The sequence below is a fragment of the Lutzomyia longipalpis genome, chromosome 1, assembly GCF_024334085.1.
Source record: "Lutzomyia longipalpis isolate SR_M1_2022 chromosome 1, ASM2433408v1".
In the NCBI taxonomy this organism is placed as follows: Eukaryota; Metazoa; Arthropoda; class Insecta; order Diptera; family Psychodidae; genus Lutzomyia; species Lutzomyia longipalpis.
Genome location: NC_074707.1, coordinates 35,202,689 through 35,346,867, shown reverse-complemented (window position 1 = coordinate 35,346,867; position 144,179 = coordinate 35,202,689). Strand labels below are relative to the sequence as shown.

Below are 144,179 nucleotides of genomic sequence, written 5' to 3'. Positions count from 1 at the left end.
TCTTTCCAAAAATTTACTCGATCCACGATCAACATGCTTAACCATCACCGAATTTACTATATATATTTCGTTTAAACATCACATTTTAATATACAGTGTCGAGAAAAATAATAGGACCACCAATATAGGTTTTAAATGTACCCTTGACTTCAATCGCCAATATCTCAGGCTGTGGGAGACAGATTTTGAAAAGTGGCATAGATTCGGAAAGCTACATTCATCCCCTTTCCAACGATGGTAGATTTTCGAAAATCGGCCCATCCGTTCAATTTTGGTAGATGATTGAACAAAAAGTGGCATTTTTAGTATGGGTCTACTTGAGCGACTGTCAAAAATCAGCCCCTCAACGGATTTTGATCACCCCGGCAGTTTTGGACAGGGGAAGAATGTAGCTTTCAGAGTTTTTTGAAATTTTGAAAATCGGACACCCAGAAAAAAAGTTAGACGGGTTTTTGTGAGTGGTCCTATTTCAATAATTTAAGGGTGAAATTACACAAAATTTCATAACAAGTTTTTGTAAATTTTTAATTTTTTTAAGTGTTTATTTGAATTTAATTGAGTAAAGTTAAAAGGCTTATAGCTTGCGAAAATAAATTTTTCCTAAAAAAAAATAAAAATTTGTTATGAAACTTTGTGTAAATTAGGAAGCATTTTAACCCTTAAATTATTGAAATAGGACCACTCACAAAAACCCGTCTAACTTTTTTTCTGGGTGTCCGATTTTCAAAATTTCAAAAAACTCTGAAAGCTACATTCTTCCCCTGTCCAAAACTGCCGGGGTGATCAAAATCCGTTGAGGGGCTGATTTTTGACAGTCGCTCAAGTAGACCCATACTAAAAATGCCACTTTTTGTTCAATCATCTACCAAAATTGAACGGATGGGCCGATTTTCGAAAATCTACCATCGTTGGAAAGGGGATGAATGTAGCTTTCCGAATCTATGCCACTTTTCAAAATCTGTCTCCCACAGCCTGAGATATTGGCGATTGAAGTCAAGGGTACATTTAAAACCTATATTGGTGGTCCTATTATTTTTCTCGACACTGTATATTTAAAACAGGGAGTGTCTGACTATCGTTTATATTCTTTTCGGTGTAACTTTTTTTTTTAAATTCGATTTTCAGAGACTTTCAAATCACGAAATTTCTTGATTTGAAATGTTTTTTTTAGATATATCTTTATTTAACAAGAACAATTTAACAAATAAAATTTTCAGTCATTCATGCCCTGCTTTAAATAATAAATTTCATTGCACATTATTCATTATTAGTATGATCACAGTGAAGGAAGAAAAACACGGAAAAATATTTAATTACATCACAATAAACATTCATTACAAATACAGATTTTCCTATTTTACGGTGTCATCTGAATCGTTATATAGGGTGTCCCAATATTAACGTAATATCTCATTTTATTCTAAAAATAAATGGCAGAATTATTCAAAATTTTTATGACTGAACTATCTTAGAATTAAATGGAAGAAACCAAGCAGATTGAAATAATTATGGAGCACCGACGAAATAATCTTGCTTACAAAGATCTGTAGTTTTTTAAGCACAGTAGAGGTTAGGTTTTCCGTATTAACCCATCCAAACAGGGTTCTAGAACCGTTTATATATTTTCCTTTCTTCCTGGAGAGTTAAAAAGGTTTTAATTGAATAAACAAAAAACAATTTTAAAATATTTTTTCAGGTCTTTGGTTCTCTAGATATTCAACTTTCAGAAAAACCTATTTTACCCTTTTGTGGATATCCTGTGGATATAAATTATTAGGAACTTATTATTTTGATCTTTAGCTAGACTTAAGAACAATCAAACCTTGATTTCGAAACTAGAAATATGATAGATTCATTTGCTTTCAAGGGCAAATGCATAATTTTCTTATGAACGTTCTTGTTTTAAAAAGGAAACTTTACTAATTTCAACAAAAGGTTGTGTTAAGTCAAGAACTTCTTACCAGAGCTTCGTAAAGACTGAAACTTTTATTCTGTCCCGACAAAAAAACTTAAATTTTTTTTCTTATCAAACTTATGGAAAGGAAATTCAACTTTGTAGAATATTTAACAAATAAAATTATTCCCTAGAAAAAAAAACTTTCCTACTGTGCGTTAATCTCAGGACACCCTATAATAAATTACATGTTCTGAAGAAACATTCATGTACATCAAATGAATCTTTTTCACTTTTATAGCGTTGTTTTCATCCAATTTATTATGAGCATTCTGCAAAGACTAGTTTCACTTTCAAAAAAATCTCCCCAATAAATGTGGATCATTCTTTTCTAAACTTTTAAATACTTTTTCAAAAAAAAATAATTAAAAAAGAAAAACGTCAATCATTCAATGATTAATACTTGCACATTCTTTGATGCCTTTTACACCATCGACAAAATTTTCTTTAAATAAATCTTTTACCATTCTCGCAGGTGAGTGTTTTCATAATAAACGATGCTGGTTTTTGACTTTTTTTTTCAGTCACTCAAGTTAGTTTTTTTCTTTCACGTTTTAATTAATTAAAACCCGTGGTTAATATGTATTTGGTTATGTGAATTTTCCTAAAGTTGCATTAATGTACTTCCCGAGTAGCTGGAAATAGGATTAGTATGGTAAATGGATAAATGAGAATCTACATTTTTTTATGTAAATTATTTTGTGTAAAATATTTAATTTAATCCAATAAAAGATGGAAAATAAATAAAAATCTAGAGGTCATTTACACAGCCTTTTTATTGTGGGTGGTTGGGGGGTTTGTTGTGAAAATGTATATCAAAGAATAAAAACAGAAAGAATGAATGAGTGAAAAAAGAAGAAAAGAGAATGGACAATAGCGTCTGGTGGCTCTCGCATTGATGATGATTAATTCAATGAAAATTGATGATGTTTGTGTGGGTGAGTGATCAATGATGGGCTTATTAGTGTGGAAGAGATAAGCAGCTGTGCGATGTGAATGTATATATATTTTTTAAATTAATAATTAAACCAATGAAAATTACAAAAAAAGAATTAAAACAGAAAATTTAAACAAATGGAGCTAAAGATTATTTTCAATACCAATGATCTTCGTACCTGCTTGAAATTGAGGGTGTATCTCTCGTGTGGTCCGGTGACTGTATACTCATGCTGTGGCTTGGGGTATTCGGGTAGCTGCCCATGGGAACTCCCGGGACCTGGGTCACCAATCGACGTACCACATATCCATTATTTGCTTGACCTGCGGAACGAAGAGAGTGTTTGTGAAGTATGCTAAATTAATTTAAATTACAATCTCCCCCTGTTTTTGTGGTCAACCTAATGCCATGAAAGCTTCTCACCCTGTTTGAGCTAACTGACTAACTGCAAGCTTAATAAATCATTCAACAAACTATCTCTAAACTCTCTACATATTTACAAACTTTAGATAACTACCATCAGAACGTTAAACTTTGTCCCCTTTAAATTAAAAACCTAATTAGTTGGTATACCAGAATCGTGGCATACCAAGTATTGTAATCGTCGGAAAAACCGACCACCTCAGATCGGGCTCAAACTTGGTATGAGCACGTTTCAGACAACCCACATTCCAAAACTAGTGGTGGAAAATTTTTGATCCGGCCGGCCTGCCGGCCGGCCGGTGCGCTAAACTTTGCCTTATAACTCGAGAACGGTAACAGATAGAGACTTCCGGTTTGAAGTTTTCTATAGAAATGTGGGTGTAAAATTTCATTTTTTCGCATTTTCAAAATCCAAGATGGCCGCCGTCCGCCATTTTGAAATACTGTCAACCACTTCCCTTACAGCTAGAGGTCTGAAATTTTAGTATGTTGTAGAGCTCAGTGAGACGTTTTCATCGACTATTCATACTTGAAAATCGGTCAAGCGGTTTAGCAAATATGGCGGTCTAAAGCAAAAAGTGTTTTTTCGATATAACTCGAGAACGGCTTGACCGATTTTGATCATCTTGGTATCAAATGAAAGGTTTCAAGAAGCCCTACAACTGCGTAGAACATTCCAAGTTCCAAAAACATCCGCAAGAGGCGCTAAAATCAAAAACAAAAATTGCCTAACTTTAAGGGGCAATATCTCCGAATCCCCATTAGGCAAATCTTTTAAATTTTGATATGTTGTAGCCTGACTAATAATCTTGTACCACTCCGAAAATGAAGAAATTCTATGTCACCGTTTAGAAGATATCGCAGTTTGAAAAATTCTTGAATTTGAACAGTTCTAAGAGCTATATCTCCTGAACTGCTTGTCCGATTTTGCTCAACTTGGTATCAAATTAAAGGTTTTACAATTATCTACAACTTTCTAGAACATCAGCAACCTCTAGAACTATTCCTTCAGGATAAAAAATGCCAAAAACTGTTTTGGTGAAACAAAAATCCGCCATTTTGTGTTCTGGAGGTGACCTTGAAATGTATCGAAATATTTGTCAGATTATAGCTTATTTCAATACCTTTCCATAACTAGTCAAGAAATTTCTGTAGGTCTTATAGAACTAGAGATATGACCATTTTTATGCATCAAATTACTGATTTTCACACAAAAAAATCAGTTTTGCCTACTAATACAACTCAGAAATTAAATTACAACGCATAGACTGACCCATCCGCGTTGTGGTATACCAACTCTTATAACTGGACGCGTTATGATTGACTTTGATTATCTTTTATTCAGGAACATTTCAAGAACCCGTCATAAATAAAATTAATAAAGTTAAAAGGATGACTTCACACTTACTCGGATAGGCTGTGTAGTACTTTCCGAAAGCTTTTTCCTTTGATATATCAGGGTAGAGGGTGCAAAGTTGTGTTAAATCTGCAATGTGGTCGGGAAGTGAGCGAATTGCAAAGTCCTTTGCCAAAAATGGTTGAAGCATAAAAATTTGCAGTTGTCCATCATTTCCATCGCCCACCCATGCAATGGTTACACCCCCTGAAATATTTTAAATCAAAATAAATCCCCTCTAAAAAACACATCAAAACCAAAAGAAACACCAACCTAGTTCACTGTCAGAGAATCGCAGGAGAAAAGTACCAACTGGACACTTCATGAGCATATCTTCAGCTTGTTTTTTGTGAATGAACCCAATTATGAGGCCATCCTGCCATGGGTTACGCAAATGCTCACGCGTGAGTTTCATAACAGCATAAAACCACTCCCAAAACGTGTATGTTCTGTCTGGTAGTGGCTCCTTGCAGAATTGAGCCCACGAAATGTACATTTCATTTTGATTTAATGTATTCGGTGTCCCATGCCGGAAGGCCTTTTCACAGAGAAACTGCAAATTCGCCTCGGTCAAACACCTCCCAGTGGCTGCTTTGAATTTCATATTTAGTGCATCAGCAAGACGTGGCCATGGTACTTTATCCGGCACCTGAAATGGTATACGCGTGGGATCCGCAAAGGCATTATCCCACGTTATTGTCGCCCAACTCTGTGGCTCCTGATTCCCATGGACAATCACTACAACCGGCAGCGAGAGTGCCCATGCCGTTATGACCAATTCCCCACTACCAATTTGGAATTTCGACTGGAAAAGCAGGGCAAATTTCTCATCCATCACACTCTCAGTGCCCTTCTTCTCGGCCCGCTTTATCTTCTTCAGCTGCATATTGCGAAAGCTCACTGACACCTGATTGGTTGCCTGCTGGTACTCCAGGGTGCCACTATTGTTGAGAATCTCACCCGATGCGAGTGCTTCGGAGTATTGATTCGACTGTTGGACATGCTGTGCTTGTGTTTCTGCATGAAAGTCACCAGAAAACAATACACACAAAAATAATATAATAAAGTAAGAATGTTTGTGAGGGTGTCCCCCGAGAGCGAGAGAGAATGGTCCAGTAAAAGGAATTTCAAATTGAAAAGCCAAAAGGGAAAATAAACCAGGTGGAAAAGCAGAATGCAAATTTTGTATAAGCAAACATGCAAAAAATTTGCACAATATGAATTTCATAATAAATTCATATAAAACAGAATCCACGAAAAAACATTTTTTTATCTACTTGTAAAACTCCCTCTTAATAGGAATAATTTATCATTAGACCAATTACTTTTGACTTGAAAAAAAAATTGAGTGGAGAAGGAATTAATTAATTTTAATTTATTAATTGTTTTCGTTTCTTCTATTACCTACAATTTGATCATAATACATTACAGGGGCGTAGCCAGAGCCAAATTTTAGGGGGGTGTTTTACTTTTGAAATTGTACGACGGGGCGGGGGGGGGTAGAAATGTCTTCTTCTTCATATTTAATTGTACGGCTGTTGAACTCCTTCAAGATCCATATAACCAAAATGGTTACAAACCTAGTTATTGATTTCACTTTTTGTAAGAACAAAATGTTCTCACAGTACCGATCATTAGGTAAAATTCATTAGTCATACTATCTTAAGATCTCTAAGAATGTCATAAATTTTCTTAAAAAACTTTTTTTTTTAAAGAATTTCTCAAGTTTTATTAAGAAAAATTTGAATTTTTTTTAATGAAAATATAGAATTTCCTTAATTTTCACAATCGAAACTTAGAATTTCTTTAATCATGCTGATAATGTTCAAATTCATATTTTACGAAGACTTTTCCGGATTGTTTTCAGGCATCTAAATTAGTAAAAATCATCGAAAAACATGCATTTCGCTCGATTCAAACTGATTTAAAAAAAAATCTTAAGTTTCGCCTAAGAATATCTTTAAAAATCTTAAGTTTTTTTTGAGAAAACTTGAAAAATCTTAAGAAATCGTAAGATTGACTTAGTAGAGAATTTTACTCATTGATTTACTAGTCAGACAGTCTTAAGATTCCTTAAGAAAGACGTCAGTTTTGTTAAATTTTTTTAAGTTTTCTTAAGATTCTTTAAGTTGGCTTAAAATTTGGTAAGAGAAATCTAAGGAATCTTATTTTTTTCCTAAGAAATCTTAAGTTTTCTTAAGCGAAACTTAAGATTTTTAAGTAAATTGAGGAAAATGCATATTTGTGATGAATTTTACGAATTGCAATCCCTTAGTTTAGAAAGGGGATGGCATCAGGGGGTTGAACGATTATCCTACTTATTTGCTGATAATTGGCCAATTTAACTCATCTTTTTATTCCATTAAAAATTCTTATAAAAAAGGTGTGAATTTAACGACAAATTTCAAAATTTCAAAGCGATAAAGAGATAATAAAATCCGAATAGAACGAATTAAGAAAATTATCTCAAATTAGCTTTTTCTCCTAAAAATCCATCATTATCAAGATTTTGTACTTCCCGCCAGATTATATTGCCGCGAATTTGTCTACATTTTCCAGGTAAGATTCTGAGAAATTTCCACTGAATCTTTCTCACAATTCAGAATTTATTTTTTTCTTAACTTTGTGAATAATTCCGAGAAAAACAACAAAATTATTTGGAAAGAGCTTTTTTGTTATTTTACAAAGCTTTTGTGGTCATGATTTACGTGAAAATTAAAGCACAAATAGCCTAAGAACCTTTTTTGGCATGAAAGTCTATGAATCTGGAAAAGCCTTGAGGCTTGTTTTCTTCTTGAATGGCTCAGAAAAATCAATAATTCTATTGATAAGTCACAAAAGCTCCAGGGCTTACAGCGTCTTTTCTCTCTTCATCATTCTCTTGTAGGTCGTTTTTTTTGAGAGTCCTTATTTCACATAAAATCTTTTAGAATGAATTTGCATTAAAAAGTTAAACAGAATTCTAAAATATTTACTTGGCTGAAAGAAATTTAAATATTTTCCTAATCCTTTATTCTTAATTTCAAATGAAAAATGAATATTTCAATTAAATGCTCTAATTTTTCTTCCTTGAACTGTAAATTTAATTCCTTCTTCAAAATGCATTCATGCTCTTACTCAATATTTTTTTTGGTCTGTCTTTCTAAATACAAAAAGCCATATAAATAGACTCTCTTAAGTCTTTCACCAACAAACTCTTATCAATTATTTGCAAAATAATGCAAAAGATATAGCAGAGAAGAAAATATGATAGCGATATCTCCTTTTTTTTCACCAGACATTGTATTTATATCCAATATCTCGGCGGAAAAAAAACTCGCGATATCTTCATCAATAAAATTCCAAATAATAAATTCCAATTTAGCGAGACGAACGAATTGCAACAAAAAAAAACGAACTAACAGCAATAAAAACGGAAAATTTAATAAATATTTTTTCCCTGGTCTTTGTGGCTTTTATTGGGTTAAATGGGGGGAATAAGGAAGAAGAAAAAAAATAGAGAAGCAGATTTAAAAAAAAACTAACCTGACACAATGGAGACTCTCACACTGGGGCTGTTCATTTGTATATTGAGTTTTGGTCCAACGAGAAGCCGCACCGTAGCTGTGAATCTTGTATTTGTCTTCATAACTTGCGGTGGTTGCTTCTCAATGACAAAACTTGCAGTCACGAGTTTCACGAGCAAATTGATAATCTCCTTCTTCGATGGCTCCAGCAAATCCGGAAGGTTGGGATCAATAGGTACATTAATGGTTTGTCGGGTTTTGTAGAGAATCTGAATTTGTGTCTTTGTATTCCACAAATTGTCCGCAAGTGTTTCGCACCATTGCTGTATTGTGTCGAGATTGTTATTCAGCGGTGCACCATTGCCGGCTAAACCTTGATTTGCCTTCCACAGTCTCAGTTGTTTCACCATAATCAATTCGTGTGCCTGCTGCAGCTGATCAATCACATCTTTAATCTTCCCAATGAGGGTCAATTGACGATTCTGAATGGCATTTAGGAAGTCATTTAGGCGCTTCTGCTGTTCCCCAAGTTGCAGCTTACTCTGCTCCAACTCCTGCTGATTTGTAATTGTCTTAATGTACGTTGTTGTTTTGATAAGATCATGATATTCAAGCGAAAAACGCTCATAGTCGAGCTTTAGCTGCCTATTCTCTTCCTCATTGGCAGCCACAATTTGCGTGAGGGTGTGCAACTTCTCATTCACCTCCACAATCTCTGCATTTTGATATGGCATCGCACACCCATTCACATAGCTCCATTCCATCTGGAGGCAGCGCGTGAGGTGATTAAACAGCTGCACAGGATCATGCTGAAAGCGTTGACGCAACTTCTTTGCCATCTCTGTGAAGCATAACTGCACCGTAACATTTGTTCCCGTGAACTCGGGGGCACGCGTCTCCAATTCCAATATAAAATCACTCAAAAAGTTCGATGCAATCTGCTCATAGTGTTGCTGATCATACTCCATTTGCATGTTCATTGAAGGTCTGCAAAAGCCAACCCCCAAAAACATTTTTTTCGTCATTTTCAAATCCCCTAATCATCACACAAAGTCCATTCAATCAACTTCTCATAAGCAATTTATTGAGCACAATTTTTTTTTTAAATTTTCATTCTCTCTTATCGCACCACTAATAAATGCGATGCTCTCTTGTGGCCTATCGCTAATTTCCAAGAAATTTAATAATCGCGCACGACATTGCAAATCGAGAAGAAAAAGAATAAGAAAAAACACGATCAAATTCATAAAACTTTTCCATTCTCACGCCAATCAATTTTTACAATCATTTACCTCTCTAATGAAATACCTTTCGTACACAAATAAATCACTTCATGCTGTAATTAAAGCAAGATCACACGTTACATGCATTCTAATCACTTCATGGATTTTCATTGATTATTCTTTTTTTCACTCCCTCAATGTGGGTTTTTCTCCCCTCTTTTTTTTATTTATAAATTAACCGTGCAATTTATTGGACAATAAAGAGATTTATCAGAATTGCCAAGATAAAAATAGAATTGAGAAACTTTTTTTTTCTTTTTAGTACGACGTTGTGTTAGAATTTTCTTAATAAATAATTTTTTGGGGGGCTCTATAAGTCGAACATTTCACAATTTATTTTACATTCCACGAATGCTAAATTTGTCTTGTTATACATAATTTATCAAAATCCAACAAGTCTCTCTTTTGACGGGCAATTCAAACAAAATATTATGACATGAATTCAATTAATTGTGATTGATGGTGATTTAATTTTAAATTGATTTTTTTTTTTGAAATATATTTTGGTGTTAATGAACAGATCATTGAACGCATGTAATTTAATTCTTTCAAATTAAAAGTAAATTAATTAATAGCTCATACTGATTCCTAGAAAAATAAAAGTGAATCGAAATTTGAGAATTAAAATAACTTTTAATGAATATTTAATTACATGAAACGGAAAAATTAATTTTTCATTAATTTTTATTAATGAAAAATCGGTTAAGAGCTCATTTAAACGTGAAATTACTTTAATTGAAATTTTTAATAAATATCACATTCATTTTATTCATTCATTAACATTAAAAATAAAATCTAAAATGTTTGAGTGAGATTTGAGGAATAGATTGACTTTTTTTAAATCTTTTTTTCTTTTATTTTCAATGACGTTTCGAAGATAATTAGTGTCTTCATCAGGTAATGAATTTAAAAAAAAATCGTATTAGTTTCACTCAGCATCAAAGGGTTAAAAAAAAGCTAGATAAAACCCAATTTCCAAAACTGCTGAATGTACATAAATCGGATGAATTAGGTGGTTTTGATAAGCGGTCAAAAAAGTCTGGCAAAAATTATCATTTATTGCTTATCAAATAAAATTAATTCTTATCTTTTGGGGTGAATTGAAAGCTCGTAATTTCAGTGAATAATTCTAATTCATTTATTTTACAGATTTTCATGACTTTTTTTAAGATTTCAAACTTTTTTTTTTAATTAAATAACTTTGACACATTCTTAAAGATCCTCTCAAGGACAAGTTAAAAGCATTATCTTATCTCCAAATTCAATTAGAATTTCATTTCCTTCATATTCTTCCATCGTAGACTGAATAAAAATATCTTGGTGTGGCTAAAATGTAATTCAATCCAAAAATTAAGTGCTACTGTGTATCACATTACATAAAATTACGCTTCTGTCTTTAAACTTTATACATATCCCGCCAATCAATTTACTTCGCCATCCTATACTCGATGGTGGTGGTGGTTCTAATGGTCAATGAGTGTTCTTCCATAACCTTTCGTGCGAAATGAAAAGGAGAATAGACTATTTTATTGAATAACAGATCGTTAGCACTAGAACAAGGCCTCATCGTATATACTTGGAAATGCAAAACAAAAGATAAAATCAAACATAAATCTTCCAATAAAGCTATAATAATACACAATCGGGCACTTTGACGACTCATTCACCCAAACAGTCGCGCACGGCAAGTGTTTTCATTATTTTCTTTTCTTCTTTTTACGTTTATCAATATAAAAAAAAATACTATAAACAAAAACTCACAGAATGTGTTCCTCCAGCCATGGCGCTAAGAAGTGACGTATTTCAATTGGCATCACCTCATTGTAGTGCTGCTTGATGGTCATCATCACCTCACCGGGCAATTTCACTGTTTGCGCCCAAAGAGCCATTTTTTGTCCCTTTCCTTCACTCTCACTTCACTTGAATTTTTCTCTAAATACTTTTCTCTATTTTTTCCACTATTTGCGCTTTTCCACCTCAACTTCTCGATTGTTCTTCTTCTGTCTGCCTCACACGTTCCTTATTCTCTGTAAGCAGACAAAAAACAAGTGTTGAGATTGCTATTAGGGAAAAAAAAGATGATGAAAAGAATTCAATTAAGTAACTCACACGCAACATTAGCTAAATAATGAATTGAGCGAGATGCAAGCAATTAAGTAACTTCTACGGTAAAGAGAGAATCACGTGTAGAGTAATATTTTTTCTCTCTATGTTTTATTTCTTTTTTATCTCGCATGATAATCCCATTTTTTTTTTATTTTAATGTGAATACAATAAAATTATATTTTATTCTTTCATCTCTTTCATCGTCTTCCTTATATTTTCTTCACGGTTGGATGTTTGGAATTATTTCAAATGAGATTTTCGCATGTTTATCGGAACCACATTAAGCAAACAACTCACATTGCAAAATTCTCTTCTTGTCTTCTTCTTCTCTTTTATGATGAGAGAATCTTCTCCTACAACTTTTATGTTGAGAATCTTCCTCAATTTACATTGTTCTTATATTTCTAGTGAAAAAAAAAGTGAGAAAATAAACTTTCTCTGGAAAATAGCAACGTACTCTAGTAAAAGTCTTGTAGCTAAGGAAAAGAAAATTCGATAAGTTTTTTCCCCTGAAAACAAGCCTCAATGGCTCAAGGGCCGATATGAAAAAAAAAAAATGAATATGATAACATATGATAAAAACAAGCTTTTTGACCTATAATTCTGTATGAATATGCTACCGATGATATTATTTCTTTGAACGTGTCCACATTTCATGCGAATGCGGGAGTTGTCTCGGAAAACAATCTCAATAACCATTGAGGAAGTCCAAGAAATTTTATTAATTATATTCTTCCGCTTTGCAATTTTACCACGTGCCTTCATTTTGAGGAATTTAATGTTATTTGAAATTGATATTTGGATTAAATGCTACAAGTGATGAAATTAACATAAAATTCTATGAATTTGATAAATTGAAAACTGAATGTAATCTTTTTTCCACAGGATATTTATTTTTAGCAATTTTTTGTCCAATTTCCTGTAGAAGGTATAATATTATGTGAGATGAAAATCAATAAAATAAATTATTTATGGCAAAGGGCGTTTAAATAACGAAAATTTTTGATCATTTCTTTAGAATTAATTTTAAATAATCTTAATTGATTCCTTTTCAGTGTAGGTAAGAATTACAATATTTTAAAAATATTACGACAGATACCTAATGATGTTTAATTGTAACAATTAAAAGAATATAATTTTTTTTAATTTGAGTTTTGCAATTATGACACTTTGTTCCATTTAATCGCATTTCGCGTACTTTTGTCTCGTTTTAAGCATTTTGATTGTATATTTCATTTACTTTTATCGAATTTTGCGCTCAATTTGAACGGTTTTTTTTCATCTGGTTATCGCTTTATGCACAGTTTTATCAAATTAGCGTGTATTAATCGTATATTTAGAACGGATTTTTCGTATATCAAACATATTTTTTGCAATTTCGTAACATTTTCTTAAACAATATTATCGCATTTGTGCTATCTTTTGCACTTCTTTATTCTTTTAGGAACTCCAATTTTAATTTTCGTCTTGATAGTTTTCTTATGGTTAAATATCTTATAAGCAATTAATATATGTATGTATAGATACCCTTACTATTATTTTCATTGCATGGTTTAACTATTAAGACGGCAGCTTTTCGATAAGAGAATCGTATGTTCGAATCTCAGTCATATCTCTTTTTTTTCGCAAAAATCTTCTTTCCTTCTGTTTTTGGTACTAATCAACGACTTTTTTTTTTAAGAATTTGGAAGTTAAAATTCACAAAAAAAATCATATCTAATGATTTTTCAAAATTGCAAATAATGGGCCTTAATTCAGCGACTAACCCTTGAAATCTTTGAATTTTGTACTGAAATTCAAAGGGTTTCTTAGTCACTGAATAAGCCCCAAAATATCAGGGTTAAAATCGTTAAAATAGTTGAAAACTCAGGAGACAAATTAGGACCTTCTGCATTGCAAAATGTTTAATAGTTGTTATTGTAATTTCATGTGGCAGACATTGAAGTTAAAAGCATTTTGTGACTACAACTAGCAAAAATGAGGAGACAAGCTGATGCTTTCTGGATCAGAAATAAACCACATAATCCTTTGCAAGTCAATCTTTTCCATCAACGGACAGCTTTGCCCTTTGCCACAGGTATCTGACCCATATTTAACCGCCCAAGGTGTGGTCAAATTTAAGCACAGGACTGTCGTTTATCTCTAGACTGTTTATTAAGTATTTTGTTATGTTACTTTTGATATTTTTCTACAATATATTATTTCATTTTCTTTATATAAATACATAAAATAAATAGTAAAACATTACACATTTTATTGCTACTGATAATTTTTTTATCAATTTAATATTTTTGATAAAAAAAAAACGTTTTTTGTGTGTGGCAAAATATGAGTTAACTTGGAAATGGACAGCAAGAAATGAGAATTCGCGACCACCTTGTAGGAAATTGTCGTACACAGCAAATACAAGAGTTTAAGAAAGAAAAGAATAAACAAACGAACGAAATGGTGTATTAAAGGAGTCTCGCACGGAAGAATGAGGTGGATGAAGCAAGAAAGGTGAATGTAATGGGAGAAATGACTCCCAAAAATTCTTCTGACGAGGATTTCTGAGAATTAGAAAATTGTCCAATAAAGTTATAAAGCAGTAAAAAGTTTCTTCTTCTTTTCCCTTCGTCACGGGAACACATTCACTTGTGGATGGGAAGCAGAGAGACACGAGGAAAACACCGCCAAGAGAAATTTTTATACAAATCCCCCAATTTACTTCTCATTGTGTATATTACACGGCTCCATGCTTACACTTTCTTCCCTTCTCTCCTGTTGCATGATTTTTATTTTTAACATTGTAGCCCTTGAGCCTTTTTTACCCATCATTCCAACACGCGTTCTATTTTCTAAACGATGTGTATGCTTATGGGAAGAGAAAATAAAATGGAGAATGTGTTGAATTCCATTGAGACGACAAGACCAATAAATGAATATTTTACTCGCTTTTCAGTGGAAATAAAAGACCAACCAAGCCTTTGAAAGATTTTTGTACATAATTTCTACATTTTGCTGCTCCGAGGCATGAGGTATGCTTGCTTGTCTCCTCTACTAAATTAATTGACTTATCAACATCCAACCAACAGCAAACTCTAATCAAATATGAATCACATTTCGCAGAAGCTTGGAATAAATTTTGTAAACCGAATCTCGCACTCACAAGCTAAAATATATCGTTGATTGTGGGTGGAATTCAATTTTCCACCATGACGGAAGAATATTATTATTTATTGCATTCTCACTGTGCAAGTTATGGAAATTATGTTTTTCCTCTGATTTAGGGTAGTAGGAGTAAAGTTAAATTTAGTTATTTTGGAAGACAACCCCGAGTCGTACTAAAGGTCATAAATAATTCAGTCAGAAGGTCAGTTGAGAGAAGGAAATATCCCAGCAGCAATGCTTAAGTTTTATAACACGTGAGAGATTACAGAACATGCCTCTTTCCCATCTTGCTGTAAACGTACGTCTATAAATACCCCGGCAAAGAGGCAGCGAAATATCTGTTAGATTCGTATTTATTGACATCTCAATAAGATCATGGTTTTTATGTATTCTACAACAACTCTACACAATAAACGAGAGAGAAATTAAATATTTAAAATGCAGGTAAACTGACTTTTAATGCCTCTGTGAATTAATTTGTAAAAGCAAATGCTTTCCCAAGAAATGATGCCGCATAAATGCTATTTATGTTAGACTTGTTTTGTTTTTTTTTTCTTCTCCTTTTTCCAACTTTAGAATCTCACACATTTTAATACCAAGAATTGACCCTCGGAATTGAGAGAGATTAAAATGGAATATCCCTGCTGATTTACACACAAAACTTGGGGATGAGATTGAGGAAATTCTCTGAATTGAGGGAAATCCATTTGAAACATACTTTAGAATTAATTTCACAGAATTTTAAATGATTTTCCCAGTAAGTTTGTCCCAGATCCTCATCCCACTGGGTAAGCTTTCCCACCACCCCAAGATTCCGTTTGTGCATCATCTGATGAGAGAGCTTTGGGGAAGTTTGACATCATAGTTGCATTTTACAAAGTTCCGCCCCGGAAAGGCGGAAAAGCGTGCGAAATGAGAGAAGAACAATTGCATTTGATGCGTTACTCATTTTCCGTATACGCGAGGGCTTTTCCGTTATGACTCTCACTCTCCTGCTGCTCTAGCGCAATTACATGAATATTTTTTTTAAATATTTTTATTGGACGTAGAGTGAGGGGAGCTGTGGGAGCTGTTCTCTCTGGCCCGGAGATGGGAATACGGGTAAACGAAACGGATGTTAATTGTTTTATGTAAACAAAATGATCTCTCTGGCACACGGAAAGCAAATTTCAATGCCGCCCGCCAAAAATTCCAATGCGTATTTTTGGGGCTGGTAATGAGGCGCATTTTCACACAAAAAATCATTTTTTAAATCATTCATTTTTGGGGAAAGTCACAGATATTGCAATTGAGTGAAATACTTAAAGTTAGACCTATTTGAACCTATATGGTGAGAAAGGGCTATTTTGAGTTCTCTTGTGGTTATTTTGTATATTAATTTTATTGGAAAAATATATTTTGAAAAAAAAATCTGCCAAAGCGTCGCTTGAAAGTTGGCCCCAAATTTTGTTTTTCCTATATCTCAGCCCCTAAAATAGCTAGAGGTCTGAAATTTTGGCATGTTATAGGGACCATCGAGACCTTTCAAATGATATATTCTTTATGAAAATCGGTCAAGCGGTTTCGCTAATATGGCTGATAAAATTTTTCATTGAAAATCGGCCATAACTCAAAAACGGATTGACCGATTTTGATCAATTTGGTCTCAAATGAAAGCTCTTAAAAAGCTCTACAACTCTCTAGAACATCAAATGTTTAAAAAGCGTCCGCTAGGGGGCATAAAACCGTTTTCTTTCCTGAACAGGGTTTTTAATTAAGAAAAGGGTTAGCCAAACGGATTTAAAAAGAAAAGAAAAAAAAAGAACACTAATCCCCATCGTGGTTAGAAAAGGAATCTCTCCCACTGTGAATAGAGCTAACATTGCGTGAGATTGCTGCTCCCTGACATTGCATAAGCTCTCTCTCGCACCTCTCGCGGGCTTTTTCATCCCATATAAAATATCAAGGTCTCTCGTGCGATCTGGCTGATTCTTCTGTTTGCTCAACTGGCCAGAAAAATGTCATCGCGGATGGAGAGGTGCCACATTCTGCGTGCACTTTCCTCTCCACACCACGTCGCGAGATAGCGAAATGCGAGATAAATGCCATGGAATTAATTACGCTCTCTTTTCTCCGTCCCCAACACGATTTATCGGCGGTGGGTTTTAATTCTCTCTCCCCTTTTTGAGCAAAAGAAAATCTATTTCCCTCGCGGGGAATTCCCGCAAAATTTGGGGCCCCTTTTCTACTAAGCTATCGCAGTTAATTTGCAAAAAAAAAATGATTGCCAAAATGATATTTTCATGGGGAAACGGCGAACGTGCGAGAGCGATAAGGAGAGAATTTTTGCAGAATTTCCCTGTCCGGGAGCTACATGAATTCGCGGAAGTCCGTAAAAGTTGACAGAACGCGGAGACGCGCAGTAAAATTCCACACCAATTTCCCGCACATAAACATGAGAAAATGCCCCAAAACTTACATTTTCCACAAATTTGCTCCTTTGAGCGGTGATTTCACACACTTTTGGGTCACTTTTCACGGGACTCACGCACGAAAAAGCACAATTCTGCGAGTCACTCCGTCATCTTCCTGCAAAGTTGTTTGCATTGAATTTTCCACCCAAAAAAATAAACTCCACACAATTGTTGCCACCCACACTTACCAATGCTATGTTTATTGGGTGAAAATGCGAGAAATCGTGAGGAAAATTGGGATTTTTATGCTCGCAGGAAAATGAATCCATTCACTCCGGAAAAACACGCACGACAGAAAAAAAGTTGTCAAATCCGCTTGGAATACTCCTCTTTTACCCTATAAAGAATGCCCCTTGGACAATCTATTGTATTTCCAGTGGACTTGTCTGATAAGTCCGATGCAGCTATTGAAAGCCCAATAAACCATTTTTCCATCGCTACAGCTAGTGGAATATTCCTATGACATGTCTGATAACTATCCATACAGGAGCATCAAGCCTCAAAAATTATTAATTTTTCCAGGAAAAATTCATTTTTGGGGCCCTGACCCACACTGAGAAAGCTCCTGAGGTCCATGGGGAGCTTCAGTAAAAATTTGGGGGCATGATTCGCCGGATTTTTTAGTCCATTTTAAACGAAATTTTTTTAGCGCGAATTTTCAGCGTTTTGATCTGGCGATGCCAATCGACGCTGCGTCGCTTCCTGGTCGCAAAAAACACAATTTTCCGTGAAAATTTGTCGGAAAACACGAGAAAATTCAATAAATTTACCGTTCGAGTGTAACAGTGACGTCATCCATCCCATTTTCTCCTCAAACAACACCAAAAAATAGTGGTGGCTTTTGGAACTACATTCAGGGCGCCAAATTCAAAAAATAGCAACGAAATTCTTTCTAAATTCTCTAAATTAAATTAATTATAGTTTTTTAATAAAAGAAAAATAACCATCAGTTTTGTTAGGTTGAATTGGAATTTGATAAAACCAATAAAACATTTTATTTCGCCCTAAAACCTGTAAAAATGAATTAAAATAAAATAAAAAGCACCAAAGATTGCAAAAAATAAAGACTAAAAAGCAGAAAATCTTCCTTCAGTTTTGCAATTAAATCCTATTAACGAGGTTTATGAAACACTGTGTCTGCAAATAATTTGGCCTTCTTCAAAACTTCCTCAACAACCTCTGTTGCTGGTGTTGGTGCATCACCTGTTGCTGCTGATCCTTGAACAACATCTGCTGCCTCTTCAAACCAATCTGACAGATAACGATTCTGCGTTCTCAGCTTTACCACCTGAGGATAATCTTCAAAATTCATCAATTCCATGAAGTAGTCAATGTCAGCATCATCCAGAAAATCCGGATGAACCGGCGTCATGCGTTTTTGCAGCACTTCCACCGTTGCTGGAACGCATGCAACGATTGGCATGTCCTTTGCAATAAGATGAAGACGATTTGTGAGGATCGATGTCCACTGTAGCATGTCCCGAAATTGCTGCTGCGTAATACAGGGTATATCATCTGTGTCTGGAATTGCAATTCCCTGCTGCATTAGGCGATGCTGTAGGGTTGTCTTTCCAAAGCCAATTGGTGCAAAAATCACCACGTGCTGGGGATTGAATGACGAAGCTTCCATTTTCTTAATGTGCAGGGATTTCTTCATGATGGTTTTGCTGATAGTTTGTGATTCTGGGTTGTTCAGAGGAATTCCTTCTCCTAGATCTATACTGATGGGTAGTTTGGTTGATGGTTCATGTTTCAGGATCATTGTTCCTTCTTTGTGATCAACTTTCTTTGTTAATCCTGTACATTTGTGTTCTCCGAGGGGTTTAACAGTCCTACTTTGGTGATACGTGCGATCCTTAATCAGTTGCATTGGCCGAGCATCCACTTCAAGAGGAGTTGTTGGTTGTTCAGAGCTGCCAAGGATAATGGATGTGATCAATGTTGAAGCATATTCTTTTATTGATATATCAACAGGTGGTAGTTCCTCTGTTTCCGGATCATCGAGAGTTATTCTTTCAGACGGGATCTCCACCATACCCATAGAAGCAATGTGATTGGGAAGGAAGGCAATTCCAATGGCAATCATCAAACAACGTGTACAGTTTGGTTTTGTTGCAGGATCCTTTCTCTCTGCTTCTTGGGCTGCATTCCGTGCGATCGCAACCATTGATAGCTTGTATATCTGACGAGCAGTTCGTGCAGACATTGAAAGCTCAGTCGGATGATCTCTTTTACTCCCTTCTCTTAATTTCCTGCCGCTCTTATCCATTTTCTCACCTCAAAAGGAATTTTTAAATGAAAAATTACTTCAAAACAATTTCTAAGAATTTCACGATCTTATCACTTTGTCTCTTGTACCATTGAGTTGTCCCATTGTGAAGTGGACTGATTCTAAAACATTTAAATGTTTTTTAGCTGTGTTTCTTTCAGACACAGCTTTTGTGTACCGAGCAAAATCGAAAGTCGTCAGATCGGGCTCAAACTTGGTATGAGCACGAATTAGGGTCCCCACATTCCAAAAAACGTATGCGCCAAAAATAAGTTTTTTCCGGCCGGCCGGCCGTCCGTCCGGCCGTCCGTCCGGATTATAAACTTAAATTGCAAGAGAACGGTGATAGATAGAGACTTGCGGTAAACGGCAAAGTTTAAATATCGACCTGAAGAAATCCGATTATGAGGTCAAATCCACCCCCCCACCCCCCCGTCCGCCATTTTGAATAATCTCAAAATTTTGTTTTCGCTATATCTCAGCCGCTATTATAGCTAGAGGTCTGAAATTTTGATATGTTGTAGGGGCCATCAATACCTTTCCAACGATACCTCATTTTCGAAAATCGGTCAAGCCGTTTAGTCAATATGGCCGCCACAATTTTTCATCGAAAATCGACCATAACTCGAAAACGGCTTGACCGATTTTGATCAACCCGGAGTCAAATGAAAGATCTCAACAAACCCTACAACTCTCTAGAACATCCTAAGTTTCAAAAGTGACCGCTAGGGGGCCAAAAATCAAAAACAAAATTTTCGATGAGTTTTCGATGAATATCTCGAAAACGGCGACATAAATTTTTTTCATTTTTTGATATGTTGTAGCTGACTATATTATCTAGTTTCATGCCAAAAATGAAGAAAATCTATGGATCCGTTCTCGAGATATAGCCTTCCAAAGTTGGCATGTCATATCTCAGGTTCTACAAGTCCGATCTTGATCAACTCAAGCGCAAATGAAAGGTTTCGTGAAACCCTACAAATGTCTAGAACATTGCAACTTCGAGAAATGACCGCAAGAGGCGCTAAAATCAAAAACAAAATTTTCGAAAATTTCGAACTCGAATTTTTCGAAAATGGCGACATAAATTTTTTTCATTTTTCGATATGTTATAGATGACTTCAAGACCTTTCAAACAAAAAAAAATTTATGAAAATCTATGGATCCGTTCTCGAGATATGGCGTTTTAAAGATTTCTTGAGGAATGACTTTTCAACTTTTCCCGACTTTGCGCGTATTTAAATTAATTTACGTTCTAGTTTGCTCTCACAAAATTGGTACACTGAAAGAAACACAGCTCTCGTAAGCTTGGTCAGCTTACCAGTACATTTTTTACTGCTTCAATTTGTGAACAATGTGGGAAATCTCAATGCTATCTCACCAGATAATCCGGGTACTCCCCGTCTAAGAAAATTCCAACCACCTCAAAATAAAAATCAAGAATTTAATGAAAAAAGTCAATCAGATCTATTTAATAAACACTCTCATAGCAGATTATTACAATGATAAATTGACCCATGGCACCATTACATTTTTATTGTCACATTATAGGCATTGTGAGGAAAAATGGAATATTTTGTATAAAATAAAAAGGATTTTCTTTTATTTTTCCACAAAAAAGAATTTTTTTCTTTTTAAAAAAATTGCATCAATATCATTTTACTTTCCGCTCTAAGCATTTTTTTTTACAGACGACTGATTGAGCGCTTGAGTAACAGCTAAATACAAAAAAAAACGACTATCAGCTAGAATATCTTGTGAGTGATTTTCCAACGAATATTTTTCTTTTCCTCATTTTGAGGGCTTGACTCTGATCACAATTTTCGTACTTTCTTTCTTTCTTTTCTTTACATTAATTTTATTTTTACAATCATTGATAAAAATTTTAAAAAAAAAGAGTTCACGCAGTTCCCTCCCATTCCAACAAAATTGACTCGCACACATTTTTTTATTCTTTGGCATTGTCGTGCAATCCCACAATTTCACGCAATACTTCCTTGATGAAATCATACGTGGAGAAGCTAATTCCTACGGCAATGGGTCCTTTTATCCAATTCATGCTGAGACCTTTGAAGAATCCATTCTTAATTCCCTCCTCTCTGTAAAAATTATTTTATTTTCTGTTAGAAAATTAATAAATTAATTTTTACAAAAAGAAAGACTCACCGATAAATTTTCTGAAGGGTCAAGATGATTGTTGAGTACTGATCAGTCCTACCATTGATACCGATTGTCTGCATTCTCCGCCTCACAATATCCAGGGGGTAGCTACTCGTTTGCCCAATCACCCCAGCTGCTGCACCAAACATCAACGAGATTAGCGTATTGGGCTTCTTCTCACCAGTGGCCGCTGTATATTCCCGCTTGAGGGTTTCATACGTGAAGAAAGACATGCCCGCGTAGGGAATCACCCCAAGAACCGTTGGCCAGTAGCCTCTGAAGAGCGTCCGTGGTCCCTCATCGCGACAAATCGTCACAAAGACCTGCCGTAGCGTCCGATAGCCCGTATATTTATCCGTTACGGCCATTCGTGCTCGTGCCAAGTCCAGCGGATACGTCATCGATTGCGATGTGATTCCCGCCAGAGATCCCGCAACAAATCTCCGGATATTTGTACTGAAAGCAACATTCCTCGTGAAGCCATCTCAAATCAAAGAAAAATGAGAAAACTCACCTTTTATCTTTGTCCACTTGCAGAATTTTCTTATACTGCTCATGGGCTGTGAACTGAATGGCTGCATAGGGAATGATCCTTGCCATTGTGGCGGAATTTCCACGCCACAGCGACAGGAATCCCTCCTTCTCGAAGGCACGTTTGAGGAAAAGAGTAGCACCGCGAAAGCTATAGGGAGTCTCTTTGCTAAATAAAATAAAAATTGAGAAGGAGAGAAAAATCAGGAATTGAAAAAAAAATCCGTGAGCTTTTATTCTTAAAAGGAGTCTATTCATTTTTATTCATTTCGGTGCGACATTTAACCTTTGGAATGCGGAGGCCTTGGTAGTTACGTAAAATGCGAAGGTGGGGTCGTTGAACGACCCCAAAAAGAAGACCAATTTTCTACCAAATTATACAACCTGGAGTTGTCGGATTAGTGCCTATAGATTCCTTATATAGTCTTCTTGCACCCTGCACCACAAATTCGCTACCCTAAAACACTTAGAAGGAGATATTACGGAAAAACATTTTTCACTCATTTTTCACAATATTTTCTTGAGAAATTTGCTAAGAAAGTTAACCCCAACTGATATTTTTTTTTAACTCTTCCCCACGTTCCCCTCACTTCCCGCAACGTGATAAATGGCAATATTTCTCGAATATTCTTTATTGTTTTGCACATTTACATGCTTCTAATTATGTTTTATGTTGTTTATGCTCTAAGAAATTTTCCGCAGCAAGACCGTTACACCAATTTTTGAATTCCCTTCTTCTACATTTTTCTTAATAACTTTTCTTGTGGTGGTCGGATTGAGCTGAAATTTTTACACAACCTCCTCAGATAACCAAAGAACTTATTTCCAAAAGATGGGAACGCTATCTTTTATATTTATTGAATTATAGCACGAAATATAGCGCTGGGGCGTTCAACAACCCCGCTCCGCATTCCAAGGGTTAAAGATATTTATAAAAGCAAATAAAGTCTTGTAAAGTTCAAAAAAGCTTTAAAAAGGCATAAAAGTCTTTACACTTTTCATTGTTTTACTAAAAAATTCTTACAAGTTTCCTTCAGGGACATAAACAGATATCTTTTTTTAACGAAATGGTTTCAGAATACAAATTAATTGTTAATTTAAAGGACGCTAAAAGTGGATGAAAAAGAACTAGTTAGATTAAAAAAATTGAAATTATTAAACCATCATTGCTCTATTTGAATTAGTGGCTTTTGACAATTAGTGAAATACTTACGTTTGACATTTCTTATTTCTGACATTTAACGTTTTTTTCTAATATTCTAACATTGTTTACTGGAATTTTACGTTTTTTTTTTTAACGTTTGAAGTTTCTCTATCAATTATCTTTTTTTCTATAATATTGGATGCTTTTTTTCATACGTTTGACGTTTATTCTAACGTTTGAAAATTCCTCTCAAATTTGATGTTCCTTTATGGTTGTTCGTGTCTTTTTCAAAGTTTGACTTTCATCTTTCAAAATTTAGCAATTTTTTGACATTTGATGTTTTTTTCTATCAAGAACTGACATTACTTTTCTAACGTTTGACGTTTCTTCTAATATATTTGCTGTAGTTTTTAACCTGCAACTATTTTTGTTTTATCTCTTTAAGAAAAACATTAACTACCTATTTTTTTTTTAGAATGTTTAGACTTCTAAACACCCATTTGTTTTTTTTTAATTTTTTTTTACAAGATTTTATTTATTGGAATGATTTCTCATGACACAAATAAAGGTGAATAGACTCCTTTAAAATTTAATATTTAATTCAAACCATTAATCATATCTTAATATAGCTACAAAATGCTCATTTTTTCCTTGAGAATGAACTTGACGCTCTCTGTCGAATTTTAGCAATTCATTCATTCATTTTAATGACCAAAAGCTTTTATAAATTCTAACGAAGGCTACACATTGCAAGAAAAATACTATTTATTAGCACTTTTTGCTAATATATTTTTTTAACAATAAATCTTCGGACTTTGCGCGCTTTCTTGCTTGATTGAAGTGCGTCGGTAGATTCTCTTTTTGAAAGCTTTGAAAATGCGGTAGCCGATAGCTTTTAGAGCGTGTCTGACTCACTGATAAGGCAACAAGAAAGAAAAATTATTATTGCTGGTCTTACTTGATTTGGAAGTTAATTTTGGCGCGATCGAGCGGTGCGATGGCTGTCTTGGCCAGAGCACCAGCTATCGCTCCGGCAATGAGACTAGTGAGAACGACATTCATGTTGTTGTTGAGCTTCGTTGGCGATTCATGTGCATCCGTCTCAATCTGGGGCTCCGGAGACGGTGCTGTGGTGGATGGAGTTGCGGCTGCGGTGGCTTTAATGGACATGGAAATGCTCGGTGACTTCTCAACGAGTCCACTCATTTTATTTTTCTCTCCAAATTTTCACAACTTGAATTTTTTTCTACCACAATTTCTCTTTCATTTTACACCGAAATCTCTCACTGCAATTTTTTATTTGTATCTCTCTCTCGTGTTTGCCTCCCTTTTGGGGCTTCTGCCCTCACATTTCCCCCCAAAATCTGACACAAGCTCCGCTGTGGCCAATGCCTTCGAAATCTAGAAAGCAAATAAAAGAGAGAGGAGTGTGATGATAAAAATAGAAGACGTGTATGCTAAACAGCTGATGGGTCAATGAAATTTTTCATCAAAATATTTTGCCTCTATCCAAAAATCAAGCAGCGAAAGAGAATTTCAAACTGAGCGTGTGTTTATTCACTCAGAAAAAAAGCATCAAAGAACATGAATTTGCATTTTAATTCAAAATAAATAAATTTAAAAAATCAAAGCTTGAGAAACTCAATGTCAGTGCGAAGCCAAATGAGGAGAAGACGGACGCAGCGATAAACAAGTTCAAGGATATAATAAAAATAATTATGGTAAGAAAATTCGCAGACATTCAACACATAGTCAATAATTCGTAGCGCACGTAGTTTATTTTACAAGCAAATTGGACGTGTGTATCAACAAAATTTAACCTGCTGGCCGCCAAGACCTTGGAGCTTCCTTAGAGCGCCAAGGTGGGGTCGTTGAACGACCCCAAGAAGGAAGTCGATTTTCTCATAAACTATAAAACCGGGAACTGTCGGGTCACTACCTTTAGACTCCTTATATAGTCCTCTTGCCCCTTGCATCACAAATTCGCCACCCGGAAACACGCAGAAGAAGATATTAGGGAAAAACATTTTTCACTCATTTTTCACACTTTCTTCGTGAGAAATTTGCCACGAAGTTGACCGCAACTGCTATTTTTTTTCACTACTTCCCCACATTCCCCTCACTTCCCGCAGCGTGATAAATGGCAATATTTCTCGAATATTATTTATTGTTTTGCACATTTATATGCTTCTAATTATGTTTTATGTTGTTTATGTTACTTATTCGCGATAATTCTGACACTGAGAAGGTAAAGTGCGAAAGTAAACACAACCCTTCAACCATATGATTTATGATGTGACTAACTTCGTTCTAAGAAATTTTCCGCAGCATGGCCGTTACACCAATTTTTGAATTCCCTTCTTCTACATTTTCCTTAGTAACTTTTCTTGTGGTGGACGGATTGAGCTGAAATTTTTACACAACCTCCTCAGATAACCAAAGAACTTATTTCCAAAAGATGGGAATGGTATCTTTTATATTTATTAAGTTATAGCACGAAATATAGCGCTGGGGTCGTTCAACGACCCCGCTTGGCGGCCTAGAGGTTAATGACGTATGTATACTTCTTGATCAACTTTTGCAATTTCTTCACACACGAGATAAACACCCACGCGATTTACATTCACACCTAACCAAAATAAATCCTCGCACCCGCATTAAAACCAAAAGAGCCACAACAAAAAGTTTCCCACAGTCTTTCCGCACGTCTTCCTACAAAAGAAATAAACTCACAGAAATGTTCTAATAATGAGATAATGATTTTGGCAAATACAGACGATTCTTGTGTGCTTGAAAACACGCAAAACCATCTAATTGCACCAAATTTTTCGATAATTTGACTTGGTCTGTTGTAGCAGCTCGAAAACATCTTGAGATATTTTAATGCAAAATTATTCTTTAGCTTCTGTGGCCTTTGTTAAGTAAAACAAACCTTCATCACTAGGTATTATTTATTGGCAAATTTTGAAGAAAAACAGAAAATGTTTAATGTTCTTAATGCGATTTACAGATCATTTTGCTTTTCAATCAATGTTTAAAAAAAATAGCACCAGACGTCTCCACTGAAATCTACAAAAAATAATTCATAACAAAAATGGAAATTACTTGGGGTACATTCTGATAAAAATCTTTTCTTTTCTTTTCTAAAAACTTAAAAGTTGTTGTAAGATTTCGACAATTGATGTTTTTACATCGTTCTATTATCGTTCTAGGAAAGAAAAACAAAGAATTTGTTATTCCACAAAACATTCAGAGTATCCTTGAAGATGCCTGCAAAAGTAATTTTCCTTCAAAAATCCAATTAAAGAAAAAAAAAGATTTCTAACGGAATCTTCCATTACTTCTTTCCTCAATAAAATTATTTTTTGACAAAGTTTCCTCTTTTACCTTAAAAAAATTTTAAATCTTCTAAATAAAACTATTAATCTCCTGAAAGGAGTTAGGTCACTGACATAACATAAAAAAATCCAAATTTTTGGAACAATTTGAAGACGGATTATCTTGTAGTAGAGGACCAAACAAATGATTCAGAAATCGACAAAGAAAATTCCTAACTAAATCCCAGTGGGATCAGCTGAGAAAAGCAGGCAAAGATTGTTCTAAAAACGTTAAAAATGACGTAAGAATTCTAATTTTTGTCTCTTGATTCTTTAAACATAAGAATTCTTTATAAAATACATATCTATACAAAGCTTCTTTAGAATAAACAATGACTAAACTTTTTTGCAATATATTTAGCTCCTTATTTTCCTAAAATTTATTAAAGCTATTTTTGAGAGCAGACACATCTTACTATTTTACTCAACATACTTGTATTCTTTTTAAGCGGAAATTGTACAAAAGACCATTAATTTTGACTTCAAAATAATACATTATTATCATGTTTTCTATTTTTTTGGCGTTCTCAATTGATTGTGAAAGGCACAGGGGCAATAATCATGATGTTTATTTCACAAATTATGATCGAAAAACTCTGTCTCTTTGAAAGCCAAATATTTGCTAAAAAAAAATATAATTCAGCATCTCAATAAAAGCTATAAATAGAGGAAAACGCATAAATCAAAGGGGCAAGAAAAAGGCATTTTAGCTCATTAACGAGGCACGTTGTAAACAAGCAGAATTGCATAATAAATTGCGCGCGATATTTGCAAATTCTCTGATTTTATCGCACTTTGCAAACACAATTGTTTGTTTTCCATCTAGCTGTAATTGAATTCGTCTGGTCGATGCGGAACGTCTTGGGGCTAAAGAAAAACCGGCGATTGGGAGCATTGATCACTATCAGCAGCGTTAGAGATCAAGGTCTTGGCGTGTAAATTGGGGCAGAACTTTCGGTCAGAGGACTTTGATTTTGCCTGCTTAATGCTCATTGACCAGGGTAGGGTTTGTCTGCTTCTACTCCACACTCAGGGCACAACTAATAAATTGAATTTCCTGCCTTTGGCATGAGAAAACATCTCATGATTGCTAAAAATAGATTCCTCTGTGGTGGTAGTTGAGAAGAGGTCGCGGAACGGAGAATCCAAAGTCATGGCAAGTCATTACAGACATTTTTCATCACACAAAAGCGTTGCATTTTAGTAAAAGAAGTCCTTGAAATTTATTCTTATTTTTCCCAAGATATTTAAGCATTTTGAAGAGCTTAAAGTTTGTCTTTATTTGGGAGAAATTTCTGTATTTAGCTGTTGCATTTTTTCTACGTTTTAAAGATAAAAATTCTCAAGACTCTCACAATTGATAGCATAACAACATGCTATTTATACCTATCAACAATTATTTTTTTATTATTGTTCCTTCTGGAAATCAATCTTTCAAAGAATGCAATATCTTTGATCTCTTATCACTCTCTTATCATTCAAGAGTTAAGAAGCAAAAATAGAGAGAAAGGAATTATAAAAAGTCCGCAATGACAAACAAAAATATCAGAGAATGATCAGAATTCCATTTCAAAGGGGCTCAGAAACAAAGAAGGAAGTTTAGAAATCTAAAGGGAGAAATGTTCTTTTTAGAGGAAATTATAAACCTCTTAAGCTCCACAGATCATAAATTTGCACGTGAGTGGGACGCGCAAAAAGGGACGTCTTGAGAGAGTCTCAAAACTGGTTTCACTCACCACCACTACGTCCGAGAATCGAGATGTGGTCACAGATTTGAGTGGCCCAGAGATATTAATAGAATCTCCTCACCACGGATGACTTCTTTGCGATGGACTTGATGATAAAAGCGCGACGATTTTGCGGAATTTTTGTGTGAAAAATTTAGATTAGATGCTCACGTTTTGCGTCTACTACGGCTTATTACATTATGTAGCTTCCATTGATAACACGGGCTGTTATATCATTGCACTCCTCCCAGGGATTATCACAGACAAATCCAACCAAGACGTCCTCTTGTGCGGAATTTGCGATTAGAAAATTCAATCAATTGGGTGGGACGTCAATTTGAGACTCAATTTGAATTCTAGGTCAAAGAGATGGGGTCAGGAGCTGGGTCAGAGGAGCTAGAAGGATTGTGAGACAGCTGTTATCTCCTCCAGACTTTGGAAGTTTTCCACAAGAATTTCGCATTTCTCTTGAGCATCGAATTGTGAATTTCTTTCTAATCTTATCACGGGCACTGTTTCAATTTCATAAAATTCCCAACAATTGCTTCATCTTCCACGCTTTTCACGGGGAAAATTGGGATTTTCATCAATGAGATTTTCTCTAGAACTTGCTTGTTACATAAATCGTGGCAAAATTGGAGCACTTTCCACGCCGAGCGTGTGAAAATCAATGGAAAACCAACACGCCTCCTCACCACCCTACGTTGCTAATCGATAGGAAGTCGCGTCAGGACATGAAAAAGTTTCACCGGAAAAGCAGGGAAATATTTTGGGGGTGAAAAAGGACAATAAAATCGAGGAAATCAAAAGAAAAATAATAAAACGCAATAAACATGCAATTTTCAACGAGTTCTACTCACTTTTCCACACGGTGTTTCCACTAAAACTACTCACGGGGCACTCTAGTGACTCCTTGTGGAGTTTTTTGCACAATTTCCAACAATTTTCACGGATTTTTCACACGAGAAAATACAATTTTAGCGAAAAATTCTTGACATCTTTTTGCAACTTTTTGCTTGCGACTGAAGTCAGCTGAATGATATTACTTCCAAAAGCAACCACTACTATTTTGTGGCGCTGTTTCTTGTGGAGTAAGTGAGAGGAATGCATGGAATGCACATGCTATTTCACGGCAATTACTCTCCTCACATGTTATTGTTATTGTTTCACTCGCACGTTTAGTTTTTTTCGATTTTCCCGCGTTTTTCCGCGAATTTTTCAGCGAAATTGGGTTTTATGTGACCGAGAAGCGACGCCGCGTCGATTGGCGTCGCCGTTTTTCCCGGAAAAAAGTAATAATTTAAAATTTTTACGCGCTGAAACATTCAAGAAATAAATGTTTCATATTCCCCTCCTGCGAATTCCGAATTTGTGTCCGAATTTTCTGCCACGGCGATAAAACGTTGCTTGAAACAGCAAATATCGCATCTAGATGGAGATTTTTCATCAGAGATACGACAATTGCTGTTACAACGAGCGAAAAGTGGATTTGTGGGATTTTTTTTCGCTTTCTCACTCAATTTTTTCCAATTTGACCCCAAGTGGGAGTGAGTAATCGCGCGAAATTGCAGTGAAAAGCATTCGAGTGCCGTTGTGGGTGCATCCGTGTGGCTGTGAGGTGAATCAGTGCGATGTTTAGTTGGCTGAGGCGCGAGAAGGCCACGCAGGAAGTCGTGGACAATGTAAGGAGTGACTGTCCCATTTGCGGATGTTCCCAGCAGTTCCCGCATGGTTTTGCTTGTATTTCAGGTTGTGGGGGCCCTCAAGAAGATCTACCGGAGTAAATTGCTACCGTTGGAGGAGTACTACAGCTTCCATGACTTCCACTCCCCCAAGCTCGAAGATCCGGACTTTGATGCGAAGCCCATGATCCTCCTTGTGGGGCAGTACTCAACGGGTAAGACCACCTTCATACGGTATTTGCTGGAGAGGGATTTCCCAGGGATAAGGATCGGCCCTGAACCGACGACGGATCGCTTCATTGCGGTGATGTGGGATGACAAGGAGGGCGTAATTCCGGGGAATGCATTGGTAGTGGATCCCAAGAAGCAATTCCGCCCACTCAGCAAGTACGGAAATGCCTTCCTGAATCGCTTCCAGTGCTCCTCCCTACCCTCTCCGGTGCTACAGGCCATCTCAATTGTCGACACTCCCGGAATCCTTTCGGGTGAGAAGCAGCGAATTGATCGTGGCTATGATTTTACGGGGGTGCTCGAGTGGTTTGCTGAGCGTGTTGACAGGATTATTTTGCTCTTTGACGCCCACAAATTGGATATTAGTGATGAATTCCGGAGGTCCATTGAAGCCCTCAAGGGGCACGACGACAAGATACGTATTATCTTGAATAAGGCCGACATGGTGGATCATCAGCAGCTGATGCGCGTCTATGGGGCCCTCATGTGGTCCCTGGGAAAAGTCCTGCAGACCCCGGAGGTGGCACGAGTCTATATTGGTTCATTCTGGGATCAACCCCTGCGCTATGACATGAATCGTCGCCTATTTGAGGATGAGGAGCAGGATCTCTTCAGGGATTTGCAATCCCTCCCTCGCAATGCTGCCCTACGGAAGCTGAATGACCTCATAAAACGTGCCCGACTGGCCAAGGTGCATGCCTACATAATTGCCGAACTGCGCAAAGAGATGCCCTCCGTGTTCGGGAAGGAGCACAAAAAGAAGGATTTGATTAAGAATCTGGGTCAGATTTATGACAAAATCCAGCGAGAGCACCAAATCTCGCCCGGAGACTTCCCGGACATAAAGAAAATGCAGGAATCGCTGCAGCATCAGGACTTTAGTAAATTCCACTCCCTCAAGATGAGCATGCTGGAGGTGGTGGATCAGATGCTGGCCAATGACATTGCCAAGTTGATGGAGATGATCCCACACGAGGAGAGTAATCTCGTTTCGGAGCCTGTTGTCAAAGGTAAGTCACATACTTTGTTGCGCAACCAGAAAACCTCACCCAACCACCGTGTTGTGCCAATTTGCACACCTGATCTACCGCCGATAGCACAATCGTCGTCAATGTGCCGGCCCCACGGTGACGCCACCGCAATCCACATTGCGAGGCACTTCCCGGAGCCTTCCGTTAAACACTCTGATGCGAAAAAATCCATCGCAGAGTCTTTTTTTGAGCAATTAACTCGACTTTTGATAAATGATTGGAAGTGGTGGGATTGTTCATTGAGAAATTTGATTAATTGCCATCCAAAGAAAACATTTTAATTAATATATCCACCACCTCGCTGTAAGAAACTCGCGGGTGCGCGCGCGGGGAATGTGACGAAAAGTGAGAAAAGCCAGATTTTTCATTTTATTCATTTTAAAGGAGAAAAGTCAATTTTACTCCACGAGAAAGTGGAGGAAAACACATCCAAAGCGGTATACGCAAGTGAGGAATTTTTAATGGAAAAGCTATCGAGTTGCTGATTAATGTTTTAGGCGAAAGTATTCGCGGAATTTGCCGGCAATTGAGCAGAGGAGATGTTGTTTGAAAATTTATTTGATTGGAATTTTTTGTGCAAAAAATATTCTTCGAAAATGCACTTCCCCAAAGACCCGGAGAATTTTGTTTATACCTCTGCTGATCTTCTATGCACGCACACGTTTAATATTTATGCCATTGTGGTAGGTCAATTGTTATGGTGAATTTGCTTCTTCTAATTGAAAAATTATTTCTCTGTGTAAAATTGACAATTTGAACCATTTTGTGTTTGCACAATTGCTCCCAGAATTGTGGTTTGAAAAGCTTGGAAGACTTACTGAATTTTAAAGAAATCGAGAGGTTTTTGTAAAGATGAAATAATTATTTCCATCAAATATTAAGAGATAAAATTGATAAAGGAAATTAAGAAAAAAAATCTTTTCAATTGGAAAAATAGGAAGAGTTGAGATTCGAACCCATGGCGTTTAGATTTATTAAGCGCGCTTTATCCAATTACACTAAGAGTTAAAGAAAAACCAGAGATGATAGATTAATTAAAATAAAGTTTAGTTCTTCCTATTCTCCATCTGAAACAATTAAAATAAAGATGAAATCTTTAAATAATGAGAAAAAAATAAAGAAAACGTTATAACAAATTGTTAAAATATTAACGTCCTAGGATTAAAGGTATAAAAATTGATGCATTAACTTTAATCTGCAGCATTCACAAAAACCAAAAATTTTTTGCGTAGATCACCGTTAAAAAAATACCTGGGTCTCAACCTTTGTTTTAGGGGTTTTTGGACCATTTTGTTCTAACTCGTTAGAAAGAATATGTTTTTTAAGCTTTACCTGAACCTTTCCACTTTTGATTTTTATGAAAATCGTAGGGCAATTTTAGTCAACAGTGCGGCGAATATAGTAGGATGAATTTTCCGTCAACTGTTATGGTTTTCCGCCTTAAAGAATAGTTGCTAACTAAATTTCTCACATACCCACTCCTATTTATTTCAATTTTTGATATTTCTTCATTAAGTAATCAAAAAAATTAAACAAAATATAAATCCATATTCCTTAATTTGTTTCCATTTTTTGTATAATCAGTTAAAGCGTATCAATCTAACGTCAATGTCATGGGTTCAAATCCAACCTCGTCTCACTTTTTTTTTTATTCTCAAAAATTGAATACATCATCGAGTCTTAAGTTATTCAGCTCCTTTTGAATAATTATTTTGCCACAATAAATTGGGAAATTTTATTCGTCAATCTCACAATCAAGCGAACGTCAAAAGCGTCTCGATGACGGCAAGTCTACGCGCGCAAGAGAGAATTTTTCATGAACCCTAAAACTCAATTGTTAAATCATGAGCGCACACAGAGAATCCTCTCAATGATTAATTAATCACGAATATTAAAATAGCAGCATCCAAACAGACAGAGAATAGACTTCCGCGCGCAAAAATCTTTTCATTATAATCTCTGAATTTTGCGCACAATTTGCAAAACTATAATATTGGTCAAAAGGGGAGAGAATGAAGGAGAAATGAGTTCAAGACATAAGAACTAAACATATGAATAACTTATGATTCTGTATTCTTATTAAGTTTGTGTGTTGAATTTATTTATCATGAAGCCACGTGAATGAGCCAACAATGGAGTAGAAGAGGAGGGTGGTGGTTGTCTGAAGGAGAGGCATTAATTGAAAAATATAGTGCAGACGATAAGGTTTTAGCTCTATATCGTGTTCTTTTTCCTGTCACTCCGAGGCGTGCGTTGTGTGGTGTGCTCTATTATTTAACATTTAGCCATGAATAGGCCAAGTGGAAATGATGCATGACACAAACAAATTGACCACTTTTTGAAATATTTAGCATTTTTTTTTCTTATCTATAAAACATCGTATGAAAACATAATACTATAGGAGTTTTTTTTTAATTCAACTAAATGCAGAGAATATGTTTTTATTGAAAAGCTCTGTTGTTATTTTTATTAAATTGCATCGTGCAATCGTGCAGCTGAGTGTGAAATTTTACACACATTTTCTATCGCGCGCCGTAGCAAATCATTGAAGGGAAATTCATTCGCTCTGTAATCGGATGATGACGAATTTTAAATGAGAATTTCTCTGTTTTTCATTTTGTAACCTTTAGGAGGATATTTTGAGGGGCAAAACTCAAATGACTGGGAAAATTTGTGCAGAGGCAGTGAAATTCATTTACAAAATTGTGCTTTTGAAGTTTGAGGGACATAATTTGGTAAAAAAAATGAATTTAATGACGCAGGGAGAGAAGAATTCAAATGGAGGGGAATTTCATTATGATTAATTACATAATTTTTGTAGGTGGGTAACCTTCATATGGATAAACATTTTGTATTTGATTCTTGATAAAATGCGATGATTAAATTATCTGTGGATGGGAATATAGAAGTTTTGTGCCTTATCAGTTGAACATTGCCACAGTCGAAGCAGTTTTATAATAAATTCCAAGTTGATTCAACTCGGTGTGTACTCACGCATTGGAACTGTGAGTGCGCGTATCAAATAGAGTGGAGAAATGATATAAAGCCACAATTGCAATGAGGTTCAAAAAAAAAGAAACAACAAAGCTATTATGAGAGATTGTCGTACAATTTTTCTTCGAAGTCTTCTCCACACATTAATTTGACCTAGACATGGATTTTCAAATTTACCATCGTCACAAATTAATTTCTGCACCAATTGAAATTTAATTGGGCAGAGAAGTCTTTATACGAAAAAATAGCACAAAGCTTAACTTTTGTGCAATTAGACAGAGTGTTGGTGGTGGTAAAAAAAAAAATCACAAAATTGTCTGACTTTCAGTGATAATAAATTGTTAGGAGTGTAAAGAAAAAGCCACAAGCAAAACCACCTACTTTTTTCTTCTTTCCACGAATTCATTGAGTTCCCACGCGGGGGAGGAAGAACTGAGAGAGAGAGAGAGTGGTTAGAAAAATTAAAAAAAGTTTTTCTCCCTTTTATTTTCATGTGTAGAATATTTTTATTAATGGAATGCTCTTTTCTTCCAAAGAAAAAAAAATACCATTAGAACCATAAATTTTTTCTTTATTTCCATGAGGTTCTTTTTCAAGGTGGGAATTTTACCTGTCAAAAGTAAAACAGAGAGAAAAAAAAGAGTAAACAAAAGAAGATGAAAAACTTTTGCAAATGTCCAAAAGTTTTCTCCTCACAGGAATTTTCCTTTATTCCATGTGGCATTGGACTCAAAGAATTCTTCCAGGAATTGAGGGTGAATGAGAGGAAAATTCAATGGGTTTAAATGGGTTTGGCATTAGGAAAATTAAAATCTTGATGTCTATTTGATTCTTCTTTCCTCTTTGTTGATGGTAATTTTTGTGAAAGAATGAAAATTCTTTTACATTAACAGAATTCTTTGCAAAAAATATAAAGTTTGTCTTTGAGAGTTATTTTCTTTGCATTAAAAATTCTAAATACTCGCTATATACTTGAGAACAAATAATTTATGCAAAGAATTAAATGGCTTTACTATATATTTCAATTTTTTAAAGCAAAGGTAAAAATATTAAATTTTTCTAATTGATTTTCTTAACTATTCTTCGAAAAAATTAAAATTAGCTGCTTTATCTTCCTTTAAAAATTAACAAATTTTCTTAAAAATACTTAGAGGTATAAGATAAAAAAAAATCCAAGCAATTCAGCAATTTCTCACCAAATTTTCCTGACACAGCAAGAAAGAAACTTTGAAGGAAAAACCGTACAGGAAGTGAAATACATTGTGTGGTGGTGTGAGAGATGGTGCGAATAAGTAGCGATTAGTAAGATGAAAAGCGTGTGGGTGGAAAATGGGAGGAATTGTGTGAAGATGGCGAGCTTGCAAAAAAAAGAGAAACATTTACAAATGTCTCTCATGTCGTCTCCTAATAATCATGTTAATTGACGAATGACACAATTGGCTCAGTCAGCATAGGCACGTGAATCCGCAATTTGCATATCGGTATCAGAAGTTTTTTTTTACCATCGTTCACACTCATCAATGATTTGTCATCATTTCCACGCTGAGAAGGTCCTTTTGTTAGCACACCACCATCAATTAAGCCACAAGGGAGTTGATATGTGTGCTTTTTTTTCTACTCATTCTCTCACCCGCTTGTCGTTTTGCCATTCAAATGGCATAAAACAATTTGATTCACACTCAATTAATCGACATGCAAAACATGGTGCTGCCTCGATGCGTTTTTCATCCCTCATTTGCCATGTTGGGGTAGCACTTTTCGCTATAGAGTTGAGTGGAAATTATTATTTTTTTATATAAACCAAAAACAACCTAATTAAGAGACAAAGAATGAAAATAAATTGAAAAGAGAATTTTTTCTGCAGCACTCGTATTTTTGTTTTTAAAATACAAATTAATTTCAAATGGTTTATAAACTAAATAAAGTTTTTTTGTGGCAAATAAAATAATTTCGATGCTTCGAATGGGAAAATTCTTTGTAGAATGTTTGTTTCAAAAAAAGAGTATTTGACTTATTTTATTTAAAAATAGTAGCAAAGATAATCTTTAATGTTGATCGAATTATTTATACACATTGTTCTTGTGGAGTTTCAAAATCTATTTGACAATCCTTTATTTATTATTTTTATTTTTGATAAATGATTTTCGTTCTGTGAATTAAAAAAAAAAGAATAAATTACCTTTTTCTTTGTAGCAAATTTCCAGTGCTTTAAAAATTATTAGAAGGGTTGATTTTTATAACACAAAAAAAAGATTTTAAACTTTTCAGTTCTCTCAATTAAAAAAAAAAAAGAATTTTGTGTATGAAAATGGGTAGAAATCTATCAAAAATGTCAGCAAAACAATCATAATGATTATTTTGCGAATAATTAAAATGATTTTTAATTTAAAAGTTTTATTAAAATTAAGAAAAAAGATTTTTACATGAAATTCAGAGAGATTTTTTATCTTTCCATTTTTCTTTTTTTCCAGTTTTCTGATTTTATTTTTTTTTTTATCTTTTTTTCTAAATAGTACCTTCAGTTTGACCAAACTTACCGACAATTTGACCAAACTTACCTACACTTTTGCTATTATTACCTACACTTTTGCTATTATTACCTACACTTTTGCCAATATTACCTACACTTTTGCCAAAATTACCTACACTTTGGCCAAAATTACCGACCGTTTTGCCAAAACTACCGACACTTTAACGGCACCCAATATACAAACTTTTACAAAGCTTTAACAAACTATTTTTTTTTCAAAGACCATTTAAAATGTAAAATTCATTTCTTTGAATCAGACTTTTTAACAAACATGTGTTGGACATTTTTCAGTGCATAAATTGACTTCTAAGTTAGATTCATAAAAAATATGAGATATAATAAAATTCAGTTTGTATTCATTTATATATTTCAAACCTTCCTAAATAAACTATTATTTTGTATTAATTTTAGTAGACGAAGCAAATAACTAAAGTAATAATATTTCAATTAATAATCACGTATCAGCTAAAATCAGTTTAAAAATCATTTTAACATTAAGCTCTAATTTACAAAATTAGGTTTTATTGCTGATTGGTATGTTTTGTAGGATTCTGTATGCAAAAGCACGCACTCAATAATTAATTCAAATTCCACTAAATTGTGAATTCCAAAATTGTTTACCTAAACAATATTCCACACTGCATATTTCACAGACTAATTTTCATTTAAAATTGATTTTTTCTGGCTTCTCTTTGAAAGGAAAATTAAGTTTTTTTGTGGAAGAAATTGCAATTTTTTATCTGAGAGAACGACTTTTATTTTATTTTTCAATCACCTCATTGGGGATTTTTCTTTAAAATTATTCTTTAGAAAGTCGTAAGCAAACGCTAATATTCCCCACAAAATCAAAATGGCAAATTCTATTTGACTATATCGAGTTTTTCTTTTCAATTTTCATTTCAATGTGTGATTTGAAGATAGAAAATTATATGGATTTTCATGTGAAATATTGAGTATTTGGATGAAATTTAACATGCACAACTCAAATGAAATTCATGAACGTGCTTCCTTCAACTTGGCGTGTAAATCTTATCTTGTATGTTTGAAGTTAACACCGAACATGTTTTCCCAGAGATAATTCCACATGTTTCGATAAAGGGTAGCTATGTGATAGATAAGGGATGTGGGGGGGAAGTTGTAGTGTATTTTAGCTACCTCTTTGGTGTGGTATCAGGTTGAGCATAAGAATGTTATGTCACACAAAATCCATCAGGAATGCTTCGATATCAGTGAATGTTATCAGAAGCACAACAAGATAGCATAGAAGTACACAAATGTCGGTCAATGTCTTTCAAGGGTATATCGCTGTTGTGAGCTTCAAATGAGGAGTAGTAGAGAGAGCAAAAATCCTAAAGTGGAGTCGTATGCACCACACACACTCTTTTGCCTCTTTTGCATCTCAAAAGAGATTAATGAGCGTTGAAGATGATCAAGAATAATACTCACAACTGCTTTGTTTAGTTGTTTCTGTTATAATGATTTCTCTGCCATCATGGAGATGAGTGAGCTTTATGTTTTCTCAGTTTGCATTGTATACAATATATTGCTTCCAGCATGATAAAAGTGGGTGCGTAAATGGCGAATTATTGGCGATGCAGAGTCAATATTATTTTGAAATGAGGAAATGAGTGATGAATAATCACTTGTTCGTGGGTTGGGTGGGAATAAAGTGAAATTAGTTGGGTGCTTTGTCGAGGGGTATGATGGGGTGTATAGTGAATATGAAGAATGCGGAGAACCTCATGTACGGTTGGGGGAGGTTTCCGTTTTTGTGCTTTTATGCCGCACATATAGTCGGAGGGTACCTCTGCGTAACAATACAGTAGCGAGCAATGACGAGCAAAAAGGGAGGACCTCCCTTTTTACCATGCGGGTCCCTTCATTCAATCGTCGGAGTACACCGAATTCACGGGATGGGGGAATATTTTGCTGTGATGTCGCTCTTTGCTACATTTGAAAATATGTATATGGATAAACGGGGGTGCTTTTGCCGTTCATTGCGTATACATATAGCGTAGTGTGTAGTACCCCACTGATGGCTGTGTAGTGTATGCTGTGTGAGAGAGTAAATAAATAGACGACCATTTGTCGGTTGATTGGCAATTTGTGAAGTGTATACTTTTACATCTATTAGTTATGTGGTTGTACCGCACTCGGTGGGATGGATTTGATGGAAATCAGGGGGTGGTGGTTGATGGAAAAGGTGAAACAATTTGTAAACTACGCACATATTTTTTTTAACCACTCTCACAATCCTCTTTTCAATCCCCCAAAATGCCCTCCATACATTTTAATGCATCATCCCGCAAATCATTCACGTAGGATTCGCGCGCGCTTTTTATGGGCATTTTTAGAGCATTTTGCCATGTCTCTCGATCAATTTGGATTGGTTTTAATTTTTTTTATGCTAAAAACTATTTTCCACGTTGAAATTCAATTGAATTTGGTGGAGAAGTGCATGAATAAAATAAAAGGGTTTTGCATTTTGCATTCGTGTATGATTAGATGAAATCGTTTTACTAGATAAATTTAGATGGTTTTAGCTAAAATATTTAGGAAGCTTTTTTCGTTCTGTTCATGAATTTTCAATGTCAATTTTATGTTTAATTTTTAAAGAGGCATATTAGAGGGAATTATGTTGTTCTTTGCAGAGAATTTTCAAGGAGAAGAAAGCACTTTTATTGCATATTTTCTTTCCTACAAAAACGTTCATAAAAACCCATATAAATGACTCCGAAATTATTCAAATTTTTTCCACCTAAAATATTATAAGCGGAACTACTTTAAATAATTTTTGGCCATGTGTCACGTTGACGTTGTTGTTTTTTGTCTCTTTTTTCATATAGTGAAATTGGGTTAAAACCATTTTACATTGTTAATGTAGGGTAATCATGCTACATGAATTTTTACAAACATGCAGTAAAAATTAATGGGAAATTGATAAACATTGTGCTTGAACAAACTGTGAGGTTTGAGGTGTTTAATGTGTATCAGATTGACACACATAAAAACTCCTGTAGATGAAGATTAATTTTCTAAAACATTGTGTAAGATGGGAGATAATGTGTTCATTTTGCTTCCGTGGTTGTATTTTCAAGGTTTATTTAGTTAGACACAAAACAGAGTGATGCAGATTGTGGAACCTTTTGCGTTTAAATCCCATAAATCACATTGTAAATCCCATGAATTTCATTATTCCTTAAAGAGCTTTTGCACTATGAAACCAAGAGGATAAAAACTTTAAGTTAGTTTAATTTTCTTTGGGAATTTTTATGCTGAATTTCTTGGCGCAAAAATTTGCCAAAAATTTAATTTTAAATTGATTCCTCTTCTGCCACAAAATGTATTAAGCTCTCACGTTCGATTAGAAAGTGTTTTAATCGATTAATTAAATCTATGCTGACCCTCAACTCTGACGAGGACCATGGGAAATTTATTTTTGTGCACTTGGATGGACATGGCTTTTGAAAGTTCAAATAAGAGTTGAGCTTAAAGCTCTCCCATTGTTTTTGTATGGCCATTTTAGCTGTCACGCTCCTGAACCCTCGTGTGCTGTGTGTGCCCAGGACGAAGAAATGTTGGGTTGTATTATAATATACCTCTTTTTTCGCCCTTTTGCCGTGTGGTTGAACAAAGATAAATGGGGTGAGGAAGGGAGGGAATAGGGGGTGAGGGCTGGATAATGCGGGGGTGAATAATAGCGGTGTAGAGTGAAAGCGTGTCTCAGGGACAATTGTTCTAATTAATGAATGTTTTCACCATTGACATTCAGGTGGTGCCTTCGATGGTATCGGTGACGATTCAGTGTCACCCTTTGGGTATCGCAAGGGTGAAGGAATCGATGCTGGATCTGGTGAATTGGATTGGATATGCAATCGTGATCGTGCCCGAACGGATCCAATCTTCGAGAGATTGGGCCCCATTGATGGGAGAATTTCCGGTGCTGGTGAGTTTAGCAATTATCCTCCTTTATTATATTAAAATTTGAGAATACTATTGGCCAGAGATTGCGATAGTGTCTCAATTCTCCCATGTGTGGGGTGGAGATTCAATGAAATGGAAAGATAATGTAGTTTATCTCTTCTTTCTCCTTCCTACCGCATCGTGTATGATTTGTGCTCATTGATATCTCGCCTTGGCCACAAAAATTCCCATACCGATAGCCGCAAAGTCTGAATTGATTAAATCCAAACTACCGAACAACGTGTTGAGTAAAATATGGAAGCTTTCCGATGTGGATGCCGATGGGTTCCTTGATGTGGAGGAATTCGCACTGGCCATGCATTTGATTAACGTAAAGCTAGATGGAAATGAACTTCCGACCACTCTGCCGGATCATCTAATTCCTCCGTCCAAGAGGATGAACAACGGAGATTAGGATGAATAAATTTCTCTGTACTTCTGTTGGTAAGTCGACACACACACATAATACACACAAAAGATACGTTAAAGGGATGAAAAAATTTGCGGTTTAGCGTTGATATTTCAATTTGATCAAAGGGCTTTTTTCAATTTTCTTGTAATTTCTTCTTCACTTGAGCTGTTAATTTATCAAAATTGCGTTAAAAAATTAATGAAATTGGATTTGAAAATTAATTAGAAATATAATTAAAATTTTTATTTAATCTGTTTAAATTAATAAGAAAACAAATTCTTTGATTAAGGGAAAAATCAATGAAAAGCCGAATATTTTTTTTAATCTTTCTAAAACAATAATTCTAGGGACATTTTGGCGACACTTAAAAACAAAAATAATAATTAAACATCACCGGAGAGTGTTGTTATATTTTTATACGGACAATATCATGAGATGAGAAAATCGTTTATGTCTGTTATATACTTGTTTTTTTTTCGACACGATATTTCATATTTCCATTGAACACAGTAAAAAGAAAAATATTTATATAAAATATAAATTTAGTATAAAAGTAAGAAGATAAAATGTAGAGAAAGCGAACACAAAATTAATGCGAAGGAAAGATATAAATTTTAAGATGAAACCCCAAAAAATTATGATCGAATCGAAATTATTACGAAAATGTAATAAAATTGTTTTTCGTGAAGTAATTAATCTTGTAGCTTTTGTATAGGAGAAGGGTAAAAAAGAAACGAAGAGATATCTTTCACTGTGAATGTATTAAATTTAGTATATCACTCGAAATACTAAAAAAAAAATCTTTGATAGGAACTTGTACAATAAATATATTATTGAATGGAAAATGAGGGAATATCTTTGAATTTTTTTCTTGCTTCAAAATCTCTTTGTTTTTCATGAAATTCAATCTTCCCATAGAAGATAATTTTCTCACCTGCTATAGTTTTTCATGAGGCAGAGTTCAGTTTATTAAAAAAAAATTCCTTGCGGAAATATTGCATAAAAATAGAATTAGAGAGCATTTATCTCTATAATTTAATTTAGCACGATTTATTTATTCAAAAGCAAATCACAATTTTTTCCAGCATGATATAGAGCTATAATTATATATCAAAGTTAAATAATCTTAAGTTTAAGAGAAATTATGCAATAATCTGTTTTTTTTTTGTAAAATATATATGGCTATGTACATTTTGAAAAGAACAAAAAATATCAAAAAATCACTAAAAATGTTTATTTTTGTGACTTGCGATTTATATTGGAATGATTATACTAAATCCCCCCTCTGGAGAAAAGACAGTGAGAGCTTTAAGTCTTTTGTATTTTAGGAAAAAAAAGAAAAAGAAGAAGAAAAACAAGAAGAGAAATTTACACTGTGCAACAATGTTATTTATTATATTTTTTCTTCTTTAAAATAAAACACGTATGGGTGAAAATTATTACTCTTTTTTTCCCTATTTGGAAGGAAAACTATTAAAAGTGATTTATGTGTTGTTTATTTCACGCTTAAAAGGAAATATATAAAGGCTTTACTCCTCGTTGACTTGAAATTATGAGCAAATTTTTCATTGTTCACGGTGAAATATTGAACAGAAAAAAAATGATATATAAGAGGGGGTGGAAATATCAATTTTCACTATATGGAAATTTTTCCAATTTCCACGAAAAAGCAATAATGAGGGGGAAAACAATAAAACATCGCTGGACTTTGTATACTTTGAATTCTATTGAATGAAGTATTGGCAGGGTAATGAACAAAGAGCATGAGCCTTTGAACAATCTCCACAGGAATTTTTTATTCGAATTTTTAACATGAAAATTGTGGAAAATTAATTAATTTTCTTATTATTCAAAATTTCGACAAATTAAAAAAGAAAATAAACACACAAAATCAACATTTATCCACCCCCTTATTGGGGGAGAGATCATACAAAATTCACATGGGGTTCAATTTAGGTAAAATAACCAAATTAGTTCTTATCCTGCCAATTGGATTACATGGTGGAAGGGAAGAAAAAAATGGGATCGACAAGGAAATCTGCCCACAGAATTCGCCTGAGGAATCTCAAAGTTTTCTCTTTTTTTTGGGTAAAATTTTCCTTATGGCCCAGAGGAAATTATGTCGCGAGATTTGTATTGAGAGGGAAAGAGAGAAAAAAGGTGAAGAGGGTCCGGAGGATGACAAGAGCAACAAACTTAATGAAGCCATTGCCACAGGGCTCATCTCCAACCTGTCCGAGCGACTAACGTTCCGGCTGAAGGACGCAAAATCAGGAGGGAGTATTATGCCGAGCAAAAAAAAGAGAGGAGGAAAAACTTCTCTATACCATTTCCAACTCTCCGATACAACTTTTTTTCATCCCACCCAAGCCTGTCTCCCTGTGACCCTCCTCCCTACCCAACAGAAAGCACTCTTCAATACAATTTCGGCAATTTTGGTCGATTCTTGGGTAACTCCGGAGGTGTAGACGAAAAGAAAGTCTTGACATATTTCACATGTCTCAAGATGTGGGAGAAGAGAAAAATCACGAGGAAATTCTTCCTCTTTTCACCTCCACAAGCCAAAATACCGCAAAAAGAAACTTTCTTCTTTAACTTTATTCCTTCGGTCTTCTGTCCAATTCTTGACTTTTTCGGACTTACCCCGAGAGAAAATCATTCATTTTACTTCACCAAAAATCTCAGGGAATAACTTTTATCATCCCGCCCATGAAAATGGAACTTCTCTGCTCATATTTCATTTAGCAGAAAATTGTATGCATTTCATTGATGTTATAAAAGTAAATACAAAGCATTTCTCCCCCACAGAGATCTAAAGTCAGCTGAAGGCATTTAAATTTGAATTTATTGAAGGGGGTAAAAGTTTACGTTTATTTCAATTGTTACGGTTGCAAAATTTAAATATTCTCCAAAACGCCTTCAACGGCGTTTCCGCCGTTGATGAACAGTGCAAGACCTCCCAGACTCCCCAGCCACAGTCTTTAATTAGTCTTCCCCCGATATGTTCTGTGTGTGGTCGCGCGTGTTGTTGTGTGTCTTTTTTACAGGAAAAATATAAAAGTGCCACAAGAGCCGGAAGAACAGGAGGATCCTCCCGGCAAGGATCAACAGCAGCAGCGCATCAACCTCATCCCATAAAACTCAGGCAAGTTGCCCCATAAAGCCCACTTTAACAAATTGGCGCCCAACTTTGGCTCTACGCCACGCGGATTTTTCTCATGTCTAAAAATTAAAATTTTCCTTTAAAAATTAAATCTATTAAAATTAATTAGTGTTCAGTTTAAAGTTCAATATAAAATCCGCTAAATTTATTTTTCTCGAATTTTTTCTAATTAATAAAAGTGATTTTTTGCAATTTTTTTCAAGCTCACACGTGGTGTTTGAAAATTTCGGGAAAATTTCAGTGATTTTCTTTGATGCATTTTCTCTTAAAAATAAATTTATTCAATTTGCTTTCACTTTAAATTAAACTCATTCGCGATTTTCTTTTCTTTTTATGAGATTTTCAAGATTTTTTTTTTTTTTTTTTTTCGTAATTTTTTTTTATCTTTGAGTGGCGAGTGGGCGGTTTGCCTTTGGTTTTTGTGAAGAAAATATTTTTTGAGCGGCACTAGCGACCACTGTCTTATTTTTTCTATTTCCCCTTTCCTTGTAGAAAAAATTTTTGTGAAAAATGGAGGGTTGGATGGTGCAAGTTTTGGCACCAGATGAATTGGATTGGGAGCTCACTTCTAGGGGCTTCGACTGTGCTAATTGGACAGTTGATAAATGTCGCGAATTTTTAATTACATTATTGCAAGAAGGTAGATTGCCTGAACCTATTGAGGGTAATCTTGGTGAAGTTTGTGATCAAGCGATTAAATTGTGTAAAGAAATCAGTGATGATATAAAGAATAATGCTTTGACTCGGGGCTCATATAATAATTATTTGGCCAAATTAAAACATATTGAGAATAAAGTCACATTTACATCTGATGCAAGAGACCCGAAACGCATTAGTGCAAATAGAGTGTTAAAAGAGTTACTTGCTGCAAAAAACGCTTTAAAACAAAATTTCACACATGAAAAATCCCCAAATTTATTCGCTGCCCAATCCAATGGTGCTCAAATACCACCAAATGAAAGTGATGCGACTTTTTCTATGGCCACCAATTCGACGGTGGAGGTGCATGATAAGGGTACTTCAAAACCCACATATACAAGCGCATCAACTGCTGCGAATGTTGAGCCAATTTTTTGTTTCTCAAATAATAATCTCAATGTTAATCCTCATTTGGAGGTACAGGGTAACCATTCCCCAAGCAATCAAATGAATTATGCCGATGCATTAAAGAGATACGATGGAATTATTCAAGATTTGGCAAACATGATGAATTTGTTAAGTACAAAATTAGACAATTTTCAACAACGCAGTGCTCAAAATTCGTTTGTGGAACACCCTGTAGCATCTTCGAGAGCAAATCCCGTTGGTCCCAGAAGAAATCTTTCTTTTGAACCCCCTTTGTTGAGACAGGACCCTATGCCCCCTCGTCAGTCCACTCCGAATTCTTCTGTTGGAGGTCGTCGATTGAAACCTCTGCATGTTAAGGATTGGAATCTGAGCTTTTCAGGAGATAGAAGAGGAAAAAAGGCACGGATTTTCCTCAAGGAAGTCCAAAGGATGGCAATGATTCAAGGAATTTCGCTGGAAGAAGTACAATGGAGCATGAGATTTATGCTAAGTGGTGGAGCATTGACGTGGTACGATTCATATTCACATGTGTTGCTGAACTGCACTTGGGAACAATTCAGTGTACGGTTTTTAAATGCCTTCTATGATAGTGAATCAGACTTTTCTGTGCGCAAAAGAATTGAGGAGAGAAAACAAGGGCAGAATGAGAATGTGGAGGTGTTTGTGGCGGCAATGTTGAGTTTATTTGAGGAGTTAGAAGGTGATTTATCAGAAGTGGAAAAAGTGAGATTAATTCGCCGAAATTTGCACTCGAGCTTGAGAAATGCACTTTTACTTGTGGAAATTCACAGTGTGGAAGAGCTTTGTGAAAAACTAAAGCTGGTGGAACGCAACCGATCGTACGCGTATACAGAACGACGTGAAGTGAATGCGATTTCTGCTAGTGCTCGCAGTGGTAACGGTGGTGCAATACCAAAACGTTCCTCGAATAATCGTCGAAATTCAGCCGCAAGTAATTCAACGAATGCCAGTTCTTCACGTGATTCTGCCAATGTGAGTGATTCTAGTGATACAAATGTGCAAGGATCTTCGCGAGGTGATGAAGGTGAAAATACCAGTGGAGTGTGCATATTTTGTAAAAAGTCTGGGCATAAAATCCGTGCATGTATGTTTCGACCACGTGTATGTTGCTTTAAGTGCTGTAAACCGGGAGTGATAACCCGTACGTGCCCCAACTGTAGTGCTTCGGGAAACGAACAGTCGACTCATTGAATGCTACATCCGAAGTCGAAAACAATTTAATAGAACTAAATGAAGCTTTTGAAAGCTCCCCTCACGAAAATAATGTGAATGATAATGTGAGTGTGGTGAATGATTTAATTGATATTACGTTTGAAAGTGATGAAATTGAATGTGAAGAAGTTAGTGTCCCTAATGAAGTTATATCTGTGGATCAAATATTGTGTGGTGAAGAAAATGTGGATGAAATTATTGAAGTTCCGGTGTTTCAAAAGTTTGAAGGTGATCCTAGACCGCATTTAAAGGTGAAAATATTTAATATTGAGATCATTGGACTTATGGATAGCGGTGCTAGTTGCACAGTGTTGGGAGAAGGTTCCGAGAAACTACTGGCAGATTTAGGATTAATCCCTAGAACATCTACAGGAGTGATTACAGTCGCCGATGGAAATTGCCAAAGGAGTGTTGGGTCAGTAGATATTCCCATTACATACAACGAAATTACTCAATTAATCACCGTTCTTGTTGTTCCTGGAATTCGAAATTTATTAACACTAGGAATGAATTTTTGGGATAAATTTGGATTTACGCCAGCCTTGATAAATTCCTTACAGGTGGAAAGCTCTCTTACGTCATTTATACCATTGTGTGCGGAAGATAGGGCGAAATTAGATGAGGTCATCAATACATTTCTCGTCACTACGCCGGAGTTCTTCGGATGTACGCAGGTGTTACAACATAAGATTGACACAGGAGATTCTGCACCAGTGCGGCGTAATGCAAGACCGGTCCCGTACCATTTAATGCCACTGGTGGATAAGGAAATTGAGAGGCTGGTGAATAGAAAAGTTCTTCGGGAATGTCCAGAAAGTCCATGGCTTAATCCTGTACAAGTTGTGGTGAAAAAGTCCGGTGCAGTGCGTTTATGTTTGGATGGACGTTGGCTCAATAAAGTGACTGTTCGTGATTCATATCCTATACCACATATTGAAGGAATAATCAACCGTTTGGAAACATTTAAGTATTTGAGTTCGATTGATCTCAGTGACGCCTTTCTACAAATACCATTGGAGGAGAATTCGCAATTAAAAACAGCGTTTGCAATTCCGGGGAGGAAGATGTATTGTTATATGCGGATGCCCTTCGGATTAATGAATTCACCTATGACGATGGCGCGTCTTATGAATATAGTGATTGGCACGGATCTTGAACCCAAGGTATTTTGTTTCCTAGACGACATAATTGTGGCAACGATGGATTTTGAATCACATTTGGAAGTTTTGCAGGAAGTTTCGGAACGTCTTCGTAAGGCCAACTTAACTATCAACGTAGAGAAATCTCAATTTTGTGCGGATCGATTGGAATATCTTGGATACACCTTAAGTCCGGAAGGTATTGGCACCAATGATTTTAAGGTCTCGGCGATCATCAATCTTCCAGTTCCACGTACCGTCACCCAATTAAGACAAATTTTGGGAATGATTGGATGGTTCCGACGATTTTTGCCTTCATATGCGACGTTTTCTAAACCCTTAACGGATCTTTTAAAAGGAAAAGGAAAAACTGGAGGAATAATATGGACTCCAGAGGCGGATGAAGCATTTGGTAAGCTAAAGGAATTGCTAACTACAGCCCCAATTTTAAAACTCCCCGATTATTCGAAACCCTTTATTGTTAGGTCGGATGCGAGTGATGTAGGTGCTGGAGGTATGTTGATTCAAGAAGAGGATGGTCAAGAGAAGGTAATCTGTTATGTTTCTAAGAAATTTACTGACGCTGAACAGGGTTATCATACGACTGAGAAAGAAGCTTACGGTTGTCTTATTTGCTTACGCAGGTTCGCTCCCTTCCTTTTGTATAAGAAGTTTCGGTTGGAAACAGATCATTCGTCGTTGGTATATATTTTGAAACAAAAGGAGGCAAAGGGTCGTATTGGAAGATGGATCATGGAATTTCAACAGTATGATTTTGAGATTGCCCACCGACCTGGTCGAGAATTGGTAGTGCCGGATGCCCTGTCTAGAAATGTGGCTTCAATAGCGGCGATGGAAGACAAATGGTACGATGAGACGAAGCAAGGCGTTGAAAAGGAGCCTGATAAGTTTCCTGAATTCAAGATAGAAGACGGCAATTTATTCAAACACTGTAGAGTTGTTAGTCCATTAAAGACAACGAGCTTCAAGTGGAAATGTTGCGTTCGTCGTTCTGAGGTGAAGGATCTTATTCAGAAATATCACGATTCTCCAAATGCAGCTCATCTTGGATTTGCTAAAACTTATAGACGCATAAGCGGTAGGTTTTATTGGCCGTCCATGAGAACTGATGTGAGGAATTATCTTAAGAAATGTGAAGTGTGCAAAGCAGTAAAATCTCCAAATATCACGCTAACTCCGCCAATGGGATCTCATGTGAGTGCTTCACGACCATGGGAGCATATCGCTATGGATTTTGTGGGCCCATTAACCAAGAGTTCTCAGGGATATCGTCAACTGTTGGTCATCATAGACAGGTGCACTAAATTTGTTCTTCTGTATCCACTAAGAAATGCTACAACTACCACAGTAATTAAAGTTTTGTCCACGTACGTATTTCCGATTTTTGGCATCCCACGAGTGGTTTTTAGCGACAACGGTCCAGCCTTTAGTTCAACAGCATACAAGTCTTTTTTGGCGGATTTGGGAATAAAGCAGTGGTTAACTCCAGCATATTCTCCTCAGAGTAACCCTACAGAGAGGGCGAATCGAACAATCATAACATCAATTAGGGCATACATCGAAAAGAAGCATTCTGATTGGCCCAAATATTTGGCGGAAATAGGTATGGCTATGAGGTCCTCTATCCATGAGTCTGCTCAGTATACCCCTTATTTCTTAAATTTTGGTCAGGAGATGATTGTTAACAGTGAGGAATATGCGATCGAAGATGCTAATAATCCACCCTCCATTGATGAAAGACTGAAGGCTTTGAAATTAGCAAGGGACGATGCTAAAAATAGATTAAGAATAAGTCATGATAATTCTCGAAAGAGATATAATTTGAGAGCACGTCCTAATAAATTTAATGTCGGGGATACTGTCTATCGGAGATCATTTGCTCTGTCAGATGCTTCCAAAGGGATACAAGCTAAATTTTGTCCATGGATAAAGTGTAAAATTATTGCTTGCAAAGGTCAAACTTATGAATTAGAGGATGTTCAAACTAAAAGAAAAGGCACTTTCCATGGTAAAGATATTAAGCCTGGTTAATGTATAACTTTCTTTTTCTCTATTTTTCTTGAGTACAGGCAAAATATTTTTTTTTTAACTGTTTTTTTTCTTTTTGGGAATATGGGTGTATATAACCTCTTTATTTCATAGTCCTCTATTGAATGGAGAAATTGATATATTTGAAAAAAATATTTTTGCAATTAAAATCATTATGCTGAGATTCGCAACCTATAATTTGTTGATGATTGATAAGCCGAATTCTTTTGCTATAAAATTAAAAAGTTGAATGATTAAATTTGTATAGTCTTTTACGATTTCTTAAGGGGTAACTTCAAAGGACAGAATCAATAGATTTTCTTTGTAAGTAAATAAAAATCCTTTCAATGTTGGGAATACAACCGTATGTTGTTCCATTATTGAGGATCATACTCCACATACACTCGAGATGAGACTTTCTCGTCAAGTGATTAACTTTAACTGTCCATGAGATCTTTTTGTAGAAGACTAGTAAGAAACTTCTGAATCTCGTCCTCTCAATTGGCCAACCTTTGTGCAAATAGCAAGTTGGTCAGTCTTATTTGGAGAGAGAATGAATTTCAATATGTGTCGTCTATCTTTTTCTATGGCAGTTGAACATAAAGAAATCGTAGATCATGAGACAATTTGCAATTTTTTGAAAATTATTATATGTTCTGATGAATCGAACTTGAAGCTTTGGACTTTGTGATCACAATAACTCGTCAGATTTTAGAGGGCTTGTTTTATCGACTGCGACACCGATGAGTCGCCATTGTTGCGTTATTGGGAAGCGTCGTAAATCGTCGATGGGGTTTCTCTTTGCCCTTCTGGCTTTCTCTTTACCCATAAGCATTGTAAAACTATTGTAAATGGCGTTTCCATTGCGTAGCAATTTCGCGGTGTAAATTTTTGGGTTGACGATGTACAACAGGTTTGGCGAGGGTTTTTGAGAGCAAGGAAGAAAGTCGGACGGTAAGATTCTGCTGAACATAGTTTAATTTATATTTAAGTCTCATTCATTTGATTTACTAGTAAAAATTTAACTTTATGTTCCGTATAATTAATTAAAATAATAATATTAAATAGACACATATCCAAGTAAGATTTTCTTTCATATTTTTGGTTTTGGTTTTTCTTAAGTTAGTAGTATAGAGGACGGGTAAGAGATTTTTCTTTTTCTTTTTATTGTTTTTTCTTTTTCTTTGTCGGCTTGGTGGAGTATGTTACGGTTGCAAAATTTAAATATTCTCCAAAACGCCTTCAACGGCGTTTCCGCCGTTGATGAACAGTGCAAGACCTCCCAGACTCCCCAGCCACAGTCTTTAATTAGTCTTCCCCCGATATGTTCTGTGTGTGGTCGCGCGTGTTGTTGTGTGTCTTTTTTACAGGAAAAATATAAAAGTGCCACAAGAGCCGGAAGAACAGGAGGATCCTCCCGGCAAGGATCAACAGCAGCAGCGCATCAACCTCATCCCATAAAACTCAGGCAAGTTGCCCCATAAAGCCCACTTTAACACAATATGATTCAAAATTTACATTAAAAGGGGTAGAGCTTCGAGGATGCCTTCAAGGGTTATTTTAAGGACTGTTTCAAGGGTAGTTTCAAAGTTATTGCAATAACTAAGATTTCGGTAATTAAATGCAGCAGAGAAACCAAATGAAAATAATTATTTTAGGCATATTAGGGGAAAGTGGAGAAAAATTAGTCACTTTGTATCGTAAAATAATTTTTATGGATCTTATTCTTTGAAATAGAAAATTCCAAATTGTTCTTTTAATGAATTTTCCTTCTCTTCAACTCTCCTTTGAATCATTTTGGTTTACCTTATTGGAAAATGGAAAAGTAAAATTTATAGAAGGAAGTGAATCAATCCATTTTGAATCAAATTTTAATTTATTTTTATCATTTTTAAGATTTTTAACGCTCTCTATACAGCCTTAATATTTGGTTCTTTTTAACATACAACTTTCTTTGAAAAATCAGCAAAATTTTAATGTTCTAATCAATTTAAAATAATATTTTCTTATCACGTAATTTTCTCTCCCAGAAGTAACCTTATTTAAATTTCTCACTAAACTATGAATATTCTCAATATTCTCTACCTAAATAATTTGCAGTTGTGTGTAATAAATGTGGTAAAATGTGCAAGAAAATGTTTTTTGTAGGGAAAGTTTTGTAAATGAATTATTAAGATTAATTATTTAAACGGAGAGTGTTTTCCATATGCCATGAAGCCCTATTCAGGGAGTCAGGATATTCCAAAATTCTCACATTGCTGTCAAATATTGAGTAATACAGAATATACTATGTAAAGCATAATGCAGTGCTCAATCAATAGAGTCATGAGAGCAGAAAGCTTTTATCTCTGCACACCCCCAATATTTTCCACACAGTTGAATGCCTCTGAGAGAATGGCTTTCCCCAAATAGTTTTCCCTTTTGCTCTTACAAGAATTAACAATGACGCTTTAGCCAATCAATTTTGAATAATCTTTGCATTTTCCCTTTGATGTGGTTCGTACGTCACTTTGGACAATTTGTACAAAGTGAAAGCTAACACACGAAAATTTCCCTCAATGTCTTATGAACACACTACACCACCCCTGCCTCCCTTAAGTCAAGTGGAAGTGCAGCTTTTGATCTCAATTTTGTAAACCTTTGAAGTTTTTCCAGAAACTAAATATCTGGATGATTAGAACTTTCATTGCTTTATAGAGAGCTTTCCACACGAGTGGGAAATTTTAGATTTTCTAAATCACTTTTTGCACAATTTATTTTAAGGATTTTCTCTGGAATTTTCTGTCGTAATTTTTTAGGGATATTTTTTGTTGTCTTTTCCTTAGAAACCTTCCCAAGATATTGTAAAGAAAAACAATTTTCTTTCTGTGTTCTCTCTTCTATGAATGCTTCGTGATAAAAAGCATATTCTACTGAAAATCATCTGGTAAAAAAAAACTGCTAAAATTCAATTAAGAAAGAACATCTTGCCGCTGCTAATTAATCGTTGTTCTCGCAATTATCGAGTGAAGACGTAGAAGAAGTGCTCACTGTGTGAATCACAAAAAAAATATCCTGCAGCAAAATAACCAGAGATGTTTTTATAGCCATCACTGTGATTTCCTGAAGGGTTGAGAATAACTTAAAAGCAGTGAAAAATTCAACCCTTCACTGCTTTCAACCAAAAATCTCTCAAAAAGTAGAATAAAATAAAATGTTGCAATTCCCAGAAATGTAAAATGTAAAGGATTTATGTCCTTTTTAATGCAAAAGCACAGAAAGTTCTCCAACTAAGCGTTGAATGCAAATAACACGAAAATTGAGAAAGTTTTGACTCTGTGAGCAAGTTGAACGAATTGTAAATGACCTTTATCTCAATCATCATTAATTTTTCAATCTCCCCCCGAGCACTTTGCACTCTCTCACAGTAGCTTCATTTATTCACTACAAAATTAAACCTCATCCGTGAAGTTGCAACTTTTGGGTCACAAAATTAACACAAAGTAACAACTTAAATCTCTTTGATTAAACTGGAGGTTCTTTTACGGGTCTTATGCTCAGTGAAAAGTTAACCCTTTCGCGGTCTTTGGATCACACGTAGACTCAAAGGTGAAGTATTTTATTTTCGTGAATTTTTATGAATTTTAATGTTTATTTTTTAAGTTAGAAGTGTGTTAAATTTTTGCAGAAGAAGTCAAAGAAGAAAGTTTGCTTGAGAAAATGTCCTCTGATTATCAATAATTTATTATTATTTACCATTTCCAACAGTAATTTTCTCTAAAATGTTAATAATGACGTCATTGTGTTTCTTATCTATCTCTTCTGGCATAGGTACATGAAATCTTGCATTAAAAAATATATCTATGAAGCTTTTATTTTACACGCATTTTTCATGTTTTATTAGATAATCAATAAATAAAGTAAATGTATATGCTGGAAAATCTGTTAGGAATCTTTGAGAACAGCATATGTTCCGCTACATAGATTGTCTCATGTTCACAATATATTGTACAGAGAACTTTTGTGCTAAATTCAGTATTTTATTGAACACAGAGAGCTTGAAAGCTCTTTTATGCTGTGGAGATATAATCGTACTAAGAGATCTCTTGGTTTTTTCTTCCTTTCTCTCTCTCTAGGAAGTACTTTTATCTAAAACATAAAAATAAAAATATAGCTGCCACAATTCAGAAATTGTCCATTTTCCCAGCAAAATTTCACTTAATTGCCCACAGCGGAGCTGCGGAAGAAAATGCACGCCTGGGAGAAATTTAAGTTTTATAAGCATCAAACGAGTGGAAATTCTTGTTGTACTATGCTATCTTTCGTATGTCATCCCTGAATTACCATATATACGACATATCCTGGGGTTGTAGTGGGTGAGCCTTTTTTTTAAGTTCGCTTTAGGAGGACTTTTTCTCTTTTTCTTGCATTTTTATGATGGAGATGGTTGTAAAAGCGTCTGTTTAAAGGCGATAAGCTGCGATATCCTGGGTACAGAGCTGATTCGGTTAAATGGACTATTTTATGAATTTTATGTGAATATTCACGATGCAAATAATCCCCTCGTTGTCTACGCAGAGTTCATCCCACAGTTGCTCGCTCTCTCTGAGTTTTTTTTTCTTCCTTTTTAGTATTATACGTTTTAATAGAGACGCGCCGAGGGCGGAAAAGTGAATAGGGGAGACCGGGGTAAAAATAGTCATTTTGGAATTTTCAAATGCCAATTTCTCCCAAAATATAAATTGGAAAAATCGGAAAAAATTAGGGTGCAAAGCCCTACCAACCTATAATTTTTGACAGTAATTTGGAGGTTATCCGATCAGTACTTTAGGAGTTAAAAATGAAAATAGATTTTTGGCCCATTTCCCAAACTTTTGCGTATTGAGAAAAACGCGTTTTCCGAACATTTCCTTCAGCAGTTTTCCCATCTGATAATTTTTCTCACTAGCTGGATTAGTGCAGAAAATGTTGCCAAGGTGTATTCTTCAATAACTTTTAATGATTTTTCTCTACAATTTTTTGAATCAAAACATACCCCTTGGGGTAGATCTAGTCATCCCATGTAAATCATATGGGAGATCGAAATTTTTGGCATATTAGTTGGTATACCACAATCGTGGCATACCAAGTATTGTAATCATCGGAAAAACCGCCCACCTCAGATCGGGCTCAAACTTAGTATAAGCACGTTTTAGATATCCCACATTACGAAAATGGTGGTGGAAAATTTTTGATCCGGCCGGCCTGCCGGCCGGCCGGCCTTCCGTTGGTCCAAACTTTGCCTTATAATTCGAGAACGGTAACAGATAGAGACTTCGGGTTTGAAGTTTTCTATAGAAATGTGGGTGTAAAATATCATTTTTTCGCATTTTCAAAATCCAAGATGGCCGCCGTCCGCCATTTTGAAATACCGTCAACCACTTCCCTTATAGCTAGAAGTCTGAAATTTTAGTATGATGTAGAGCTCAGTAAGACATTTTTATCAACAAGTCATACTTGAAAATCGGTCAAGCGGTTTAGCAAATATGGCGGCCTAAAGCAAAAAGTGTTTTTTCGATATAACTCAAGAACGGCTTGACCGATTTTGACCATCTTGGTATCAAATGAAAGGTATTGAGTAGCCCTACAACTGTTTAGAACATTTTAAGTTTCAAAAACATCCGCAAGAGGCGCTAAAATCAAAAACAAAAATTGCCTAACTTTAAGGGGCAATATCTCCGAATCCCCATTAGGCAAATCTTTTAAATTTTGATATGTTGTAGTAGGACTAATAATCTTGCACCAGTCCGAAAATGAAGAAAATCTATGTCGCCGTTTAGAAGATATGGCCATTTGAAAAATTCTTGAATTTGAAAAGTTCTAATAGCCATATCTCTTAAACGGCTTGTCCTATTTGGCTCAACTTGGTATCAAATTAAAGGTTTTGCAAATCTCTACAACTTTCTAGAACATCAGAAACCTGTAGAACCATTCCATGAGGACATAAAGTGCAAAAAAATGTTTTGGTCAAACAAATATCCGCCATTTTTGTTCTAGATGTGACCTTGAAAATTACTGATATATATGTCAACTTATAGCTTGTTTCAAGACCTTTCCAAAACTAGTCAAGAAATTTCTGTAAGTCTTATAGGACTTCAGATATGAGCATTTTTATCTTTCATATTGATGAATATCATAAAAAAATCAACTTTGCCTACTAATTCTGCTCACAAATTAAATTACAACGCATAAACTGACCCATCCGCGTTGTGTTGGAATCCTGCAGATAAGGATTTACGCAAATTGACTATTTTTACCCCGGTCTCCCCTAAGGATCACACATTTACATGATTACACCCTACGAGTCAGGCATGACAGCATAACTCGTTGGGGATACCAATGCTCCGGGGGTGACTCACAAAAGGTCAGCTCTCTTGAGCTGGGGATAGGCGAATTATCATATAAACCCTTAACAATCACTGAGGCAAAAAAAATCGACAAAAAGATCAGTTTGCTTCCTGAATGAATTTCAATACTATTATTTAAAGCTTATCGGACAATTTATAGAGTACAGTGTAACATTTTTAATTACAATCAGTTTAGTGAGGTAAAAGAAAATAAAAAGCTCCATAATGTACAATTTCTGAAAAGAAATCTTTCACCATTTTCCGTGGTAATGCGTTTTTCTTCACAACCACAATGTTGTGTTGCCCACCGATAAATCTTTCCTCTCGCAGTGTTCAAATTGCTATCCGCTTCAAATTTATCCGTTCTCACGGAACTAGAGGCAGGCAATCGTGCCAAAAAAAAACCTCTCGGAGAACAACGACACATACTGGAAGGAACCAACAAGATTTATTGCGGCCGATGGGGCTCGATGGTTTCTGGTCAGAGGTGAAATGCCGTATCGGAAACCCCGAGAGAGAGAGAGTTTGGTGGAGCCTTTGGCGGAGGACCATTTTAATGTACACATTCATTAAGCCAATCTACAGTTGGGGGGAGGACCATGAGATCAATGAAATCGAAATCAATTCCCGAATTGCTATTTTACGACGCATTCTCACTGAAGAAATTACACGATAAAACTCCATTTCCATCCCCTTCGACCACAAGTTCAAGATGGGTCGCTGCTGTACCCCGGATGAAAGCTCTGTGGTGTGTTTTGCAAACCAAAATTACTTTAGAGAACCTTTCTTCCCATCCCAAAAAGCTCAAATCTACTTTTAGTGTTGAAAATGTGTGTAAAGGATGTGGTGAGGAAGAGGAAGGATTAAAAAGTGGCCAAGGGTTTGGCTCTTTGGGATTAAGGATCAGTTAAAGAATATTAATTTTTATTCAAAAGGGAATTAAATTAAATTAATTTAACGATTGGTCCGATAATAATTATGATGAGAACTTTTTTGAGCAATTTTTGCATTATTTTGAAAGAAAGAAAATAATTTTTTTTACACTCTGATTGGTCAAATATTGATAAAAAAAAAAAAGTTCTAATTTCCAATGGAATTTTCCGATTTTTCGCACTTTTCTTCAATCTTTGGTTATAATTCAGAGGAATTTAATTCTAAACGAATGCATAAATCTTAAAATAAAATTATAAATTCATCAAAATTCTTTCGGTTGCATAAAACTTTCAACAAAACCACTAAAGTTGTTCATTTTCCTTTACTTAATTTTATCTTCTTAAATTATTTATGTAGTTTTTCTTGTCAAACCGTGCATAAAATTCATCTCATAACATTTTAATATTAAGTAAACGAATAATTATTGCATTATATCACCTTATCGGGGATTAATAAATTCCAGGAACTAAAGTACTGCGGTGTGGAAAACTCTGAGCTTTTCCATTGATTACATTTCCAATAAACTCTTGGAAATTATTTTCCTTGGCAGGTATGGAGGAACTTTATTAAATTGAATTACCGACTTTGATGCGATAGTTTGAAAGTAACACAAAATATTGCAATACGAGATATTGTCGCTTTATTTACTTTTCTCATCACATTTTCTCCGTAATATATCCCCCAACATAAAAGCAATAACAGAAATTGTACTAAATGCTGGTATTGCAAAATGATACACAACAAGAATGGAGATATTGCGATTCGCTCGTTTGCACTTTCCGCAAAAGGAATGTTGTAATGCATGAATACACCGAGAAATGTATTTTATGTAGGTATACCTACATATTCGTCTCATATTGATCAACATGAAAAGGATGTTTGTGGCTAGACGGTATAGAGATGAGTAGAGTACAAAGTGAAGATGATATTTTGTTGATATTTTCATCCTGCCTCCAATTACTCGTTAATCATCATTGTGCCACGATGCAAGAATATTTTGCATGAATTATTACTATACTACTATATTCTCCAAAGAGACGTGCACAAAGTCGAGTGGATGGCACAACTTCTGGGCTATATACATACATATTTTGCATATATGCGGTGAAGTTCTTCTCTAAATGAACACTGGAACATGTTATCGCATTTTATAAAGTCAAGTGGAGAACTGCGAGTGAGTGCGCGAGTGCAAATGAAGGCGAATTGTGAATTCAACCGGAATTCCTCTTTAATAACAATACTCTTTATTCGCCACCATTGCTTTTCTCTCGCCGTGAAATAAAATATGCACGGCAATTGGAGTCAAAGTAATTCGCGCGAGAGCTGCATCAATGCGCAATGAAGACATTTTCCACCTCATCTCATCACGCGACGTGATTTTCAATGAACTTTGTGGGTTACGCACTTTTGTTCAGTATAAAGTTGAAGAGTGTATTGCAATTGCTCTGCAAAAAAATCTTTATTTCATTTTTGCTTGCAAAAAACCATGAAAAATCTCATTGAAAAAAATCCATCTTTCGAGGAAAAAAAAATCAGGGCGCAAGAAGATAGGACAAATGTAATTGAGATGAATAAATTTAAAATGAAATGAAAAATGAAAAAAAAAAATTTTATTAAAATAAAACAATAGTGATGTCATTTTTTCGTAATCTAATGAGAAATTTTCCCATAGTGAGAGTAAAATCATTTCAAAGATATATTGCATAGTAAAGAAGCTCTTCGTATAAAGCAAGAATATTCTTTTGGACCATCTCAGAAACATTTCAAAAGTGAATAACATGAAAAATGCAGGAACAGTGTACTGTGGACATCACTGTATGTTCTAAAAATAACATAAAATTACATAATGCAAGTTGACTCTTCATTAACTCTAAAGTAAAAGCTTCTGAAGTTCCTTCTCAAGGGATGTAATATAATATTTAATAAAATCATATTAAAACTTTAAATAATGATCAAATAATTCCAATTATAATTATACCGAGAATGTCACTAAAAATTTAAATAAAAATATTTTATGAAAACCTACCATTACGACAGTTTCAAAAACATTATTTGGAGCTTAATGGAAATTAAATTCATTAAAATTGTAATGTTCTTTTTTTACTACTAGATACCTATGTAAATCATATATCATTTAATAGCTACATTTTAATGGATTCCCGCTCAATGGTATTTGCAGTATCAAAGGAAAAATTTTTACATAAAACCATATATTTTTGGAGATTAAGTTTTATTATTATTGCTGGTGAACATAAACTCATTGAATCATCGGTAATCTTGTACGACCACCAGCGTTTCATTTGCCTATCGCCGCAGCTTTATCAAGGGAATAATATTTTTCCGACATGTTAATTAATGTTTCATAAAATCCAACATAGAGGGGATATTACTTTTTTTTAAGCCTGGCGTTGACAAGCAATTTCAGGAATCTGGATATAAAAGCACTCCTGCGCTGTCCATGCTACCAATATTGCTGGAGCTTCCTCATTAATCGTTCCCTTTAAATGGTTCTTTCAGCTTTATTTTGTACGAGAAGGATTTAAAGGAATTCATGCAAAATTCTACTTTATTATTCATATTAAATTGGTTATCATTCCAAAGATATTCTAAAAATATAGAGAGAAAGTCAATCATAACGCGTCCAGTTATAAGAGTTGGTGTCCCACAACGTGTAGAAGTTTGTTTATGCGTTGTGATGCGATTTGTGAGCAGAATTAGTGGAATTAGTAGACAAATTTGATTTTTTTGTATAATTCGGCAATTTGATTGATAAAAATGGTCATATCTCTGATTCTATAAGACCTACAGAAATTTCTTGACTAGTTTTGGAAAGGTATTAAAACAGGCTATAAATTGACATAAATTTTAATAATTTTCAAGGTCACCTCTAGAACACAAAATGGCGACTTTTTGTTTTACCAAAACAGTTTTTTGCATTTTACGTCCTCAAGAAATGGTTCTAGAGGTTTCTGATGTTCTAGAAAGTTGTAGAGAATTGCAAAACTTTTAATTTGATACCAAGTTGAGCGAAATCGGACAAGCCATTCAAGAGATATGGCTCTTAGAACTTTTCAAATTCAAGAATTTTTCAAATGGCCATATTTTCTAAACGGCGACATAGATTTTCTTCATTTTCGGACTGATGAAAGATATTGAGTCAGGCTACAACATATCAAAATTTAAAAGATTTGCCTAATGGGGATTCGGAGATATTGCCTCTTAAAGTTAGGCAATTTTTGTTTTTGATTTTAGGGCCTCTTGTGGCCATTTTTGGAACTTTAAATGTTCTAGACAGTTGTAGGGTTTCTCAATACCTTTCATTTGATACTAAGATGATCAAAATCGGTCAAGCCGTTCTCGAGATATATCGAAAAAACACTTTTTGCTATAGGCCGCCATATTTGCTAAACCGCTTGACCGATTTTCAAGTATGAATTATCGATAAAAACGTCTCACTCTCTCTCCTACACTATTTAACCTCGCGCTACATTATGCGGTAAAGAAGTCGGGATATAGGAAAGATGCATTCATCCATAGACACTCCACGCAATTGTTTGCTTTTGCAGACGATATTGACATAATTGGTCGGCGTGCGGAGCGTGTGAAGGAGACTTTTGTTGAATTTAGCGCATCTGCAGCAGAAATGGGGCTTAAAGTAAACGAGCAGAAAACCAAGTACATGGTCACCGGAAAAGAAGCAGCTAGATGGCGCCAGAATTTACGCGTTGGGGATCAGGAATTCGAAGTGGTGAGAGCCTTCAAATACCTAGGTTCCACGCTAACGGATGAGAATGACGTAGGAATTGAGGTGAAGGAGAGAATAGCAGCGGGAAGCAGGTGCACGTTTGCACTCTCCTCTATTTTCCGGTCGAGGTGCGTCTCGTGGTCAACAAAGGTTAAAATATACCAGGTCATCGTGAAACCGATTGTCACGTATGGCCTGGAAGTAGTGCCGCTAAGGCGCTCAGATGAAAGAGCACTTGAAACCTTTGAGAGGCGCATCTTGAGACGGATATATGGGCCGGTGAGAGTGGAGGTTGAAGGTGAAAATTTGTTTCGCATAAGGACAAATGATGAGCTTGAACACCTCTACAAAAAACCGCTCATAACAGCCTCAATCCGGGCGTCAAGACTACGCTGGCTAGGCCATGTCCATAGGATGTCGGCCGAAAGAATGCCCAAGAAGCTACTGAACCTAAACCTGATGGGGCCAGGTGTGAGAGGCAGGCCCAGAAAGGAATGGGAAGACGTAGTGGCTGAGGATCTTGAAAGATTGGGCGTTGCTGATCTGGGCCGGAGGTTGGCGAGGGATCGCCAAGGATGGAGAGCGCTGTTGAAGAAGGCCGAGTCCCTTAATGGGACATGAGACTGGATCAATTCCCGTAGGAAACCAGTCTCAAGCCATTTAAAGAAGAAGAAGAAGCTTGACCGATTTTCAAGTATGAATTATCGATAAAAACGTCTCACTGAGCTCTACAACATATTAAAATTTCAGACCTCTAGCTATAAGGGAAGTGGTTGACAGAAGTTCAAAATGGCGGACGGCGGCCATCTTGGATTTTGAAAATGCGAAAAAATGAAAATTTACACCCACATTTCTATAGAAAACTTCAAACCCGAAGTCTCTATCTGTTACCGTTCTCGAGTTATAAGGCAAAATGACGACCACCGGCAGGATAACCGGCAGGCCGGCCGGATCAAAAATTTTCCACCATCATTTTCGTAATGTGGGATGTCTAAAACGTGCTCATACCAAGTTTGAGCCCGATCTGAGGTGATCGGTTTTTCCGACGATTACAATACTTGGTGTTGGCCACGAAGTGGAACACCAACTAATATAATAAAATAAAGGATTTTGCAATCAAAATCCTTCAAATTGTAACGATACAGAGACAAAGTGAATTTATGGGGTTGAAGCTTTTGATTTTCACTTGGAGAAGTTCTCTGCATCTACAATATGCTTCCCATTTCGAATTTTCCTCTTTCTTCATTCATCTTCCAGAATGAAATTAGCATAAAATAGCTCAGAGTGTTTTTCTTTGCTTAGCAGTGTGTGCATAATATTAGAATTTGAACTTCAATAACAATGGAGGGATGCTCTCTATAAAGGATGAACCATATACATATAAGACACATTTGAACTGAAATTATGAACATGGAGTCATCCATCCGTTAAATATGTATTGAGAATGAAGTTTTAGCAGAAATTGCTAATATATGAATTGAAATAGATCGTTTCTAATTGGAATATAAATATTATCCTGAACCAAAAAAAAAATTTTGAAGCTAAAAAATATATTTCTTAATGAAAAGAAAATTTCTAACAAAATAAAATCTAATTCATTTATTAACTTGAACAGGTGAGTATTGAATGATTAAAATTTCCTAGGAAAATAGCATATTGAAGTAACAATTCATCCCTTGGAAAACACATAAAAACCCTTTTATGCTCACATAATTGATTCATTTAGTCCTGGCTTTTTTTCCTCATTATTTCAGCAAAAACAAAGGCTGATTAGAACCCCACGTGGCGTTCTTTTTTAAGGGGGCTTTTCGACGCACTAAAGCGCACCCTTTTTGATGAATTGTTCGTCGCGACGCTGAGTTGTGAGTTTTCGCGAGGCGCTGCCTTGTAAACGCCAGTAAAATTGTCATGGAAACACGGCAATAACACAAACAAGAAGAACGGACGTCATTTTGGGGGTTTGTACCAAGCAAGGAGTGTGTCACAGGACGTCGCCTTTTATCGCGTTATTCATAGTTCGTTTGCAAATTAGTCCAGTCGCGGTGAGAGAGTGAAAAGGTGGGCCTAATTAAATAAATTAATAACCTCCGCCATGGATGATTACGCGCCGAGTCGCTTCAAAGTGCTTTGCAAAATCGGCGAAGGTGTCCACGGGGTGGTGATGAAAGCGATCGACTTGTCCTCCCCGGGTGCCAACAAGTTGGTGGCAATTAAGAAGGTTTCCCTCCGTACCAAGCACGGCAGTATTGCGACTCACACGTTGCGCGAAATTAAAGTCCTTCAGCACTGTGACCATGAAAATGTGAGTTAACTTTTGGGAAAACTTTAAGAAGTCGCGTTGTGAATTTTCCTTTTTTTGTTTGATTTTTAATTGTGTGGTTTGGGGATCATTAGATTCTTACCTTGCTCACCATCTACCCAGACCTCAATGGTTTGGCGCTCGTTTTCGATTTTATGCCACACACGCTGCAGTCACGGCTAAAGGACGAAACAGATCCACTAAGTCGGCAAGAAGTTAAGTCCTACACTAGGATGCTTCTCAAGGGGCTCTCGTACCTTCATGAAAAAGGAATTATGCACAGGGTAAGTACGATATGTGAAGGGTTTACAATATTATGTAGAAGGACAGTGAAACCTTTTTTTTTGTTTCTATTTAATACTGCGATTTAATTTTAATTAATTTAAAATAAAATAAAATTTGGAATTAGAAAATTTAATATTCTACTGATTGAAGTTCAAGATCATTTTAATTTCTCAAAGTTCAAATAAAAGGTTTTCTCTTCAATTAATTATTTTGTCAAGAATTTATGATTTATTATCCTACTATTGTATTTGTTAGACACAAATTATCAAAAGTAAATTTTTTTTGTTATATTGATTTTTATCCAAATTTACAATTATACCTACGGTTTTAAATTTTTTTAAGTGATTCACTTACATACTGGTATGTCCATATTTTATACGTAACAATATTTTCAATTACAAATTTATAAATATTGTTAATTAAATTAATACCTACGTTAATGTACATTTCAATATTGTTTTACATTCGAGCCCCATTCAGTTAAATATCAAATAAACGTATCAAATGTTTCGAATGTTGCAACCATCAGATAGTTCATTTCCACGTGTAATTTATTAAAAAGGTAAACTTGGGACAATGGGGAGTAATTAAATTTATTGATTTTACATTTAACATAAAATGAAAAATTACATATTGACAAAAAATATGCAACGATGGCAACCCTGTAATAAAATATTTATAACATAAATTATTTTATTTTATTTTTCAATATATCCATGATAGCTGAATGATATTTAAAAAAATAAAATCACGAAAAAATAAATAAATGAATAAGAAAACAATTTAAATTAACGACACAAAGTTCTAGGAAAAATATCAGCTTTGTATGAAATTAAATAAGAATTCATCCTTTGCAATTTTCTTGCAAATTTTCATAACTTCTAATTTAAATGCATTTACAAAGGGAAAAATGAAAAAGAAAATATGACGAGAATTTTATCTCTGAAAAGTTTCATAAAACTCTTTGTGTTGATTCATAGCAGGAATGCTTGAGTATGATATGTATAATACATTTTACATATCGAGGGCTGCATTGTAAAACCGGCTAAGTCGGTTCGGAGCTCATACCGACTTAGCCGGTTTTACAATGCAGCCCTCGATATAGTAAAATTTAAATCTTATAGTTCTCCGTATTTTGAATTTTAATACTGAACGTAAACTTCGCAGAATTGTAGACTGAAAATCATTTGGATGAATGGATAAAATTGTCGGTGAAGTTTGTACTCATTTAAATAATTTGGTTTCTGACCTTTCCAGGATTACAAAAGCATTTTGTTGAGGTTAATTCAATAACCCAAAATCCAAATGTTATACTGTGGTCTAGGTATTTAATTCAAGGATTAAAATGAAGCTCGCTATTTTGTAAATTTTATCTCTCTTTGACAAAATTTAATGCAAACTACAGAGTTTCAAATAAATGAGATTATTTTGGATAAATGAGAATCATCAACTTTTAGTTCCCTTCATGACCATAAAGTTAAAACCAATTTTTTAATCCATATTCCAGAGAGAAAAAAAATAAGACATGAAGATAAAAAAAATCTAACAATGTTATTTTATTCTCACCAAATTATGTATGTAGATATTAAAGAGATAATTTTTTATACTATATATAACTGAAACATTGAAAAAGAAAGACGAGAGCAATATTTCTTACAAGGAAAAAGAAGCACGCGCGTGTACCTTTTTTTTGCGTGAAGGTGAGCCTGAGAGGAAATAAATTACATTGCAGAAATTGACGAATTATAGGGCATCAACCACGACGAGGGAGTACCATAAAAGTGGAATTTCAGCCACATTTTACCTCCGTTGTATTACCTCCAAACAAACCTCTGGGGTCACGTTTGTGTGTTACGAAGGGGACACTTTTGCGATAGTTTAATATAGTGGTGGTCATTTGTCGTGTACAGGACATCAAGCCGGCTAATCTGCTGATAGATGACAATGGGCGGCTGAAGATTGCCGACTTTGGCCTGGCGAGACTCTTCACAGCCCTCAAGACTGCCAACGAGGAGGCAGGCGTTTGCTTTTCACCACAAGTGGCAAGTAGATGGTATCGTGCACCGGAACTCCTCTGGGGTAGTCAGAGGTATGGGCCACCCGTAGACATGTGGGCCGTGGGCTGTGTCTTTGCTGAGATGCTAAGGGGTGTGCCCCTATTTCCGGTAAGGCAATTTACAATGCAAAAAGGTGTGAGAGAAAAAAAAGCGCGTGGGGACTCCCCACTGAGCCATTCATTCATTTTGTGTTTATTAATTTGTACAAACTACAGGGTAGCACAGACATTGAGCAATTAGCACTGGTTGTACGGACGCTGGGAACGCCGCATCAAGCTGAATGGCCAGAGATTCATCACCTGCCAGATTTTAGCAAAATCAGGTATATTTTGTACACATATTTACATCCATAAATTTTGCTGACGCGGTTGTTTATTTGGTTGCACATTTGTCATGCATGGGAAAATTGTCATCCCCCTTTTCACATGAAAATTCAACATTGAACAATGCGGGACATTTCTCGTGAGTCAAAATTGATTTTCCACACTCAAAACTGATGGCTATCGTTTGGTTAGTTAGTTTTGGTCAGTTTTGATGTTTGGTTTGTTCATGAAGGTGTTTTTCAGTAGTATAAATTTTGTGTCAATGAATTTTCATGAATAACCCGGAGTAGAATGCATAAACATTATTAGAATATTTTAGTTTTCTTAGAATGAAATGATGTAGCTTGTAGCTGGGAGTCTTGTATGGAAATAAAAGATTTTTTGAGGCCAAATTTTAAGTAAAATTGGTCTCAAATCTACTTTCAATACTTTTTTCGGGATTTTTAAAATTTCCAATTACCTGAAATTTTACATAAAAAATACCTCATTATGTAGTGAGAAAATTCAGCACAAGATTTCAGTTTTATAAGAATTTTTTTTCTGATTTTTTGAGCTTTTATCAAACCTATGCATGGTGAACCCGTTTCCTCTATTTCATTACCAATACTTTTTAATTAAAATGTAATTATCAATTTCTCCAGAGAAATTCTTTTAAACTTTTCTTCAAATAAAAGCACTTAAAAAGTTCCTTCAATTTTAATTCACAAGTTTAAATTTTACTTTTCAAAAGAAGTCTTGGGTAAGGATATTGTCGGTACAATATAAGGACAACGTAACTTAAATATTCTCTTTGAAATAATTCTCAAGAATCAACTCAAGAACGTCTCGATTTCAAATTCTGAAGAGTTAATTATTCTGTTTAATGAATAATCTTTGCATTGAATTTCGAATTGCGTTTATGTACTTTCTTTTATGTCTTCAGACCCGACGGTTGTATTTGAGCCTCAGAAATGTAATACATATTTTATAAATTACGGAGATGTGTTGTCTATATTAAAATTTGTATTTCCGGAAAATGTACAGAATATTGTTATGTAATTTATTATTAATTTTCTATAAAAAGTCTTCTAAAACAAAATTTTTGTAATATAAACGCTTATTGAAAAGAATTTATGAGGAGGTTGAAATCACCCCTAAATCCATATGAAAAATCGTAGAAATACATTCGGATTGTTTCATTTTTCTGCAAGTTAAAAACAATATTGAAAATTAAAATAAAGAATCACAATGAAAAATGAAAAAAAAGCTTTTCCACAACCATCATAAAATTGATGAAAGCACGGCAGAAGAGGGAGAGAGAGAAAAATGTAATTCATTTCATGCTATATATTAAAGTTTTCCAAACTTTCGATGATGCAGAAAAAAAGTGCAACTAAGAGCAAAAGTACTGCAATACGCAAACATGCCACAGTGCGAAAAGGATTTATCTTTCAGCACAGAATGATTACTCTCACAACCCTCTCTCTCCCAGGAGCTTCTCTATATGAAGGAAAATGAACAAAAGCTCCTGAAAAGCTTTTTGTTTAACAACACAAGTTGTTTGGTGCTTAATTAATTGAAAATAGGCCACAAGCACCAAAAACACCTTCACCAAATTACCTGCAAACGTGCAAACTTTTTAAGCACACGGAGCTTATGGAATTTTCCTCTCGTGAGGAGCTTCCTTTTGCCCGGGAATGCCTTTTCCATGGCACGATTGTCCTTTCAGGGATGAGAGTGAAGGGCGGTGAAAATATTCCAAAAATCTTCCTAATTGCTCCTAAAAATAATTGTCTGTGTGATTTCTTGTGTCACTTTGGAACTTTTTACGACTGCTACATATAATACAAAACTCCGGGGTAAAAATGCAAAATAAGCACGAATTAAAATTATGTATGTGCGAAAGAGAGAAAATTTGTATAGGTTGCCTGAGGCACAGGTTGGCCCAATCTTGCTGGAGCACGGCTTCCGAGGGAATCATATTTTTTTCCCTCTACACTTGGCTGCCACGGGGGGTTTGGGGGAAAGCCAGCGTGTGGTACAAAGGAGAGGAAAATTAAATTTTTCTTTTGGTCCCACAAATGTGGCTATATGTTGTCGACATGTAGGTGCCAGACATAAAAATTTATACCTACATATGTATATACAGTGTCGAGAAAAATAATAGGACCACCAATATAGGTTTTAAATGTACCCTTGACTTCAATCGCCAATATCTCAGGCTGTGGGGGATAGATTTTGAAAAATGGCATAGATTCGGAAAGCTACATTCATCCCCTTTCCAACGATGGTAGATTTTCGAAAATCGGCCCATCCGTTCAGTTTTGGTAGATGATTGAACAGAAAGTGGCATTTTTAGTATGGGTCTACTTGAACGACTGTCAAAAATCAGCCCCTCAACCGATTTTGATCACCCCGGCAGTTTTGGACAGGGGAAGAATGTAGCTTTCAGAGTTTTTTGAAATTTTGAAAATCGGACACCCAGAAAAAAAGTTAGACGGGTTTTTGTGAGTGGTCCTATTTCAATAATTTGAGGGTTAAAATGCTTCCTAATTTACACAAAGTTTCATAACAAATATTTATTTTTTTTTAGGAAAAATTTATTTTCGCAAGCTATAAGCCTTTTAACTTTACTCAATTAAATTCAAATAAGCACTTTAAAAAAAATAAAAATTTACAAAAACTTGTTATGAAATTTTGTGTAATTTCACCCTCAAATTATTGAAATAGGACCACTCACAAAAACCCGTCTAACTTTTTTTCTGGGTGTCCGATTTTCAAAATTTCAAAAAACTCTGAAAGCTACATTCTTCCCCTGTCCAAAACTGCCGGGGTGATCAAAATCGGTTGAGGGGCTGATTTTTGACAGTCGTTCAAGTAGACCCATACTAAAAATGCCACTTTCTGTTCAATCATCTACCAAAACTGAACGGATGGGCCGATTTTCGAAAATCTACCATCGTTGGAAAGGGGATGAATGTAGCTTTCCGAATCTATGCCATTTTTCAAAATCTATCCCCCACAGCCTGAGATATTGGCGATTGAAGTCAAGGGTACATTTAAAACCTATATTGGTGGTCCTATTATTTTTCTCGACACTGTATTTATATTTTCATGGGATTTTCTTGAATTGCCTTTTAATAAGCCCAAAGATATTGACGCGCTAAAAAAAACTAATTTTATTTAAAAAGAATAATTTTAATTTTCTTTTTTAACCTTCGAACTTTCAAAGTTTACCTGAATGAAAAAGCTTGTTGAAATAAAGCTTTCAATTCAATAATTAATAATAATTAAATTATTTACAACTAATAATAAAGCTCTGAGAGTATTTATAGCTTTGTTCCTATATATGTACAGTACTACATACATTTGAGTGCTCTCAATGTTGTGTAATGCTGTTTAATTTTTATCAAACCAACACTTAATGCTGAAAATTTCTACGTCATAATAGAAATGCCGATATAATACCCAATTAAAGTTTCGAAATTTCCAAATTTATTATACCAATATTAATGTTATTGCTTCAACCATTTATTGTTATTAGAGTCTTTTGTCCATGCGATTTATCTTGCCTAAATATTTGCGTGGTAATAAAATTGGAATCTGTAGTGCTAGACCATATGGTTTCCTTTATGATTTCATACTAAAATATTTTTTATTGATTTTCAAAATCTTTATTATGACTTTTAATAACTTTCATATTTTCCTCTAGTTTATTTTTTCCAACATTATTCCATTTATTGAACTCACACAGCATTGAATTTAGCATAAATTTGAATTTAAAATGGAATAAAAGAGAACTTTATTCTATTCAATTGCAAAAATAAAATAATAAAAATTTTCACAGAGCACCACATTGTTTCATTGAATTTATAAAACAATTATATGCACTCTAATAAAATGACAAAAAACTTTTTTTTTAAATAAAAATAAAATTTTCATGAATGTAAATATGATGGGAACTTTAGCTAACATTACAGCATTTTATTTTATGTCTGTGAAACAATTTTTTGGTTAATTCAAGCGAAAATATGTTATGTTTGTCAGAGAGAGAGAGAGAGAGAGAGAGGTCGAGCTGGGAAAGGGCGATGTGTAAGGGAAAGGGGGGTAGAAGATGGTGAATGGTGGAAGGACACCCTAGAGGATTTTATTTTATTACACATATACACTCAGAGATAAAAAAGGGACACCCTCGCAACATTATGTAAATTTTTCTGTATTTTCATGCTTGTTTATGCGCTCCATCTCGCTCAAACCAACGCACAGCTTTCCCCACTCAAAGGGCGAGAAGTGGGAATCGATCTTTCCCAGCTGCACGACTCCACAGGAAATCAGTCTTGTGGATAATTTAGTTACGTATAATCCGAGAAAAAGATTAACGCCGGACCAGGTGAATATGTCATTAAATATTTATCACATCGTTTTTGTATATATGTATAAAAGGACGATCCAAAGTGGGGGAAAAGAATCCAATATATGGGATAAAATTAATCTCTCTAATGAAAAAAAACTCGCTATATATTCCAGGCACTTCATCATGAATATTTCAATTGAGCACCGCCTTCGGGCCACCCCGACTGGACTTGATGGGGGTGTGGATGGTCAAGAGAGAAATTTTCCTCGGAGATTGTATTGTAATAAGAAATTTGTTGGTGGAGTGCGAGAATATGCTGTGAATATGTTTCCATGATTTTTTTCCTCCGTCGCCGTCGTCCCATGGTGGAAAGAAAGGCGGTGGAACGCCTATGTATTTGCCCTATTATCTATATCAGAGCAAAATAAACTCATAAAATATGATTATTGATTTAATATATAAATATAAGAGCACAAGAGGAGCTCTCACTTTTCCGTATAAAATATAATATCCCTCGAACTGTGGCCCTCTTGTGCTATATATATTTATTTATTGCCATGCCGGAGAAAGTGTTTGCAAGAAAACTGACGGAATTCACGAATAGCAAGAAAATTCAGCAAAAAAAATTACGCAATCACTCGTTTTCGCATTTTCTTATACTCTATTTATATTTTACAGTACACCTTTCCACCGATGCTGATTTAATGTGAAATAAATTAAATTTTCATTAAGTTTTTGTTGTTTGATTTCCGCAATTTTATCCCTCAATTGCGCAGCCAGAAAGTCCCTGTAAAGAAGAAAGATTTAATATTGAATTATTTTGCCAGTGAATTGTAATGAAAATTCAATTAATTTCAGCTTTGTATTGCAATGTTCATCCAAATTGATGGAATAAAATGCAACACAAAGCTCGCATTTCCGGATGCAACTATGTGTGAAAACCACCAATTTGAATCCAACCATAAGGAAACTAGTTAAAAGGAAAAAATACATGTTGTGCTTTAATGTAAAAGGGTTTTGTTGGAAAACCTTTTTTCTTTATAGTTTTTAAAACTGATTTTTCATTATTTGTTATAAAAACGCATTTTTTTCACCTGGATATCTTGTTAAAATTTGTTCTTTTATTACCATATTCTTCAAATATTTATATATTCTCCATATTATTCAAATAAAAGAAATAATTTTTATAAACATTGTTAATTAATTTGTATTTATAGGATTTATAGCTACTTTAACCCCTTAATGTGGTTAACTACAGGGCAGGGATGAAGTTAAGTGACGGTGTAAATCCTTCAGGAATTTAAACTTGCAAAAGGGAACAAATTATGAAGAAAGCCCTTAATTCTCCTTCATCTGGGTGGGAAGATTACTGTATGGGAATAATAACTATTTTCGTTGTAGTATAGGTCCTAATGTGGGCCCCAGTCATTTAGATAAATGGCCCAATTTTGCATACGGCGAAGGATCACACCGAAACGTTGTGGTGGGAAAATCATAGATTACAGCCGTACTTACGCTTTCTAGTGGTACCCAACCACCAAGTTTCTCTTTAGGCTCTGTCAGTCCCCAATGTGCCTTCTCGTGTAAGGAAAACTCGTTGGAAATTATGATGGACCCCATCCTAATACTGTGAGATTTTCCGAAAATTATCCAGGGACAACTTGTAATGGAATTCCGTCATTTGCTGAAACTTTAAACTTCCAATTAGGACGTGGAATTCTCATGTGCTGCAATATTTATGGCGCTTGCAATATAAGAGACTAGACTAGAGGGTTCTCTTACTTTTTATATACATACACAACATACCTATATATACAACTAGCACTGTGTATGTGTGTGTGTGTGTTTGTTTTGGGGGTTCAGGGGGCTATTATTAAATAATTAAATTGTAACATACATTTCCTTCCGTCTCCCCGATTCTTGAGATAGCATGCAAGTAAATTAATTTAATTAAAATTTTAATAAGTTTACTCCAATATATAGAAAGTAACATTAACATTTTGTATCCTCAACCCCCTTTATGTTGAGTATAAACCAACCCTATGTAGAAGCCATCCTTCATTCCCCCAGAATATTGAATTTCCCACAATTTTTCCCCCATGCATACTTTTGCCTATGCGAAACCTTTTCCCACCCATAACCCTCCATAATTCTTGCATGTGAAGAAGATAAAACGGAATTTAATGAAGTGATTTCACTCAAACTTCCGAGATGTACAAACATTTTTGGGTCTCTTTCGTCTATTTGAGCTTCCCCCCTATTTCACAGAGAAAAAAAATGTTAAAACAAACCGTATGAGAAGTTTGGGAGAGTGTCGTGCAATAAAAAGTGGTTGAAAAGGAGGTACATACATGAGGGTGCCTTTTCCCATATCCAACATACCTACACACATAACACTACATTCTCCTTTGGGATCCTCTTCAATACGAACAACCTCCCACAATTGCTATGGCTTGGTTTGAATGTAAGTTTGTGTGTCGAGGGAAAACGGCTACAAAGGAGAATTTTCCTCTGAAAATTGTGTCAATGTGTATAATATGGAAATGGTTGAAGGCACACACCGCATGTCCCATTCGAGGGTGCCCCATGCGATGCGTGGGTTACTTTCTAATCACAAGCATGACTTGCCGCATTTTAACCATACAAAATGATCCGTTTTTTCGGGTCTTGCGGGACATGACTGTTGAATTTCAATTGATATTATGCAGGTTCAGGAAAGGCTCTTCGATATATATCAATGCGATGTGAGCAGGTAAAATATTTTTAGGAGCTTTTTTTTCCTCCCAATAGAAGAGGTGATTTTAATGAATTCCCTTCGTGCTCATTAAGTATTCAAAAATAGGTAGCATGAATTATTAAAAAAAAAAGTAACGAATTATAGAAACAATGCATAACGAAAGCTAAAAATATTAACATTTTTGTTTTCAAAATCATACCAGTGAATCAATGAGCGTAACGTGACGTCAATAAACGTAACGTAAGCAAAAGGACTTTATGCGGACATATAGAAGTATTAGAAGAAGAATTTATAGAAGTATTTATAGCTAAAACATTTTCTTTGGAATTTGTAAAGAAAAATGTTTACAAAATGCAGTCAAAAAACTGTAAAGTGCAAGGAAAACTTTTAAATTTACTTCGGAAAATTATATGTAGTTTCCAACAATGTAATGTAAGTAATGTACCGAGTTGTTTAAGAACTTTACCATACAAGTCTGTCTATGACATAATTCTCTTTATATAATAATCATCTTTAAATGCAAATCATTATGCTTTTAATTTTTAATTTTTTCTCTCTCTATAACTTTTCATATTCAATAAAGTTAGTTTGTATCGACAAATTGAACTTTCCCCAAAGCTTTGGGTTTTAATTAATCTTCTTAAGAGAGAAGAGACTACTAAAATTGATCTTGTGATCTTATAAGTATGTATGTAAGTTTATGATGCGAATATATGGCTTTCTGTATTGTATTAAGGCTTCAATGAAGGGATGAATGTATAGGATATTTCGTGAAAGACTAACGTACTCATCATTTGGGATAAGCTGTGGAATCTCTCATAAATACTCTGTGGAGCATTAAATCAAATTTAGCGCATCAAACTTCTTCTACACCAACTCGCCCTAGATGCTGTGGCTCATTGAGCGGGATTGCAGAAGTCCTGCTACTGACATAGAGCAACTCCGTGTGGTATTTGCCGCGAATCCCTCCGCCACTCCTCGCACTTACACAGACACGCCGGGGTTGGGGTAGGGCGCCGTATTAGGGGTAGATTTTCTCCTTTGCAAAATACTATATGTGTGTACCCCCCACATTGGGGAAAGGAAGTTGAAAGTTCTCTACTGGTGCTGTGGCTCCTTCGAGAAGGAAGTTCAGGCGCATGTCCTGACAACAACGTCGACACTTCACTCGGGGCTAGATCGTGGTAGGACGACGAGGGCCTGGGATAGTTGAATTCGGCTGTGTGCGTGAGTTCGGATCGAAAGGGTGGGCTTTTTGGCGAGAAAACCTCTTCGGTCAGTCACAGAAGCATTACACAACCGAATAAAAGCTCCGCTCGCGCGTTGCGGATCCGGGTGTGTGGGTTATTTTTTTGGGGCGCTTCACCCATTTCGGATTAATGTGGTTTACCTATCTCTATTGCCATAAAGTATAGTGTGGGAATCCACTGAGTGGATGCAAATTGCAAAATTTTGTGCTGAGCGGTGTGAATATTTAAAGGGTTTTAATACACCGTGTGTGCAGTGGAAAAAGGGTGGACAGGTGGAACATCCTGGGGGTTCTAACTTCACACACATACACGCCCCCATAGTGCTCTGAAGAAAAGGTTTTAATTTGTGCCATTGTGTGTGACACAGTGCTAGCATCCACCCCCTTTTTGCACAAGGTGTTTCAATTAGTGGAGTGGTTGTCCCTCTAAAATGTGCAATTGCAGTGCATCATCCACCCACTAGAGACTCCCAACAAACATTTTATTTGGCTTAAAAGACTAAAAGTCCTAAAAAGGTGTTATAATGGTGTAACACAGAACTTTTTGTCTTATAAAGGGATTAAATAAGCTATATATTCTACTAGAATTTTGCTCTTATAAGCCATGATTGTAGTTCTCTATAGGACTTCGATATGAGTCATTTGTTCTCAGGAAAATAATTCCAATAGTCTCTTCTTATAAAAGCCTACAGCCCATCCATATAGGATCAATCATCTACAAGAAAATATGTTTCATAATGGGGTATTATAAGTTAAAAATACTCAAAAGAAAGCTTATAGCATTCATTAAGAATTTTATAGAACTGCTTATAAGATTTTTATGAAACCTCTTTCTCCCTTAATGAAAAATTATTATTAAAGTTTAATTTTTATTGCTAAATATAAGTTAATTTATTGAGATCTAATCGATCTAATATGCGCAACAATACATCATCTAGTTGATTTTTCAAAGAAAAAAAAAAGAAAATATTTTTTCTTTTATTTAATTAGCATTGACATATCGCCTCTACCATGCAAAAGTATGGTAGCTCAGAAAGGCAATATTTCACATGAAAAAGTAAATTTATCACGTACGTACAATACTTTCTCAAGGGAGATGCGAAATTTTGTTAGAGCATTTTTGAGGAGCTAACTAGATCGTTATAAGAATTCAATTCTCAGAAGGTTCTTAAGAGCTCTCATAATGTTCTACGAGTATAAAAGTGTACCAAATATGCTGTATACTTCGGTAGAAATAAATTCTGAGGAGTTTTGTTAAATACGAAATTCACACACTTGCTTGGCAAGATATGTGTGTATTCTTAACTCTTTCAGATATGTTCCCGGAATGCAGAGGAAGTTATCCAAGACATATGTTCATCAATTATACATATGAATTAATGAATTAATCATATAATATAATCACAAAATAATGATATATAAATACGAAATATCAAAAAAATCACAATAATATAGAAAATTGGAAAAAAATAATAATTAAAAATCTTTTTTAAAAATTTTACGATTTTTTTCGTAAGTTTTATAACGTTCCTATAAGCAGTCCTATAAGTTTCTCATAGTGTATTACAAGACGCACTAATAAGCAATCAAAACTTCTTATAATATTTTTCATAGACAGTTATAACACTGTTATAGGATAATCCTAGAGAACTCTTGTAGGCCCTTATTAGTGCGCCAGATTGGCTCATAATGGTCTGAGAGACATATATGAGCTATCTACAAGCGTTCTCTAGGATATTCATGGTTTTATAAATTTTACTTGAAGTATTCAATGAGAATACTATAGAACTTATTTTGTTCGTTGGGCTGTCCCCAAGGAGCTGCGTGGTGTGATATCCGGACGACGGCAGCTTCAGATGTCCTCCTCAATTGAGTGACAAAACCTCGAGTGTATCTCTAAGGTGTGTGTGAAATATCAACCCACAAGAAAACCACCCCCTCAATTCCTTAATGTACAAGTCAATAGAAACCGAGAGAGAGAGCAAGATAGCAAAAGACCTACCCGGTTCAATACCAAACCTCCCAAAAAGACAAAAAAAATCCAACGTGGGCACGGAAGAGAAAATAATTTAAATTAATTATCATCCAATTCATCGGAAAAATTGGTATGGGGTGACCCAAAACACCTTTAGGGGGAAGTTACATTAAAAAAGATATTCTATCACAAAATGCCTATATAGAATAAAATTGAAATCACAAAACTTTCCGTCGTGAAAAGCTATCCGAAAGTATTGATTAAATCTCACAAAATTAAATTAAACTATATATGCAGAGAGATTATCTATTTTAGGGTTCACATTTCAATTGACGTAAAAAGTTCAGGCGACAGCACAGAGGTTCGACTATTCCAACACAATTTCCATTTATCCTCTGTGAGTGTGCTTAATTAGGCAAAGTTTTATTTTAAATGAGTTTACCATTGAAAGAGGTTCAAACTACATACTTATGTAGGTATGTACCTACATAGAAATGTTGACTCGGTGGACCCCCATTTAGGAGATTAAATTGAGGGTCAACTAACTCAATTTATACGATTAAGCTGTGATTTATGACTTTAACGATTCATTGAATATAATGTCAGAAGTATTTTTTCTTGTAAAAGCTTCACTCTGTACTTTTCCAGAAAAGCCCTAAAGGAAAAGCCGGTTTGAATCAGCAAAGCGCCTATAAGTAATAAAAAGAAAGAAAATAGATAAAATACATTTTTTTGTTTAAAATTAGGATAGAATAGAGCATAGAGAAAAAAGAATTTATTCAAAGAATAGATGTGAAAATTACATGGAATACTTGGGCTATGCAGGAATTTTGGAAAAGCTTAGAAATGCTTCGAAAATCTATTTCAGAAATAAATGAATTTTGTAGTATAAATTGCTGAATATTTATTCAAATATTCAAAATTATTCACATATGTGAATATTCGGAAAATTCTTGGCAAAAATTCAGCAAATTGAAAGCTTCTTGTGTTGCTCTAAAATGGCTTTAATTTACATAAATTAAAAAAATATATAGAAATACGTCCAAATCGGACTCTAATTAATTTTTTTTACAAAAAAATATATTACTTCCGCGTAAAAAAAATTTTCAAACATTTGTGTGCGAAGAAAATTAAATCTAACTTTATAAAAAAAATTATGATTTTATACACCCTCCTGTAACATTTCTCAACTTAAAAAAATAACATTTTTTTGCTTAACAAATTCAATTTAATGTGCATCCAAAAATGCATCATTCTCAGCTTTTTCAAACAATTTATCAACGTCTTTCAGATCAAGACTGTGTGAATGCATCCGGTGTAGTGACTGAAAATTCATTTTTATTGAATTTTCAAGTCACAACGTCGTTCTAACATTGTAAAATTTTCCAACAATTGGCACACAGCAAAAAGCCTGCGAGGGTGGCAAAATAGCCTGAAGGGGGGGAGCGCCTTTTGAGGAAAAGCTCCCTCGCAAACTTTTCCTTGCGCTTGTGTTGCAATAAATAGATAAAATAGGGGGGGGGGGTAAAGAGGGAGAACCAAAGCGGAGGAAATATACAAAGTGGTTCACTCAAATTATATTAGATGATGATGGGCTGTTACCGATAAAAAGCCCATCCGTATCCTGCGAGTACTCTGTCCAGGGGGATTGTTATCATCACTCCATGTGTGTTGTGGCCCTTTTCTTTCGTCGCACCACCACACAACACCGAGAGCTAATCGACATGACTGCGGACAAGTCTGTCACAAGAATCCACCGCCCAGGCAATTTACTCCACCAACCCTCGCCATAGTGTCTGGTCTGGACTGAGGGAGGGTGGAAATGAGAATTTTCTCATGGCGAAATGGGCGACTGCTGGTATGAAGGGGTTGCAGAAAAGAGCTTTTCCAGGGTGAGAAAGAGATGTGAATTAATGCCCCACCGTGCCTGAAACACTACATAATTTTGCGATTCACCCGCAATTTTCCTCCACTTATATGCCCGCATTTTCTGGCCAGAAGAGCACTTTTTCGTCACCCCCCCACCCATAAGACGCCCCAATGCTACTTTCACAGAACCCTATCTCGGGCTCCTCTTAATTTTTCAGATAAACACTCTTTTCGCAGCCCTAAATTGAATATATTCACTTACATTTCGCCCCCATACAATATACACACAGATAGTCTGAGGCAAATTTCCGGCCAGAGACCATTTAACACGTGGAATTTGGCACAATAATTCTTCAGGATTACTATCTCTACCAACCAACGCTCCTTTCACTGCTGCTAAACGTACCTGAATATATATAAAACAGAGTTAAGAATACATAAACATGGATGAATTTGTTACAAGGTACAGGGTGATACACGAATGAGCGATGTGTATTACACATTCAATGGGAAAAGCTATCTAATTTAATCTAAAAATGCCCAAAGCAAGAAAAGATATAAAAACAAATCGAGTTTTGTGATGGTATTCTGAGACAGATATTGAGGGAGGAAATTTTATGGCCAATAGATGTTTTTTTTTTGTTTAGAAAAAGAAATTGTGAATGTATCTTTTAAATATTCTATGACGATTAACTGCTAATGAAAATCTTGGGGACTTTCATCAGGGGCTAAAAGGGTGAATGAAAGTTTTAAGAATAAAAAATCTTCAAGATTTATTCACAAAATTCAATAAAAATAATTCTATGAAATTTAAAGAATGATAATATACTTAAAATTTCTTTTTTTTTATAAAAATTGAAACAAAACTTAATAGAAATTTAGTCGCTTCTTCTAAGAAATAAAATATTTATGAAATTTTCTTGAAAAAAGTCGATCCTTCAGCAGGATATGACCGTATAGTTTACTTTTATAATATACTTATAAATGAGAACAAATTAACAAACAATTTATTGTTGAAAATAGATATATTTTACCCCATTGAGAATGTGTTTCCACCTGTAAGTGTTTATTGCCTAGGAGGAATATACATATACCTACCCTTGAGTATTTAGGTGGGAGTATGAGGCGGTGTTGTCCTTTGTAAGGAAATACGAGAATAGCGAAGGACCTATTATGGGTATTATTATTTACACAACAACATCACCTTTGTAATGTACATGTGGAGTTAATTGAAGCATTACGCAAGAAGGGGGGCGCAGAGTATATTTTTGGACAAATATTTACAAATTAATCCTAATGGAAGCCTTTTTCTGTTGGATTATTTTTTGACGCAAAATTAGAGAGGACGAAACATTATCCAATGATTGCGTATATATGTACATAATTAGGTAACCATACTCCTAAACAAAACATTCCCCGAGGGTAGATTTTCCATTTCATTACGTTGGAAAATAACATACACGGAGAATGAAAATTTTATTAACATTTTCTTGGTAAAGTGAATTATTGAAATTTTCCTGGTGGCATGCGTAATTTGGCTGTGGGAAAATGGAAAAAAATCTGCGGCTCATGTTGTGAATGCACAAAATATTTCTTGGAAAAAAATACTAATTTTCGCGAAAAAAATGTTGTCATTGCATCAAAGGGCGGATTGGATTAGATCTGAAAATAAAATGTTGGTAATTGGAAAAAAAGAATTCATATGCTGTGTGACATTTTGGGCGATGCAAAATATCAGCGGATATTTGCAATAAAAATCTGAGTGAAAGCAAAATTGATGAATGGGAATTTCAGCAAAAATTGAGATTGGAATCGGTGTGGTAGCTTTTTCGAATGACATTTATTTTCAAACATTGAATTTAAATGTTTTTTCCGCGAGTTGTTTAAAGCAATTAAATTTCTATCTGTATAATTTTTGGTTTCAAATTTTAAATTAATTTTATATTTAGAAGTTTTTCAATCTATTGAAATTTTTTTATTAAGTGAAACTTCCTTACATTTAAAAGCCAGTACTTTAGAATTGAAACAAAAATTAAATAAAATAAGCTTACAGAAAAGTCAAAAAAAAAAAGTTAAAAGCTCACATTCAACTCATGCTGTGATTGCAAAATTGCAAAATACAAGAGGAAATATTCCCTTTGCAAACTCTCAAAATAAAACTCAAAATATTCTGACATTATTCAATGGAATGGAAAATATCTTTGAAGTGCTCATTCTGATAATTTCCCATTTTATATTTTCATATTGAAATTCATGGGACATTTGGCAACGATGAAGTTTCTGGGTGAAATGTGAAAAATCAATTTTTCCCGCAGAGGGTAGCATATGCAAAAATTTTCCCACACCCTCCCCTGTGTGTTTCAAAAAAAAAAACCCACACTCGGGATCGGTTTTTTCCCTTCTCTCCTTGCTTTTGAATAAGAGAAAGAGAAAAAAATCCATCTGAAAATGCTTCAACATCCTGCTTCCTTTCTTTCGATATATACGGCACAAATCTGTCACCAAAATGGATGAAGAGAAGAAACTTTCTCACGGAGGTGTATCCCCCAATAAAATGGAGATTTTCTGCTGACAGAAATTGTGAGCGATTCAGCTATTTTTCGCCTCATTCCGCCACGCAGGTATACATACATATAGCGCTATTGGGATGGGTAAAGCATTATTTCAGATTTCTTCCTTCCTTGGTCCAATGGAGCACATAAGGCATAAAGGCGATGTACTGGACGAAGGTTGAAAGTTCATCGCGATTAACTTTCTACCCATGTAGTTGCAATTTTCATTAGATGACTTCACACAAAAGTTGGCACGATGCTTGTCTCAACGAAAAAAAAAAGAAAGAAGTGAATTCCATGAATTTTCCATTAGAATTTTTAAAGTTTTACAACATACTGTGTTGTACGTGGATTCGATTGAGGCAGATTTTCCCTTTAAATCCCATGTATCAATCCCATATTTCTCGGATAAAAATCTCCAATACCAACTTCAAAAGTTCCCAAAGCATTATCCCCCTCTAAAGCTTAAACCCATTGGGGTTGTGTGGGGAAGAGTATGCAGCATTCGAAAAGCAATGGGGTAGGTGGAGGTGGTTCAAAGAGGCGATGAATTCCAATATAGAGTGATCTACAGAATGCGGTAAATTGTATTTAGTCAGCTTTCAACGTATAACTTACAATGAAAATGTTTCCATTTGTGCTTCGTTGCAGTTTGTAGCAATTCTCTGGGTTGCAGCTGAGAGCTAATTCTGATTAGGTTACCCATTACATTCAGCAGGGCTTAAGGAAATTTAAGCTTTCTATAAGATTGAAATCAAATATATAACGTAAAGGACTTTAAACATTTAAGGGCATGAAAAATAGTTTAAGATAGCTTCTAAATGATTTTAAAAAGAATTAAAGAAATATAAAAATTGCGGAGATATATTTTTTTTAATTTGTAATTTTTTGAAGTAATTTTTAAAGGGTTAAATGAGCCAAAAACATGTCAAAAAAGTTTATCAAAACGTCGCTGATCTTTTTCTTAACTGCATTTCCAAGAATTTTCCTCAACACACTGGCAGTTCAGGTAGTTAAATCCCTTTTTGAATATTTCCCTAAACTGAGAAAACTTTCTTAAGACTTCTATACAAAATCTTAAATTCATTCATAACAATACAAACTTCCATCCTTTTAATAAAATATGTCTCAAAAACTTCCTGAAGACATGAAGTCATTCATAGGAGAGATTTTCTTTTTGGGCGGGTATGTAAATGGATTTTTTGGATGAGTACCCCTCAAAGGAGTTCACATGAAAATATGTATGATGAAAAGGATGATTTTTTATTCAAGGAAAAAAAGTGTAAGATGAGGGCAAAAACGATTCAAAAGAATTTCTCTTTCAGCTGTGATCTCTTGTTATTTCCTTATTATTCAATTTGATGATTTTCATTTTCCAACTTTGCATTTTTTTTTCTCGCCTATCTCTTGACTTTTTATATTTTTTTTCTTCTCACTCTAAATATTTTTGTATGTAAAACATGATCCATTGAGATGGAGAAAAAAAAAACATTCCACCCACTAGACGTATGGGGAGAAAATGTAAATGAATTACGCACGAATGAGTGCAGGAACATACATACATAGCACACTCGTATGTTGGTGTTTCATTTCACCCACAGCTTTTGTTGAGCTTGAGCCCCAGCGCCGAAAATTGGCATGGTAATGCTCTAGCTGGGAAGATTTTCCGGGAATTGCTCTGAGAAGTAGGACGACAGCTAGAGAAATGACGCGGAGAGATGGTCTGATTTCGCGAATGATTCTTTTTTTTTGCTTTCTTTTTGTCTTCAGCCCACAATTTATTTCTTCGCCACCACATCTCCCTTTTCTCTGCTTCTTTTTTTTTCGAAGGGGGTTACACACGAAAGAATTGACTGCGACGAGATGGTGCGGGTTTCTTGAGTTCTCTGTGGTATCGAAAATGATGTGGATTAGGATGATTTGACGACTCTGAGAAATTGCCTTCTCGCATTCCACATATATCCCTGTAGGATATCTCAATTCTCGTGTCATTCCGCATGGCTTTTATTGCTTCACGATCGTGCGTGCTGTCATGGTACTTTCTCTCCTGTGCAAAGTATTCACATTTCATCCAAAAGCTCTTACCCAATAGGATACGAAGAATTGCTATTCCTGAGTATAGAAGAATCCCATGTGAGTTGAATTTCAAACACTCCGAATGTTAGATGTTGAGATTGCATTGCACATTTTGAGGTAATTCTGAATAGAGTGCTCACCCACAATACCTCCCACACCCACTCACATTATCACACCACAATATCTCATCATGAAGTGCTTGCTTTTTAGAATTTAGAGGAACCAATTTGCTACATATGGAAGGGAAGATACATCGAGATGAAGCAACGCTTCATCCCGTTTATCCTGTTTAAAGTTCCTTTAGTTTATGTATCGAAGAATCTTATTTACACTCCATGTATCGAGGAAGTTGAACGGATTTTCGGAGAATACAAAGTAGTTGGGAATTGGGAAGAATGTGAGAAAGATAGACGAGCTTAAATGGGAATGGAACTGCTGAAGAATACAAAATGAGGAATAATTATTTGTCTCATTTTATATTAAATTTGCAAATGTTTTAGAGAGATGAAAACTGATTGTGAGTATTTTTGATTTCTTGAGATTTATTTTTGCCTAATTTTTTTTTTGTATAAGATGAGCTATCTTTGTCTTCTTAAGAAAGCTCTACAAAATATCCAAGACAGATTAAGCTTTTCTTCTCAGTATATTGTTTCTTAAAAATATAAAATGAATTATATCTTTCGGAACGTTCGGAACATTTTAATGTGAGATCTCATACCAATTAATCCAATTAAAAGGAAGCTTTGATTTTTCATATCAGGCACTTTTCTTCTAATTTGCTGAATATAGAATGCAACTGTTTATTAAGGCCGGAAACTGCAGCTGACAATATACTATTCAAAGTGCATTTATGCAAAGTTAGTGAACCATTTTGCTTGCTATTCAATGTGGTGGATGAAGTGTCTTTAGAATATGTAATGCAGAATATAAGCAAAATTTTCTTCTGTTAATAACTTTTGCACAACATCCGCAAAAAGAAAAACGAACAGACTATGAAATTTCCAGTTGTGCATGAGAAGAATTTTCGCAAGAAGAAGCGCGGGTGGTGGATGTTATTCGCAGAGAATTGCAATTGACTTTTAATTCCCATAAAACCCTGAAAGGAATTTTCCACGTGATCTCTCGCACGTTGAAATTGTTCCTCATCATCTGTGTGACTTTTCACCTTTTACTTATTTGGCGTCATGGTGTGAGCACCATGGAGAAATCATGCTATGCTGATGTATAAGAAAAGGTCCCATAAAATGAGACGCAGTGTCAAATCCCCGGTGTGCCATTTTCACGGGCTCTGCGTGAGGGTTAAAGAAACGTGATATTGTTAAAATTTATGCACATAATTCTCAATGTTTTCCCACCTCCGTCAAATAAAATTGAATGCAAATTTTTCGTTGGTGGAATCATTAGAAGAGTCCTCTGTGTTTTTAACCGCCTCACCACTTCCACACACACCCACTCACCCACCCAAAGAACTCCAAGTGAGAACACCCCCCATTGAGCGGAACATTCAACCCCTTTTTTCGGTGCCATCCACAAGCAGAAAAACCATTCTTGTCTCATGGCAAACGACATACTCCATCCGAAAATGTTCGTTTTATTTATTAAATCGTCGACTCTCAAGCGATGCGAATGGGTTTCCTTGGTGGTGTATGCCTCGTGGCTCTCATGGTTCTGCACCACATTGCGTAAGTTCTCGAGTTTCATCCACTTTTGCCGAGCCCTGAAACACCACTGTATAATTTCATATAAATTGTCGCAGGGACAACCCCGCATGTCGTCGCGCACGGGGGTGGCCAAACACCCCCGAGGCGAGGGAGGACACGGGTCGATAGGAAGTCGTTACATACACTACAAGCGCTGCTGAACCTTTTTTTCATCCTTCGAAACACACACTCGTTCATTTTTCTTCTCACAGGCCGTTTTTTTAACATGATGGGGAAAACGTACGAAAACACGTACACACCACAAAAGCATTTATTTGCTGTATTGGACCCACTTTTTTTTGTCACAAAATCCACCTTTATTGTCGACCGGAGTCCCTTTTTCTCCCAGGTGAAGATCATCACCCAGTTTTCGTAAGAAGAGAAAAGGCACCTATAGTCCAATATTGAGCTTTCACTTGAACAATCCTCTCAAATTAAAATGTTCTTTTCAAGTTTCCCCATTTTGACGTTGATTCTCATTCTTCACACGCGTAGGAAGGGATTTATACTAATTTTCTTTCTTTACAACTGAAGCACGAAAGGGGAAAAACCTAAAAAAGAAAACTTTGGGAAATGCTATCACCATTTAAACTGTAGGTAGGTAGGCACTGTATAAAAGCAAATCTACAACATAATCTCGTCTTATGAGGCAATAGAGAATAAATTAATTCTCAATAATTTCATTATATCTATTTTGTTTAATTAATGAATTAATTTTCAATCAAGTGGAGACGTCTGGTGAATCCTTATTTATGAAGACAATTTTAAGATTAAAAAATGTTTCTTAAACACCAGGTGTCTCCATTAAGATCTATGGAAAAAATAAAGAAAGCATTTAAAGAAGTAGCAGCGCAGTGGAGACGCCTAGTAGGTACCAGGCGCCTCCATCTGTTCTTTTTCTTTACCTTTTCTCTACCATGAAGCGATATCTCGACTTCTTATCATTCTAAAATGACCAAAAAAGATTTGAACGGGTTTATATTATATTAAACACATACATATAATTATGTTTAGATCTTATATACCGCAAAAATTTTTTTTGAAGCTATAGGTGACCGTTTTCATTTAATTTCAAACCAATTGACCTTAATGGATTTTCCTTTTTCAATGCCACACCGCTATGAACTCCAGGAAAGCGAAACGTGGTGGGAATATAATGAACGAAATGAATAATTGATAAAAAAAATATTTAAGTTTTATTGACTTATTATCTTCACGAAGTTGCTCATATTTTTTTTACGACAGCAATCTCGAAGGTTTGAACTCCCTCCTAGATGGCAGAGAGACTATCATTTGTATTCACTGACGAAGGTTCCTATGTATACGCTATATGCCTCAATATCTCACAATATATGTGCCCTTAATGCTAAAATAATGCCATGTCTAATGTTAAAGGGAAATTCGGCAGTATCACGTAATGCCGAGAAGTAATGTCCGTAATTAATGTAATTTTACCCAAAGAAATATCTCTCTGAATATCCTGAGGAAATCACTTACTTACGTACTTTATTATCTCAAAATAATACATTACGTGGCTAAAGGGCAAATTCTGATAACTTTAATTGAAAAATTCAAACTTTTAAATTGATTTCTCTCGGGGCATTACTAATTCTCTCTCTCTTGCTGTAAAGCATCTCTTGCTCTGCAATTTATACCTCATTAACATGTAGACAGTGAAGCTTCATTTTAAAATTTAATCCATCTGCTTTATTAAACTAGCAATTTTACAATCTAGGTGATATGCTAAAAATAGATTATAAAGCTTGATTGAACATTATAAAAGAATAAAATATTCTGCTCTCCATAGAATCGTTCGGATTATTATTTTTAATCGTCACACTGTGTTGAAAATTCGAGTTTTCTCACATTTTTCCAGATTTTCTCAATACAATTCACATCTCTGATTTACTATATAGGGCTAAAAATAATACCAAAAGAAACCATTTGGTGCCACAGAACCCTTCATAGGCAAAAAGGACATACATATGTACATAAAAAATATATATTTCTGTGCTGTTTTCTGTGAATTTCATTTTGGGTAGCCCCAAATTTTATGTTATCTCCCCTTTGCCTCGGGGCCAATCACCCACAAAATTATCTTAATCAATGTGATGTGCTATTTTTCCATGGGACTGTAAAAGTCATCTCTCTGTGGATGATTGTCCGGCGCGTCTGCAAGGAATCACTTTTGCTTGTGAGGGCAGAAACGCCAGCAGGATTTCTGCTGTGCTTGGGGGTCAATACATTGGTATACGCTGTGCGAGATGGGATATATTTCGGTTTTTCGGTGAGATGGATGAATGGAGAAAAATTTGTTGTTCTATTCCACCACATTCCTCGCGCGCATTTATTTTATTGCCACACACTGCGGGTTCCACCCGGAAGAATAAAATCTTCCGCAGCAGGAAAAGTTTGCTCATTTTGGGCCAAGAGTGTGTAAGTACCTCATATTGTGTTTATATTGAATTTTCTGCTCTATTTTCATCCCTCTCCCGCTCACTTACTCATCCAAAGCCACCCCCAACGACCACCCACCCCCCACTGATTGGCATACACGACGACCATATCTATAGTTATTTTTATTGGGACGATTGTGATTTTTTTACACACGCCACAAAGGGAGAAAATTCGCTGAGCATCGATGGGGGAGAGAGGCGAAAAAAAAACAGAGGCGAAAGGAAAGTCACAGAGAGATAGCAGCAAAAGAAAATATTCATGAAAGGGGGTGGAGAAAGAGAAGGAAAAAAAAGATGAGGGAAATGATTGATAAATGTTTGGGATTGGTATTCTGGTTTAGAAGAGAAGTGGCACTGGAGGTGAAAAGGGGGAGAATGTAATAAAATAACTTTTGATGATAAATAAAATCACTGCGTATTCAAAACCCTTTGATAATGTTTGAGAGTTCAAGAAAAAGAAACGAAGAGAAAAGTTTTTAAAGAAAGAAATGGGGGGAGTGACTGCAATGTGAACCAATTGAACTGTCTAAGAAAATAGAGGAAAATGAAATATTAAGGGTAAACATTTCTTGAAAAATGTTATAAGACTTTTTTTTTAATTGGACTAAAATCAGAAAAGCTCTAAAGCTCTTTGTATTGAAAACTAAACAAATATAATTTAAAAAGCTTCATAAAATGAAACAAATCACAAACGGATATACAAAGAAGAAATAGAATAACGTATTAGCTCCTCAATTGCCATGCCCTGTATAAACTAGGCAGATTGGTTTAGGATTGAATTCTAAAGGGAAAAGTGTCTGAAGCTCCTCGCTTGTTCCACCCACAATGTCAGCCATTGAGCGCGACAGACGTTTTTCTATGAGGATTTTGGGGATTTTTTTTTACTTGAAATGGAAATTCAACGAATTGAAGATTCTTCTCAAGTGAATAAATTTTATTTCCCATTTCGCGACAGAAGGGTGCACAAAAAAAGAAGCCCAGAGAATAGATGTCGCAACAAAAGCTTCCGTGAATTTTTTCCAAGAGTGACTTTCATTGAATTTCGGGTGTACATTGCGTCTACATTTCACCACCACCATGTGCCCGTTAGCTGAAAGCTCGCCAACTCCCCCATGCTTCCGCAAAAGCTCTTCTTCACGACCCCACATAAGAAAAGAAAGGAATGTCACGCAGCAAAGGGTGGAGATGGATGAGATGAAAAGAAATCACCCACGAACAGTGTTGACATTGATAATAGAAACTCCAACGGACGGGGAAGGAAATCCTCTCCCCCATACCACACTATAAGAAAAGAAAATACGGTGGATTATATTCGATATTTCCCACATATAGAACTAATAAAAAGCATTCACAGTTGGAGTTGAGTGTAATGGGGGTTGAATATTTGCATGAAATAAGCTGCAAACGAGATTGGGAAAAGCTTGCATGTGCTTTTTTTCGTACATGTGGAAAAACAAAAAAAACCCACCCTTGACACAGCCACCCCCTCGTGGCACACACGAAGGCTAACCGTGAAAGTCGAGGCCATTTCCCAAAGCAAATGATAGAAATGAAAATTATGGGAAAATTAAGCAAGAAAACGTTCATTTTCAATTCAATTCTTTTCAGAATGGAAAACTTCTTTTTTGAGCAATTGAAAACAGGATTTATTTCAGAGATTGAATTTAAGCTTGATTAAAGCTTTTTTTTTGAACAGTTCATATAATTTTATAGGGGAGAATGGCTTAATTTTGATTTATTTTGGCTTATTTTCTGTAAAAAGCAATGAAGAAATTATTCAATTTTCATGAAATTAATTTTCTTCTTAACTTTGTAAGAAAGAAAGAACAAAAAATCGAAAAAATCACATTTGGTCCATCTTTCCCTATGGATATAATTCTTCATATCAAAAGGCGTCTACCACCCATTTGGGGCAGTAAATTAATCCTCTCTCTGTATTTGCTTTCAACATCTTGAGTGTGATTTGTTAAATTTATTTGCAGATGAAAGAACAGCAAAGTTTGTTAGTCTCAATATTTCCGCACACAATATTCTTTCCCTCGCTTGAAGTCCATGAAGCACTGCCCATGATCCCCCTCTTGCTGTAATTATTTAATCATTAGAGGAAGTTGGGGGCGCAAAAATACGAAATTTAGCTCAATGGATGTGTCACGAACAGTGATTTTTCCATTGAAAAGTGAGGAAATGGCACGAATAGTCTATCTAAACGCATTTGACTTAATTAAAAACGTAACAAATTGCTTCTTAATTGTCGCTTCGAACATCTGCACATACTTCCATCATGGAGGAGACTCATCGTACACCCCCCGCCCTGTATTCCCCCGAAGCAGTTGAGGAAACGGAAAAAGGATAATTCGAACAGAACGGGGCTCATTAAGTAGTTTTCCCATTCTCGCACATCTCAAGTCTAATTCGATGAATTACACGAAGTGTCTCAAAATCGACGGGAAAAAATCGTTCGATTTAATTGCTCTCCTCGAAGGTGTGAGAGAACACAATGAAATTAGATCCATAAGTGTGCCCCTCGAGGTGAATTTACTTAATTGCTCTATTTGAGATCAATTGCAGATTGTTGCGTCTCTTTTGCTCTCGCACGTGCTATTTGTCGTTCAAGGCTCTTCTTTGGTGGCAATCCAATTAAATACTCCGCACCATCGAGGTGCATTTCAAAGAAATGAAATTTTAATGGCCTTATGGCTTCCTTAAGTACCTATACAAACTATTGTAAGCAATCACAAAACCACATTGAGGTACTTCCACACGGCCGCACAAAAGGCAAACCTTCCCTTTTCTTGGTTATTTCTTTTTCTGAGGTGAGAAATGCGGTAGAAGCAAAGAGAAAATGCAAAAGATTTAAATAAACATCGCTCCAAAGACCGCAAGTTGGGGCAAAAAGGATTTTCTTATTCGTCTCTCGGTGTGTGTGTGTGGTTGTGATTAAAAAGAAGCAAAGAAATCCTCTTTTCCCCTAAATTTAATTTGAATGAAATTCGAACGTGACCCGAAGGGAAAAGCATCTATTTTCGGTTTTCCTTTTGAATTTTTCGGCTCAAGCATGTACAAGGAAAATTTATCCATGGTGTACATTTTAAGCTGAAGACACAAAGAAGATTTATCTGGGAAGTGGCGCAAAATTCCCATTTCTCTGCTATTTTCGGTAATTAAATTGTCGGAGAAACACCACAATTTACTATAATCTCGTTTCAACCATGGAAAATGTCCTCTGACGTAAATGTTGTATGTATAACTGAAAAGATATTTGTCCCCTTGATTCTATGTTATTATTCTATGCTATTTCCTACACATATAAACTTCTGAAGAGTCCATTAATTTTCATAAAACAAAATGGGATGTCTGAAATATTCAGAAGTGATTTTAGATGCAAAACACGTAGAAGAGATTGCAGTTTAAGTTTTATTGAAGATTTTAAAAATAAATTTAAGTTTTCGAAAAGAATTATTCAGCCAATTTTCACATGCAGTCATGCGTTAGTTTGTTATAGAAAACTTGTCATAACTGAGAGTGCAAGAGGAAGATTCGGAAAAGCGGAAAAACTGATGACATTATTGATCAAATTTAATATTCTTCTCCTATTGAAAGTTAAGAGAACAGTTTATCAGAATTTTCTTTTTTAAATTTTTTAAGACAATTTTGATATATGTAAAAGAAAAACGTAAAATTATTCACATTTAAATTTTATTAAAAAAAAGTAAATAAATCTTAAAAATCAAAATGATTTTTTTTAATATAAAATTTTCAGAATTTACGTAAGATTTCCAGCCATTTCCCTCCACTTCTCAATAATTTGTTGGGCATTGAAATGTTTAATTTTGTTCACTGAATCTTCCAACAAATTCGTCAATGTTCCTTGAGTCTCGGTGGGAGGAAAAGTATTTATGCCGACATTTTGATAAGTTGTGGGTGGATAAATACACATGTCGTGTGTTTGGGTGTTAATTTGCTGGATCATTTCCCTCTCGCCATGAATTTGTGGTACTCTGAAAGATTTGCAAAAATGTGTACCTTCGTATTTTCCCATTTTCCACAACATTAACTTTTTAGCAACTAATTTAGCTTTGGTAATTTTCTGTAGAGATGCAACTTACACGTAAGAGATGCACTGATTCGTGTAAGACTGAGGCAAACAAACCATACAAGGCACTAAGAGAGAAATTCTTGCATCTACCACATTTCTAACGTCGTATTGATTTAAGAGGAATGCCTGATTTTCCACTGTAATTGACTGAGACGATGCATTTACGAGAATTTTCGCACTGTTAAGAATTTGGATGTTTACTCTTGAATTTGCCATTTATGTGAATTTTCAATTAAAAAAAAAACAAAACTAATTTTCTCGGAAATAAATTTTCTAAAAAAATAAAAATTAATTTTTCTGATACTTTAATTTCAATTTAGATTTTCATTATTTATTTTCAATTTCCTATAAACGCTTGTTTGAAAATTCATTACGGTTTAATTGTATAAAATTTTCCAATTTTCTTCTCCATTATTTTTATTTACCTCAATAATCTTCAAAGTTATTTTCCCGTGAATTTTTTTTAATATACCTTTCAATGTGAGTGTAAGTTTTCAGACTTTAATTGCTCGTAGACACGTTTCAAGGTAAAAAAAGGTGCTAAAAAAGGAAACTTTTATTTTCTACCTTGTGAGGAAAAGTTTTCACGGAAAGCTGAACAATTCAACCTTGTAGACCACAGGAATTTTAATAGAGCTGACCGCAAAATGGTGTAAATTGAAATAATTGGCAAGTTTGCTGGGTGAGATAGAAATATGAGAAACATTTAGCACTTACCCCGAGCTTCCAATTAGCGGAGCCATATGGATTCTCTCTTATTGTCCGGCAAACATTTCGCTAATTGACGTCATTTTCGCAATAATAGCAATGTGAAATATGAATCTGATATGCACTTAAATTCCCCTAAAGGCATTATAAACAACATTTAAGCTTCATTTACTGCACAAAAGGGGTGAAAATGCGAAATAAGCACACTCCCACGGCAATCAGCATTTTTCTCGGTTAATCCGATTATTGTGTGCACTAACTGTGCTATGTATATAGGGAAAATGCAGGAAATTTTCAAGCATATTATCTCAACAACATAAGTTGAACATTTCCTTTTTGTAATTTACCAATTAATCGTGCAAAAAGGGGGGTTGATATAAAGTGTAAATGCATTCAGAGTTGAATATTAAATAGTTCTCGCTATAAGCTTCCGGGAATATATTTTGTCTCACTTCTTGTGCCAGAAGAAGAGAATGAGAGGAAAACAGAGGAAAAAAAACGAAGCTTGGAAACATTTTTCATTCACACGGATTGCGAGGAAAATCTTCTGCACACTGATTTTTTGGCAACGAAAATGTGTTACAAGAAAAATTCAAGACTTATGCTTCAAAATATATGATTTTTCACTCAAGTAATTTGTGGTTTTGCTTAAGGGTAAAATGTTAAAAAAAAAGCTTTCCAATGGATAAAAAAAAGTTTCAAAAATATGTTCTAGGAATCTTTTCAGTGAAATAGAACTCGAGGGTTGGAAAATATACTATACTAATTCATTTAACAATCAGAATCAACCGAAAACAAACCTTGAGCAAAGTCCGCAAAGCTCCCTCCAAGAAGATCTTTCATGGACCAATATAAGAAAAAGTTTCGTTTCACTGTGTACTAAAGGAATTTTGGACATGTTGAAAGGAAAAAAAAGCATAATCCGCATTTCTCCCATTCACGGCGTGATTTATTTGGGTGGAATTTTTTTCCTTAACAAGCAGAAGGTTGGGATAAATTAGTACAAGTGGATGATGAAGATAGCCGTACTTTCTTCGACCCCCTCCAATGAGGAGATTGACTTTATTACTTTTTTTTTCAATGAAGAATGAAGCAAAGGAAGAGGACATTAAAGTGAAAAATCGCAATAAATGCTCAAAGTGGCGTGTATGTGAAGCTATTTCGCAATGAAGAATCATTTTTCATTTCTCCACTTAAAGTGGTGAAGACAATTAAATTGATTAAATTGATTAAGTGAAAGTGAAGACAATCTTTGATGAATTTCAACTTTTTTCTCATTTTTTGTGTGCCTTTTTCTTCTTCTCCACTTAAGTGCCATTTGTTGGTGAGAGGGTGGATGCGGGTGGTGCGAGTGAAGGTGGTACGGAATCAGTGGGTGGTCTGGGTGAAAAATTGATAAATGTCTTAGCTTGTAAGTTGAACAAATAAATTTCATTCGCTTTTGGCTTGCGGAGTCGCATTTTGAGGGAGCTATACACAGCAAGAAAGGGATTAAGGATATAAATGTGCTGAATGCAGTGTGTTTCACTAATAATTCCACAACCCCAAGAGACACACAACTTGTGCTGACACTCTATAAATTCCAATTAGGACTAATGTAATTGGCTTTTTATACACATATACACACACATAGCTCTGCAGAAGCCAAAAAGCAACCCCAGAATTCACGGTGTTTGCAAAAAGCACCGAGATGCCAGAGAATTTTATATATTTGCAACAAGTGTTGCCTCCCGGCAACCTTAAAATCTTTCATATAAACGATGTTTACGGGGTTATTTGCCATGCAGTGCCATTTTGCAGTATAGTATTCCACGACACACCCAAGCTTACTAATTGCATCAAAATTGCAGGAAAAGTTTACTATATATAACCCACCCCTTTATACCGCCTTCATGTTGCTGCTGTACATACAAACAGCAGGATGGGAGGCAAAACCTGCTATCGAAGCATTACGTTGCATTTTTAGCGATGAAATGCAATACTTTGGGAAACGTCTTTTGATACCTCCCAGCTATTTTTCACCTTCTCACTTTGCGTCAAAGAAGGGGAGCATTTGTAAGTCAATAAAAATATCGTGAATAGGAAAAGTGGCAGAACTTAATGGAATTCCTTATCAATATATACTTTCCTTTTGGAATTATTTGCAAAAGCTTTTATCTGCATACATTTGCTTTTGAAGTTCAATGTACCTGCAACTTGTTCCTTTTGTACATCACACGTAAAACACCAAAAGCTTTTAAATCTTTGGATTATAAGCTCACGGTATTCTAAGGTAGAAATTGAGGCAATAGAGTGGTGTAGAGAGTGGCAAGAGGGGAAGAACAAATAAGGAAAAAGGGAAAATGAAAAGATACCAAAAGAGAGAGAAATTTAGAAAATTTATTTCTTGAACCAATCTTTTAGATTTTCATTCGAGTATGTACCCCAAAATTCTTCCCCATAATTTAACTGTCAGCTCGGATGTTCAAAAAATTCCGTATATCTACAATTCTCCTTTGAAAGGATTCAATATTAATAAAAAACATCCAAAAACAAATCTTTTTTTGCAATTTCTGCACAATTTCAACTTCCTTGAGAAGCTAAAGAATGTGCCTTTAACCATAAAACGCGATGGTGTGAATATTCCCAAAGTGCAAGTTTCAGCAAATGTAAATTGCCACAAACATTTCTTTAGCTGCTCTTTACCCAGGAAAAGTGGGCAGAGCTTTTTCTGGGGGGTTTAAAATAAAAAGGGGGATGTTTTTATGTGCAGAAATGAGAGGGTGTGAAGGAAGTTTTGGTGTATTTTTGGATCTTTTCTCGTATGTGTGGTTAAATTTCCACTCGGGAGACACACATTTGCCTATAGATGGTGTGCGAGGGGCTCCCCTGCCCTCATAAAAGCCTGGGAAAGCTACACACGCGAGAAATTGTGATAAATATTCAACAAACAGCATGCGAGGGGGATTGTGGGTGGCGCCCAGGGAGGAAGAAGATAACACGGAATCCACCGAAAAAAAATCTCTTCCTTTATTTTCTCGCATGGTGCTATGGTATGAGTGCTATTGAGTCACATTTTACAAGACAGACTCCGCGTTTTTTGGGCGTACAATTGGTGTTTGTTTCCATTTTTGTGCGACAGCGGAAAAACAGCGATGTGGGTGGTTGACGCTGACTTTGCGAAAACTGCGTTTAGGAATTTAAAAATCACTCTAATCGTCACCATCGCAGACAATCTTGCGGACGAATTATTTCACTTTTCTCTTCATGGTTGTTTCTCTCACTTTTCGTCAGAGTTTTTGTTGTTGTTGTTGTTGGTGTTGCTCGTGTTGCTGGTACTCTGCCATGCCTCGGCGCCAGAAGTGAGTGAATTTATTGACTAACTTGTACGAGGGATATTTTCAAAGCAATTTGCAGTGGGAAATTTTTCGCAAAACTTTTTTTCTCCCCCGAAACTCACAGAGGACATTTTTCATCATTAGCAGAAAAAAGTGTGGATTGATTGCATGAATATTGTATTATGGCGTGCTATTGGACTTTAATTTGTTCGCCAAACTGAAAATGAACTGAATTGTTGCAATATTGCTACTTTTGCTAAAGCAAAAAATTGTCATATGTAAATTTTATTGCCCTAAAAAGAAGAATTTCTATGAAAAAACTAAATTGTAATTAACTAATTATCTATAATTAATTATATACATACATACCCATGTTCTATATAGCTTCTTGATTTTTCTGGTATTTCTTTTCCTTTATGTTTGTAGAGGTAGTATGGTTGCAAACACACCTTTTCGTCCCAAATCATAACCCATTACCATACAATCCCCATTTGTGGGGCACGTATGGAAAGTGAGGCACGTGTAAAAGGAAAAATTGGAGGCAATATGGGGAGTAAAAGAAGACTTTTTCATCCATTGAGTGTGCTATATGCTCACAATGAGGAGCATGTTGAAATGTTAAATGGGATTTTGATTGCATATGTTTTGCATACATTCACGTTTTGCCACGGTTCTCGGGGAGGCCGCCTTTTGGTATTTTTAGACGCATGGAGAACCCCTGTGCGGCCGCGGCGGCGGTGTCATTGAAACGGCGACGACGGCGCGAAGGGTATAGGCCGCACTGGTGCGGGCGCTCCAAGTTGAGGGGTGAGTTTGCATGATGGGAAAAGTCAAGGTTATCGCATTTCACCCCATTTCAGTTCACCACCTTGGTGTGCTCCTTCCACCACCAAAACGATAAGGCCGCCACCACCCTCTCAACGCACAGCGCTAAGTAATATTTAATACAGCTGGGCTGTTTTCGGGTCACCACCCCTCGACGGGGTTTATTGAAAGAAATACCATGAGCATTTCTCGAGCATTCCTGATCCATGGCACACAAGTCCCTTACATGGTGGGTAATTTATGGTGCGGTAAAGCACTTTTTGGGAATCGCAAATTTATCCATTAAATTGAAAATTGATTTAGGGGTTTTCCGCCCCATTCCAGGAATTCTCTTTTCGCCATTTTCACCCATCTTTTCCCATTCACACGTTCCTATTCAACAATATTGCATCCACCCAGCTCACATTTTATACACTTTGAATATCAAAAGGAATTCTTGTATTTTACGAAGCTTCTTGAAAAAAAAAAACTTTTGAAGGAGTTTTCTTTTAAAAGAAAACAACCCCTTCAACCAAAGGTTGATAATGTTTATCTTATAAATACTTTTTGAACTTTATGACTTTATCATATATTTTTAAAGATTTTTAAGTGATTTTTAAGAACGTTCTAATTAAACTTTTTATTATTATGATGGAGGCGCCTGGTAATTTGAAAGGTTCTCCATTATATGTATTTCAAAGAAAAATTATTTTTTAAAAATTAATTTTATTTCTTAAATGTTACACATATTTGTTTCATTGTAATTGTAGTCTTTTGCCCCATACTCCCCTATTTTATGATAGTCTCAATAGAGCAGTTAATTACTTAACATGTGTGAAAATTGAATTTATATCAGAATTGAAAATAAATTTAAATGGACATGTAATGAGGACGATAATGAGCTGAATTCGAAAATATGTTTCATAACACATAAATGTTACGCATACATTTTGCTTTAATTGAAATTGGCAATGAATTTTAAATTACTAGATGTGGATCTTTCTGTCAATATTAATTTTTTTTCGCACGGGTTATGCAAATTGGTAGTCAATTTTATAATCACTCTAGCCAAGTTGATTAATTTTTTTTTAACTCATTCAACATGGAAGATGAATATGAAATTCATTCGCTCTTCATTTTTTGTAATTCCTGCACTTCCTACCCGTGTGCAGTGAGTGCTTCATTTACTAAATTGGAAGATGGTTTTTTTCCATGATTCCTTCTTAATTGAAGTGTTAAGGGAAAATTGAGTTTTCTGGCACAGTGCCTCCACATCTCTCACATCCTCACACCAGGAGTGAATTTTCTGCACAGCGGAATGTAAAAGATTTTATTGAAAACTCTGTTCTCCCTGGGAAATCATTCTACATCTCACAAAAGTTATTCTCTCTCGCCCACGGAAAGACGGTGTGGGGGAAAATGACTGTGAAAACTTTTCGCAGACAGTTTCTAATGCTTTTTTTTTTCTTCCTTGCACTCCCGCGTCTTTCCTATAGTATTTTCTCTCAGACAGACGTAAAATTTTTCCCTACAAATGTTGCAATCTATGCTATGAATCTATGTTGGTAGATGATGTAAAGTTCTTTATCTTGTCTTCGTCGAAAAAAGAAGTGATGCAAAGTGAAGAAGGTGAAGAATCATTTTGAATTTTCAGTTCTCCCACGTTTTTGAAGGATGCGAAAAAGTTGATTATATCCGACCATCAAAAGTCGAAAGCCAAAAGCTACCGCACGGCAATTTGAGAGTGAAGCCAAATGGAAACACCCCATTTATCCAAAAGCATTGAGGTATTTTTCTTTCGCGAAAAAAACTTTCCTCCATAGAGCTTGTGCGTTGAGAGTAAATGACGCCCAAGTGAACTTCATACAGAGATGCGCCAATTGTCTACAAACTTTCACGCTTTATGGGGTTGTTTACACGGACGGATCATCGTCCATTAACCCCAAATTGCTTCTTATCTCTTCTATTGGGGAGTCAATACTCTTCCGGTACTTAAGTCGCAATGTCTTTTGCCATTAACATTTTAGGGATTCAAAAAAAAATAAAGACTTTAGAGAATGAATGAATGAATGAATGAATGGAAATTTATTGTAATCTGGCCAGTTGGCCTAATATACAAAATCTGTGGTACATAGGTATGGCTTTCAGTTTCAAATCTCCTCTAAGTCTTTACAAAATAGAGCACCTATCTCTTAAATATTTTCTCTTACAAAACTTAACATTCTTTTATCTGTCTCAGCTTGGAAGTTTAAGGTAAGGCCTTCCATTCACCTTTTCTTCGATGAAGAAACAGACCAAATAATTGGTCGAAAAATATCTTCAAATCGCGTCTTTTTCTCGAGTTTTTCGTAGTTCTTGATTTTTTTTGTGGTTCTTGATTTTTTGGATTTAATCTCTCCTTCCCCTCTCTTTAAAATTATCTCTAATGTCTCTCTTTATACATATCTCTCAATATTAATATTTCTCTTATTTCATTATCACTATATTTTTGTAATGGGTCGAAACTGAAGAGGGCACTTCGATCTCCGGAACTTAGAATCCGCAGCGCAGCAATGGAACCCCCACGTGGAGCCAAACCCGTCCAATCCAATCCATTTTTAGGAACCCCTTCTCAGACTGATTTTGCTTAGATTTTCTTCTCTTAAAGAAGAAAATAAAGCAATTTCCACTTCAAATAAACTGACTGGAGAGACCCCAACAGAACAGGGTCTGCGGGAGCCCCAATTTAACGGAACTTTTGATAACGCAATACACAAGAGAACGTCCTCTCACTTCAAATATCCAATTGCAACTGAAGACTTTAGAGATCTGACAAAAATTATTTATATATTTTTTTAGTTTTTTTAAAGTTCTAAAAATATTCTAAATTGTCGTTCTAATTATTTTTTTACTTCAAAATACATATCTTCTAAACATAGTTTTTGATGGAGACGCCTGGTAGGGAGAGCTTTTACGTTGTTTCAAAAATTTACGGAAGCTTAAAATATATAAATTTATTCAAGGATGTTATGCTCAACCTTTGGCATTTATTTGCTCTCAAATCTATCAATCCTTTAAACTTTTCAATTTCTCTTTTGTCCTTTAGAAAAATTTATAACATTTTATTGACCTTCCTAAGTATTCTAAATGTGAAAGATTTAATTAGAAAAATGAATAGTTAATGTCTAATTTATTAAATTGCATAAAACAAAGAATTCTAAAGGAAAAACGAAAAAATGCGATCCTTTTATCCATTTATTGTGAAAAAAAAACCATTCTGTGAAAATCATTTCCCCCCAATAAACTTGATTTGAAATCACAGAAGAATATTCTACCACTATTGGGTGTAATTACGGCGCTCCACTTTGAGTTTGTCATTGAAAAGGAACATGGGGGCAAATTGTGAAGAAAATACAAATAGAGAAGAATGGAGGCTCTTCAGTGTTGGGCCCACCCCAGCTGCTCGAACGAAGCCTTGCGCCCCAAGAATAAATATCCATGGCACGTAGTATTGAGAATCGAAGAACGCACATTAATAAATTGCCACGCTATTCCAGTGGGTGGGTGGTAAATTCTCGTCGGTTTGGGTTGGTGGGCGTACTCCACTCAATGGGGGTTGTTTTATGGAAAATTGCACCTTGAATAAATTGTGCTCAAGTGGCTGTTTTGTTCAGACCTCAATTGCAACCTTCAGACTCGCCACTCTTTGTATATATTGTGCTGTATATGTTTGGCGTGCTGGGGGAGGGAAGGAGACACTTTTGTATTGATTTCACACAAATATTCCAGAGTAATTGATAATAAATTGGATATTTTTAGCTTTGCCGCAACAGCCAAGGCACTTTTCACTGATCCCCCTTCTTGTCGACTCTGGGCGTTTGTCTCCCACTTACGATATATGTAATGCTGTGAGGTGAGGACCCCCAACCATCCGCAGTCATGATGGGAAAATGTGTGCGGTGAAAGAAATGGCGTGGATAAAGATACGGAATTTCACATATTCTCCCCAAAAACTTTTATGCTTTAGCTATGTACACACCGTATATATCTATGTATTCTGATGAGACCCGTGTGTGAGATGAACCCGAAGAAAATGTCCCTTATTAAAAATTCATTTCCCTCTGCCTTTTTTCACATAAATAAAAATCCATGAAATGTGACGTAAAATGCTTTCAACCCCTTTACCACCCCCCCTGTAAAGTCCGTTTCCGCCGCACTTCCTCGTTTACAGAAAATTCCACTTTATCTCTTCACTCCGCACTTCAGGTATTCGCTAAATTGTGTCAATTTGTCCCCAACATGCACCTCCTTTCACCGAGGAAGTCTTCCTTTTCCCCATTGCGGCGAGATGATGGTTGCGCAAATAATCCCTCAAACCCATGTCCAAGCATTGAAATAGTTTTCCAAGGAAATTCCTTTTCCTATTTATTATTCAGTATTTTATCCATAGGGGTCTACAACTGCTATATGTGGAGTTTCTCTCCTACCAACCCCTTTCCATGTGTATATAGGACAAGGGAGGAATCAATTGAATGGGGAGATCTTTATGGCTTTTCCACTGTTATCACATCACACAAACCCCTAGTAGCAATTTCTTGAGAATAATGCAAGAACGTGGAAACCCTAAACTGCTTTCTCGAATTACATCATTCTAATGCCATTTGCTATTAATTTTTATCCGATTATTGTTGTATAATACAGTCGATTCAGCCACTTTAATATGACAATATGGGGGAAGTTGATTGAACCACATAACATAAAAGAAAATTATTAAAACCATTGGATTTCTTTAATTTTTCCAACAAAAAACTCTCCAAATTATTCTTTCTAGCTCCAAATTTAATAATATTAAATCGCTTGAGAATAGATTTTTTTAATTGTTAAATGTTTGAAATAGAGAAAATCTTTAAACAGAGATAAAAGAATTATTAAGTCAGTAAAAGATTTTTCTCTCAGTTTTCTGACACAAAAGAAAAGAATAAAATTATTAATATAATTTTCGTTTCCAGTATTTCCTCCCCATTTAACCCGTATAAAATTAAGTTTCAATCAAGAGCCTAATCACTAATAAATGAATTCAGTTAGTTAGTATATTATATTCAATAAAAAATCATCAAATTATGAAACTCCCCAAAATATCTTAAGGAATTTTCCAACAGTCGATTATACTGGAAATTTTCATCACAAAAAAATATAAACAAATTATCTTAAATATCTTAAAGGTATATACCTACATAAACTTGCAGGTAAAATGGGAATTGTTTCGTATAATAAACTCGCAAATTTGCTTTTTCTCCTTCGTCGCTCTAATCAACTCAGACAACCTAAATAACTTTAAAACAATGTTTTAGGAAAATTTGCCATCTTCCTGATAGTTTTTCCTGATTATCCCAGAGCTGTTGAACAAACTTCATGAGACGACACTCAGGCGTTGTATGTGTAACAAATTTTCTTCGTGCATCCTCTGTTATCTTGTTGTTGCGGGAGGAAGAATATCTGTCTCCGAGCAACTTGGCTGTCGAGTAAACACAAAATTACACGGAAACTCTGATAAACTTTCTACTCAGCCATCGCATGCGAGCGCCATTTTGGTAAAATACTAACTTGTAGAAAATTATGTTTTAGAGAGGATGAGATGCAAATTTTTTGGGTGATGGACTAAAATTGGAGGTAATAATGTTGGGTAGCTCATACATCACTTTCCCTCTGTTTACTCTGCGTTGTCTTTCGGTTTATTTTTTGTCATCCTTGACGTGGTGGAAAATGTGTCTGACCGCGATATTTTTCCCATAGGGTATAGGTATATATTTAGAAAATATATAGGTAGGGGGGAGGGATATATTGAATGAAAGTGAATTCCTTCGTGCCTTAAACGTGTTTCCCCTTGAAAAGCATTCGCCAAACATGCAAATTTCCCATGTCAAACATTATTTTTCTTCTGGTACAGTTTCGAAGCCATTCGGGAAATATTTTTCACGCAAATAAACTTTGGATGTCTCTCTAACCAGAAGGAAATGAACATACACACCAAAGGAAGTCAATTCAATGTGAAAAATGATACTATGAAGGGAAAAAGAAGGCAAAAAAAAAGAAGAAAAAATTTCACAAAGAATATCGTGCAATAAATTTCCTTAGAGATGGAATTCTTTGGAGAAGAAAGAAATAGATGGATTACAGCGCAGGAGAGATATAAAGTGAGGAAGAAAATGAAAATCCGGAAATACCTGCGAATGTTGTACATTTTCTTTCACAAGTTGAGAAAGCAATTAGAGGCATTCCCCATGTATGCTTGGAGTGGAAGGAAATTATTTCTTCAATCACAAATTCTCAGAATTCCTCTCCCCATGCATTACACCATATTGCATCCATGTTACACAGTGAAATTGCAATGAATCACAGATGGATGCGAATTGCTGCATTTTAGAATTTCTCTCGCTCTGCTAATTCGTACATTACATTGCTCTCCGTAATTGTGCAAATCTCATAAAGAGTACTTGAAATTTGAATTTCATTAACAAAATAAATTATTTCGCATTCTAGATTTCCCTTCAATCCACCCCCTCCCTCCTGCCCCGAAAAAGATTAAGAGAAAGTTTTGTACCTCAATTTACTTAACAAATATTTACAATTTTCCTCACAGATACATTGCTTTCGAGAATACGCAGTTGAAACTTTTAAATTTATTCACAATTAACTGAAAGTTCTAGTACTTTATCTTCCCCCACTCAGACGTAAGTTTAATTCAAGAACAAATAAAATTAAAAGGCATTATGAAATTAAAAAAGGGAAGAGTTATGTTTGTTTGATCTATTTTCTTCATTTTTCTCCTTTAATCTTTGAAATTTATGAAAGGGCAAATTTGATAATTTTAGGATCAAAAATTATTCAGAGGGAAAATATTTTTTAGATGGATCCTGATTAAATAAAAAAAAGTATATTCAATTATTCAGAAATTTAATTTAAAGCATTTTTTTATACCTCCATATTTATTGGATTAAATATGAAAAGTTTATTGGTTCTACATAGCATAGTTTTTTAATCAACATAAAATTTAGAACTTTTTGACATGGTAAATAAAATAAAAATCTAAAGCAGAGAGCATCAAAGATTGACTGAGAAGTTGCGCAAAAATCAATAATATTCTTTGACGTGGTTAAAATGAAAAGGTTTATATGCATTTTGTTTCTTTTATAAACTAAAAAAAAAGAAATAAAACTCTTCGTGCTTTTCAGAAAGAGTGTTTGGATTTAAAAAAAAAACTTCTCTTAATATTTCATTTGCAATGTAATTTCATTTATTTCATAATCTTAATCCGGACTATGCTATAATCCAAATTCCGTATTCAATTTATTACACAACAAAAAGAAGAATTTTTGCGTGGACAAAGAGTAGAAAAGTAGATAAGAATATTCTAGAGAGGGGACTATGCATGGAATATAAGATTTTTTTCTTCTTAAGCTGCGAAATTGAAAAATTTTTGAAGAGTGTGAGATGCTTGGTAAAAGAGTCTTTGGGGATTTTCGAGATGTCATTCAAGTGTTGTATTAACGAACCCTTCGAAGTTTTTTTCGGCACACAAGATATTTTTTTTGGATTCTCCATCCATCCTTCCAAAAGATTCTTTCTCCACACAACACCACCACCACCACCATTCGGTATGAGCTTTCAGCGGAATGATTTTATTGCTCATTCCAGACCGGAAATATATAGCGCGCGGAAAAGAGGAGCTGAGAAAAATCGGCTCAGTGGCTTAATGGAGGCAAACCCTTCTCTTGGTCGGCGTCAGCCTCCTTCCGTCCCACCTCTCTCTCTCTCTCTCGGGTTGCCCCCAAGGGTCTAGTTGATGTCGTTTATTTTTTTGTGGTGAGAAGTTAATACTATGTATGTATTTTTTGGCGTCGTGTGGCGCAGCTATATTTCAGGTTTAGTGCAAAAATGAAAAATGTACACATCTGCCTGGGATTTGTGGTTCTCCTAACGGCAGCCGTGGCCCGCGTAGCCGGCGGGCAGTCGCAGCGCCCCAGCTCAAGTCACCGCCTAGACGTGTACATTGCCGGCTTCTTCCCCTATGGCGATGGCGTTGAGAACGCTCACACGGGGCGCGGCGTTATGCCGAGCGTGAAGCTGGCCCTGGATCACGTCAATGAGCACTCAACCATCCTCCGCAACTACCGGCTACACATGTGGTGGAACGACACAGAGGTAAGCTTGCAATTCTCATCCCCTAAACCAAAATCAATTTACTCCCAGCAATGTATATACGGAACAAGCTATTCGCAACGTTCCAAGAATTCAACCCAGCTGCGGTCAAGGGGAGAAGCTTCGAGCTTTCGCCCCAATGCACCCTGGAGTCCCTTTAAATTGTGGCAACACTCTGATTAAAGGTCCTGTGGCTGAAAATTCTCATTGAGTACCTTTGTATGTAGCTCAACACTGAATCGGTGAACCATACATACAGGAAATCATTGAAGCTTTCAAAAAAAGCTCAAAAAGAGAAAAAACTTTCAAGAATAAAAATGAAAAACTGCTCAACTTTGGGAAAGATAATTCGAAAAGTTCAAGTTCGAATAACTCGCGTGTTGTATTTTAGATGTCATTGACTGTTTGGAAAAAAAATAGTTTTGAAACTTCCAAAAGTCGTTTGCGTGGGGTTTGTACTCAAATATCACTCCCGGGGTAAATTCTTCCGGTCAATGCCATGATTTTGACTGAATATTCCCATAACTTGGTGTGATGTTGTGCCATTTCACATGAAACGCGTTAAACAATCTCAAACTCACCACTAAGTAATCAATACAGCAAACTAATATAATGCTGCCAAGTACACACTCGAGGTAGCTGTTGGGTATATAGTTTATGTTTGCAAACATAAATTTATGTACTTATGAGGTTATAGTTATAGAGGGTGCTTCGAGATACATTTTTCATAAAGTTTAAATTGAAATTTTGAATAGATAAAAATTTTCTATATACCTTAGAAAAATTTAAGAGCTTTTATAATAATTTTTTTTCAATTAACCTAAAAGCTCTGGAGCAAAAGACGTAGAGTTTATATAGAGCTTTAATTGATTTAATTATAAAATATCAATTATTAATAGAGTTTAAATTTCAATATCTTGATTTTTTAATTAGACGCATATTAAATGGAGCTTTAAGCGTAAAAATTTTAAGATTTACTAACTTCAGAATCAAGACTAATATTCCGCCTTTTTTTCGTCAATATATCCATCACTCTAACACCTAAAATAGATCTTTCCATCAAACTAATTTAAAATCCAAAAAAAAAAATTGTGAGCTTTTAGATTTTTTGTTGGAAAAATGTTACATATTAAGAGAAGTGAAGGACAATTCAATAAATTTTACTACCTAATGTTTACTTAATAAATTTCCAAAGCTTTTGAACGTATTATCGCACAAAACGTGCATAAGTTTTCCTTTTTGCTTGCGCATTGAATTGCAAATTGTTCAAAATCATAGAGTGTTTATGTAATTGCAGTAACAACAACAATAAGTATATACCAATTCCACAAAAAGGCGAATAATCACATATTATTTTGTGCTATAAGAGTTGGAAAAATTGCATGACCCTCTAGTTAAAGTTCAATGTTTGGTGGCACAATTTGAGGAAGTGAAGAATAAAATTTTTCAATTGGTCGCTATAAGCTCCCAATGTCTCCTGCAACCACCACCCCCTTAATCCCATTCACCACATTCAATTTCCATGTGCACCGTTCGAGTGGGTTTTCTCCTCCAACATGTGGAGCTCTTGAAAAGGTTAGAGGTTAAAGATGATTATGTAAATCCGGGAATGAAAATATGCTGGCACGAGTATACGCCATTCATGACGTATATTTTCAATTGAAGTTGCAGCTTTCATGTTTTCAGAAGGGTTGGGCGGGGGTAGTGCTATTTAGATTTGAGGAGTTGCAGGAGTTTTGTGGTGGAATTCGTCAAATCACATAAAACACGAAAGGAATTTTGCATTTATATCACATGCCCAAAACACTCCTGTGTAGAAAGACTCCGCATTCAGTTGGGAGATTTAGCGTGAGCACTGGGGATCCCGGTACATGCTGAATTGACGAATCTACATTTTCGTTCTGCTGGATGGGTATTCTTCATCAAAAGCAAACTCTTATGCATTGTAGAGTACACAACGTACCTGTAATTACACAGGCCAGGAATTAATCGTCCGGCACGCAAGGAACCAAAATTTTGAATTCCTTGCTGCACAGAAGAAAGTTCCGGCTGATGCTGGAGATGGGATTTTCCACGGTGGACTGTAATGCGTGGAATGTAGGCAAACTCGAGCTTCACTTAACAACAATTTAACTTTAATAAAATAACTTTAATTACAATAAATCTACAAATTTGGGAGATTTTTCTTTGCTCACTGTGTCACACGTCTATTCTGTTTCAATGTCAATGCAAAAGTGATTTTGAGTGATTTTGGGTGATATTGAGAGAGGGGAAATGATCGGGTAAACCCGTTAATTGTTAAGTGCATCAGGGAATTCCTACACTAGGCAACAAATTAAAGTTTTTATTTTACAAAGTTTTTTCGCTAATAATTTTCTCCCCAATCTCTTGGTGTCAATCACCAACATGCTCCCCGGCAGAACTCTTAAAGAGTTATGGAATTTCATTCTACAACATAAAGTTAACATAAAATCTCAACTAAAGGATATTTTTCTATAAATTTACAAACTTATTTCTATGGGCCCATTCTATTGCTATTTATATTCTATGTTCTACTAAACTATTTTTCCCTTCCGAACCATCACTCACCAAGATTGCTGGACGAAGTTGATGCTCCGAAGCTTGTTGGTTTTCGCTCCCCGGATTTCCCCGGTGAGCCCGTTGAGTAACAACGAAGTCCAGGTGCTGTAGGTGTTTTGCAATCTCCTGATGGTTTCACGGAGCCCGGAATTTCTATGGAAACTCTGTACGGAGGTTTCTTCTTCTTCTTGACTGGGCTCAGTGCTGCACAATGTCCAGATTCTTTTGCATTTTCCTCAGAAGAATTGGATTGAGCCATGCCCGGAGGTTGAGAAATGTCCACACAATGATCCTTCAACCATAAATCACTTTGGCAAGGCAAAGGTGGTGAAGAATTTGGAGCAACGCTCCCCGGGTGCGGGAGCCCATTTCCCGACAAATCCTTTGTGTGGGCTGGAGGCTGTGGATGGTCTACCTGGCTGAGATGAACATGGCGCACATCTGATGAATTTGATTTGTGTTCTCCCACTAGCGCATATCCGAATTTGGTTTCTCTCAAGTGTGGTAATCCTGTCCCCAAAGATATGCGATGATTCAAGACTGTCGACCAATACACATCCCCACAGATGAGCATATCCACTGGTGATTGTTCCGCCCAGCGCGGATCTGCCATTTTCACGCCCACCGGAATTCTAATGGCCTTATGATCCGTAGTCCAATTGGGTATGTTTCCACTAATTTGCGGTAAAATGAGGCAATTGACGTTAAAAGATTCTCCAGAGAGACGGGATTCAATGGTTGCTGACACCTGATGTGTACTCTGAGCAGCATTTTTACCAACACCATATACTCGAGTGTCCGAAGGGGCTGTCGGAAGGCCTAACTGTTGGGCAAGTCGGGAGGTCATGAGACATACCTGAGCACCACTGTCTAGGAGAACTCTACATGACACTTTGGATCCATCTGCTGCGAGGATATTGATCACTGCTGTCGCCAGGTAGACCCTGGAGGAAGTATTCCGGGAGGTGGCGGAGGCAACTAGCGTGTTCAGGTGGGCAGACGGAGGGCTATCTGCTTCAACAGTCGGCGTGGGTGAGTTGGTGGGTTCCGGATCAGTTTGTGGCGGAATTTGGGCAAAATATTCGTGCAACAGGATGTTGTGCTTTCCTTGGCAACGTCTGCACTTGTGGAAGGTGCAGGAATTGGTGAGATGGGATGCCAAACAATTTCTACACAAGTTCAACTCCCGAACGGTTTCGTACCTTTGATTTGAGGTTAGGTCCAAAAACTTTTGACATCGATACAAAGGGTGGCCAACTTCATGGCAGCATTTGCAAGCTGCATTGTCGGACGTGGCCGGAAAGGCATTGGTTTGGTTAATTTTGACGTTTGAAGCCGGAAGCACTGGATGGATTTGGCTTCATAACCGGCTGGCGTAAGTTTTGAGACGGTTTTGGTGTGACATCAGTGGCATTAATGGCATCAATACATCTCTGGTGCAAAAACTTCCGGAACTTCTCCAACGTAGGCATTTCATTTCCATTTTCTCTCCCCCACAGTACGCGAGATTCCGTGTCTAGCTTGTCGAGGGCGTACTGGATAATCCAAGGATCTCGTTGAGTGACATTGAGTGCGTCGAGGGCCATCACAGTCTCCGACAGGGTGTTGGCAATTGTGCGGATCGCCGTGGATGGTTCGGATTGGGATACGTGAGGTATACTGAAGAATGTACGGACATGCTCTGAGACTATTTCACTATTTCTTTCAAAACGCTCAACTAGCAATCTCCACGCTACCTCAAAATTTGCCTCAGTTGTACTCAAATGCCTAATTGTGGAGGAGGCATCGCCTGATAGGGAACTTTTCAAGTAATCCAATTTCTGCACCGAGGTAAGGTTTGGGTGATCAATTACTGTGGACTTAAATCTATCCTTAAATGATACCCAATCTGCATATCTACCATCAAATTTAGGGAGATCTATTTGTGGGAGCCTGACCATTGAGGGATTTACATTGTGAGTTTGATTTGTACTTGCTTGTGTGATGAGAATCTCCATAAGGTCCTGCATTTGCGCCTGACTTTGCCTCATGAATTGCTGCATCACCTTGCAGAACTCCGCGGTCTCAGATGTGGATGTCGATGGCCCTGGAGTAGGATCTGGCAGCTCATTGGGATCAACTGGCATACCATTCATCAGCGTGGAAAGTTTCGTGAGGATGGCATCACATTTTTTGAGGAACAGTGATTTGTTGACTACCTCTGCATCCCTCGTCACATCAGTAGGCTGATTCTTGATGATTTCCTCCTGGATGGTGCAGAATTTGATGCGCATCGCTGACACGATGTTGTGCTGGGTACGTAGCACGTGGCGATCCAAATTTTCCGGGTGAGCTTCATCCAGTGTCTTCACATAATTCTCAGCGCTGCTCACCAAGGCCACCACATCGTTTCTCTTCTGCATCTCGCTCATCGTTCACAGTTGAAGCGGTGCTTGGAACGGTAGAATGGAGATGGAACTTCGCCGGGTCCCTCTTTCAGAGGCTCGATTGACCAAAATGTAGAGTACACAACGTACCTGTAATTACACAGGCCAGGAATTAATCGTCCGGCACGCAAGGAACCAAAATTTTGAATTCCTTGCTGCACAGAAGAAAGTTCCGGCTGATGCTGGAGATGGGATTTTCCACGGTGGACTGTAATGCGTGGAATGTAGGCAAACTCGAGCTTCACTTAACAACAATTTAACTTTAATAAAATAACTTTAATTACAATAAATCTACAAATTTGGGAGATTTTTCTTTGCTCACTGTGTCACACGTCTATTCTGTTTCAATGTCAATGCAAAAGTGATTTTGAGTGATTTTGGGTGATATTGAGAGAGGGGAAATGATCGGGTAAACCCGTTAATTGTTAAGTGCATCAGGGAATTCCTACACTAGGCAACAAATTAAAGTTTTTATTTTACAAAGTTTTTTCGCTAATAATTTTCTCCCCAATCTCTTGGTGTCAATCACCAACATGCATAATAAAATAAACGGACGCGCGGTGCATTTTGGTGTGCTTTCTGTTGGACGGTCTCCACAATTTCTCTGATGGAATGAATCCTATTTTCCATTTCACCCCAACATACATATACTCCAAGTCCTTTGACAAATTTAGCGATTTGTGCCCCAAAGTGTGATTCCGTGTTTGTTCTGCCCGAGGTCGCTGAAACCGTCTGGGTGGAAAGGTGAAAGGTTGAGGTTGTATGTGGATGTTAAAAAGCTCGTTACAACTTTCAATGGGCTAAGAGATTTACTTTTGGATCTCCTCACTACTAGAGTGAAAGAATTTCTTTTAGAAGGGTGTGTTAGATTCTTCCATGATAATCTTACCATTTTCAATCGGAAAATCTTTTTTATGGATTTTCTTTAGAAACAATACTTCAACCTAGAGAGCCATAAAATAGAGGTCTGCAAACCCTCTGCAAGAGAAGCATTATAAATTCAATACCCATTGATAGTCAGAGAATGAGAGAGAGAGAAAGCTCAATATTAGACGCATTTCCTAAAGTTCAATGCTATGCAGTACAATGATTTTGTATTATGTTGATTAAATTAAATTGCATAGAATCCTATCTATGCATACAATAATGAGATTTTGCGATAGAGACAACATCTCATCAAGGGGAAATGCATTGGAAAATTAGAGAAATTATTGTGCTTCAGCGGTTCAGTCGAAATTGGATTCAAAACTTAATTTCAAAACAGTCTAAATCTAGGACATTCTATTTATTCCATTTGATTTGTGAAATGAGTATATTTGCAGATTTCATGGATATTTTCTAAAATTGAGCTTTCTATATTATTATTGAACCGTCTGAATCCCTAATAGAGTTTAATTGCTGCAGGGTAATCAGGATAAAATATAATTTATCATTTAATTTAGAAGCTTTAATGTAACAGAGAGAGATCCTGTGCGGCTGGTCACCCATCAGGCGCGTCCCCAGGTGGCGGATAGGGGAGCGACCGTTGCAAGGTTCATCAGGGATTTATGCCTCGGCGAAATGTTGTAGGCGTACGTCTGGATGAACTTGTAACGGCCAATTCGTAAATAGCACTGTCATTTTCGTGTAGTGTAATAGCGAGTCGCGGACCTGACCAACACACCCATAATGAAAGGTCGTAATCAACAACGCCCCGAGTATCCGGCGCCGAAAGGCACGGGCTTCATAATCTCCGGAGACCCAGTCAGTGATGTTCCTGGGCAGTGCATCATCGATGGTCCTGCTAGCTCCCAACCAAAAACAAGCCACCCAAAAATTCACGTCGTTCAAGCCAACTTGCATCACTGCCGCGCAGCCATGTTTTCCATGGATGAGAAGCTGGCGGTGCTAAGAGGAGGCGTTGGATTATTTCAGGAACCCTGGGTAATTCGACAGGAGGTGAAAGGGATTAACCCATCTAGGGGGAAGCTGTTCTATAAAAAGGACAGCAATACTAAGGTCAGAGCCTGTGTGTTTATATCAAAAGATATTAATGCTTTATTTCTACCACAATTTAGCACTGGCGATTTGGCAGTTGTTAAGGTAGATATAAAGACCGCCAATGGGACGCTGGAGGCGATCTTCGCTTCGGCATATATGCCATATGACTCCAAAGATCCACCACCACCCGTGGAGGTAGCTCAGCTCGTGGAAGCTTGTGAGAAGAACTCCTGGGAATTGATTATTGGAGCGGACGCTAATGCACATAATATAATATGGGGCAGCAGCGGAACCAATAAACGTGGTGAGCTTCTGTTGGATTTTATTGTTACAAACAATTTAGAAATTGCAAATAAAGGAGATAAACCTACATTTGCAAATAGACGTAGGAAAGAAGTAATTGATATTACTATCTGCACCCCTGTTATATCGGGGTTAATCGATGGTTGGATTGTCTCTGATGATCTCACTATGTCAGACCATTCTAGGATCTATTTTAACGTTGCGGCGTCTGGGGGAGAATCCAAACCTTTTCGGAATCCGAGGAAGGCAAATTGGTCATCTTTTGAGAAGTCCTTTAACGAGGGCTGGGAACGAGATGATATGTCGCCAAGGAACGCGGAGGAAATTGAGCATTCAGTAACAGAGCTTAATCGAGCTCTGATTACCTCATTTAACGACTCGTGTCCGTTAACAACGGCGCCGCTTCAGGGAAATCGTAAGATGCTTCCCTTGAATTTGCGTCAATTGAAACGGAAAACGAGGAAGTCCATAAATAGAGCTCGTAACACTATGGGTGACGAGGATTGGGATTCAGCAATTCAGCTGAAAAAAGAATATAAGAAATCAATAAGAAGGTGGAAAAGGGAGGGCTGGAAAAAATTCTGCGGCGAAATTCTGTCTGTGAATGAAGCTGCTAGAATTAAGAAAGCCTTTTCAAAAGACCCTTCTGAACGTCTGGGAATGCTTAAAGCTCCAGATGGAACGTACACCAAGACTGCGAGTGAAGTCTTGGAGGTTTTACTCCAGGAACACTTTCCGGGGTGCTCCATGGATGCGGGTGAGACGGTGGAAACAAGCCGTACCACATCATCAGCTTCTGATTGGAGAAAAGCGGGGGAGATCGTTACAGGGGATGCAGTTAAGTGGGCCCTAGGAACATTCTCTCCTTTGAAATCAGCGGGGCCAGACGGCATTATTCCAATAATGCTACAAAAGATAGCACCGTTGATAATCGATGGACTTACTAGCATTTTTAGAGCCTGCCTGGCTAATGGCTATGTACCATTAGCATGGAGAAAAGTACGGGTTGTATTCATACCGAAACCGGGAAAAAGCAATTTTGAGGAGCCAAGATCGTTTAGACCAATAAGTCTGACATCTTTCCTGCTCAAGACCTTAGAAAAAATTTGCGATAGGCACATTAGGTGTTGCATTCTGCAAAAGAACCCCCTAAGTCCTATGCAGCATGCTTACCAAAAGGGAAAGTCGGTTGAAACGGCATTACATCAGGTCGTGAGTCGTATTGAGAAATCGTTGCACCACAAGGAGTCTGCCTTGGTGGCATTTCTCGATATAGAAGGAGCATTTGACAGAGTCAACTCGGATGTTCTAATTAGGGCTATGAAGGATTTCAGGCTGGGCCACACTCTTGAAACCTTTATTGCCAAAATTGTCCAACAACGTCTGGTGGTAGCTGAAATCTGTGGGGTAATGAAAACGGCAGCTGTTAAAGATGGTTGCCCTCAAGGTGGGGTACTGTCCCCTCTACTATGGTCAATGGTAGTAAACAGTTTACTGGTAAAACTGAATTCAGCAAATCTTTATGCTCAAGGTTATGCTGATGATATCTGTATAATGATCCGGGGTCCATTTATTTCTACCCTATGTGATCTTATGCAAAGAGCAATGAACCTGGTGCAGAGTTGGTGCATCGAGCATGGCCTGAATGTCAATCCTGGTAAAACAGGGCTAGTTCTCTTTACTAGAAAGAAGAAACTAGAGAACTTCAGGAATCCTGTTCTCTTTGACGAACAACTAACACTCAAAAGGGAAGTGAAGTATTTGGGGTTGATCTTTGACCCAAAACTTTCGTGGAAGAAGCACTTGGAGAGCCGCGTTCAGGTGGCTACGAGATCTTTTTGGAAGTGCCGCAGACTCTTTGGTAAGACTTGGGGCATCTCTCCAAAGATAACGATGTGGATGTATCGGTCCATTGTAAGACCGATTATATCTTACGCATCTATCATATGGTGGCCGAGAGCTGATGTTAAAGCGTCCGCTCGACTGCTACAAAGGCTTCAAAGAATGGCTTGTCTCGCCATTACTGGAGCTATTAGAACCTCTCCTACTGCTGCATTGGAGGTAATTCTTGGCCTGCCACCGCTGCCGCTCTTTGTTAAGGCGGAGGCGGAGATGTCTGCTCTTAGACTATCTTCGGTCAATGAGTGGAAATCAGGCGGGACTCAAGTCGGCCATGGGAAAATTCTCAATAAGGCTTACAGACGCCTCCCAAAACTAAAAATGAGGGAGGATTTCACAGCGGAACAGAAAGTTCCGGAACAATGTGTCCAGGCATTTCTCCACTCAAGGGACGAGTGGGCAAATGAAGCTGAGGCGATAATCTCGTCAAATTCCATATCCCTATTTACAGACGGCTCCCTCACGGAAGGATCAGCCGGGGCAGGGTACAGCTGTCTGGACCCACCAGTCTCTGGTTCAATTCCATTGGGTGAAAACACCACAGTTTTTCAAGCTGAAGTTACAGCTATCATACTTGGTCTTCTCGAGGTGGCGAATGCTAACATTGAGAACAAGAGTATTAGAATTTTTTCGGACAGTAGAGCTGCTATCCAGGCCATTTCTGGCTGGGATACGCGTTCCGCTCTAGTGTCTGAATGCCAAAAAGTGATAGAGTCGGTCTCACAGAATTGTGGGGTCACTCTTCATTGGGTACCAGGTCACACTGGGATTATGGGCAACGAGGAGGCGGACAGACTTGCCGTGGCAGGTGCACAGTCATCCTTCATCGGACCAGAACCAGCTGTAGGAATGGCCCTACAATCTAAAAAGTCCCTCATTAAGGACGATCTAAGGAATAGCCACCAGTTGGCTTGGAGATCGACACCCAAATGTCGGGTCTCCAAAATATTTATGGTGGATCTTCTGAAAAGCAGAACTGACTTCGTTGTTGGAAGTAATCGCTGGAAATCCCGGCAATTTTGCAACCTGGTGACAGGCCATTGCTTACGCAAGCACCTTCACCGTTTGAAACTCTGCAATGAGATCATTTGCAGAGGATGCGGCGAGGAGGAGGAGACTGCTGTACACTATGTGTGCGAATGTCCCAGCCTCGTCAATCACAGGAGATTAGTGTGGGGTAAGGGGTTCCTGACTCCTAGTGAGCTCCCACTACTGAATCCAGTCAGTCTTATGCGATTTGTTCGCAAAACTGGCTGGATGAAGTAAAACACCATTTCGATGGTTAAAACTCCTTACGAGTTAAAAGGGGATTGCATAAGGGGCCCAAATAGAGGCCTGGGTGCAGTCGGCTGCTCATGCAGCCGCCCCCTTATTTTAATCTATCTATCTATCTAACAGAGAGAGATTGAAGGTAAAAGAGCTTAGGGATTGAATTACGATCTCTATATCACTCGATCATATTACCAATCATAAACCATAATATTGTTAATAATCTTTAGTTAATAATGAGATGAGTAATTTGTCACATGATGTGATTTTCCATTAATTAAAAGATTATTTTACATTCTCTCTAATTACGTTGGTGCATGAACTGGTATGAACCTCGTGATTGCATTCCAACAGATATGTGAGGCGAGGCCTACGTCCAGCAGTGAACAATATAAAGGCTAAAATAATAACAATAAATGCAAAGAAATAAAGTATTATTGCACAAAAGCTTCGTCTTTTTTTATCGCACTGAAATAAAGAAAAATCGCAACAAAAACATTATTTTAAAAAAAATCAAAAGTCTTCGCAGGCGGGAAAATTTTTCTTCTCTAAATTTAGTGATGTGAAAATCTCATTATGTCCCCCCTAAAGCTCCAAAAGCTCCTCTTAAGCCCCTTCACAGAAAAATTCTTTTTCTGTGCTGCACTTCTCATTGTACGCGGTACACGTACATTTATCAAGGAGACAAGAAAAAAGTACACATAAATTCTGTTCTAAAAGAAATACAGCCAAATTAACTATTTGAACTTTGGAGGAAAAAGTTTAAGAATACTTACAGACATTTCAGAACTTGTAATTAAACATTGTGTGTTTAGGACAAGAGTTTTCTTAAGCCATTTTCTTTTTCTTTTTGTTTCCTCTATAGTGCAATGCCGCCGTGGGGGTGAAATCCTTTTTCGACATGATGCACTCGGGGCCACACAAACTGATGCTCTTCGGCGCTGCTTGCACGCACGTAACGGATCCCATCGCCAAAGCCAGCAAACACTGGCACCTCACGCAACTCTCGTACGCTGATACGCACCCAATGTTCACGAAGGACGCCTTTCCCAATTTTTTTCGCGTTGTTCCCTCCGAGAATGCCTTCAATGCACCCCGCCTTGCCCTGCTGCGTCGCTTTAACTGGACCCGTGTGGGGACAATCTACCAAAATGAACCCCGATACTCCCTGCCGCACAATCACATGGTGGCCGATCTCGATGCCATGGGCATGGAGGTGGTGGAGACGCAGAGCTTCGTGCAGGATGTGAGTGAGTCCCTGCGGAAGCTGAAGGAGAAGGATGTTCGCATCATTCTGGGGAATTTCAACGAAACCTGGGCACGACGGGTATTCTGCGAGGCGTATCGGCTGGAAATGTATGGGCGATCGTACCAGTGGCTCATCATGGGAACGTACAATGCAGAGTGGTGGAATACATCGGCAGACTGCAATCAGGAGGAACTCCAAACGGCTCTTGAGTCCACCATTATGACTGATCTTCTACCTCTCTCCACATCCGGGGACATTACAATATCAGGAATTGTAAGTACTTTAGTACCTTTTTATAATTTTTTTGGTTTAAAAGTATATTTTTAAGAATAGATTGAATAGATAGAATAGAATAGAATAGATAGAAATATTAGTAAAACGTTGATGATTAAATATAAAAAGGAAGCGATTTATTCTTTAGCTGGATGATTACTTCCTGTGAATTTACATATATATTTTAATCATGATGTTGGATATATACTATACATAGAGGTACCATCATCACAAAGGTATACCAAGAAAAAATCATTTAAAGAAGGCTCTAAAGCATCTTAAGGGTATCAATATAAAAATAGAACCCTCATAAAATAAAGCCTGTTCCTTATTATTTAAAATTGCCTCACCAAAAGAATAAATTTTAATACCCTCGTAATATTTTTTATCTTTTCACTTCAAATATTCATCCCAAAAAGGCATAGCCTTAGAAAAAGCTTCACTATATTATTCTATATTGAAGCCAAAATGTGATCTTTATCCTTTTGTTTGCTTGTTTTACCTTCACCTACTTCTGCAAGAGGGATAATTTTTGATATATGTGGGAAAACACATAGTAGGTAGTTCTAATTTTGAAATGTTTTAGTTTCAAAAATACATTTATTGTATGATGTATGAGGAGGGAGGCTCAATGTGGACGTCTACTGTGTAAATAAACGTTCAAAACCCAAATTTATTTTCATGCCAATGCACTTGACTGCTCAAAACGTATACGTAATGTGTTACATCACCCTTCGGAAAGCCACCCTCCCTTTGATTTGGCAATCGTTGGTGTTTTTTATTGCCTCGTGATGTCTTTTCTGCTTGTCACAATTTCCACCGAATGTCAACTTTTTATGTTATACTACCCACACTCGAGGTTTTTTTCTTCTTTTATTTTTTACCCACATATAACATCCCACCCACCCCCGAGCGCCGTTCCACTTCACCGGAAATACATTAAAATTTTTAAGAGGCGCATGTCAATTTTCCACGGAAACATTTCTTCCGCTTCTAGTCTCCTCCTAACACCCCCACCCCCATCCCCAACCCATGACCATGTAATGTCTTTCTCCGCCACAAATATCCACCCCTCCCTGGGTCCAAAAGTGCCCACTTTCAATTTTCCCAATTACATTTGCATTAAAATGTAGGATTTCATTCAATCCAACTCCAATTTCCGTATTGCTATTTTCCAAAAGTTTCTCACAGAGAATTTTGAGGAGAGATATTTGTGGGATAAGAGAGGGGTGAGGGTGGAAAATAGCCGGACTTTTTGCTTATATACAAAGCGGGTTTATCTTAAGAGGAAAACGCTTGATTGTGAGAAGTTATGAGAATCTTCTTGAAAACTTTCTAATATAATTTCGGCAAGTTTAGAAAATCTGATTTATCCATTGAGATTTGTTTGTTTTTCATACAATCTCATGACTTATCTTTTAAAGATTCCAACACACGTTCGCAGAGAAACTAATGCCTTGAATTGAGGCTTTAATCAGACTGTTTTGATTTTCTTTTCTTATTTAGCGACTTAAAGTTTTCACTTTTTTGTAAATTAAATTTTAATTGCACTTTAACGTTAAACTCTTCCGAAAGTTTAGAGTAACAATGGAGGCGCCTGGTAAAACCAGGCATCTCCTTCTCAACATACAGGCAATTTCAAGCCAGGCATTTAATATTAGTTTCTTTTATCCTAATTCTGTCTTTTTGCTAAATTCTCAAACATTTCCTGTTATTTTATTTTATTCAAAGACACCCGACGAGTACCTCACGGAGTACGATAAACGAAGAGGCGGGGAGTACTCGCGATTTCATGGCTACACCTACGACGGCATTTGGGCTGTTGCCCTGGCCATACAGTACGTGTCACAGCGCAAAGATCAACTAATCAATAAGTTTCAGTATCGAATAAAAGAGTGGGAGAATATCTTCATTGAGGCACTCAAGAATACAAGCTTCGAAGGCGTCACGGGGCCCGTGCGTTTCTACAACAACGAGCGAAAGGCATCGATTCTCCTGAAGCAGTTCCAGACGGGCGTTGAAGTGAAGATTGGCGAATATAACTCAATGCATGGGCACCTGGATCTCTCCCTCGGCGAACAGATGCGATGGGTTGGTCGATCACCACCCAAGGATCGTACGGTGCTACTAATTGAGCACAGCCAGGTGAATCTCACCATTTACGCGGTCCTAGCTAGTTGCTCCGTCGCTGGGATTATTATGGCCGTTAGTTTTCTCATTGTGAACATAATGTATCGCAATCAGAGGTACATAAAGATGTCGAGTCCGCACCTCAATAATCTCATCATCATCGGCTGCATGCTAACGTACCTCAGTGTGATCTTCCTCGGCCTCGATAGTGGCCTCAGCAGTATTGCAGCCTTCCCTTATATCTGTACAGCAAGAGCTTGGCTGCTAATGGCAGGATTTAGTCTCGCCTTCGGTGCTATGTTCTCCAAAACATGGCGTGTTCATTCCATCTTCACGGATCTCAAGCTCAACAAGAAGGTGAGTATTTTATCTTCTTTACCATTCATTTAAATATTAAAGTAAATATTGAATAAATATATTATTACTGAATTGGTATAGAATCTAACAAAAAGCTTTTGATTTCCATTATGAACTTTACTTTATTTTATGGGTTTAAAAAAAAATAAGACCCTTTCTTCGTCTTTTTCTCCATTTATATACGAACGTCAAGACTCAAATCTTAATTTCTTGTTTATTTTGTATCCTTAATATCACTTAACATGTGATATTAAGTGATGCAAATAAACGTAAAATGAATGCATCATGGAATTAAATATACGAAACTTCAATTGTTTGAACATCTTCTAAAATATAAAGCGAGTTATAAATTTTCATAACGAATCCCTGCCTTGATCCTTGCATTTCTCTCCCAGATTTCTGGAGCATATCGTTAACTATGTGTATGCAAATCATATCCTTTAACCATAACCCAGTTTTAAAATACTCAAATTCCCTCAAGGAATTTCCTTTTCTTTATGAGATTCTCAAGTGAATCACGAAGTTAATGAAAAACCACCACAGTCCTTCATATTTTTCCCCACATAGACAAAACATCTGGACAATTTTTCTTTCTTATTTTTGTTGAAAAATATATTCACATTGTTTTCCAACTTCTTTGTTGTTCTTAATTCAAGCGTAAATATTACTCTCGCACGGCAATTTGCATAAAGAAAAAAAAGTTCTCGGTGACGAAAACAACAGACTCTCACTGAAGATTTCTCGGGAGAAAAATATAACCCTTAAACTTTCACATAATAAAGTAGTTTAAATTCCAATTTCTCGCAGACCAAACGGGGGGAGGTGATGTGGGGGCGTGAGGGCGGGAAAGATGTGAAAGTGGCGAGGGTAAATCTTAATGCTACTGAAAGTAGAAAAATAGCTGGAAGCTCTTGGAGTATGTAGAAGAAAGGAAGGGGGAGTGCGACGTTGAAGAGAAAAGAGAAAACTTCTTTCCATCTCAGTCCCAACCGTGAGAGCAATAAATTTTTATAATTTCTGAAATTGGATTTTCATACCAAAACGAAGTCCTCAATGTGAACCGTACTCTTTGTGACGAATTGAGAAGATGCGAGGAGTAAGAAGAAAATTCATTTTCAGAACGTTTGGAATTTTATTGTTAAGGAACTCCGCGAAGCAAATTGATTGGGTTTGCGTGTGATATGGGAAAGCGATTGAGGAGAATTCAATTTTTCCCGGAGAAAAACTTTTCCATTTATTTGTCACCAAATAGGATAAAATAAATTACCGTGTGTAATAAAATGAGGATTAAAACTCATGCGTGATTTTTCGTTATCGCCTTTTAGGCTCTCTATACGGGAAATTTAACACTTTCACGAGTGGAAGGGGTTGCAGTGAAAATGAGACACACTGAAGCGACAGCAGTGAAGCAAATAATCCTACAATGAGTCTTTTTTGTGCTATAATCCAATGCTAAATAAGCTCATTTTATTTACCGGGTTAATTTTCATAAATTTTCAATGCAATTTCTGATTAAACAGCTACAATCCCCCGTGCAGTTTCCTCATTTTCCAAATATTTGCATTAAACAATAGATGTCTCGATAATGTGGATAAAACGTGTGGATTCTGATGGAAAAATTTATTTAGGAATTAATACAAAAAAAATGTTAAAATTGTATTTTTAGTGGATAATTTTCCTGTATTTTTTTAAGCTTTTATCAACATTCTTTTTTTGGAGTCATTAGAGACCCTTCTATATGTTGCTAAGAGCTACTTTTCGCGTAATTTTATACATAAAACTTGGCAATGTGTAAAAAGTTACAAAAGCAATATCTTGAGAAGAATTTTTAAAGTATGTATACCTCGAAAATTATGTAAATTTGAGATTCTAAATTGAGTAGATATTTCATGTTGGGTATAAAGTGCCACTTGACTGAAGAATTTCATTTTTATTTTAATTTTTCTAATATAAATTCTCAGAGAGTGTTTCCTTTGAAGGAGTCTGTGTTTAAGATTTATATTTTCCACGAAGTCATTATTTTTTGGAGTACTTAAGAAACCCCATTTTCATGGAAATTCATTCGAGATTACACAGATACCTGCGTAAAATAATGAAACTGAGGTCTTATTTCATTGATAACTTTTTCTTCTCTTTTGATTTGGAAAATTATTTTCTTGCTTTTATTCTATGAAGAAAAATTGTAATGAAAATTATTTTCCATGTAGATTTCTGCATTTAAACATTTTTCAATGCTCTGGAGAAATTTTTCTTGGGGAAAATGTACCTTACTTTGCTTCCTTTTGGGGTGGAGTTGTGTGGGTGGGTAAGATTTATTGTTGTGAAAGAAAAATAAAGAGGCAACATTTCCTTATCACTCCTCTCAAGGGGAAATCCTTCTGGAGAATCATCAAGTTGCGAAGAGGATCAGTGGCACACCCCTTTCTTTCCTTTTTAATGCCGAAGCAAACATGATGACTCTGTTTAGCCTTTTTGTCAATAATACGAATATAATAACACTTTAGGAAACAAATATAAAAGTACTTATGTGGAGTTTTCCTGGTGAAAAGTCTCGTAAAAGTTTCCATTGCAAATTAATCTCGTCAAAATTTGAAACATTTACAGAAACATACATACATAGCATACATAACGGGGACTTTTCCGCAGGTATATATAGCGAGGAAGCTTTCGCAGGAAATGAAAATGTTGAGAATGCACACAATTGCCAAGGCTGAGGGTTGTTTTTTCTTCATATATATGAGAGAGATTTTTACATTTTTCCCTGCACGTTGATTCATAGCGCGCAGGGTGAATATGTTGCAGACAAAATGTGAAATAATAATGAGAGAACAATTTTGTTGTAGGCCATACACAACACATGTATGACTTGTCTTTTTTGCCACCACCCTTTCAAAATATACATTTTCATCGTTTTCTTGTTCGTTCGCGTTTTTTGCTGCAATCGCTCTGCTGGTAAAATACAAAAGTTTCCAGCTAACAGAAAAGTCAAAAATAAATCTCGGGGAAATCACTCGAAAAAGCTCCCGCGTGCCCCTCATCCCACCCCGTCGAACATCCAAAAGTGAAACCATGAAAAGGTGAATATAGAAAATGAATATAGAAAAAAAGGCGGGTTGGGGGGAAGGAGAAAAATTTAAATAAGCCCTCAACGCTAATTTACTATGCGAACCAGAGGGAAATTTCACGTTGGAATTGAATTGATTTGTGTGTGTGTTACATCTCGCGTCTCCGTCCAAAAAAAGAAACCACTTGAAGCTCGTGTGAGGGTGATTGGCAAATCAAACGAACCCCAAGTAAATAAGGTAGAAAATTGAAACACACAGAACGCGTGGAGAAGAGCTAAGAATAAATTTTTGGAAGCCACTCTTGGGTGAAAATGCTTACATAAATCATTGTGAGAATGGTATGCGCATTTCCCTAATGATTACAAAAACATTTTGACCTCTCAACGAGGCAAATAGGGATGGGCGCGATTTATTGACACCAATTTTTGCCATTTTCCGTCTTTTTCCTTCTATTATGTGGGCTCTGTTTGGGAAATTGTGCAGAATATGGTGGACACAGATGGCTAATGGCGCAACAAATTCAAATTCAATAAATTAAGAAAATAAACGTAAAAGCTACTGGAGATGTGCAGATATTACTTATGTATGTACGAGAAACAACAATGGGAGTTTACTGGGTAGCATAGAAAGTTATTTGCAAATATGTACATAATTTGCATAATACACAGTAAGCAAACCATATTTTGTCATTATATTCTAGCATCCCTATTCGTTCATTTTGAATGATGTCCATTATTGGAAACGTTTTAAGGGATAAAGGGATAAATTGGTTTAACAAATGTTTACATATTCGCTTAAATTTTATTTATTTAATAACTTTTTTTTAACGTTTATTGACCAGATATTAAATTTTCTTGAACAAATACTAAATAGGTTTGTTTGTTTCTTATCTATGTCCTTTTACTTTGTCCATATTGCCCTGATTTTGGGCCAGAATAAAGCACGAAAATTTTTACAAAGAAACCACAAAAAAAGAAGTTTACTTAACCTGTTTGCCATTCGAACTTGGCTCTAACTTTTAATGCATTTAAAAACGAATACTTTACAATTCTTTTTAGAACGTTCAGAATCTTAAATTTAATATTTCTAAAAAATTCTATCTGCCCCAACATATTTGGTAAAACTGAAAGCTTTAAATTCTTTAAAGGGAAAACATTTAGAATAAAACCACTAAATTCTTAAGGCTTGATTCTTGTGGTTTCATTCATCAATCCTCCTTCCTTTCCAATTATGTCTCCGTCTTGTTCAATTTGAATACCCATGCCCACCTGCCCCAGAGAGTCCCTTAAAAGCCAGAAGTAATTAGAGGTGAGAGAGAGGTATAGGGTAGGTATGTTAGGTACATAATAATGGTGGTAGAAGGTGGTAAAGAGGGACGCACCTTTGGTCAGGCATTAATTGAATTTTGAGAAATGGAAATTACGCGACACATTTTGGTGTTTTGTGTATCAACATTTTCTCCCTCTTCTCTCCATGTGTTTCAGGTCATTAAAGATTATCAATTATTCATGGTGGTGGGCGTTTTGTTGGCCATCGATTTGGCAATCATGACTACATGGCAAATAGCTGACCCATTTTACAGGGACACTAAGCAAATGGAACCGTATGTAAGTAAATATACATATGTCTATATGAGGGGATGCTTTTCAATCTTATTTTTCGACCATACGGGGGTGCGACAAAATCGGGAAATTTTCCATGTGGGGGTGTGAGATGGGTCTAGCAAGCTAGAATATTAACAGGAAAAAAAATTCTCTTCTCTCTCATTCATCGCCACAAAAGCCCCATCCATCACTTGAGGACGTCCTAATCGCCAGGGAGAACGAATATTGCCAGTCGGAGAAGATAACCGTCTTCATTGGCGTCATTTATGCATACAAAGGCCTCCTCCTGGTCAGTCTAATACCTCAATCCACATACATTACAACCACTTGAGGAACCCCCCGAATTGATGTTCTTTTTTTTTGGCATTTTCTTTGATTTTTTTCTGTAGATTTTTGGGGCTTTCCTCGCATGGGAGACTCGGCATGTCTCCATACCCGCCCTCAATGATTCCAAGCATATCGGCCTGTCCGTCTACAACGTGGTCATAATGTGCATCATGGGGGCAGCAATAGCAATCGTGCTGTCCGACCGCAAGGATGCGGCCTTCATTCTAATCAGTGTCTTCATAATTTTCTGCACAACGGCGACGCTGTGCCTGGTATTTGTGCCGAAAATTGTGGAACTGAAGAGGAACCCCAGCGGCGTGGTGGACAAACGAATTCGCGCCACTCTGCGTCCCATGTCGAAAAATCGACGGGATTCAAGCGTGTGCGAACTCGAGCAGCGCCTCAGGGACGTCAAGACAACAAACTGCAAGTTCCGAAAGGCGCTCATGGAGCGCGAGGCCGAGCTCCAGAGTCTCATACGTAAATTGGGACCAGAGGCCCGGAGCTGGCTCGATGGTAGTCTCGGCGACCTGGAGCCGCTGAAGGATACCGCGTCGCGACTCTCAGTTCCACCTATACGGCGCGAAATGCCTAGCACAACGGAAACCACGGATCTCACCTCAATCGGCAGTCTCACGTCCACACATGCCGATCTCGACAACTCATTGACACCAAATCAACGGTGAGTCGACATCCATCACACCTCGCGGGCGTGAGCGAGGGGTGAACAACTACTCAATTGCATGCTCTCCATATTTTTCAATATAAATCCATTGAGATGCTTGTACTTTGCAAATCAAAGAATCTTCAAAATTATGCATTTGATTTGACAAACTACAGGCTTTTCTGGAAATTTAATTAATGTTAATTTAGTGATGCTCCATTAGTACGCTCGCCGCTATTGAAGAAAATATATTAAAGTTCATCGTCTATGCTCTAAGCTACCACCTAAACATTTTGAAATCATCTGAAAAGTACTTTAAGGATATTTTTCCTTTCCTTTTATTTCATTTTTGAATTTTTTTATTATATATTTTTAAACATTTTTAGATCGTTTTTTGGGAAGTAGAATTGAGAAATTTTTGGCATTCAATTTACAATAAATTGGAAAAGTTTTGTAACAAGTTTGGTCCCAACCTCTGGTACAAAATTTCTCCAAAGAAATGTTTTTGTATTTCGGTGTTAGATTTTTGATGAATCTGATCCTAGAAACGTTTCTTTAGCGTATTCTACTATTTGTTCCTTGAGGTATTCCTCAATAAGGAATATTTTTTGTTGTTAGAGTAGAAATCTTTATTAAATTTTTTTTACATAAATTGCATGTTTTTTAATTATTTAAATAATTTATAGTTCTCGTTAAAAGTTCCTCGTTAAAATTTATAGACGATGTAGGTAGATTCAAAATTTTAGAAATATTTACAAACTGTCATAAAAAGCTTTCAATAAGTTTTATTTTTGCGCCAAAAAATCAACGAAAATTATAAATTTTTAAAAGTTTTAATGATCTGTAAATGATAAAAGAATTAGTTAGAAACCTCCTTGAGTGAGAAATCATTTCCTGCTCCGTGTTCCCTATCTCGAGGAGATCGATTTCATTCATCGCACATCACTATGCTATTTTACGAGTGAACCACAGAACGAATACCAAATTGAGCAATTTGGGTCGAACTCCATTGCCGAGATGCTCTGGTGCTATATTCACATAAATCTCGTGCATTAATCCACGCTATGTCAGAACTGTGGGAGTGTCTCAAGTTTCCCATGGAAACTTTATGGTAACTGCTGAAGCCATGAAGTTGAATTGAAAGTCACTTTTACCTACCCCAAACTCTCTGTATTCCAGGGGGGGTGGGTGTGATGGAAAAGAGAACGGAAAGAGCAATAAAATGAAAAAAAAAGAAGAGCGACAATTTCGAGTAAAAGTGACCATTATGGAGGAAAGTGTTAATTGCAAATAGACACTCATAGCACGTGAGGGCAGTTTTTCATGCTGAAAACTCAACAGGAAACAACTTCAAAGATCAGTTTTGCATAATTGAGAATCTTTCTTCTCCTGTGCACGTTTTTTTTTTTTTGAAGTTCCGTATCTCATAAAACTCACGAATGACGAATAAATTGAAAAAGGAGATGAAAAAATACCTATCTTTTATGTACATAGAATAGAAGCAAGTTCGTAAAAATTACAGTGAAGCTTTGCAGGAGAAACAAATTTTTTCTTCAAAAAAATAATTATTTGAATTTTATTAGAAAACAAGTTTTTTATGTTTTAATTTAAAACCTTTGTTTTTTGCAAAGTCTAATGAAAATTATTATGTGTCTTTTTATTCAGAGGAATTTACCCGCTTTCATTCAAAGTTTTTCTTTTCATTAATTTGCTATAGCGGAACATGACTGTAGGCAACTGATAAAAAGAAACTTGTGAAGAAGATTTAAAGAAAAAAGTGCATTTTCCGGGAAATTTATTAATTTTTAAGGAGTTTTCCATGCTGAAACACATTTAACATATAAATTACCGGAAAAGCTGTATGAGGAATAAGAGAAGTGAGATATAATTTACAAAGAAAACAGTTTTTAGTTTTAAAACAACGAGCTAGCTGAGGAATTGATGGGATATTGAAGGGATGAAAATGAATAATTGAATTTTAAAGAGAATTTCCAATGATTAAGTTTTCTATATTGAAATATGAAGAAAAGCCAGTGAAGGGGAAAATTCGTAGACATTGGTTTAAATGTGAGATTTAAAGTTTAATCTTGGGGGTGTAATAAAAATTCAAACTTAGCAATGGGGGCTATAAATTTTTTGTGCCTTCGGCCCTATGAATAATACATTGATACTTGAATCCAAGAGAATTCTTCGATGCATTGGAGGTCATAAATTATCATTTGGAGAGCGTGAGAGAGAAAGAGAGGTGATTGGGGTTGATTTTTCTAAAACGCATCCGCCGGGCATGCTGAATGCACTCGAGTGGAATTCAACATGAATCTCTTGTGCATAGGAAACGCGTAACAACAATCTCCTCGGGGTCGGACATCCCCATCACACAGCCCTTGAGGATTGAGGAACGATCCGTCCACTATGCAAAGCAGTGCAACGATGTCCAGCAGACACAGATGCCCAATATGGAGCGTCGTGGAACGATGCACGAGAGCAACAGGAGTCTCAATGAGATGCAACCCACTATTAAGTACTCGCCGTCGTCGAGGAAAATGGTACAGTGAAGATTTTTTTTTTTTGCATTTTTTAACCATCCTTAAAAATTTAATGAACTTTGCCCTTTTTCTTTGTTGGTTTTTGTGTGCCTTTGTAGGAGTTTGCTGAACAGAATCGTCCCAAAATGAATTCACACATGAACTCCTCAACACATTCCGTGACCCATTCCAACACAGAACTCAACAACATCTGCCCACATGCTAAAGGTAGTACGAAAAGTGAGTATATCCCCCTGTGTCTCTCACCTTCCTGGTTAATCTGATGACCTTCTGTAGGGTGCAGTCAAAGGGGTGGATAAGTAGCAATTTTACCATTTGAAAAAATCCTAATTTAATTTTTTCAAGAGCTTTTTTCAAAATTTTCACAAAATTTTGAGCTTTCGGAGCTTTTGAATAAAAAAAACTTTTTCCTGGAATATTCTTCCGTTTATTTTTTTTAATTAAGAAAAAATATTAGCTGTGTTTCTTTCAGACACAGCTTTTGTGTACCGAGCAAAATCGAAAGTCGTCAGATCGGGCTCAAACTTGGGATGAGCACGAATTAGGGTCCCCACATTCCAAAAAACGTATGCGCCAAAAAAATTTTTTTTCCGGCCGTCCGGCCGTCCGTCCGTCCGTCCGTCCGGCCCTCCGGATTATAAACTTAAATTGCAAGAGAACGGTGATAGATAGAGCCTTGCGGTAAACGGCAAAGTTTAAATATCGACCTGAAGAAATCCGATTATGATGTCAAATTCACCCCCCCACCCCCCCGTCCGCCATTTTGAATAACCTCAAAATTTTGTTTTCGCTATATCTCAGCCGCTATTATAGCTAGAGGGCTGAAATTTTGATATGTTGTAGGGGCCATCAAGAGCTTTCCAACGATACCTTATTTTCGAAAATCGGTCAAGCCGTTTAGTCAATATGGCCGCCACAATTTTTCATCGAAAATCGACCATAACTCGAAAACGGCTTGACCGATTTTGATCAACCCGGGGTCAAATGAAAGGTCTCAACAAACCCTACAACTCTCTAGAACATCCGAAGTTTCAAAAGTGACCGCTAGGGGGCCAAAAATCGAAAACAAAATTTTCGATGAGTTTTCGATGAATATCTCGAAAACGGCGACATAAATTTTTTTCATTTTTTGATATGTTGTAGCTGACCATATTATCTAGCTTCATGCCAAAAATGAAGAAAATCTATGGATCCGTTCTCGAGATATAGCCTTCCAAAGTTGACATGTCATATCTCGGGTTCTACAAGTCCGATCTTGATCAACTCAAGCGCAAATGAAAGGTTTCGTGAAACCCTACAAATGTCTAGAACATTGCAACTTCGAGAAATGACCGCAAGAGGCGCTAAAATCGAAAACAAAGTTTTCGAAAATTTCGAACTCGTTTTTTTCGAAAATGGCGACATAAATTTTTTTCATTTTTCGATATGTTATAGCTGACTTCAAGACCTTTCAAACAAAAAAAAATTTATGAAAATCTATGGATCCGTTCTCGAGATATATCCTTCTAAAGATTTCTTAGGGTATGACTTTTCAACTTTTCCCGACTTTGCGCGTATTTAAATTATTTCGCGTTCTAGTTTGCTCTCACAAAATTGGTACACTGAAAGAAACACAGCTCCCGTAAGCTTGGTCAGCTTACCAGTACATTTTTTTAAATCATTTCGGATTAATTTTATTTCCTCGCCCACATATGATAAGATAAAAGCTCATACCTTTGTTCTGCGTTACTTGGAAACCTCCCCACTCCCCCTTTTATCTTCTCCACGTGGAAGCCCCTTTGAATTCTGCACTCATCGTTTTTTTTTACGCTCCACACACATTTTCCCGCACGTTGTGTCCGTTGATGTGGGAAGATAATCCCGATGGCAGTTTTCTGTAATATCTCTTCCGCCGACAGATCTCAGTGCTGAGCAACAGAGGCGTGTGAGTCTCCAGGTGGGCAGTGCTGCGATAAAGGGGGGCTTTGTTGTATCGCAGAGTGACCTCTGGGACACACACACGCTCTCCCACGCGAAGCAGCATCAACGTCAAGCAGCTAGGACGTGTCAGAATGCCGTGCGGTGTCAGGAGCACGGCTACCAACCACCGGCTGTGCAGCAGCAACAAACACAAACGCCAGAACATCATCCGCCCACCATGTCCCCGCAGGCTCCAATTCAGCGCAGTGTCTCTGAGAAGAATCGCACGAAGCATCGGCACAAGAGCAAGGCGAGTGCGTGCCAGAGTGAGACGGACAGTGAGCGTGAGCGTGAATCTACGCCCACGCATACGTGCAGTCAACCAGCAGCTGGAGGGCGGAAGTTGGCTAAAACAATGCAGCATCATGCCCATCATCGGTCATCGCCCAATGTTGCACCAGGACACAAGCATCGTCATCGCACGGATTCCAGCATCTACGGTGCCAGCTCGGAATCGGAACTTCTCGAGGATGGCGGTGACATCCTGCCCATCTTCCGGAAACTCCTCACAGAGAGGGAGCCGAGGTATCGCGGTCGCAGCAACATGGTGGGTGCCAGCTGTCCCAATATCTCCATTAAATGCGACATTGTGGAGTATCTGTAAATCCCCCCATTATCCTGCCCCCCCGGGCTCAGTGATGTGCCACTGACGCATTATAGACAATGGCGCCCCTTTTCTACCATCGCGCGACGCACTATAGCTGTGTACATAATGTAAATATCCTCCCTCCCTCTCCTGGTGTAGGTTCCCCACACCAACTACCACACCCCTCGAGAAGATCCTAATAATTAATGTGGATTAGTTGACATTTAGACGTAAGGCGTAGGAAATTTTCAATTTTATAGGAAAACGCATGAAAAGTAGGAAAAAAAGATAAACCCATTTGGTTCTAGGCCACAAAGAGGTATAGGTTAGCTAAATTCATCGTCCAGTGTTCAATCAAGTAATATGTATGTACAGAAATACATATAATAAGAAGCATTAGTAAAATAATTAAATTAAATCTCATTTCAATGCTGCACAAAATGATTAAATAAAATTTTAATTAATTAAAAAAATTAAAAATCAATTCTGAATTTGAAAAAAAAATTAAAAGATTTAGATGGATTTTTCAATTTGTCTGAAATTTTCTTTTTTGAAAGAAAAACATCTTGTTGTCATTTATGATCTCGATGGAAAATATTAAAATTATTAAAGGAATATCTTGTTAATAATTTTAAAAAAATCAGAAAGGAATTTTTCTTTTATGATAAAAAAATATAAAATAATAATCAGAAAAACCATAAATTAACATACTTTTGGAAGAAAGAAAAAGGACATATAAAAAATATTAAAATACATAACATAAAACTCTAATAAACAAATCAATAAAGAACCTTTTCTTTTGAAAAAAGTGAAAATAATTCATTTAATATTTTTTAAGAATATTAAATGTTCTATACAAAAATAATTTTTAGAGAAATTAAATTTTGTCTCTTAATTTATTAATTTTTGTTTAGTTTGAAGAAAATTTTGAATATGTATTTTCCCAAGATATTTACAGTCAAAATTAATTTCTCTATAAATAGATTTTGAAAAAACGTCTCAAAAAGTATCAAGAATTTCTCAAAAATTTATTTTAAAATCAAATCATTCAAAATACAACAATTTCTTGAAACGTTGTAAAGCCACCCAATTAGCACAAATTAAGTCTAGATAAATATATTAATATTTTTCTTAAGACTAAAAAATAGCAAATAATACAAATCGGCGATAAAAGAAATGAAAAATAAACATATAAAAAAATTAGAAAAATGTATAAAAATATTTAAATTAATTTACTTGTTTATACAAGAAATAAGAATGTAGAAAATTGTAATAAAATGGCACATCACTGATCCGCTGTAGAAAATAATATACAATGTGGAATTGATACCGAGACAACACTGTGCAAAGCTAATAGGTTGAGATACAAAAAAAAGAAACTTTCTGCTTTTCTTGTAAACATTCTCCATCCCTCCTGTGGGAAGAAGATATAGAAAAAAAGGAGCTAAAGAGAGAATTTCAAAGTTAATTTCAATTGCAGGAAGGTTTTTAGATGACCGAATGCGGTAAACTCCCTCCGGGATGGAGCATTTGTAGCACAAAAGTTGCAAAATGTTGCACAAGATGATGCTGGAACATTCCCATGAAGCCAAGAAAAAGAAGAAAAAAATAGATGAAGGAAAGAAGAGAGAAGTACTTACATATAGAATGAAAAGTTGAAAGCTCACACATATTGCCCCAAAACCACCCCCGTACGTCCCGGAAAACCACCCTTTTCTTTTGCAATTTAGGCAAAATCCTCCTCATCACCGCATGCCGTGTGTGCGCTCTTTGCTCAACAAAATAATAACATCCGACACATTCAACCCCCACCTTTGCCAAAAATCCCGCAAGAAGCCCTCAATGGAAAACCTCCCCCAGCCCGCCAGCCCCCTTGCATCAACAAGAGAAACCACTTTTGCCAAAATAACGATAAATAACTAACAATGAAACCTCAATTCTCTCTGTGTGTGTGTATTGTTAACGACAATTTTCGAAAACGACTTTAGAACTCATTTTCACGTGTAGAATTTTCACAACAAAATCACATTTTCCCGCCCCCACCCCCTCGTGAAGTAGTATTTATAAAAAGAATTAATAGAACTAATATATAGAACAAAGAAAAACATTATTGCATAAATGAGTAAAATATATATAAAAAAAACAAAGACAACTGAACAAATATTTTATAAATAAAATTATTACCATAAATTAAAAAAAAAAAAAGTAAAAATTGGAGTGACTAAAAGTGGATTATTATGGAGTAAAAAAACTAATGAAATATTTAAGAAATAGTAAAATTAACAAAGAAAAATAAAAGAAAACAAATACAAGAAAATGGAAAAATTTAGCACAGAAAATAGATTGAATGAAAACAAAAAAATTAACGTAGAAAAAATAGCGAAAGAAAGCAAACTAACACAAGTGAGATAAAAAAAACGAATTATTAGTTCTTAAAAATTGATTAAAAGAAAAATTAAATTGTAAAATGAAAACCATATTCTAAATTACATGAAGAAAAAAAATATGCGTCAATTTTTTTAAATTAATGTCGTTAAGCATAAGAAAATTATAAAACAAAAAAAATGAATTTTTGAACATTCTGCGAGTCTCAATTAGGCGAATTTTACGTTTTAGCAATGCGCATTGAATTAGGAAACAAAAATAAATAAAATGAGGCAAATAGTCGAATCATATCCAAAATTCTCAAATTTAGCTCTACTTACGCTAAACCACACGAATTCTGAGAAAATGTTTTTTTTTTCTATAGACGAACATCGAAAGCCATTTGTTTTGGACAAAAAATCACCACCACTTAAAAATTTTACTAACAAGAACAGATTTTGAAAAAAGACAATCGATTGAATGTTCTAGATAAATCATTCAAAAATAAATTAGAAAAAAACACTCCACAAGCAAAACACTTTTTGAAGAAAAAAAAACTCACCATTCGCACGTGTCATTAAGAAAAAAAAATAATATAAAAAATATATTAATAAAAATAGATCAATTTTATAGTAAAAGAAAAATGAGAAAAAAATGTGAAAGAATAGTAGAAAAAAGTAAAAAAAAAACACTGTATAAGCATTAAAATAATAATATGAAAAGAATATTTTATAAAGTGTCTTCCCAAATAAAAGTAAATTAAAAAAAAAATGATAAGAAATGTTATGTTTAATTTCTAATTTTATGATTGTTAGTGAAGATGAATTAGTGAATTTAAAATTTGAAAAATTAAATTTAAACTGATAAATGTCTCAAATAAATATGAATTAAAAGAGACTTTTGTTGGCATTTTTATTTCTCATTTTACTCTTTATTTATTACTTCTCTACCTCCATGACATTCCTATCTCTCTCCTTCCTCCGCATACAAACATTATTTTTCCACCCAATAAATATATATATTTTTTAATGTATATATTTCTCTTTTATTATCCAAAACAATTTTCACCTCGCATCACAACAATAGCGGCGAAACATTTCTCTCTCTCTCGTGAAAGAGGGAATTGAATTGAAAAATTCAAAAGGGAGAGGTGGAGTGAGAAATTGCACGGAAAGGAGCATTGAGCACATTTTCTGTACAGATTTTTCAATTTTGTTCCACATACACGTCCTTTCTCTATATTTGATGAAAGAGCCAGAACACGCGGAGTGCACACAATATTGGTTTTCTGCTGGAGTAATAAACACAACACCGCGCTGCAATACCAGTAGCGATGAGAGTCCCTTTTGTTTAATAAATTTGCAAATCACAAAATGAAAAGCTTTTAATGGAATGTCATCATTTTACAACATCAATTTGCATGTACAAATTAAAATATTTTATATTCATATTAAATTGGAAATAAGGGCGGAAAATTCCTCCAAAATTTGGGAGATTCTTTTTTATTTTCCTAAAATGAAAAGACATTCACACAGGTTGTTAATAAAAATTGCAAAAAGGTAAGGAGCATAATACATACTGTATTTTACATACTATAAAGCAAAGAAAGAAATGTTTCTTTAAGAACAAGAATATAAAAAAAGCAAATTTTTTACAAAAAAAAATGAAAAGGAGCTCATTCATTGTTCATGCGATGATTTCATTCTAGAACATAATTCAAAGCATTCAAAGAAACTCGAAGTCTTTGTAGTAAAGGATCAGACAGGAACAAGAAAAGCCAAAATGATTTTATCAACGTTTCACTGGAATCAAATAATCGGTAATTTGCCCAAAAAGCAAAGAATGACGCCATCACTTTTTTTTGTATCTTATAATCCATGAAACAATTACTCTAATGTTTCATTGATGAGTTTAGACAAACTACCCTTTAAGCATTTTTGAAAATATTTTCATAACAAGTGTAAAAATATTTTTTAAATAGTTTCAGGAGCGTTTTAAAAAACTGATTTTACTGTTAAAACTTTATGAGGAAACATCAGGGCGAATGTTTCATGGAAATAGAACAGTGACGTCATTGTTTGAATTTTCTGCAAATTATTGTCGTCTTTTGCAGCTGATTTCAATGCAAAATGACGTGTTTGGTAGTTTCCAAATTCTTTTCGATCTCTTACATGATTACATAAACTTCGATTATTTCCTTGAATAAAATTATGTCCCATATTTTGATGAATGAACTCCTTCTGAATCTTTTGATTCCTCAAAATTATGTATATAAAAGAAAAGCGTCTAATTGTATGTAAAATACAGTATGGTCCTTTCATTTTATTCTCTGATCGTCTGCATAAATATAGGATGTTATGGGGCAGAGGTGGAGGACCATCTTGAAGTTCAAATATTAAAATTGCTAAATTATTGAGGGCTGCGAATTTAAATGTGCGTGTGGCGCAAGAAAAAAAAATGAAAAAGATTTTGATCGTTCCACGATGGAAAATTCCTTTCGAAATTAAAAGCTTCTCTCCCACTTTTGCTTCATCAAAAGTTGTGCAATTTCCCATTTCCTCTCATTTATTATTTGCGCTATACCCACCCTCACACAGATGGGGGTAAGGGACTCATCTCTATGGGAGCACCCACTCAAAGATGCAAACACTCTTCGGGGTGCTAGCGGGATAAAAGTCATCCCCGCATAGAGGAATTCAATGAGGGAACAAATATTGATTTTTTATCCACCCTGTTGACTCACAGATCCCTTTTGCAAACTAATTGATGAGTTTCTTCATCTCATGCGCCCCCCTCACCAAATGCACACACCACACACAATGCATTTATGCCGTGTCCAACATAATTTTCCTCTTTACTTAACTTTATCACAATTAACATCTCTCCCGGCTCCATTCTTCTTCGTCTGTGGCTCATTAAAAAGTGAAATACTGTGCGGAGTTAATGAAAGAAAACATCCAGAAAACGCGAGATAGAGGAATTTTCTTCATCATTGCTAAATTAAATAGCTTTTCCCTGTAATATACAAATTCTATTACAAAGAACAACAGATAAACACGCAAGTTCAACATCTTTTATGCTCCATTTTTTATGCCACATTACATACACATTACTCTTCTATAAGTATTTTTTCTTTAAAGTTCTTCCTGACTCTATTTTAAATGCAAAATTGCAAAGAGAAATATTTTCTACATGAAACTCTTTCATTTGTCTATAAAATCAGTCAATTATTTTTTTTTCTTCATTTTATTATTAAGTTTTTTTTTTATCTTCTTCTCCCCTTTCTCAATAAAAACTACGCAGATTGAGTTTTTTTTTGTCTCATTTAAAAGGTAAATATTTCGCACTAACATACATTTCTCATTTTGGCAGATCATTAAAATGCAGTTTTCTTTTTTTTTTCTCTTAATAAGAAAAAACCTTTTTCTCACGTACATCCATGTGAGACACATGATAGAAAAATTCTCGTGATAAGACAAATATATAAGTATATATTGTTTTTATTTCTTTGACATAACTCATCATGAAAGTTATATGAGAAAAAGTTTTGCAAGATACTCTTATAATTTATACAATTACTTTCCTCTTGAGGATTTTCTCCTTCACCAGCTTCCACCATATACACACATTCTTTTCTTATAAGAACACATTAAGTACCACAAAGAGATCAAAGTTGAGGCCTCTATAGATAAAAGTGTGGGAAGGAAGATAATGGCTTTTTCTCCTAAACAGCAGTCAGTGCCTTCTAATACACAACATGGCAGATTTATGAGGACACGATGAATGTTTTTTTTGTGAAAATAGTTTTAATTTTTTTTTCCATAGACCTGAAGAAGGACAGAATTATCTCCGAAATGTCTTTTGAACAATAACTATCAGAATATTTTAAAAAATTCTCGTACTCTTTATTGATCTTGGCAAATTAATTTTTATCAAATTAGTAAAGCAATAAAGAGGTGGAAATGAAAAATATTATGCACATTATGAAGTCTCAAAATCGGTTACAAATTTTAAATATTTTTCAAAGTAATTTGAAGAAAAAATACGATTTTTAATCAAAAATTTCCAAAATGAGACTGAATTCATTTAAAGCTTCACACTCGACTGAGAAAATCAAGCAAATTTTTATTTTTTTGTACCAAAATTAGCTTGAAAATTGCTTCCCGATTTTCCAAAATTATTTGACCGTCCCTGAATTTTATTAAATTTTGAAAACTTCTATTCTTCAAGTATATGGTGCATAACGTCCTTTTCATTAAGCCTGCATTGATCCTTACTTTAAAAAATACTGTTTAAGTAAATTTTTACCAGAAGTAACCTTCAAATTGATAGGAACTGTTAAAATTAATTAATTTTATAACGTTAAAATTAAATTTTCCTTGTCAATTTAATCTCTTTAGCAAAATTAAAATAATTAAAAAAATTCTTCAAGTGAATAATCTGATTAAAATTAAAGAGAAATTAATTTAGGAGCTCTTTTATGAATATAATTGTCCATAGATTTTCCTTGAGAACTTTAAAAACACTCTTAAGTATTTTTTCCCAGCACTCTGTCCCCATATTTCTGCCACGCAGTGTACACAACTCGTCTCATTTTCTTTGATTCCCCACTCATTCTGCCGAAATGCCCTAAAAGCCCAAGAAGCTTAATTGAAATCTCAGAGTCATCGCTGCTGGAGACCGTGTGCCGAAGAAGTAATTACACAATTCCTTACCTGGCGCCGAAGAGACTCTCAGAATTGCTTAGCATCCTGAGCAATGTCATCAGGCAGGACGACCGTGATTGCACTGGCCGTGGAGGGACTCTGTTCGCGTGGGTAGGAGAACTTTTTCTTGAAGGCCCTGTCGAAGTTGATGGGACGGGAGTATTCGAGTGTTGTTGGGGGCTTAATGATGGAATTCGACGTTAGAGAGTCAAGTTCGTGGGACTCCGACCCCGCAAAATCACCCGCAGCTGAACTCGAAGCGGACAGAAGTTGCTCCGACACTGCTCTCTGCCCGGCATCTCTACTGCCAGTTCCCTCGTGATTCTGCCCATTTTTCCCGGACTTTGCTGTATCCCTGATTCTCAGTGAAGGATACCGGAACTGCCCAAACCCATACTGAGGCCCAACAACGCGAAGGAGTGACGTCAGGAAGAATGTTGCATAGAACCAACTTATTGTCATGACCACCAGAAGGAAGATCCCAATTTGGATGTAGGCCAGTAGGTGCGATGGTAGCATTAGTGCCCCGGCAATTCCAGTGGTTACAGCTGCCATCGATGTGGGGCCGATCATTCGCATCAGGGCGAATCTCACGGAAGACTCACGATCGGGATCTGGGCAGAGGCGATAGTGGACACCGTAGTGAAGGCTAAAATCCACCGCTAGGCCAATTGCCGTGGTTACTGCTACACTCTCGAGGACATTCAGCTTCCATCCCAGAAGCACCAGCGTAGCCACTGTTGTAAAGATCGTCAGAGTCACGGTGACGATGGCGTAGAAGCTGATGAGGATGTTCAGCGTGACCAGGAGGAGCACCAACAGAGCAACTCCCATGGCCATGAAAATAGCCAGGAGTGTTCCCTGCGACAGCGTATCCTGCAGATCGTAGAAATCCAATTCACTGATGAACCATCCATCCCGCATTCCTGGTGGGGCTGCTTCCAATTCACCCTTGAGCCAATCCTCAACATCCCGAACAAAGCGACTAATCTCTGAGTAGGACATTGTAAAGGGTTGCGTTGAATCAAATTCTACAACTAGAGCACGAACCAAAGAAACATTCGATGCCTTATCTTTGCGGGCAAACTTCGGGCCAGCAACGCCCGGAATGAAAAACTCCCGGGGAGTCTCATAGAGGGAGGAGATTGATTGAGGGAGGCACTGGTCGAAAATATAGGCATCATAGGGACGCGTTGTATTCTCACAGCAAGGAGTCCTGAAAGTATCCCAAAAAAATTAAAAACTGTTTGAAACTTCTTTTAAGAGCTACTCACCGATCAATCTCAGCCATTGCATCCAGACATCGTCTCATCATGAACGTGTAGAAGTTCTCAATGAAGCAATTTGGTACCAAGAGCCCTGTGCTGTTCTGATAGAAAGTCTGATTCCTCAGCTTCCGGCAGAAATCCAAAAGCCACGTCTGGGACTCCGGGAGGGAAACATTGAACGTAGGATTGAGATAGAGTGGCCCACGGGCAGCAGGATTGAGATAATCCCCCTTATCCACAGGCTCCACACCCCAGACAAATCTCAGAGGAAGCTTAAAGCTCTCACTTGACGTGTAGATCTTCTCAAACCAGAACATCTCCTTGAAATGACTGTCGTACACCTCAAACGGATGACTACTGACGAAGAGTTTAAAATCAGGCGAATCCGGAAGTCGCAGCTTTGGCCAGTACAGCACAATCACGCCACTTCCAATGCCAATTAGGCCCAAGAGAACAATCCAAATACTTGAGTATCGTAGAACAAGGAGAATTATAAAATCTTCAATCTTCTCAGCGGCTAGGCGAAGTCTTTTCATTAAATTTTGCACGTAGGTGCAGAGAGTCTTGCACAGTCCACACGGGGAAGGGAAACAACTCAGTCTTTCGGCAATTGAAACAGCAGCCGGAAGCCACGTTACCATCAGGATATAATTTACAAGAACAGCCGTTCCGGCAAAAATGCTGGAAAAGAAACATTTTAATTAGGGTTCAGTTAACTGATTTAAGGAAAACAAGAAGTTTGCTTCTCACATTAAACGTTATGGAATTATTAATTAAACATTTAAAGCACGAAAGCTCCGAAAGCTTTAAAGTTTTAAATGCTTTTGAATGGGGTTTATGAAAAGAATTTAATAACTTTAAATTATTCTAAATTCTAGATTTTTGAAGCCAAAAAATTCTAAAGAAAATTAAAACTTTTAATCCTCATTATTCTTTAGATTTCTTGCAAAATATTAAGGGAAAAATAGCTGCTAATGGAGAGAGAAATATATCGCCAGACACACCAGATAATAAATGATTTTTAAAGTCTCCCATTCAGCAATCACAGCTGGTTTATGACCTAATTTCTGGGTAGCAAAAATCTCTTGGTGAGCAACATTCTGTTTGTTGTGCATTTAAAAGCTTTATGGTAAAATTGATGTGCGGAAGTTCTTTTGAATAATTCATCTCTCGAGCTTTTTGGCGCATTATGCTTCCCTCCCAAAAGACGTTCTCTGTGCATGATAATAGTTTTTAAAGCTACAAAATGAAGTTGTGGCAACAGGAATAAATAGATCTGAATTAAACCAAAGAGAGAGCGCGAGGATATTTACTACCAAATTACTGTGTCCACCAGAGGAATTTCCACCACGAGAGTTAATGGCATTTAGAAGCATGTTAAATCCTACTATACCTCTACCGCACCCGGATAGAAGGAATCTAAATCACACCAATAAAGTACGTGAGGACTTTACCGGAATTTCGCGGCATACACACCCCCTCTGACATTGACCATATCCCCCAAAAACAATATACTGCAAAATTATAAAGCTCAATTGTTTTAGATTGCGATGCGAGAGCGAAATTCACGAGCTAGCTCCGCATTGAATGTCTAACACAATTCACATTCCATCAGTCACACGAAAGAATTTATACGGGCAAAGCAGTTCTACAGGGGGGAGAACAGGGCGGAGGATGGTGGATTTTGGCCTTTTCAGGAATTGAAGTCAATTTGCTGGCATTTTTGTTCACTCACCCAAAACATCGTACTGCAGTGATTGAGCTGACAAAGGAAGCGTAAAAGGCAGCCGAAGTCGTTATTGATGTTACAAGCATCGACAGTGCTGCATGTTTGAGAGTCATCCCCATCAGGTCCGTCAGTGTGTCCGAATGGGAGAAATTCGAGGAAAAGGATGATGTCGAATTGAAATTATATCCACTTGATTTCATCCTCTCCACAATACAGCATCGCCATACTTTTATAAATATGAAAGCATCATCGGCGCCGATTCCTAAAAAGGGATCCATCACAAGAAAAAGAGAAATCTCCGTTTATTCTTCCTGACAGAATTCAATGAATATTTTTTTGGCCCTCAGAGATGAATGCACAAAAAGGTCACGGAGTTTTTGTGAATTCATTGTGAAAAGCTTTTAAAATAATTGGGAAACTATAAATAGTTGTGATTTTGGGAAGAAGGGTATAGGTAGATGATGTCCTAATCGCGATGTTTTATTTAAAAATTCGTTTTGAGTTTTTGAATTTTTTAAAAGTTAATTTGAAGGGTAAATTAAATTGATTTGGGATCCAAAACTGATTGCGAGGAAAATTAGAAACTAAAATATATTGTAAAAATAGAAAAAAATAACCGAAGACAGATTATGGGGCACACGAGAAAACAGGAAGATACGAAACATGAAAAATATCAAATATATGAAAGTTATTTCTGGGAATACTGAAAACTAAAAAAAATTAGCAAAAGCTGCCGAAACTTTAAAAAAAAATTAAATTACATTCAAGGGCGAAGCACGGAAAATTAGAAAAGAAAATTTTACAAATGATAGAAGTTCAAAAAAATAAAATACGGAACACAAGAAACCAGGGAAAATCATAGAAACTGAAAACTTGAGAGTATTTCTATAGAATCGAGAAGCTAGAAAATCACTGAAATTGCGTAAAAAGGAATTAAGATTATGGACAAGAAGCCGTCAAGTCGTATAATCTTATCAATTAAAGAATTTTAAAATGTCCTTCATCAACCCTAAACGATTTATTTTTCTTAATTATTGGGTCGTATTCTGCGAATAAGAAATCCTTAAAATTGTTAAAATTTCAGAGCAAATCTTAATGATTTAAGGATTTCTTGGTCACTAAATAGGACCGTCGATTCATTCTCGATAAATAAATAATTAAAATATAATTTTTTTATAAGCTCAAACTTAAAATTTAGACACCTTGACGAGCACACTGTGTGCTTCCACTCTATATTCTTATTTTCCAACTGATTGATTGAATAAAATATTAACACAAAATGTTTATAAAAATATTTTCAAGGAAATAAGAAAGGACACTCACCCACGATAACCACGACAGCAAGAAGATTCATGAATGGGAAGAAGGACAGCTCAAAGATGAGTGTGTAGATGAAGTAGGACACGCCGAGGGAGAAGGCGATGGCAACAATTGTCATGGTTGTGACGAAGAGCGACGTCGTGTACATCCACATGCAGACCACAATGAAAATGCCCCCGAGCCCAATGAGCCAGCCATCTGACAGGAGGCATTCATCGAAGAGGGCATTCTTCAGGCCCATATCCATTGCTGGCACATCAATTAGTTCATTCCGCAACGGTTCCGCCATTAAATGATGAAAAAATGGCAGAGACTTTGTGCTCCGTGCAATGGGAATGAAGACCATGGCGGTTGTCAGGAAAACATTTGAGTCCTGCAGAGAAAAACAAAAAGAGTAAAAGCCTTGAGATTTTATCATCTTTGAGTTAATTTAGCAAAATTGTCGGCAATTTGAGGAATCAATTCCGAATGGGGCAGCCATCGCGGAGGGGGGTGAGCTGACCGTTTGTGTTGATAAACCGTTGAAGATATCGGCAGCAATCATAAAGCCCATTCTCAATGAATTAATGGGGCGGTCTCTTTCGTGCAGAAAAGCCATTTGTTAGGATCCCCAATAAAACAATAGTTAGCTCCTCTTATGCCACCTCTTCACGGAATGTGCCAAAATATCTCGTGAGTGGGAAGGAAGTGAAAAAAAATAAAGAACCTTCATAAAATGATAAAGATGAAGACATTTGAGATACGACGACTAATGAAACAACACAAAATTCCTTCGGTCCGGCAGAAAAGCGGAAAATGTGGCAATTAGTTGGTTACCCAAAATGGGGAAAAAGGATAAAACCACCCCCAAAGAAAAACCCATAAACAGCCATTTAGTTTGGATTGTTTTCAATTAACGTACAACACAACAAGATAAGGATATTGGACAAGTCTTTTCTTGAATGATTTTAAGAACAAAAGGAATTGCAAAATTATATAGTTTAATAACAAGAACGGGATGAAAGAACAAAAAATTGTTCAAAGTAACTCACTTTTACCCCACTTTCCCCTATTTTCGACGCTTCATAAAAGATGAAAAAAAAAAGATTTTCTCCCAATTAAAAAAAAGTTTTTTTTGCAATTTTTTTAACCGATAAAGGGGACAACATTTCTGTTATCCCGACTACCAAAAATTTGCCGCACGTCTTATCATTCGTCCTCCATGATAAGCTACAAGGTTGTCCCTGTGTCGACAGGGGTCCTTGGGGCGCTCGCCTTCTTGATCGCGAGACAACCCTACGCGGTCCTTCGAGCCGGAGTAACTCACACTCAAAGCCTCAGAAAATGTCTATTAATTCACTGACTGTTGTACGGGTGAAGTATACGGGCAAAATGTAAAAATATATTTCCTTGAATTTTTTTAGCTCATTTGTTCAAAATTTTAGTTTTATAATTTGATAGTCAAACAAGCAAACTTTTCAGCTTTATTAAGATGTAAAATAATTTCATTTTTTAATCATAAAATTTATACACCAAAAAGACCAAAAATTATTCATATTTATTACAAAAGAACAAGAAAATGAGAAGAAAAATAAAATGAAAATAGTTTTTAAGGAAAATCGGTGTCATTATAACTTTTTAAGGTCATTTAGCTCTCTATAAAAAAACAAGGATTTTTATACTTATATTTTAGTGAACTTTTACAGATACGTCTCAAAAATAATTTTGGGGAAATCATTTGAATTGATGGGACCCGTAATAAATAATAAAAAAAAAAATAATAATTTTCCTTTTTTCAAATAAAGTTTTATTATAGAATTCTTTTATTTGGTCTTTGGTCATTCAATTTTATTAAATATTTTTTATTCATTAAAATATTTCATCTTTTTTAAAGAAAAATCGAGCACAAAGATCACACGTTGACCATCCTCCCTACTAATGATCAATTCTAATAAACTTTAAACGTTTTTACGAATATAACGAATTAAAAAATATTAATTACATAGAGATTACTAAAAGCTCAGAAAGCTCTTAAATGGAAATAATAGAAAGCTCATAATGTACTCACATTAATGGTGAGAAAATCAACATCAGCAAGATAGTGGAGGATGTTGTAAACTGCATTGAACTGCGTACATTCCGCAGGAACGTTGCACTTGAGGTGGACGCAGTCGTTGCTTAGCTTAAGGCTGTGATAGTACGGGAAGCATTGCAGAAGAAGTTCCCGCACAATGGCCACGTCTTCGTCCTCAATGTCAAAGCACGTGGAGCGGTTGGTCAGCAGAGCGACGTAGTTGGGGATGGACCAGGGGCGGCAGCAGTGCTGGGACGTGAGTTCACGCTGACAGAGATCATTGTAGAAGTTCGTGCCGACAATTCTTTGCTCGAGGTCACACATGGCCAGGAGGGCATTGCGCTCCAGCAAGGACTCATTGAGCTGATGATTGATGCGGCGCATAACAAAGTGTGAGTATTCCTTGTTGGGAGATTCGCAGAAGAACCCATCGGACGTGGTGTGGACGTCCGTTGTGAGCGGTGGTGGGTACATCTTGGTCAACTTTATCCAATTGTCCTTCTTCAGTTTATTCCGCTTCTTTGTGGACTCATCGCTCACGTAGGAGATATTCCTGCCATAGTCCCAGTGCTCATGCCTGGAGTTCAGGGTCAAATTATCCGGGGAATCGTAATCCTCCGGCAGGTCGTATGTTCCATTTGCAGGGAGATTCTTAATGATTTTTATCTTCTCTGGGAGGGGAATTTTCTTCTTTTTGCGCTTCTTCTGCTCCCGGGGGCCTTTAATCTTCCTCCTGCGAGATCCTGGGATTTCTACGGATTGAAAATCATCAAGAGGATTTGCCACTAAGCGCCCAGAGGGACGTGTTTCGTCGAGGAGATTCCTCCAAGCTGTCAATCGTTGGCTTATCGTTGTACCTCGTGCCTCGAATCCCTGGAAATGAGCAACCAGACGCTTCGTGGAATTTATTCTAAAAATTACTTCCTTGGAAAAAGGACTCACCAGTGTGGGGTCTGAGAAGTCCGGGAAGCGCCTTGTTGTGAGTGCAACGACTATACATGCCACACAGAAGACAGCCACAGCCACAAGAATGAGATGGGGCTTCTTGGCCAGGAGTTTATTGTACCAAATCATTGCGGGGGCTTCTAAAACAACAATTTTCAGGGACACTCGTCCCGGATTTTTGCGTGGGTGCTGCAGCAGGAAAACATTCGCACCTCAAACACCACCATTATTTCCTCTGCAAAAGGAAAAATCACTCTCACTTCCGGGAAAACTACATTTTTTGTACCAAAATATTTTTGTCAGACGTTTTCAATCCTTGCTACCTGAGCTATATTACAGTAGAGGTCCACAGCTAAGAATGATGGGATGTACTACTCTCGCGCATTGAAACTAATGCGCCATTATTCGTAAATGTGGACCTCTACTGTAATAGTTCCAAAAGCTACCAATAATATTTTGTAGCGCTGTTTGTTGAGGAGTAAATGAGACGGATGCACATGCTATTTCACCGTGATTCTCTCACTCGCACACTACTGATACTGTTTCACTCGCTCAGATGGTTTTTCGCAATTTTCCCGCGTTTTCCACCAAATTTTCCAGCGAAATTGG

At 36.2% G+C, this 144,179-nt stretch overlaps 6 protein-coding genes across 12 annotated transcripts in view; 3 read left to right on the top strand and 3 right to left on the bottom strand.

Moving 5' to 3' along the window:
• The window catches only part of LOC129786306 (signal transducer and activator of transcription 5A-like), a 23,951-nt gene extending 6,379 nt beyond the window's left edge, over nt 1-17,572 (bottom strand). The window contains exons 1-8 of one of the 4 annotated variants that reach the window (XM_055821224.1): nt 17,397-17,549; nt 17,214-17,323; nt 11,261-11,526; nt 8,236-9,203; nt 4,984-5,727; nt 4,723-4,917; nt 3,070-3,214; nt 2,343-2,589 (exon numbers count right to left, since the gene is read on the bottom strand). In XM_055821224.1, the coding sequence (XP_055677199.1) occupies nt 2,559-2,589; nt 3,070-3,214; nt 4,723-4,917; nt 4,984-5,727; nt 8,236-9,203; nt 11,261-11,388 (2,211 nt within the window). In that variant the 5' untranslated portion in view covers nt 11,389-11,526; nt 17,214-17,323; nt 17,397-17,549 and the 3' untranslated portion in view covers nt 2,343-2,558. Of the gene's footprint in view, nt 1-2,342; nt 2,590-2,712; nt 2,938-3,069; nt 3,215-4,722; nt 4,918-4,983; nt 5,728-8,235; nt 9,204-11,260; nt 11,527-17,213; nt 17,324-17,396 lie in introns of those variants that run through there. The other 3 variants (XM_055821225.1, XM_055821223.1, XM_055821222.1) reach the window with 3 other exon arrangements.
• A 3,348-nt stretch (nt 17,573-20,920) lies between these two features.
• Nucleotides 20,921-29,504, bottom strand: LOC129786312 (mitochondrial coenzyme A transporter SLC25A42). Its single transcript, XM_055821233.1, has 5 exons — nt 29,277-29,504; nt 24,271-24,713; nt 22,152-22,337; nt 21,644-22,093; nt 20,921-21,576 (listed from the first exon to the last, which is right to left on the bottom strand). The coding sequence occupies exons 2-5, from the start codon at nt 24,516-24,518 to the stop codon at nt 21,426-21,428; spliced, it is 1,035 nt and encodes a 344-aa protein (XP_055677208.1). The 5' UTR covers nt 24,519-24,713; nt 29,277-29,504; the 3' UTR covers nt 20,921-21,425.
• A 301-nt stretch (nt 29,505-29,805) lies between these two features.
• Nucleotides 29,806-42,107, top strand: LOC129786307 (EH domain-containing protein 3). 2 transcript variants are annotated; one of them, XM_055821227.1, is made up of 5 exons: nt 29,806-30,098; nt 30,166-31,339; nt 40,657-40,830; nt 41,048-41,291; nt 41,607-42,107. In XM_055821227.1, the coding sequence occupies exons 1-4, from the start codon at nt 30,048-30,050 to the stop codon at nt 41,260-41,262; spliced, it is 1,614 nt and encodes a 537-aa protein (XP_055677202.1). In that variant the 5' UTR covers nt 29,806-30,047; the 3' UTR covers nt 41,263-41,291; nt 41,607-42,107. The 2 variants fall into 2 exon arrangements, with proteins under 2 accessions (XP_055677202.1, XP_055677201.1); XM_055821226.1 differs by having other exon boundaries at nt 41,048-42,107.
• A 20,689-nt stretch (nt 42,108-62,796) lies between these two features.
• Nucleotides 62,797-70,694, top strand: LOC129786313 (cyclin-dependent kinase 20). The gene is made up of 6 exons (XM_055821234.1): nt 62,797-63,256; nt 63,349-63,537; nt 65,449-65,703; nt 65,811-65,917; nt 70,164-70,287; nt 70,425-70,694. The coding sequence occupies exons 1-6, from the start codon at nt 63,047-63,049 to the stop codon at nt 70,449-70,451; spliced, it is 912 nt and encodes a 303-aa protein (XP_055677209.1). The 5' UTR covers nt 62,797-63,046; the 3' UTR covers nt 70,452-70,694.
• A 5,067-nt stretch (nt 70,695-75,761) lies between these two features.
• Nucleotides 75,762-135,341, top strand: LOC129786302 (gamma-aminobutyric acid type B receptor subunit 2). Of its 2 annotated transcripts, none has more exons than XM_055821217.1 (10): nt 75,762-76,138; nt 103,681-103,971; nt 115,291-115,947; nt 117,679-118,434; nt 122,984-123,106; nt 123,282-123,392; nt 123,493-124,112; nt 126,427-126,640; nt 126,739-126,847; nt 128,539-135,341. In XM_055821217.1, the coding sequence occupies exons 2-10, from the start codon at nt 103,705-103,707 to the stop codon at nt 129,201-129,203; spliced, it is 3,522 nt and encodes a 1,173-aa protein (XP_055677192.1). In that variant the 5' UTR covers nt 75,762-76,138; nt 103,681-103,704; the 3' UTR covers nt 129,204-135,341. The 2 variants fall into 2 exon arrangements, with proteins under 2 accessions (XP_055677192.1, XP_055677191.1); XM_055821216.1 differs by having other exon boundaries at nt 126,739-126,859.
• LOC129786304 (protein dispatched) lies at nt 132,448-143,920 on the bottom strand. 2 transcript variants are annotated; one of them, XM_055821219.1, is made up of 7 exons: nt 143,568-143,906; nt 142,620-143,498; nt 140,576-140,945; nt 139,259-139,514; nt 137,530-138,204; nt 136,265-137,471; nt 132,448-136,178 (listed from the first exon to the last, which is right to left on the bottom strand). In XM_055821219.1, exons 1-6 carry the CDS (start codon nt 143,697-143,699, stop codon nt 136,283-136,285), a joined length of 3,501 nt encoding a protein of 1,166 aa, XP_055677194.1. In that variant the 5' UTR covers nt 143,700-143,906; the 3' UTR covers nt 132,448-136,178; nt 136,265-136,282. The 2 variants fall into 2 exon arrangements, with proteins under 2 accessions (XP_055677194.1, XP_055677193.1); XM_055821218.1 differs by having other exon boundaries at nt 132,448-137,471; nt 143,568-143,920.
• Nucleotides 143,921-144,179: the final 259 nt, after the last annotated feature.

What these genes read in the sequence shown, in the direction of transcription:
- LOC129786313 (XM_055821234.1), top strand. Translation starts at nt 63,047, where the DNA reads ATGGATGATTACGCGCCGAGTCGCTTCAAAGTGCTTTGCAAAATCGGC. An exon ending in AGCACTGTGACCATGAAAAT is followed by an intron (nt 63,257 to 63,348) that starts GTGAGTTAACTT and finishes GGGGATCATTAG; the next exon opens with ATTCTTACCTTGCTCACCAT. An exon ending in CCAGATTTTAGCAAAATCAG is followed by an intron (nt 65,918 to 70,163) that starts GTATATTTTGTA and finishes ACCAACGCACAG; the next exon opens with CTTTCCCCACTCAAAGGGCG.
- LOC129786304 (XM_055821218.1), bottom strand. Translation starts at nt 143,699, where the DNA reads ATGATTTGGTACAATAAACTCCTGGCCAAGAAGCCCCATCTCATTCTT. An exon ending in ACTTCTCAGACCCCACACTG is followed by an intron (nt 143,499 to 143,567) that starts GTGAGTCCTTTT and finishes GCTCATTTCCAG; the next exon opens with GGATTCGAGGCACGAGGTAC. An exon ending in GCAATGGCTGAGATTGATCG is followed by an intron (nt 137,472 to 137,529) that starts GTGAGTAGCTCT and finishes GGATACTTTCAG; the next exon opens with GACTCCTTGCTGTGAGAATA.
- LOC129786302 (XM_055821216.1), top strand. Translation starts at nt 103,705, where the DNA reads ATGAAAAATGTACACATCTGCCTGGGATTTGTGGTTCTCCTAACGGCA. An exon ending in ATCTCAAGCTCAACAAGAAG is followed by an intron (nt 118,435 to 122,983) that starts GTGAGTATTTTA and finishes CATGTGTTTCAG; the next exon opens with GTCATTAAAGATTATCAATT. An exon ending in CATACAAAGGCCTCCTCCTG is followed by an intron (nt 123,393 to 123,492) that starts GTCAGTCTAATA and finishes TTTTTTCTGTAG; the next exon opens with ATTTTTGGGGCTTTCCTCGC.
- LOC129786312 (XM_055821233.1), bottom strand. Translation starts at nt 24,518, where the DNA reads ATGAGTGGACTCGTTGAGAAGTCACCGAGCATTTCCATGTCCATTAAA. An exon ending in AAAATTAACTTCCAAATCAA is followed by an intron (nt 22,338 to 24,270) that starts GTAAGACCAGCA and finishes TATTTTATTTAG; the next exon opens with CAAAGAGACTCCCTATAGCT. An exon ending in ACCCTTCAGAAAATTTATCG is followed by an intron (nt 21,577 to 21,643) that starts GTGAGTCTTTCT and finishes TAATTTTTACAG; the next exon opens with AGAGGAGGGAATTAAGAATG.
- LOC129786307 (XM_055821227.1), top strand. Translation starts at nt 30,048, where the DNA reads ATGTTTAGTTGGCTGAGGCGCGAGAAGGCCACGCAGGAAGTCGTGGAC. An exon ending in CGCAGGAAGTCGTGGACAAT is followed by an intron (nt 30,099 to 30,165) that starts GTAAGGAGTGAC and finishes CTTGTATTTCAG; the next exon opens with GTTGTGGGGGCCCTCAAGAA. An exon ending in TGGGAGAATTTCCGGTGCTG is followed by an intron (nt 40,831 to 41,047) that starts GTGAGTTTAGCA and finishes CCATACCGATAG; the next exon opens with CCGCAAAGTCTGAATTGATT.